At 42.7% G+C, this 137500-nt stretch overlaps 8 protein-coding genes across 9 annotated transcripts; 4 read left to right on the top strand and 4 right to left on the bottom strand.

Moving 5' to 3' along the window:
- Nucleotides 1-9124: 9124 nt before the first annotated feature.
- atf7ip2 (activating transcription factor 7 interacting protein 2) lies at nucleotides 9125-15425 on the bottom strand. Its single transcript, XM_079233037.1, has 13 exons — nucleotides 15414-15425; nucleotides 14854-15096; nucleotides 13476-13548; nucleotides 13220-13351; nucleotides 12635-12703; nucleotides 12462-12499; nucleotides 12306-12361; nucleotides 11792-11844; nucleotides 11552-11597; nucleotides 11207-11286; nucleotides 10813-11115; nucleotides 10545-10732; nucleotides 9125-9747 (listed from the first exon to the last, which is right to left on the bottom strand). Exons 2-13 carry the CDS (start codon nucleotides 15063-15065, stop codon nucleotides 9540-9542), a joined length of 1458 nt encoding a protein of 485 aa, XP_079089163.1. The 5' UTR covers nucleotides 15066-15096; nucleotides 15414-15425; the 3' UTR covers nucleotides 9125-9539.
- Nucleotides 15426-16728: 1303 nt separating this feature from the next.
- emp2 (epithelial membrane protein 2) lies at nucleotides 16729-28856 on the bottom strand. 2 transcript variants are annotated; one of them, XM_079232664.1, is made up of 5 exons: nucleotides 28837-28856; nucleotides 19524-19698; nucleotides 19335-19443; nucleotides 19103-19243; nucleotides 16729-18590 (listed from the first exon to the last, which is right to left on the bottom strand). In XM_079232664.1, the coding sequence occupies exons 2-5, from the start codon at nucleotides 19599-19601 to the stop codon at nucleotides 18421-18423; spliced, it is 498 nt and encodes a 165-aa protein (XP_079088790.1). In that variant the 5' UTR covers nucleotides 19602-19698; nucleotides 28837-28856; the 3' UTR covers nucleotides 16729-18420. The 2 variants fall into 2 exon arrangements, with proteins under 2 accessions (XP_079088790.1, XP_079088789.1); XM_079232663.1 differs by lacking the exon at nucleotides 28837-28856 and adding an exon at nucleotides 27424-27546.
- A 16990-nt stretch (nucleotides 28857-45846) lies between these two features.
- On the top strand, nucleotides 45847-52060 carry LOC306749581 (DIS3-like exonuclease 2; the record flags this gene model as incomplete). Its single annotated transcript, XM_079232893.1, has 20 exons — nucleotides 45847-45919; nucleotides 46048-46169; nucleotides 46324-46377; nucleotides 46596-46697; nucleotides 46877-47045; nucleotides 47259-47323; nucleotides 47634-47863; nucleotides 47941-48114; nucleotides 48349-48428; nucleotides 48540-48652; nucleotides 48815-48922; nucleotides 49065-49301; nucleotides 49388-49467; nucleotides 49643-49826; nucleotides 50109-50195; nucleotides 50513-50660; nucleotides 50849-50979; nucleotides 51245-51349; nucleotides 51559-51663; nucleotides 51932-52060. 20 exons carry the CDS (start codon nucleotides 45847-45849, stop codon nucleotides 52058-52060), a joined length of 2496 nt encoding a protein of 831 aa, XP_079089019.1.
- Nucleotides 52061-53291: 1231 nt separating this feature from the next.
- Nucleotides 53292-59305, top strand: nubp1 (nucleotide binding protein 1 (MinD homolog, E. coli)). The gene is made up of 10 exons (XM_079233846.1): nucleotides 53292-53331; nucleotides 54102-54206; nucleotides 54327-54460; nucleotides 55239-55307; nucleotides 55398-55430; nucleotides 55531-55621; nucleotides 55710-55864; nucleotides 57679-57789; nucleotides 58263-58449; nucleotides 58812-59305. Exons 1-10 carry the CDS (start codon nucleotides 53301-53303, stop codon nucleotides 58862-58864), a joined length of 969 nt encoding a protein of 322 aa, XP_079089972.1. The 5' UTR covers nucleotides 53292-53300; the 3' UTR covers nucleotides 58865-59305.
- Nucleotides 59306-61858: 2553 nt separating this feature from the next.
- Nucleotides 61859-75592, top strand: ciita (class II, major histocompatibility complex, transactivator; the record flags this gene model as incomplete). The annotated part of the gene is made up of 22 exons (XM_079232892.1): nucleotides 61859-62390; nucleotides 66764-66820; nucleotides 67446-67493; nucleotides 67598-67651; nucleotides 68102-68206; nucleotides 68334-68399; nucleotides 68812-68853; nucleotides 69776-69979; nucleotides 70441-70491; nucleotides 70688-70801; nucleotides 70902-70961; nucleotides 71068-71285; nucleotides 71375-72708; nucleotides 72853-73389; nucleotides 73676-73855; nucleotides 73950-74021; nucleotides 74107-74187; nucleotides 74318-74401; nucleotides 74517-74600; nucleotides 74715-74798; nucleotides 75061-75144; nucleotides 75517-75592. The coding sequence occupies 22 exons, from the start codon at nucleotides 61859-61861 to the stop codon at nucleotides 75590-75592; spliced, it is 4167 nt and encodes a 1388-aa protein (XP_079089018.1).
- Nucleotides 75593-79912: 4320 nt separating this feature from the next.
- dexi (Dexi homolog (mouse)) lies at nucleotides 79913-80881 on the bottom strand (the record flags this gene model as incomplete). The annotated part of the gene is made up of 2 exons (XM_079232750.1): nucleotides 79913-79996; nucleotides 80479-80881. The coding sequence occupies one exon, from the start codon at nucleotides 80879-80881 to the stop codon at nucleotides 80612-80614; it is 270 nt and encodes an 89-aa protein (XP_079088876.1). The 3' UTR covers nucleotides 79913-79996; nucleotides 80479-80611.
- An 870-nt stretch (nucleotides 80882-81751) lies between these two features.
- clec16a (C-type lectin domain containing 16A) lies at nucleotides 81752-114342 on the top strand (the record flags this gene model as incomplete). Its single annotated transcript, XM_079233145.1, has 23 exons — nucleotides 81752-81825; nucleotides 82577-82705; nucleotides 83899-84032; nucleotides 84862-85010; nucleotides 86690-86795; nucleotides 90168-90291; nucleotides 90518-90692; nucleotides 91067-91117; nucleotides 91381-91497; nucleotides 95541-95850; nucleotides 97083-97194; nucleotides 97272-97372; nucleotides 98195-98314; nucleotides 98686-98795; nucleotides 99602-99646; nucleotides 101712-101762; nucleotides 101893-102021; nucleotides 102298-102418; nucleotides 108171-108322; nucleotides 109614-109818; nucleotides 110533-110703; nucleotides 111532-111669; nucleotides 113596-114342. The coding sequence occupies 23 exons, from the start codon at nucleotides 81752-81754 to the stop codon at nucleotides 114144-114146; spliced, it is 3375 nt and encodes a 1124-aa protein (XP_079089271.1). The 3' UTR covers nucleotides 114147-114342.
- Nucleotides 114343-119990: 5648 nt separating this feature from the next.
- socs1a (suppressor of cytokine signaling 1a) lies at nucleotides 119991-122550 on the bottom strand. Its single transcript, XM_079233147.1, has 2 exons — nucleotides 122489-122550; nucleotides 119991-121393 (listed from the first exon to the last, which is right to left on the bottom strand). Exon 2 carries the CDS (start codon nucleotides 121334-121336, stop codon nucleotides 120671-120673), a length of 666 nt encoding a protein of 221 aa, XP_079089273.1. The 5' UTR covers nucleotides 121337-121393; nucleotides 122489-122550; the 3' UTR covers nucleotides 119991-120670.
- Between the last annotated feature and the right edge of the window lie 14950 nt (nucleotides 122551-137500).

Below are 137500 nucleotides of genomic sequence, written 5' to 3'. Positions count from 1 at the left end.
AGGTGCAGGCTGTGACATCACGTCACCTGTCTTTCATGTCGAGGTTGACGCCTCCCTGTTGCCATGGTGAAAGCCTCTCTACTCTGGGATAAAAATGGAAACCAGTTTCATTTAAGAGAGATCAAGCATTTATAAAGGACAACTTCTAATATGGTTAGACCCAGATTAATTTGTAATAAATGGTTAATTCAAGGTCAGTTTAACACATTTTGCCTCTGTTTATGTATTGTTTTTTGTGCTAACAAATAATAGAAATTCTACATAATCCAGTTGTAGTTTCATCTTTGCTCTTGCAAGTGAATGCAATAGTTTAATTTATAGATATAGTTCAACATTTCGTGGAGTTTGCACTCCTCTAGTCTGTTCAGCACACATAAACAATGACTGTACTGTTCCTTTAAGTCACACTTCTGGTTATTGAAGATATTTTCGGATCAGTTTTATCATGCAATATATTATTTTTCACAGGGTTCATTCCCTCTTTCAACACTTGTGGGTTTCAAACCAACATCTTTCTCGTCACCAGCTTTCCTTTAGCACATTTCTGATTGGTCCTCAAAGTACTTTTGTTTCCTGTGGATATTCACCTTTAATGCCCATGCATGCATATATGTCTATGTCGTAATGTCAACCTTGTCTCACACTTTGCTGCTTCTACAAAACAGATTAGACCGCGACTTTCGGTTTCATCTATTTGCGTCCAAAGTGTTCTGCAGTGGAACGTGAGAGCTGGTGGGAAGAAGACATTTGACTGGTTATTTATGCACATTCATGAGAACTTCATCAGAAGAGTGTCTTTCTCTGTATTTCACTTTACATTTCAACCCGACATCAGAGGTGCAACCGAAAAGATTAGATTTTCAGAGATCAAAATAGATTTAATATATAACTCTTTGATTTGGGGTTGTTGTTTTTTTGTTGGCTGGCCTGACAAGATAATACAAAATCATCCAAGCAGGAAACTTGCACATGAACAGATTCTTCCTTGTCCGTTGACTAAATGAAAGTATATACAGTCGGATAAGTAAGGAGAGAACCGTGGAAAGGAATCACAAAAGGAATTTAAATAGAATTTGAGTTACAGTGTGAGAAGTGTTAAGCAAACAAACCCTCATTCTCCCAGTCTGCAATGTATTCCGCTAAATCCAGCCCTGGTTGTCAATAGTTAGATGCTGTGTTTTATTCCCCACGTTTCCTTTATTTAAAAAGCACCAGGGGTTGCTGATATTTTTAGTAGTTTCTACCAAACTTTCTCCTCATCCTACTATTGTCATTATATGAGCAATTTCTGTCATAGTGAATGTGCTGTAACTCTGTTGTGTTGTTCATTCTGGTCACATGACATCTATTGCTTCTGTCTATCTGGAGAGAGGGATCCTCCTCTGTTGCTCTCCTGAAGGAGTTTTCCTGAACCGATGCGAGGGTCAAAGGTCAGAGGATGTCCCTCACATGAATTGAATTGGAACACTTATTGTTATTCACCATACTTATTATGATTTGTCATTTTACGTACACAGACTCTCCTGAGCTATTTGACTGCCATTCATTTCCCCCATTTTCAACAAAGGGAAATTGTCTCCAGCAGGGCTCAAACCAACCCCATCATGCTTTTAGTTACAAGACTTAAATCTTTATTTGGAACGGTATCTACAAAGTCACAGTTTACATTGTTTGCTTTTAAAGATCCTCTAATGGTTTGTGTATTAATCCTTCAGACCCATTAGTTTAAAAACAGCATGTTATTCAGGCTTATCTTTTGCCCACGGTACAGACTATTTTGATCAATAAATTATTCTATGTATTATAACACTGTTTTTGCATTTATGCAGCAGGGAGCTCTTTATTTATACACACAATGTTTTCAAGAAGATTCTTTTGGTTGCTTTATTTCACAGAGGTGAAGTGATCCGTCTGAAAGCAGTGCATACAGGTGGGTCAGTGTATCAGGTAAGACCTTACAAAAGGATAAAACCCCCGCTGGCCAGCCCAGAAACACTCCTACAGTACTTCTAAATGTGGCGCTGCCCACAAACTCCAGACAGTAATTGTTATAGAAAAGCTCCCTTTATGAAACCAGCACCAGGACTTTTCATTTTGCGCCAAAACAAATTCACTCCAGCAGTCGTTCACCCTGTCCATGCTTTCGTATGCAACTAAATCCGTCTGAATTCTCAGGATGCGGCTGCTTCTTTTGAACGTATGTTGCCTTTTTGTTCTCGTCTGTGAAAACTACAGTCACGCCTGCTGTGTTCGGGTCCAGTGTGAGATCATCTGTAATCAAGACAGAAGAAACCATTCATTAGTGGAGCACTACTGCTGAGTCCAGTACAACTGAACACTGAATAAAACATGTTTAGGCGACCAAAACAGTTACAATTAACTGTCATGAAAACTGAAAACACTCTGTGAAAAGGTTAGAGTTGTAAGATGAAAACACTGACAACTCCCAGAGCGGAAAGCGCCGCAGTTTATGGCCTATTTTACTTAGTCTCATTATTTACTAAATGAACATCATTCTTTAATGAAGAAGACTTGAATCTAGAGATTGAGACATAAACTCATGTTTACAATGTTTACTGAGGGAATAAATCAAGAGAGAAGTAGAGTCATTTTCTCATAGACTTCTATACAACCAGAGGAGTCTCCCCTGGTGGTCAGGAGAGAGAATGCAGCTTTAACACATGACCCATATACTTCTATACAACCAGAGGAGTCGCACCCTGGTGGTCAGTAGAGATAATGCAGCTTTAACACATGAAGCATAGACTTCTATACAACCAGAGGAGTCGCAACCTGGTGGTCAGGAGAGAGAATGCAGCTTTAACACATGAAGCATAGACTTCTATACAACCAGAGGAGTCGCCCCCTGGTGGTCAGGAGAGAGAATGCAGCTTTAACACATGAAGCATAGACTTCTATACAACCAGAGGAGTCGCACCCTGGTGGTCAGGAGAGAGAATGCAGCTTTAACACATGAAGCATCGACTTCTATACAACCAGAGGAGTCGCCCCCTGGTGGTCAGGAGAGAGAATGCAGCTTTAACACATGAAGCATAGACTTCTATACAACCAGAGGAGTCGCCCCCTGGTGGTCAGGAGAGAGAATGCAGCTTTAACACATGAAGCATAGACTTCTATACAACCAGAGGAGTCGCACCCTGGTGGTCAGGAGAGAGAATGCAGCTTAAACACATGAAGCATAGACTTCTATACAACCAGAGGAGTCGCACCCTGGTGGTCCACGCTGATGGGAAAAAGAGAGACGGCAGGTGACAACGTGAAATATGTTGTCACACGCGCACTTCAAATCGACCCCAAATAAAAGGGAATCCATGAATCTCGGGGTAGCGATAGAAGTGAGTGGACAGCTTGTTTGAGTTGAGTTTCTCCAGACTGTAGCCTGAATCCTTCTGTATTCCAGTCAGCAGCTTGGCCCCTCGACCTGCCAGGTGATTCAAGCTCAGGTCCAGCTCCCTGAGGCTGCAGTGGTTAGACCTCAGAGCTCAGGCCAGGGCGGCACATCCATCTCCTGTCACTTTACAGAACGACAGCCTACAGAAATCAGGCAACTGGCATTTTAGGCTTTGTTACATGCCCGTATCGGCAGCAATTTTCACTTGTCATCAGGGCACACACCCCGTTAGATTAGTCATTTATATGGCTCTCCCTGTAGACCTGACGTGTACCACACATCCCAATAAGACACTTTAAGAGCAGTACGCAAAGCCAAAGACAGAACATAAAATGAAGTGTACCTTTAATACAGAGGGAGACACGCTAAACGTATTTACTCCATCCTCGAGAAGTACAGCAGCACAACCTTTCAAAACAAAAAGGAAGCTGAATCATTATCATGTTTTACCGACCGTAGGCGTATCAATTGCAGAAGCAAAAATCAAAGAGGGAACGTCATCATGTTTTCTCCACTGGAGGTGCATTCAAGAAGGCACTTTATTATGTTTTCTCCACTGGAAGTGTAAACAAGAAGGCCCGTTATCATGTTTTCTCCACTGGTAGTGTCAACAAGAAGGCCCTTTATCATGTTTTCTCCACTGGAAGTGTCAACAAGAAGGTCCTTTATCATGTTCTCTCCACTGGAAGTGTCAACAAGAAGGTCCTTTATCATGTTCTCTCCACTGGAAGTGTAAACAATAAGGCCCTTCATCATGTTTTCTCTACTGGAAGTGTCAACAAGAAAGCCCTTTATCATATTTTCTCCACTGGAAGTGTAAACAAGAAAGCCCTTCATCATGTTTTCTCCACTGGAAGTGCATACAAGAAGACACTTTATCATGTTTTTTCCACTGGAAGTGCATACAAGAAGGCACTTTATCATGTTTTCTCCGCTGGAAGTGCATAGAGCGCAAAACATGTTTCCTTCACTCAGGTGTTCAAATGCTATCCTGCCTAAACTCAAAATGAACTCTTCGTTTGACTTGAAGATGTCCTCTATGTCCGGCCCTTGCTGGTTGTCGTGCTTTTTGGCAGCTACCCGGATTTGAATGCAAAGGAAGTGTGTGTACATCTCATTAAGAGTTGTTTATATCATGATGTCTTCATCTTGATTTGTCCAAATACACCAGAACTTTGGCCGCAATCCAACAGAAGATAGGTATGTGACACATAATGTAGAGGCTCCGGAACATCGTGATGTTGTTTATTTCTCTTTCAGCAACTGCCTTGTCGTCAACTCTGAAGTACTGTATTTTTTGCGGATCGTTAAATCCTCTGACCTCGGTCCACTGGTGGACATACCGGGGAGGGATGCAGTGAACGTGTCCCGGTCTGGAGGTTATCCAGAGCAGAGCGGAGGGAAGAATATCCTTCCGGATGAGGTTGGTCACCAGAGTGTCCACTGACGATTCCTCCGTGGCATTCGTCAATTTTGCGCTTTGGCTGAAATCCAGCTTAAGCCGGCTTTCATCAAGACCATCGAAAATGAACAACAATTTGTGATTAGCAAATATCTTCGCAACTTCTACGTCTTTAAGGTTCTGATGGAAGCTTCTCACAAGTTTCTTGAGACTTAACTGATCACTGACCAGATTTAGCTCCCTGAACGGAAGCACGAAGATGAAGTCCAGGTCCTGATTGGCTGTCCCATCCGCCCAGTCAAGGATGAACTTCTTCACGAAGACAGTTTTTCCAATGCCGGCTATTCCCTTCGTCATCACGGTCCTGATAGATGACACGCTATCTTCTTGTGTGCTTTTAAAGATGTCGTTGCAGTTGATTTTAATGTCCTCGGCTGTTTGACGCCTCATCTTATACTCGATGTCCCAGATCTCGTGTTCTAAATTGACACGTTCACTCTCTCCGTGCACGATGTGAAGCTCTGTGTACATTTTGTTCTTATGATCTACTTCAGTGCCTTCAAACTCATACGTGAACTTTTCCCTCATGGACGCTTTGTGCTCTTCGATGACTTTGATGACATTTACTCCTGCAATGAAATAGTGCAATGATGTTTGATGAAGCAATTTTTTCAACATTTGAACATTTATTAATGTATACAAATTGTATCAACAAGCTAGTAAACAGACTGCCAATGGTGGGGTCAATGCTTTATGGCTGAATAGTTGCTGTTATGTTTGCTGAAGTTGGTTTATTACCACACAAACTATTATAACAATTACATCATCATCATGTTTTAGACCAAAGCGATCTCACTTACTCTCCTCGCATGTATCTGGTTGAATTTCCTGGAGGATCTGATAGAAATCAGATTTGGCTTTTACAGACGTGAGGGTCCTGTAGAGCTCCCTCATCTGATCCTGGCTGGTCTTGGCCGCCATGACGTTGTTGTACATCTCTTTATGCATTATGCCCCGCTGAAGCATCACATCCGCTATTGCCATCACTAAATGTACTTTCTGGATGAGCTCAGGCCGGTTCTTGTCCACCCAGTCGGCGTCTTTTAAAAAGATAACAAACACAAGTAATGAACGGCCTCAACAGGATGTGCATGTTTGTGTGTTTGGCACCAAGTCAAATCCAGATAAACCGTGAACTTAAAACTCACCATCCTCCTCTGTTGAAGTTTCTTCTTCATATCTCTGTAATGTCTCCTCTTCCTTTACTCCCTCCTCCACACGGCGAAATAGCCTTCTTTTGAGTGCAGAGAACGGGTTCCCCATGGTTCTGGTTTCTCCTCTGTCAGCTCAGTGAATCTGCCATTTGGAAATGATTAAATGTCAACTATTGTCTTTGGACCAAAACCGTGCTCCGCTTCAAACATTGCCGTCCTCAGACCATCCACACCTGCTTTCATCATGTCGTGGCTTCACAAAATACATTACTACCTTTGAAAAAAAAAAACGCTTCTGATCTGCATCCATCTTGTGGTAATTATCAATGTTATACAAATTGGGTAAAACATTTGTTTGATTTGTAAAAATGGAATAATAATTTATTTTGGTAGTTACTGCAGGGACACATTATCAGACGTTTTGTTTTACAAGTAAAAGCAGAGTTTGTCTGTATTTTTAATTGTTTTAACTCTAAAAAAAATGTAAAAAAAAACTAAAATTTATAATAAAACATATATGATCCACCAAACACACAAACAGGCACAGAGACAACAAATGTGTTGATTTACCTGATGTAAGCTGCAGCAGGAAACAAGACTGTGTTTCATGTCACGTCTGTGGGTTTTTTCTATCAGATACGGAAAGCCCAACATTTGGTGGGCGGACCCACTAACTAGAACCATATAGGAAGCAGGGCTTGTCTTCATTAGAGAAACCTTTTTGGTTCGCAAGTTGTGAGAACACAAGTTGTAAAATTCACTAAAAGTTGAATCTAGTGGGGTTTTAAGAGCAGGCAGTTGGGAGGCGGCGTTAAAAGAAACGTTAGCTTGCGCTTGCTCCGCGGAAGGAGAAAATCCGTGGGTCATTTTATTTTCGGCTGTCCAATTTAATCATTTACACCTGAAAATTTTAGCAGAGCAAGACAGAAAAGTGTCTATTTACATGTGCAGATCACCAGCGTAGTGGCTATATGCCCTTTCAAAAGCCTGAAGGGATGATTTTAATATCGGGCAACATATGAGCACAGAAGAGTCCACCTTCATCACCGAGGGACAGACAAAGGCGGAGATAGTAAGTCTCACTTACTATCTCCCCCTCACACAATTAAGATGACAAGTAGACCTGAGTTTTGGAGCACACATTTATGAAAGAAATTCCACACACATCATCCATTTTACAGGAGGGAAGGGACCGAAGGAAGCAGGTCACCGTTCTGCCAACACTTCACTTTCAAACTTTAAAGAGCGCATTTTGCTCCCTAATCACTCTCTCTGCTCCACCTCTGCTTTTTCTATCCAGCTTCTCTGCACCTTCCTTTATTTTATTTCCTCACCCTCTTTTCATAAGCTCTCTCTCTCTCTCTCTCCTCTGCTGTCAGCTCTAATTAGGTCACTGTGTGTGTGTCCGGACGTGTGCGTCAGTGTGATGGTGGGTTTTGTGTTTTTAAGTGGTCTTAGGAGGCCCATCACTCTGCTGTGGTTCCCCACTGGGTCCTGCTGGTCGAGGGGAGACACACACACACACACACACACACACACACGCACACACACACTATTGCTGATGCTGTGATCGGCCATGCGATGTGGGTCTAATGGCTCCCGTTACAGTTGCACTCCCACTCCTTCATACACAGCATCATATCAGACGGCGCCCTGACCAACAGCACAAGCACAACAGCAGACCTTCTCCGAAACTTCAAACCTTACATGGTCACGAATGTCGTCTGGCCTGTGGGAGAGAAAATAACTCTGCGGTCGTATGTGGAGAATAGTGCAGGGGAAACAAAGGAAACCAGCTCCTGGGGAAGTGCACCTCACTCTGTTTGCAGGGCCGACGTATAGAGAGCAACTACCACAAAAACACCACAAGTCATTCCATTGTACATTTTAGTTTACTAGAAAAATATGTCTTAGTTGTGTCAATACACGTGGACCACAGTATATTTGTCCAAAAAAAAGTCATTATGGGTCAGCTTTTACAGTCCCACAAAGTGTATTATGCTAACAAAGCTTAGTGTATGCTAGTAAAGCTAACTTATGCTGCCGGGCTAACCAGCTAGCTTAACGTCAGAGGATCAGACCTGCCAGCAGCCCGATGGGTGACCGACAGTGAAGACAGGTTTGTTTGGAGATGAGCCGGTCCTGCGCAGAATCAGTTACCCTCCCCCTACTGCATGACCCAATGCATGATGGGAAATGTCACATCAGAGCGCTGATTAATTACTTAAATCGAAGAGCCATAGTAATACAACACACAATCATTTTATAACTTCAGCCCTTTTTAAAAACAGACTCAGTGCTTTCATTTCACAAACATAAAAAAAAGAATGCTATATGAAAAATGAATCGAACTATCACAAATAGTAAAGTAAAGCGTGTCGTGAATGCAGCATTGAAGAGTGTGAATAAACGGCACAAAAAAAATCCCTTCAAAATAAAAGCACAAGATTTTTTCTTTCACCCATGCAAAAGGTCCGCGACACCGAAAACGGTTCCGCGATCATGACTTTCAAGCTATCGTGGGCCACATAAAATGACGCGGCGGGCTGGATTCGGCCCACGAGCCTTGAGTTTGACACCTGTGATTCATACGCCGATTGGATGCTAATCGGCATTATTTAGAAGTGCATCTTGTCAAAAGAACTGGCTGACACAAGGCCGGACGCCACGATGAAGGATTTGGGGCGAACTGGCCCTTTAAGGTCGAGCTCAGTTTTGACAGAGTATCCGCAGCCTCTGTTGTGACCGATGGGGATCGTCTCCCGTCTTCCTCGCTTACACGTAGCCCATGTGAGAGAGCGAGGAGACTGCTGACCGCTGCCAGCTGGCGGGAAAGCAGAGCTCCATCAAGCGGGAAAAAGGAGAAACATCTGGAGAGGCCGCTACAGAGCGCCATCGCAGCTTAGCATGCACAGAGGAAAGGCTCCGTCTGCCGCTGGCTGGCATGCCCACTTCCATTATTGTTACGGTTAAGGGTCACAAATCATCGGTTCAAAGGTTGCATCCGATTTGAGTCGAATTCCAGCAGGAAAATAAGCTTCCCGTTTAGCGATGCACGCCACCAGACTTTAAATAATCTCACAATGTGCTTCAAACTCAATTCAAACACAAAACATTTATTATACAGAACACACATTCAAAAAACACTTTAATGGCTCGGGGGAAAAAAAATAAAGAAACACTGATGCGTCCCTGAAATTTAGGGAACGTTTTCAAAGTGAAACGATAACTCACAATAAACTGTTGATTCATAGCAGAACCGACGTCTGCGTGAGTTCAGCCAGACATCGAGAAGAAGAGCCTTGAACAAGGCTATGTACCCTTCTAACTAATAGAACTGAAATCATTGCTGGACGTTTCATGAAACTGAAAATTGCATGCAACTCAGAAACCCCCCAAAAAATAAATAAAATGAGTCTCTTCCCGACGTTGTCGGTGTCGTCAACCATAAGGCACTTGTTAACGGTGTTTAGTGTGAAAAGCGGGAGAATCCCGCGTGTCCTCGTCCCGACTATTCGGGTAAGGAGGCGGTCACGACGCTGCTGTAAGGTCCGTACCGGCCAAACTTGTCTTTGCCCACCACGGCGACGCACACCTTGCGCCCGGGCTTGTACTTGCTGATCATCATGCACATGGGCAGAGGCTTGGCATCCACCTGAGAGCAGGTCCAATCAGGGAAGACGTTGCTCCCCTTCACCTTCTCCACGGTCATGTAGACGCTGCAGCATGGACGACGCAGAGAAAGAGAGAGAGTCAAAAAACGTGAGCGAATAACAAAAACACTGAAGTGGAGAATCTTTCTGCTTCCCTGAAGTCACAGTGTTATGCTAAGCTACACGCAGACGCCATATGTGTTGGAGGAGATGTGCCCAGAAACACAGGTTTGAGGTTTGGGAAAGGAACAGGATTGGGTTGATTTCTGCAGGTGAGGAAACTGAAGTACGCTTCTGCCATCTAGTGGCGGTTTAACAGTTTGCTCTCAATTGACTGGTGACATAAGTCACTGTGTTTACATTTTAAATACATTATTTAAAAGTTGACCGCCTGGTGGTTCATTCCCAAAAAAAAAAAAAAAAAAATATTTATTTATTTATATATATATATATATATATATATATATATATATATATATATATATATATATATATATATATATTTTTTTTTTTTTTTTTTTTTTTTTTTTGGAAAAATAATTCAAAAAATACCATGTTAAAATCAAAAAATCTTGCACCACTACTACAGCTAAAACGATTAGTTGATTAACCAATTAGTCAATCAACACAAAAAAATATCTGCAACGCTTTTGATGACTTATTAACCGCTTCAGTGTCTTTTAATGCCGACTTTGTGAGAAAGGAACATTCTCCTCGAGTTCAAGCATCTTAATTGGCAGCGTTTGCTGCTTCCTTTGCCATGTGTCGTCCTAGACAGTGAAAGAGGCCGGCGGCCGCCCCTTAAACGGTCATTAATACACTAGCAGGGCTGAAAGCTGCCTCCTGGACCCAGGACCTCTCACCTGTAAGCGGCCATGGGCGGCCTGGAGGCGTCGTCCTCCACCGAGTTCCAGAGCACCGAGAGGCCCGCGGGGTTCCTGATGAGCGCCAGGCGCACCTGTGGTCTCTGGGGGATGTTGTACGAGGCCGCTGTCATGTGCAGGATGGAGGGGAAGGTATTGGTGGGGAGAGGGGGGTACAGGGGCTTGACCTTCAAAAGAGAGGGAGGCAGCGGAGGTCAAAAGAGTAACAAACAAGTCACGTGAACTACGGATGTGAGGTGAGCGTCACCTGCTCGGAGTCTGCGTCCTTGGGATCGTCGCTCTCGCAAAGAGGGAGACGCTCTACTTTCACCGGCTCGGCCTTTGGTTCCACACGCGGCTCGGCCTTCGGTTCCACACGCGGCTCGGCCTTCGGTTCCACACGCGGCTCGGCCTTCGGTTCCACACGCGGCTCGGCCTTCGGTTCCACACGCGGCTCGGCCTTCGGTTCCACACGCGGCTCGGCCTTCGGTTCCACACGCGGCTCGGCCTTCGGTTCCACACGCGGCTCGGCCTTCGCGACATTGTTCTCTATTTTCAGCTCTTCTTTGGGCTTCAGCAAAGAAACGCACATAAACAATGAAGCCAAAACACAAACTGTCATTAGTGTTTTGTAAACGGTGCCAATGAGACAAACACCCTACCGTAACCTCAGGAGAACCATCCGGGGTGAGAACCGGAGGAGGCAGCTCCCCACTTAAAGCTGCTACGGCACCCGTCAAAGCTTAACGTGGATTATGTGCAATGACAAGAAACAGGAGGAAGGGACGGGGAAGAGCAGAAAAAAAAGGGACGTGGTTATTAATTCATGTACTCGCTGACTCATTATTTAATTTGGGTCATTAGAACAGCTTATGGTGTCAGGTTTTCTTCCTGCAAGGAGGTATCATGTCACCAGGAGCTAGTTAGGTAGTTTAAACGTGAGCGATTCATCCACTGTGTGTGTGTGTGTGTGTGTGTGTGTGTGTGTGTGTGTGTTTTCTTCTTACCTTTACTTTCAGATCGCATATTCTTTAGTGCCTCTTTCGTGTGTTCCTGGAGAGAAAAGATCGATCAACTTAACCTGAACATTTCTATTGACCTCAAAACGATGTGAGCCACAACCTGAATAGACAAATAACACATTTTCTAAAGACAACAGAAACACACCTAAAAAGCCTCAACTCTGCGAAATAACTATTGTCCAAACTACAATTAACACACAAATTAAAGATAAACTGCATATTCACCATCACCATTAAGACCTCTCTCTTATCGTCCTCGCAGTCCGTCTTCTTGTCGGCTGAAACATGAAATTGTATATAATGAATGTGTGTGCGATGGCGAATTTTACCTTAAAGCTGAGTCAAATCCCATGTATGTGTAAACACACATGGCCATTAAAGCCGATTCTGATTCGTTGCGATTCTAAGGACGCTGGTTGGCTGCATCAAAGCCGTGTAACGCCTTGAAGGTTCTTCAGGCTCGTAGTACTCCGTGATTAGATCATTACAGTTTGCAGCAGTTACATCATAGCTTTGCTTTTATCAACTACGTCATCTGGGAGAGATTTTAGATGAAAATGTCCATTTATAAAGTGCAGTACCTGTGTGCTGCAGTGTTAAGCCAGTGCAAAAAAAAAAAAGATAATGCTGTTAATGGATTGCTGCGTTAACGTATTTATAACGCGCCCATCCCTACTAAGAATATTAAATGTCCATTACACCCACAAATGCAAACACTCTTTAGCGCACACACACACACCTGCTGGGCTCTCACTCTGCACCGAGGTTTCCATGGCTTCGTCCACAGAGTCGGGGCTGCAGAGATGGACATCAAATAAAAAAAATTTTATAAAAAAAAAAAAATAAAAAAAAAAAGTACAAATTCCAATCGCGGCCGTCTGAACGTTCTACGTACCTCGTGATCGCTGCGTTAACAGAAGATGGCAGAGGGCGCTGAAAGCCGAAAAAAAAATTAGGATTTGTTACACTCGCATACACAGCATTTAGCTTAAACTGAGCTTAACTATATTTTATACTTCAAGTTACCAAATAGAAAATAAAAAAATGCCATTGAGAATCTTTTCAAACCTCTTTCTTCGTCTTCGTCATGAAGGCGATCGCTGCTTCCGCTCTCTTGCTTATTCTGTTAATTCGGGTCTGAGGAAAAGAGGAATACTCTGTCAAGACTTATTGGGTGTAAAATACATCCTTTATCGCCAATTATGTGCATTCATGTTTGGTTCTTCCGCTTTAAAAAAGAGACCAGCAATGGCAGAACAACAAAAATGTGGATGAAATGAGTGAATGTTGTTGATGGCAAGCATCTGTGTAGAGAAAAGGTTTCAATCCAATTGGAAAATGAACAATGAACAACAGATTTAGACAGCAGAAGAATGGATGCGTAAAGGATTTACCAGCAGCTGTCAAATTTAGAGAGGAAGAAGAGGAAGAAGAGTCGCATTCTGAGACAGCTTGAAGAAACTAAAGGAATGAAAAAAACTAAGATGACAAAAACATGACGGAACAAAGAAAGCTGATGAATGACAGATGTGCATATACAAGAAGGAGGGAGAAAAGTAATTAACAGAAAGAAAGAAAAAGGTAAATTAAAACTATTAGTCCCCATAAAGCCGTGTATTTTGTCAGTTTAACATGTGGAGCTCCGTCACCGACCTCCAGCTTCTTCATGGAGGTCTCGTAGTCGACGGCACGATCCAGATTCTGAATAGTTTTTATCAGACCATACAGCCTGGTTGTCCTCTTTTCCACTGTGGCCTGAACCTCCTGCTCGACCAGCGTCTGCAGCTGTACACACACACACACACACACACACACACACACACACACACTTCAATGAGTGCAGATTACAGTTATAGCCATGCACAGACAAAGTATACATTTAATAAGTCATAAAAATGTGGTCTCTTACTTCCGATTGGGAGAACGTAATCTTCTCATCACTGGCTCCAGGGGAAGCTACCTTGCTGGGCATCGTCTTCGTCCTGCATGCAGACAAACAGAAGGTCAAGATTCCCTCGCAAGAGTGAGCTAGATCTTAAAAACTAGCCAACTCCGTCCAAGGCTTCCCCTCAGATGTCAACATCCGTAACTCTGCACCACGGTGAAAGCCACCAAACACACACACACACACACACACCAGACACATTCCTCCAATGACTACACACACTTGCACTTTGCTGCTTATATTAGACTGTAGATATATCTGCACTTCATATTCATATGTTTATACTGTCTACATTGTATTCATCCAGCGCATTGCACTGCACTTTTCTTTTGCACTCTGGTCAGGTGCTAAACTGAATTTCGTTGTCTCAATACTTGTACTCTGCAATGACATGAGCTGAATCAAGGCCACTATTAACTACATTCAGGCCGGACAAAATGATTGGACAGGATTGTAATTTGCTTTAGTCATTTGATTCATCGATTGCTGTCTGGATATACAGAGAATTTCGACAAATGTGATGGAACATGTTTTTGAGGAAGGTTTCCAACCCTTTAAGTTGTGCAAGCACTGACCAGAAGAAAAATGTGCTGAAGCAACGAACATTAGATGCAGTAAAAAAGAAACAGAAAATGTGAGTAAGAAGTCCTTGTCAGCAAGAAAGCAAAGCTGGTAACAGACAGAGTACATTTTGAATTTCAATGTGCCGGATGTTCTTCCCCTTTAAACACTCGACTGCGCATCCTGAGCCTCACTACATGCTCCCGAACCGACATCTCATCTCTGAAACAGCTGTCGGATCTACATGCAAGTTATTAAATTCCTTTCAAAAATACTGTAAAAAAATAAAATAAACTGTCACTGTTGAGGTTGCATCTCACATTTTTGGGGAAAAGAGAGAAAAGTGTCTCATTTAGATTCCTTTGTAATGTGAAAATAATAAAAACCTGTTTTGTGGTTTACACACAGTAAACCACATGGTTTATAGAGCATGCAGAGCTTTACTGAGCCTATAGGGTTAGTTTGTCTTCACATTATAAGGACAAAGTAACTTCTATTGGCTGTGATTTATCATCCATCCTCAGCTCCAATAGGTTTAAATGGCCATCGGTCCCCTCTGGTCCTCGACACAACTAGCGCCCCCTACTGACCAGAGGGGAGACACAAAACACACGTTCTCCCCTGCCAGCAAAGATCTTCACAATACTTTCAGACAATCACCATCTTTCATGAAACTCTGCTAGTTTCTGCTGGAGCCGAAACTAGCCGCGGGGAAACTGGCACGCCACGAACATTCATGGAGCGGTTCTGCAAACATGGCAGCTGTTGGACGTCAACTCACATGTCCATCAGACTCTGGGCCACCAGTGCATCAGTTTTCCATCCTTTTGCTGCCTTCATTGAACGCCACGCTTTAAACGACAGTCCAATGTCCACCCGCGTCTCCCTTGATTTCTCTTTGTGCTCCCGAGGGGAAAGGTGAAGTTTCTTGCGTTTGGTGGAAAGCTTGGCCTTTCTTGGAGTGGGTATTTTGGAGCGTGTGTGATCTGCCATATTCTTCTGTGGCGGGCTGTCAAGACAAAAGCTGTACGTTTTGTTTGAGTTAGGGGAACGTTAGAGAATGTAAAAGACAAAGTTAGGAGGCTGACGTCGTTAAGCAAATATCGTACAATATGTTGCCCACAATATAAAAATAATCATGGGACAATGCGTTCTTTTCAATTTCTAGTCCAGCCCTCTACTGTCAGACGTGTGGAGGTTTGTTACAGGGAAGTAGGTAGATAGATAGATGGATAGATAGATAAATAGATAGATAGATAGATAGATAACACAAATCAATATAATATGAGTATCTATGGTGTGGTATCGATCAAAGAGTCTACAAGGCGTATTGATTATCACCTCTGTTGTCTACCGGGTTCCTCTCTGGCGCTCACAGCAGGTCTCGTCTATGCCGTAAAGGAGTCCTTTGACGTCACTTCTTTGCAATGTCGCAAACTGAGATCAACAGAAACACAGCGCACAGAATTCAGATTAAAACGTCAGTTTATAAAGCAGACGTCACATCAAACGTCGAGGAAGTTCGTTTTCTGGCAACTTTACAACATGTGACGTCCAAAAGTAAACTTTTTTTTAAATTTTTAAGGAGTCTTAACTAGAAGATAATTTAGATTTCTGTTACTCTGACTTCAATTCTCAGAAGATGTTTCGTGATCTTCCAGAGAACAATACCACACAGTTTTGTTGGCGGGAAAACCAGTTACCTAATTATAAATCACTTAACTCTCTATGCTTGTTAGCAGCATAAACCTGTTGTTTGACGGTCGAAAAGCAAAAATTAGGACGTAAATCAGAGGCTGAATAAACGTCTGTTACTCACTGGGTTCGCTAGCTGCTAATATTCCTCTATCGAGCGAAACTCAAGCAAACTCGGATTTATAAAGATGTCTAACGTCCGCGAACAAGACGGCTGCCACGTTAAACAGATTTAAAATGTAATATAGTGAAACTTCTCACTGCTGTAGCGTTACCTGGTAAAACATGTTATCGTCACGCGCTGAAGAACTTTCCCGGTCAACTTCCGCCCACCAACTTCCGGCCCAGTTTCTTCAGAATAAAAGCGCAATCGTGAGGAAAATAGATTGAGAAATAAATCTGCTCTAGACTAAGCAAATATATGTCAATAGTCTTCCTGACACGATTACTCTTGTGTGTGTAGCTGTGTAAGGTGAAAACAAGTTTTGAATGTTTGTTTGTATATATTGTGTGTATATTTGTAATATTATAGGCGCTTCCAAATATCTCGGCACATCACAGAGTACTTTCACAATATTTAAAAACTGTGACATAATAAAAAAGATCAGGTCAGAGTTCAAGGATAACATCATGGGTGACTCAAAGAAAGCATAAATATAGTAAAATTCCTCATTACTGTATAGCAATTTGCACGCATTAGATGCAGTGGATGTCAGCCAGACTATTGCTTCTGCCAGAATATTTTTATCTTTTGAAAATAAATATATAGAAAGTAGTAATCTTGCAGCATGCAAGAGAGAATTATTGATCTTTCTGCAAGTAAGTGGAGGTGATGGAAAATGGCAAGTAGCACTAATTGTAATCAGCGTGGATGGATACTTGACTCAATGACAGAGATGTCACACACAAACACATTTTATTAATTGTAAAATACATTTATTGAGATCCATCTGATGGATCAACAGGATTCAACAGGTAAGCACCTTTATAGTTTCGACAGAGAGATGGGTCTTTGTTTCTGAATCTGTTGGAAGTTTGTCCAGTCTGTTGTTCTGAGATAGAAGCAGCAGCAGAATCAAGTTCATTCTTTTCAGGAGTGACTGACAGCAGCTTAGTGGTCTATTCTGGAGCCCGAAACCATAAAACCATAAACTGCACGTTGTGTAGTTTTCTATCAGTCCAGTGGGTGTCAATAACACACAGCACATTTTAGTTCGATGATATGTAAATACATGAGTAGGATTTTTACAGATTACAGCAGCAGACACTGATATTACAACAGATGTCAACATTAAATTGCATGTTGTTATATCATTTGCCTGAAATAATAAAAGGGCCTGAAACAAACAGACACACTTCAATTTCACGGATGTCAAAACTAACAAAACTTTTGGATGAATTTTATGCAAGAAAAGAAACCGTTGTTTATTTTTAAGTTCTTCAAACATTGACCATTTTAACATGTCTACATTATAAAACACGACTCAAAAAATGAATACTTCATCAAGCATTAGAAATATTTAAACTGCAAAAAAAAATTAAAAATACAGTTTAGGCTTCAGCAGCTCACGTGCTCCTGTTTCACTGTGGTTACTTGTATAGATCTACATTAACTAAAATAAAGTACATCTACGTTGATATAAAAATACTACGGAAAAATTGTAACAATCCTTTTATAAATTCCATTTATTGTTGGTAAATGCCAGAGCACACATGTGCACAGGGTGTTCCAGATGTTTCAGTAAAGGACCAAATAGACAGAAGCACGGCCAGAGAGGGAAACAACAAAGACTCAGTCACTTGAGGCTAAAATACACAACAGTGGTTTTAAACGATAAATAGCTTTTGTCTTTTTTTCTCTCAGTGAAGATGCAAACAAAACAAAAACAGAATAATAACAAAGAAATGTTCATTCATATTTCAAGTTTGCATGTTAAGTCGTCATTTGAAATCCCGAATATCACAGCACATCATTGGGTCCTTTTTCACCAATAAAACACAAGTCAGCGACAGAACAATACAAACAAATGAAAAAATCCTACATATTAAACCTCAACTAGCGCCTCAATACACTTCCTGTTTGCTTTGCTTAACAGAAGGTGTTCTATTCTTTTTATATATATAGAGTTTTAGTACTTCAATCTGAGAAATAAGCAATTTTGGCAATTACCTGAACTATACATACACAGCAAATATGTACAAAATAAATTCCGTTGACTGTAGATTCACAAAGAAAGTACGGACCCTTTGGGAAGTCAAATCCCTCCGCGTGTCGTCAGCTTCTATCCGTCGCGATCACATATTTCAGACAGGCTCCTATGAATGGAGTCGCTAGGAAGCAGGACACAAGGTAACATGCGGAGGAGACAAATCAGTATGTTGGAACAGTGCTCAGTGGGAAGAGGATAGTGAAGGCATGTTCTCGCTAAACGCAGCTATGGGGGAGTGCCACAAGGCTCATGTGTGGGGCCTCTCACGATCTAGATCGTGGACAAAAATGTGTCGCTGAACGATTGTGGATTAGTCCTTTTCTAAAAATCTACGGGTTCCAGAGAGAATGTGTGCATGCGTGTTTGTTGGGGGGAAAGTGTATTTGTGTATGCGTGGGTCCAAGTGCTCCTGTTTTGTATTTTATTTGAAGCCCCCGTCACATCTATTTGCGCTTCCTGAGCACCAGGTACATGAGGCCGCTGATGAGAGTCATGGGGAAGCTGATCCAGGCCAGGATGTAGGAGGAGCCATAGGAGCCCTGCTGGAGACTCGCCACGTGGAAGCTCTTGTTCTGAGCCGTGTAGACGGACGCCGCGATCAACACACATAGAGCTGTGGGGAGGAGAGAGAGAGAGAGAGGAGGATGGGAATTACACTCCATCGCTGAGGAAGGAATTTCATTTCTACCTGTGAGATATTGCAGCCAGCTTGGTGCCACTTAAGGAATAGTTTTCTTAGAGTTAGATGATCACATTGATACTACTCAAAAAGCTGTATACCAAGACAATGAGAGTAGAGGTTCTGCAATTTTTCCATCAATGTGTGGAAAGTCAATGGTTTTACCCCAACACTCGGGCTATAGCTCAACAGGCCTGATTTAAAAATCAATGCACATCAAGTGTGAATACAACATACGTGCCCACATTGGGAGACTTTTGCTGATCTTGAATTGTGAATAATCAAAAAAGAGCCCCGTGTTTGCTCTCAAGTCGCATGCAAAACGTTCACATTCTAGGTTATCCAACCTCAGAAATGTGTGGACAAAAATCTGACCACACCAACCACACTGCAGTGGAAACAGTCATAAAAGCTGCATTGAAAAGTTACGTGTGTGTGTTACTCACAGGCCAACAGCTCGATAACAGCAGTGAAAACGAATCTATCTCCCTGTTGGAGCTTGAAGAGCTGAAGGACGAAGACGAAGAAGCTGACACAACATAAAATGGTGGCCAGAATCATAGTAGCCTGGACGGTCTGCAGATAGGCTGAGGAGAGAGGAGAGAGGAGGCGTTACACACACACACACACACACACACACTTACAGTAGCGACGCTACATGGCAGTAGCACGTCTCACCTGCATCAACAGTGTGGCTGTTCTCCACAGGGAAGCAGGTGGAGTTGCAGGAGTACCACAGGTCGGCGTAGATGACGTCACGTCCCACCGGCGACACCACCCACCAGGCCTACAGCAGAGGAGACGACACGGAGACGGTTAGCGTGACCAAAATGTCCCGCCGTGTGCTCGTGCTTGGTTTGTACTCACGTTGTGAATGGTTGCAACGAAGAGGAGGATGGCTGCAGCCACGTGGAAGAGGAGGATGAAGGCTAGGATGATCAACATGGCTGCCCTCGTGTCTGGTCAGGCCTCGTATGTTAACGCTGGCGGGTTTGGAGGCAGATAGTCAGGGCCGGGTCGAGGTCCTTCACATGAAAGGGATCTGTTGGGAGCGACACATATCATACTTTAATAACACAAATACAGGAAAGATGAATCCCATGTGTGTCATCAGCATATATCAAAACATACAGATACAACTATTGCAGAGGTCCTTCATACCGGTATTTGACCTCAAATGTTTGTGAAAACCTGAACATATACCAACAGCTCATGAGGATGTGCAGAAAGCAGATTTATAGTCAACATTTTTACTTCTCTGTATTCACTTTTTTTAAAAAGGAAAAAGTCCCTGTGTGCCGTTTTATGAATTTAAGTATTGATTCGTCTTTGAAGGGCAAGATAAAAAATTAAAGATTAAAAAAAAAAGAAATTTGCTGCAATACACAGGAGGGTTAAGTAAAAATAAATTAAAAACAGCTGAATATGTGCAGTATCTGCAGCCTCTCTGCAGACTTCATTATTGTATCGTCTCAAATACAAATTATTAAAACTGAGAAGAGGAAGAAAACAACTGATGCAGGGCGACGTCTTCCCTCAAATTACAGAAAATCCTTCTGAGATGAAGCATGCATGTTGCGTTTCTATGCCAAACTGTGTGTGTGTGTGTGTTTGAGTGTGTGTGAGCACAGTGTGTGAGCACAGTGTGTGGGAACGTAGTGTTTACTCTGCAGCGATTGAAGGCCTTAATCCCGACTAGGACTTGTTGATGTAAGCGGGGAGTTCACCGTTTACATCTTGAAATGGGCCGTCTGTGCTCTGCTCACTCAGCGTAGACCAGGACACAAGGCTGCTGCTGTGTTAGCATAAGAGGTCAAAGGTCACTGTGTATGAACCAGAGACACTTAAGGTGCTGGGTCTAACGCTTATTCCTCTGGTTTCTGCAGCTCGACCTTGGTAGTTGTAGCAACAGGAATGTATGGCATCAGACAACACTGTTGACAGTCATCACAGAGGTGTGTGTGTGTGTGTGTGTGTGTGTGTAAGATATGATCGTCTACTGAGGCCTTGATTTTGTTTGTGTACTTTTCTTTTTTGCACTTTTTGTTTTGAGGAAAGTAATAAACTGACGGCTAAAGTTACTCTTTCCGTCGGGATACCCAGAGTTATTTTTGTTTACATGTAGGAGGGGAAAATAAAATACCAAAAACATCCAGCAGAAACCCATTAGTGGGTTTGTCCAAGAAAGAAGTTTGCTCAGCATATTAAATGCTTAGTCAGCATCCTTCTGTTTAACATTCATAATCACACAAAATAAGATTCTGAAGTCGAGGATTTATTAAGACGAAACACTTTAAATGTTTTCAACATCGCTTTAAAAGTCGATAAACGCGTTCACACGAACGCAGTAAAGACTTCACCTCGACCGACGACCCCGTGGGGAACACGCACATCAAATTACATGACGAGACTCCAACTAAAGACATTCAGAAGCTGCAGCAGGCAGACACACAAACATTTAAAAGCATGCGAGGGCAGACACACACACACACACACACAGCAGAGGAATTAGCCCTGTCCGCCAAAATGGAGTCGCAGTAAAAACAGCCTCTCCCCGCCGACAGGAAGCAGGCACAGCTTTCTGTGTGTGAGCATCCAGAGGATAAAGGGAGAGGATTTTAATAAAATTGTCAGCTAATCAATTCTTGAGTTGTGACCAAAACATATGTTGTGACTTTTGACTTCCAAGTGGACGTTTGTACCAAATTTGGAGCCGAGATGGAGCAGCATGTGTAACGCTGCATTCGGTGTGGATGAAATATGTTTCATGCGTTCACAATGTGCATTTTTACATTGATTATGCCAAAGGTTTCATGTTTATTTAAGTGTTTTTTTTTCTTTTTAAACGAAGCACGAGAGTATATTTTAGTATTTGTTTTGGTCGTGTGGTTTCATTTCATTTACATTTATAAATGTCACGTTCCCATGTCTGAATGTTCTTTAGCAATAAAAGTTAATTGATCATTAAAGTGTGTACTTGCCTTTTTAATGCTATAATATTATCATTATATCAGAAGCATAAAATGGTCTTAAATTGACAGTAATATTGTTTAGCTCAGTTATTTCTGGGACAATATACCATCCAACAAAAGTAGTAGAGTTTCACATACAAAACATATTCAGCTGTGTATTTCCAACGCTGACATTGAGTAAAGATGTATCTGAGCATAGTGGTGCGTTCACAGGTCACACTGGACGGGAATGTGAGACAACCTTATTTTTAGGAACTGGCGACGGCTTGTTTGAAGACTGACTTTTGGAGCTCTGCAAATTCCCAGAAAATTGGCCTATTATAACAATTCATAACCACTGCGTCTCTGCGGTGGCCGAGCAGACTTTACAGAGCGATGCTACTGCAGAGTGAGGAGAACAAAGATGGAGGACAGGGAGGAGGAGACAGACGAGTCAAGGTAAAGAACAACAATTCAATTTACTACATTCGTTGCAAAGCATCTCTCCGGTATTTGAGTTTAATCTGCAGGAACATTCTTTGGAGCAGCAAGTAGTCACACACACACACACACACACACACACACACACACACGGGTCTGATTCCTTCTGCAGCTGCTTTCTCGTCTCAGTGGGGAGAAGACGAAGGGAGGAGCGAGGGAGGAGACGACAGGAGAAAGAAGGGAACCCCATTGGAAGGAAATGGAGGGAAAGAAAAAACACGAGCACACACACACACACACACACACTCTGATGTACATTGACATAAAATACACAGAACCACAAATATACGGCCTGCCAAGAAAATCACTAAAATGACAGACTCTTGGACACAGTTCAGATAATTCGGGTTAATTCAGACTTTGTAACGCACAGACACACACACAGGCCTGAAGATTGTGTAAATCATGTGTGCATGCCCCGTTGTGTGCGTTTGTAGCTCCAGCTTCATTTGGTCCAAACTGTTGCGTTTCCATTCCATTGTTGAGCTAATTTTAAGCATGTTTTTAAAATAAATAAATTCTAAATCATGGAATCTAATTGTCTTTCCGTCAACTGGTTTGAAGCGAATGAGCTCTGCTGCATGTAAAGTGCTCAGAAGGTGGCGCTAGAGGCCGTAACGGCAAACAAGTTACCGAGACTACAGGAATTTGTTTAGTTGGGCAAGTTTGAATTGTTCTTCCTTTCACCGTGTGGAGATGAAGAGAATAAATATACGTCGGGGAAGATGGCACGAGTGGAAACAGCTGATCGGCCATGTTAAATGTTGCTATGTCAGAATGTATCTGTCAAGGCTTCAAAAGGTTTCCAGCATCAACTTTTTTTTTCTACAAAGGATTTCCACGGGATCTTGCAGTTTCCATTCATCATTTATTTTTTTTGTTTTATGGAAACAGATCTTGTGATGATTGACAAGGGTCATGATCCCAAAACTACAATTAAATGTCTGTAATCTCTCTTTCAGGTACCAACTGAAAACTTCCATTCATAATAGTGATGCAGTCTTTCCTCTCTTTTTGGCTGACACACACACACACACACACACACACACACACACACACACACACACACACAGTGTACATTAGCCGAACAAAGTTTCCTCATCCGAGTGAGAGACCAGCGCCGAGCATCACTCAGCAAAGTAACCTGCTAACAGGCTCTGGGTTTATATTTTCTTTACTAGGCGTGTCACTTTACTGAAAGCATTATCCTGTGTTTTCTTTGTTCTCCTTGATGTTGCAGTCGTCCTTTATGGTCGACTTTCACAGGCTCCGTCACACGGCTAAGTAGATACAAATATGTCACACAAAAGAGGACAGAAAAATAAAGGAACTGCAGCTTTGTGTGATCGCATGATAGAGTCTGTCAGGCTGCAGCCACCTCACTGACAATCAGGCTGCCATTCCTCCTCTCCACTCAGCCTTATAATAGGAGGCTGGGGGGACTGGGCATGTGTGTGTGTGTGTGTGTCCTTGCCTGGTGGAAAATGCTGACTTTTAATGTCCTTTTTTTTAAAACTCTTTTCATAAAACACAAAGCCACAGACTTAACTGGGCCTCCCTCACTGTCCCACTCTCTCTCTGTCTGTCTGTAGCAATGGAAAAACTGATTGGGAAGAGAGAAAAGGCAAGAAGGCTTCCAGTGGAGCCCTCCGGCCCCTTATGAGGTCGTACAGTTGAGACTCAATATGCAACATTTCCTTCTCCAAACCCGCAGTCTGGGGATTCACGAGCAGCAGCGGGTACTTAGAGTCTCGAGTGCCTCATAACACCAGTTTAAAACTAATGCAACATTAACTGGCACCTCGCTTTGTATTGTATTCCATAGGTCACACGACATTAATATAACACAGATAATCTGTGTTAGTAGCAAACTGTTCTATAGGGAACAACAGTAAAAAGGCCCAGGAGAGAGTCAGATGTCCCCTTTAGACAGATCAGTTACACAGTGGTGTGTATGTGCGGTGTGTGTTGGAGCTGAGCCAACACACACACACACACACACACACACACACACACACACACACACACACACACAAACACACCGCCGACGATGGCGGCGAGGTGCAGTCAAAAGCTCTGGAAGAAAAAGGCCCTCAAGTGCACCTGGAGTCAAGACTCATTTCCTCAAAAAGGTCCCCTTACAGTGACTAAGCTGCATTAATGTGGGGTAAAGGGAACAACCGTGTGTGTGTGTGTGTGTGTGTGTGTGTGTGTGTACACAGCAACAATAGCCACGCTAAGGCTTTATTTTTAGAGGAAACACAAAAGGCCCATCTTCCCCCGGACCAAACACAGCGTTGTTTGGGAAGAGCACACAGAAACCCGTCGACCCACACGCTCAGATGCTCAGTCACAGTTTGCTTTAAACTCAAAAACCTTCAACTTTTATTACCACCGTCATACACGTGTTGGTGCACACGTGAGGTTTGACCTCTGCTCTTGACCCCGCCCTCAGCGTTTAGGAGCAGAGGGATCGCTGGGAGGCAGGAGGACACTTCATCCGAGTGGCAGTGGAGGAAGTGCAGGATTAGAAATGCAAGCAGTGCGGCTGTAATCCTTTACATGATGGAGTTACAGGAGCCTTTCCACAAACCGGCTGAAACAACAGCAGCCGTGTGAAGCAACGTGCCAAACTGAATGAAAGCTGCAGACACAGCGTTGCTATTTGCACGTCTTTACCACTAGTGAGACATATTTGACAGTTTGGCTTGTGGGTGTCACCAGAGGATAATAGCCACGGTGGCTGCAGGGATGAGTCCTAAGACCTAGAAATAAGTCAACATGTGTGCACTTCCAGTTCCCTAACGCTTCAAGTCAACAGGTTTTAGGTGAGATAACTGAAAGAAGGCCTCATCTTCTCCGGCCTTAGTTTTACAGACGTTGCCGTACTTAGGCTAAGCTACAAGCTCAATGCTAACAGCATCGTGGCCTTGTTTTGATGGTGATGCTTGCTCATATGCTACGTTGCTAACAGTTAGCCATCCTGTGAAGCTGAGCAGGTTATCAGCACATTCACATCCTGATGCAGCTCTGTCACTTTCTCACTGTCCACACTCTGAATGAGCCAAGAGGGGAAAGTCCCTGCTAAAAAATATATTATTATAGTATTACATCTAAATTCAACATTTGGAAAATTGATTATCAGCGCAAACAAACGGTGCATTCAGGGCGCAAATAGACAACACGGTGGTTTCAAACTGCATTTTTTTCTCCATCACGGTCATGAGATGTTTTATTAGTGACAACACACGCCTAATAACTTGACCGATCTTTCCTTATGACTCAGAATATGTCAGTCCCACTGAATTACTCTCATCAAGCTATAAAACACCGGCTTTGAAGTAAATATTTGAGCTATTTTGAGTTTTGTTGAATATGAGGAGAGAAAGAAGAATCGTTGTTCTGAGTAGTAGTGTGTGTGTGTGTGTGTGTGTGTGTGTGTGTGTGTGTGTGTGTGTGTGTGTGTGTGTGTGTGTGTGTCAGGAATCAGAAACATAACAAATTGACAAATGTGAACACATGTACTCAATGGTTCTCCTGCTGGGTTTAAACTTTAAAGACTTCCCTCTGATGCAGGAGTTCTTTCATGTTGGACAACAATATGGTTTGTTAGGGGTGTGTGTGTGTTTTCACACACATTCCTAAAGTGACAGCGCTGAGTAATGACTCCCACATGGCAGAGAGAAGCTGAGAACACCTGGTAAAAAAGAGACATCCATCCTCATATCATCCCACACCCCCCCCACACACACACTTCCTTCCTTTCCCCCTCTACTCTCAAGTCATTTCACACTTGTTCCCTGATAGTTTTCATCTGTCAGCGCCTCTTAAACCCCCTCTCACCCCCTGACTAATCCGCCTCCTATCAAGTGTCCCACCCCTCTCTCCTCCTGCTGGGTTCAGTGTGACTGAGAATACGTTCAAATTAACGGCGACCCTCTGAGAGCAAGGCGGCGAAGCACAAAGTCCAAATACTATGCGCTACTTCAGATTGCTTTTGGCCACTGCACGGATCAAACGTCACCATGAAGTCTGGTGGGGGGGAGGAGCTACCACATCACAGGCTGCAAGTTGTAACGCTCGTTCATTCAGCTGTGTGTTTGTGGTTGTCTGACTCATTACTTCACACATTTGTATGTTTGGTGAGTGTGGGGCTCGTTAAACTAAATGAAAAGCTAGAGAGAAGAGAAGATGGGAGTGGCTTTCTATTCATTCTCCAGTTATATAGTTGAATATTGTATGTTTTATCTGTTTTATTTGTTATATGTACAACCGTCACACTTCTTCTCCAGACTTTCCTCAGACGTTGCCCGATGAGGAGCTCCATTTCCATGGAGGAAAATCTCCTCACCATGGAAAACCTGGACCAAGTTGTTGTTGTTTCCAACCACAAGAGGGCGCCCTCCCCAGCCATGGGTGAACGCAACAGTAATCACCTGCCTCAGCAAAAGTAAGATGCCAATCAGTGGCGGTCCCATAAAGCACCACGAGGGACCTGGACGGGTTTAAACCCATGATGGTCTCTGTTCAGTAGAATAAAACACGGATGCTACACTGGATACTTTAAATACTATTCAAAATGTGTTCACATAAAAATACACTGATGTCAAGGTTATAGGTTTCAGGCCCAACTTCATAGTGTAACAGTAATGTGGTGAAACCACGCAGGCAACATGTTCAGTGAAAAGTCGAATAGTCCACACACACACACACACACACACACACACACACACACACACACACACACACACACACACACACACTTCCTGTTCCCATTGAAACAAATAGCAGTTTATCTTCGCTGGAAACACACACTATTCATTCACAGCTCACTCAGACAGACGGGCTTAAAAACACACACACACACACACACACACACACACACGGACGCACGCACACGCACGACAACGCCCCTTTCATTTCCAATGTCTGCACCCTGGAGCCACGATCTGTTAAAAATTAAATAAATACCCCCGGGCTAAAGAAACGAGGCATCAAAGGCTCCTTAAAATGACTCAGTGATTAAACGAAATAAACCGGTTCCACGTTTAAAATACCCAGACAGGGCACCAATTATTTTTAGGAATATTTTAGGCTTAAAATAATCCTAAAAATATGTGAGTTTTAAATTAATCCACAGCAGTAAATGGGGACAGTTGGGCTCAAACTCACCAGGACACGCGAATAGAGTTATTGGTATAATAAAGAGACATATCGCTGACACGTAGGATTTGAATGGGACAGAGAAAGTTCCGTGCAGCATTCAAACAATATGCAAACTTTTAAAAAAAAAAGAGGAAAATAAGTTTACTCACCGGGTTTTGGTCCGAGAATGAAGCAAAGCGCGTGGACTGACTTCCAGATGCGTGTTTATGTGGAAAAGGGAAATTAAGGGGCAATAAATTGGGGGGAATGCAGGAGGGAGAAGAAGAAAAAAGCTTCCAAACGTGACGAAACGGCAGCTGGAGCTGGAGCTAGTATATAAAAGTTTGTTCTGTGCGCACGTTCTCTGGACAGGACTGTCGGGAGCGCGCGCGAGAGGGAGGGCTGGAGCTGGGTGTGGTTTGGGATTTAATATGCTGGGAGGTGCGTGCGCGTGCGTGTGAGACACATGGACGGATTGGTGACAGGAGTTTAGGCCTCCGAAAAAAAAGTAGCTATAAAAAAAGAATTATGGCAGTCAGAGAGGAAGTTTGAAAGTCTGTGTTTCCTCACATGGCAGACAGACTGAGCGGGAGACAAGAAAACAAACCGCAGAGGTCAGCCGGAGAGGGAGACGAAAGGAAATTAAGCGGATGAACCGGGATGAAAAATCATGAATGGTTGGAAAGAATGGTGAAAAAGGAGCAAAGAGGGGATACAAGAGAAACGGAGAAGTGAAAGGGAGCAATAATATGAGGATATATTCCCTTTTTCTCTCTCCACATTCTCATTAATATTACAGGTCCAAGGAGAGTTTTCACTTTCCTGTATTTGTATAACCCTTGACTTCCTAATTTGCATTATTTTATCACCTGGGAATACTCCTTTTTTTTATTGTTGTGGTGTTTCTGCACCGCAACGCCCAGAACAGGATGGGCAGCACTGAGAGGCCCGCTTGCGTTCTCCGCTCATAAAGTTTGTGTTTCTGTAGATGGAACTCTTTTCTTGGCGGGCGATCACAGCTCTTTATAATAAAAACAGCTCTTCTTCTCAACTGCTGCCACACATGTTAAACATCCCCCCATTAAGTTGCACATGGTTTGCAACATCTACAACAACAACAACAACAACAAAGCATGGAAAAATATTGGAAAAATACATTTTCTGTCCCTCTTTTGTAGAACATCAGATTGATTGAGACTTTACAGCGACCTCAACCCTCTTTGAATTTCATTTAAGTTGTTGTTTGAGGAATAGTTTGGTATTTTGGGAAATATATGTATTGGCATTCTTCCCAAGAGTTACACGAGAAGATTGACACCACTCTCATGTATGTTTGGTGAATATGAGGCTACAGCCAGCAACTGGTTAGCTTAGCTTAGCTTAGCACAAAGGAACAGGGAAAACAGCTCTGAAAAATAAAAACCTGAGCCACACCCATCACCTCTAAAGGCACATCTGACTCTGGAGCTGAGTCGACACACATTCAACACACACACAAAAAAAAATCAACACTTGACTGAAACTTCAACACTTATCCAACGGGCAAAGGTCTGCTGTGATCCGTTTGATGTGATTGAGTTTACATTACGAGCTCTGGGTTTGTCCTCAGTGGTCCGATGTTGCCAGGGCGTTGCGGGGTCACAAGGAGCCAGTTAGTCGGGAATGAAGAGGGCATTGTCAAAGGTTGGTATGCAGCGTCATTCTTTTGCATTTTCCACAACACGGGACTGCCATCACCGCTGGAATACATGAGAATCATCCATCAGCCTGACGTGAAGTCTGCTATTTGCTTACAATTCATTACATTCTAGGTATGAAACACAATCAGATGGAGCGCTTGTGCCCAGGTGACCCTCTCAGGTGACATCGAGTATGGAGATGTGTGGAATAAAGGCAAAGTAATGTGGGACAAACAGCACAGATTGCACTTTGTGGGTGCACAAGCTTCGTCTTCAGTGTGAGCAGGTTAGCCTAGCGCGCTAGTTTCAACTTCCCAAGAGGAATGTTGATGTGACAGCTTGATAGGTTCGCAGAAACAGTTGAAACCACATGATATCTGCTCTGTATGCTTGTTGAAAAATTGAGGGAAATTAAGAATTAAACGTGCTGGCACAGCGTGGAAATGGAGTGTGTATCCTTGCAGCAAAGGCTCTACAAATCTATCAGTAAAACATCTATGATCTGCTTGTAAAAAGTGGGAATGGTATACATAATCGCTCGTGCACATTCACAAGAGATATAGCGGGATATGTGCGTCTCCTCCAGAACCCAAACAGGTGAAGTGTTGTGCAGGCGGAAGAGGGATGATGACGCCTCATTGTAACGCTTAACAATGAACTCCCTCTCTCTTTTGCTTTCTGTTTATTTCTCATCGGATTCCTTGCCGACACACACACACACACACACACACACACACACAAAGACTTCAGGAAATGTCCATAAAATGACAAAGGATTTCAATTGTTTTCTATTCTAGAGGATTTCATGAGAATTTAACATTTCGATTTTTATGGGCAGAGAGATATCTATTAAAGTAGATATCTCGGCACCACCGTTGGTGCATTTTGTATTTTTGTCCGTCACCTGTGTGTTGTTCTTTTCAACACCGCATCCCTGCACATAACAGCACACACACACATACACACTGACACACACACACACACACACACTCACAAATGCCCACAGCTAGTGCCTGTTTAAACAACAAAGCAATCCCATCATCCTCAGCTCCTCAGGCGACTGACCCCCAAACACACACACACACACACACACAGAGGAGGGAACAGGTTTAACCTTCCTGCCAGGTGTCAGGTGTCCCTCCACACAGGTAATCACACGATAACACCGGCGACCCTCTCACACCGGATGTCACAGAAGACACATATCAGCTTCATGCTATTGTTGTGAGACGTTTAGGAGACAATGCTGTGTACACAGCTCCACCCTGGAAGAAGTTTTTTTTCAGTATACAGTGTAGTATCTCACCTGGAGCAGAAATAGGTCATCGCTGCCTCGTGCTGTTTGCTGTGTAGCCGTCACCTTTAAGACAGTTTAGTGTTAACTCACACTCCTTCTCTGCAACATTGTGAAACACACAGTTTGAAACAAGCTTTTCTATTTCTGGAGCATAACCAAGAAGCAAAGAGGATTGCGTAATAAAAGTGGAAGAGTCCCAAGTGCTGTAATTAAACGCTTTATTTAAGTTAAATATAATACATAAAAAGTATTATACTCATTATGCAAAACATGTAATCTACAATAATGCATTATATTTGTATATTATATAAGTATTCATTTAATCTTAACTATCTCTGTCCATTGCATGTTGTGTGAAAACATTTCTAGAGCAGGATGGATGGGCTTTGGCCACGACACGCATTCCTCTTCCGCGGCTGCAGCTCCAGCCTCTCAGGTGTTACCTTCAGGTCACACAGAGAAGAGCACTTGATGAAAAAAATGAACACAATCTCTGAAAAAACCTCAGCAGGGTTGTTTATCATGTGTTCTAAATGCATTTCCAGAATTCCTCTTTGAGGCTCAAAGACTCTTCTGATCGTCTGGAATGGAAAAACATATTCAGAAAGATCTTACAGGTAGCCGACAAAAAGAATCCATAACATTATTATCAATTATATTTGTTTCCTCATTTGCTGTTTTTGAGGATTCTGCAGTGTATTTATTTATATGCTTAAACATGAAACTTCTTCAAAATAAACTCCAGATAGTGTGTCCAGTGAAACACACACAGGCCTGTATAGAGCGAGCATGGACACACACACACACACACACACACACACACACACACACACAGAAAGATCTACCGCCAGACAGGAAGCAACCCCCCACCTTCTCTGTTCCTGTTTCTCACAGCATGGATGTGTGTGTGTGTGTGTGTGTGTGTGTGTGTGTGTGTGTGTGTGTGTGTGTGTGTGTGTGTGTGTGTGTCCATGCTCGCTCTATACAGGCCTGCTACTGTGGGCAATCAGCAGGAGGCAGATTGAGCAACACAGGAAAAGAGTGACACAAAGACACGAGAAGATAGTGGAGGATAGAAGCAATATTACTGAGTGGAAACAACAAATGTGCAAAAAAGTATACAGAGCCAAAAAGGGGGGCAGCGACCAAGTTTGAAAGATGTGACAATCTGTTTTCTACACCTCTCTCCTCCCTCCCTTCCTCTCCTCTGCAGCCGGAGGGAGAGACTCAAGCATTTTATAACCTTTTCCAAACACAATGCAAATTTTAACGCAACTATAGTTTGACAAAAGTTGTGCATTATTGCAAATGGACATAGAAAATATGAAACAGAGGCATCGCATTGGCAACGTTTTGTTCCTGTTGATGCTGTCGGACAGCTGCAGGAGTTTAAAATACCGCTTTTATGGAGGACCGTAAATACACGGAGATCCGTCAGAGCTCAGCGGAGAATCAGCACTTTGAGGTTGGTCGCATACAGCCCACTTCCGACAGTGAAAGAAATAAAATATGAAATAAAAAGTCATAATTATGAGATAGAAAGTTGAAATTATGAGATAGAAAGTATGCATGGGCCACTGAAGCGCATGCAACACTTTCTATTGTCTTTTATCTCATAGTTTTGTTCTTTCACTGCCGGAAATGGGCTTTCATATCTACATGTCATGTCAGAGCTTGAGAAAGTGTGTTCTGAGTCCAAGAGAAACAAAAAGAAAGAAAATGACAGAACATGTATTTAACTAAGTTGACGTTGTTTTTGCATCAACAGCCTTAGGGGGAGACACAGAGGTAACACACTCAGCATCACATGTTGGCGTCCGCCTTCTCGTGTGTGTAGCCCGACTATAGTGTGTTGAAGATAAAGGATCACACACAGTCTGAAAATCAGGCTGCTTTCCATCGCATTTGCATCCCCAGATTTTCCTTCATTTGCTTAATGAGCACCTGCCACCAGGAGCCATGGGAAGCACACTGGAACTCAACTGGACATTTTAAATGGAGAAAGAAATCAAACTGGGAGTGGACTGTAAGATTTAGGTCACACGCACACAGACACACACACACACACACACACACACACACACACAAAGAGGGCAGAGCCTCCCAAAGCCCACAAATCAACAAGGAAATGACCACTGGCACAAGTACGGCCCTGATAAGAATCCAGCCATCAAGGATGTGTAATTTACACAGGCACCATGGATTATCAGCACTTTCACTCTCAGCCCGATGAACACACACACACACACACACACACACACACACACACACACACACACACACACACACACAAGCACAGATTCAGTCCTGTGTAGATTCACTGTTTACTCATCTAATCCATCAAAACCAAATAGTGTATGACCATGGTATGATTGGTAACCGTGTGTGTGTGTGTGCTTGTGTGTGTGTTTACCTGACCTTTGACAACCCATTGGAAAGAAAAGAGGAAGGAATAAACAAAACAAAAAATAGTTCATTTTCAAATCATGTTTTTATTGTTATTCTTTTTCATAATTCCTGTTTTATGATTTCATCAATCAAACTTGTCAGAAAATTAGTTCATAGCGATGGAGAAGCATCTGTCAAATAAACGTGACTATAAAACGTGGTTTTCGTCCTTTGACGATTCAACAGACAGCTGAAAATAATATTTATATTCCGCTCCAGGTTCATATTCTGCTGCATTTCAAAAGTTTGAGTAAATCTGCATATTTCTCTCATTCAAACGTACATCATCAAGTCACATCTGCACAAAGTGGAAAAGGGTCAAAAGGGGATAATCATACATTTATTTATACAGCACCTTTAAAAACAAAGTTTACAAAGTGCTCTACGGAGAAGCGAAGCATAGTCATACATAACTTAAATACCGCTAAACAAAAAAGGACCATACCATAAAGGCAATGAATTCAACAGAATGAATACAGTATTTAAGTTAAGCATAAATAGCCTCACTTGTGGTTCGATCACGCGCGGCAAATATGTGTATTTCTATAGTCGGAAATGCCGAAGAAAACACTTCTATCTCAGTCCGTGGGGCCAGAAATAGGCGAATGGCTAATCTTCCTTCCTTCACGTAAATACTCTGACAGTCGAGGACACGCACGACTGGCCTCCCTTCCTCGGAACAAAGATATTTTCATTATCATCTCAACTCGCCGCCAACTGTCAATGCAGACGCACACGCGGGCGCAGAGATAACGGCGGTTATTCTGGGGCTGTAGTCGGGACAGCTGAGGGCGCGCAGGGGACACCCATCAGCCCGACACCCGACCTCTCCTCTCTGATGACCTCTGACCTCTCCAGACTGTGTGTGTGTGTGTGTGTGTGTGTGTGTTCACACGTAGGCTCTCCTGCCTTCAGCCCCTGTGATAGAGGCTGTTTGAAGTGAGAAGGTTTTGGCAGGAGGCCAAAAGGTCAAGTGAGGATGCGATCCCCCACAAAAACATAAACACACCGCCATCTCACGTTCACACACACCAACGCTGTCTTTTAAAACTATACTTCAAAACAACAACTCTTTTATCAACTTGGGGATGGGCGATAAATCCGTATGGTAATTTAGGATCTTTAAGTGGAATCGTATTGTGATGAAATCATATATCGACCTAACGTGATCCACAATTACGTCATCTAAATTGTTAGTAAAATGAGAAAATAGTTTTCATTTGTCAAGTATTTAATACACATAGGATTATACAACACACTATGCGTATCCATGTGGTTAGTTCATATGGACAGAAAACACATTGTGATATAATTATTGAAATAGGAAACTACCTTTATGATGAGAACATATTTTGTCCAGATAGCCCATCATAATGAACTGAGCTTCGTTTATTTAGGGTGAAGGTTGTATTTAGTTTAGATTATTAGCTCATTATAAGTTATGTGTTCATTTAGTCTGGTCCGGGGAGCGTGTGTGTGTGTGTGTGTGTGTGTGTGTGGAGTTGTGTGATGGTGTGATGAGGCACAAAGATAGAGTCGATGTCTGAGATTCTTTTGGCTGCAGCCCGACCAGAATAACAGCAAGAAATATCTGAAATTCCATGTGGATCGCATGTGTGTGTGTGTGTGTGTGTGTGCACATATTTTACTGCACGGGATCTAGATAGCAACTTATCAGAAGTGAGTTTCCATTTTATATACAGAGCATTACTTGGTATTTGATACATGCATTCACTTTGACGTTAAAACACAAATGACAAAAACAAAACAGAAACTTTTGAAAAGTGGGATGCAGTGTGTGGGAAGCTGGTGAGGGATCCTGCCCTCCTTCCAGAGGTGTGAGCACATCAGTATACACAGTCTTTGCAAAAAAAATTCAGAGCGTTTCCTCATTTGTGATCATAATATCAGGACACTTTACATTTTAGCTGAACGTCTCCTCTGAGTGTCGGATACGTGACCTTGTTATGCGAATCTTTTCCATGAAGAACAAGCGATAAAACAAAAAATCTTAAGTATGATCTGGATGAGCGACGAGTAGAGATTTGCATGTGTTATCTCTCAGGGAGTGTCCACACACACACACACACACACAATGCATGCACGTACACACAACGTGAACACAACGTGTGCCTTGTGATGCTGAGCAATGCTTTTTGCATAGTCTATGTTACTTTGCATTGCCGTTGGGTGTGGACTGTGCAACAAACATTCCTGTTTCTGGGGTGAAAGGGGAACTTTAAAAGTCTCTTAAAAGCCGGTGAAAGTGGCAAACACTAATGTGGAGATCTTTGACACTTTCTACAGACACACTACAGTGTCGGCCGACAAGGTGCAGTTAAAATAGTCTCCGAGGGGATGACCCGACGTGACCGTGGCAGCTGAGAATTTCATAAGAGAGGGAAGGAAATAGAAGAATGGAAGAGAGAGGGGAGGAACAGAGGCAGGAGGACGATGGAGGAGGATCCCAAACCACACAGAAGTGGTTGTTAAAAGAACTGAACCTGGTGCGTTCTGTCATCCTGCTTCTGAGACTCTCTAACCACCGGGCCACCCTGAATCCCTCACTCGTCTCAATGGGACCACTGTGTTGGCACAGCAGGGTGCCGCAGAGGAGATCTCAGCCAAGCAAGTCCTCCAAATATAACACAAAATACATCGTTTGCGTTCGCCCGTTAGCTAAGCCCCGCCCTCTTGCGACCACGGAGCCCACACTGTCACTAACTGCACTCGCTGAATGAATATTATCTACTTAAAAACAAAAAAACTTTAACCGATTCAGCGGTGAAAACGAAGAAGATGAAGACAGGGAAAAAAAGATGAAGGTAGAAGCTAAAGGAACAAAGCTGTGTTGTTGTGTGTTGCTGAAACAACTGATTATGTCATTTTCCTTGGGAGGACAGTTCAAAGAAAAACCTCAAGTTCAGTTCTGCAAAATAAATTATGCTTTGTCGACTTTAGTGCAGGGCAAACATGTCCAACCGCACATTCAGTTACTTTCCCTCGTAGACGCCCATTGCATTGTTCTTCCAGAGGGTCATTTTGATCCTGCGACGCTTGGTGGAGCATTTGCATCAGGACCTGTTACTCGGATACTGCTGTCACAAATATGAAGATACATATCAAGCGTTTTAATCACAGGTCCAAGATACCTGAGTGTATCCGCACCCAATGGCAGCTCTTAAAACAATGAAATGTGAAAACCACAAACTGTTCCCTCCTGTTTTCTGTAACCGCTCCATAACCAGAACACGCCCATCTTTTCTCCATAAACGACTCACTTCCTGTTTCCTCTGCAGTTGTGTGACATCTCCACCCTGAAACACGCTTTCACCCGAACACACAAACAACTTCCTCTGTTAATCCTGGCTGGTGTGTGGCCTTGTTCCCAGTGTGATGACTGCTTGTGCAGCCAAAGCTTAACTTTTGTGCTGAGTAACTCTGTCACCCAGGTCTGACCTGAGTCTATTAGTGTGTGTGTGTGTGTGTGTGTGTGTAACGTGGCGGTAAGGCGCTAGGAAAGCCGATGAGTGTCCTCACAAAGATAGAAGTACGAGGTTGTGTGTGCGTAAACCACTTGCTGATTCAACAGAATGTGCGTGACTTCATGATGGACTATCTAGTCTAGTGTGTGTGTGTCTGTGTGTGTGAGTGTGTGTGTGTATGACTGACTGACGGATGATGTCATCGCTCAAATGAACTGCATGTACTTGCACATAACTCACAAAATGTGTGAAATATTTACTCTAATTAAGATGAATAGTCCTTATCTCTTGATAGCTCTTGCTTTATGACAGAGAACAAATGCTCAGCAAGTTACGCACACACACACACACACACACACACACACACACACACGATGCTGATGTCTGTTGACGAGTCCGCCCGATTTCTCCGAATTTTTTGACAGACATTCATGTTCCCCGGAGGATGAATCCCACTGACTGGGTGAATCATAATCACTTTGATGAGTCCTTAACTTTTCATCTTGTGCCGTCATCAGGTCCATTTTAACTTTTGTTTTATGACTAAACAATCCGCCTTAGCTCTGCTTTATAGTGCTAATAAGCTAATGTTAGCATGCATGTATTTTTAATAGATTAGACGAACACGATGTGACATGTCAATCATTGAGCTGCAGAGGTGCTGGTTAGTTTTATTCCCTTTGGACGGAGCCAGGCTAGCTGTTTCCCTCTGTTTCCACTCTTTGTGCTAAGCTAAAGCTAAGCTGCTAGTAGCATTATATTAAAAGTAAGCCATTTTGAACACATTGTGGTTTTTATTTTCATGTGTTTACGTTCTTCCTGTATTCTATCAAGATGCAGTACAAGTGTATACATGTAGTGTATAGCCTATACACATGAGCACTAACTGGCACAATAGGGGTTTGATTCCCGCCGGGCTCATCCAGTTCAAATATGCATGATCTAATGTGGATAAAAGTGTCCAATAGAGTTTGTTTTCTCCCCGTCTGGAGAGCATGGTGCGCAGGGTGGTGTCGGCTTCTCTCTGCATTCAAGGAGCTAATTGAACCTTTTCAGCGCTTCCATTAAGAGGGAGTGTGGGAGGCATGGGAGGACAAGTGGAGAGGAAAGAGGAAGGATATCATTGCAATTTCACAAACTATTCTTCCAAATTAAAGTCTGTTGTTTTTCTCTTTCATTTGGAGAGATGAATGACACACCTGATGACACCCATGTCTTTGCTGCGTCTGCGCTGCACCCTTCTCTTTGTATCTCTCCCTCGATTAGACTATCAAACAAATATACAAAGTACCGAAGACAGCATGGTTTATAATGTAAATCAGTGTGTGTGTTTCTGCTGTGAAAGAGTCATTCAAATGGTGCATGTGTGTCTCATTTTGTTGCAAAAATGCCGTTTTGAAAAAGGATTGTGAGGTTTTGATTGCGGTCAGACGTCTTTTTCCAAGTGTTGTGTTTTATTTGGCTTCTGTTGAGTTTTGACAAAATCAGCCAAAATATGTGTATAAGCAATGGCACAAAAAAACAACATGTAATGCAATTTACAATATTTTAAATCCCATTTGATGTCCAGTTTATTTTCCTTTCTTCATGGATGATATGAGTTCTCCAAGACGCAGTAAGACGATCAGGTCTAAATACACAGAGTTCTGCCTAACTGCTGATTGAAAGCCTAAACTGTAAACTACCGAGAAGTGAATGAAGCTTGTGAGAGGCTTGCGTGAATACGTTTCTCACTTCGGGACAGATGGGCCAACACAAAGAAAATATCACGTTACACACTCGACAGGGCAAACATTTGGGGGAGGGGAGGGCACAAAAACACACACACACACACACACACACACACACACACACCTACCTCAAGCGTAATCTGTCGACCAATCACCTTTTCCCCCCATAATGCCAGTGAGCCAATTAAACAGCGTGGTCACAGAGTTTAAATGTGCTGGAGCAGAAGCCACTGTGGGCTACAAAGACACATGTGTTACAACCGAGCGCGATCGTGAAGCTGCTCTGTACATAATTAGCATGTAACACATCATAAATGTGTGTAGTAGCGGATCAGGAGGGCCGTAAAGGGCTTGTAAAGGGTACTAATATCCTCAGGAGTAATCAACAATGCAGTTCACATGGGGAACACTTTGTTGTTGTGTAAACAACATGGTAACAGTTAGTTTGACAATTACACTTTTAAAAAAGAAAACGCTACAACATTATTGTTGCCCTCTGTGAAACCGTTCTCCTCTTTTATCACCTTTTTGCAACGTGGGAGCTCATTCGCCGTGTGTGTGTGTGTGTGTGTGTTGTACATGTTGTCAGCAAAGCTTGCCCTCAAAAGAATGTGCATTGCATGAGATCTCTTCATTCAAGTATCTTTAATTTAAAGTTGTATTAAACATGAATACAAGCCCCTCCTCCCTTCCTTCCTCTCCTGAATGTGTGTGTATGCGGCTGTAACTCTAAAATGAAAGAATGAAATTAATCTAAACAACAGCACAACCTAGTGGACACAGTTACTTTCACCCAATAGTTTTAGGACAACACATTAACTGTCTGCTTCAAATTCCAGTTACGATTTAGTGACATTTCTGAAACTATAGGGCCCTTGTTGTCAAACCTCTACACACAAAAACATATACACAAACTGCAGAATGTCTTATCTTATCTCATGCAAAAGCAAACACTTTACTTCAAACCATATGAAGTCTAATTTTGCATCACAACTTTGCACACAAACACCAAAAAGCTTTTTACACAGTCAAACTAATGTGCAGAATATAAAACAAACACTACATGCTGTACATGTGGAGACTATGAACACAAATGCAATGGGCAAGGCAAGTTTATTTGTAGAGCACATTTCAACAACAAGGCGATTCAAAGTGCTTCACATAAAAGCATTAAAAGCATCAAAACATAATGCAGAGAAAACAGGATTTAAAAACAGTTAAGAAAACATTAAAACAGTCAAAAAGAAAAAGAAAAAATTAAAATTGAATAAAAGTTGCAGCGCAGTTTAAGAAATAAAGATGCAGTAATTGAATCTGGTTCAATTGAAGGCAGCAGCAAACAGAAAAGTCTTCAGTCTGGACTTAAAGGAGCTGAGGGTCTCAGCAGACCTGCAGCTTTCAGGGACCTGGTTCCAGATGTGTGGAGCAGAAAAGCTGAACGCTGCTTCTCCATGTTTAGTTCTGACTCTTGGAACAGAAAGTAGACCCGTCCCAGACAACCTGAGGGGTCGGGATGGGTCATAAGGTAGCAGCAGATCACAAACGTATTTAGGCCCTAAACCATTCAGTGCTTTATAAACCAGCAGCAGGAATGTAAAGTCAATTATTTGTTGGACAGGAAGCCAGTGGGAAGACCTCAGAACTGGAGTGATGTGATCCACTTTCCTGGTCTTAGTGAGGACTCGGGCTGCAGCGTTCTGATTGACTTTTCATAGAGGCCTATGAACACACCGTTACAGTAGCCAAGTCTACTGAAGATAGATGACCTGTGAACGCACCGTTACAGTAGTCCAGTCTACTGAAGATAAATGACCTGTGAACACACCGTTACAGTAGTCAAGTCTACTGAAGATAGATGACCTGTGAACACACTGTTACAGTAGCCAAGTCTACTGAAGATAAATGACCTGTGAACACACCGTTACAGTAGTCAAGTCTACTGAAGATAAATGACCTGTGAACACACCGTTACAGTAGCCAAGTCTACTGAAGATAAATGACCTGTGAACACACCGTTACAGTAGTCAAGTCTACTGAAGATAGATGACCTGTGAACACACCGTTACAGTAGCCAAGTCTACTGAAGATAAATGACCTGTGAACACACCGTTACAGTAGTCAAGTCTACTGAAGATAAATGACCTGTGAACACACCGTTACAGTAGTCAAGTCTACTGAAGATAGATGACCTGTGAACACACCGTTACAGTAGCCAAGTCTACTGAAGATAAATGACCTGTGAACACACCGTTACAGTAGTCAAGTCTACTGAAGAAAAATGACCTGTGAACACACCGTTACAGTAGTCAAGTCTACTGAAGATAAGTTTCTCCAAATCCCGTTGAGACATAAATCCTGTAACCCTTGATATATTCTTCAGGTGATAGTCGGCTGATTCTGTAATTGTCTTGATATGGCTGTTCAGGTTGAGGTCTGAATCCATAACTACACCTAGATTTCTGGCTTGGTTTGATAAGGAAATAAACAAATGAACATAGTTACTGTATTGTACTGTAAACAAATTACTGTATTATGGCAATTGCAGTTCTGTAACTCTCTCTCTCCCGTTACTGTGGACACAGACCAGACCTGGATCCTATTTATAGTGCTCAGGTTTTGGTCGATAGATAGTACATGAGTTAGTGTTTTCAATAATTGTGCCACACGTACCAGTTTTTGTCTTGGCAAATGAAATACTCATGATAATTGTGTTAAACACAATACTGAATAACATTAAATACTGATTGCAATACTTTTGCAGTTTTTAATGAGACCATAGTGCAGGTATACCTTTCTACCAGTAGGTGACAGTATATGTCTGCGTAAACCATGCATTTAGTTCAATATACCCATCTTTGTTAATTAACTAGGTTATTGATACAGATGTATTTAATGCTGTTTATTTCCTCTGATATTTAATGTGCATGGTTAATTTGCAGAATAGTTGTATACATCATGTATTTACACATTATATTTGTGTCATTTTAGAACCAAACATTCCTGCATGGAAGAGTGAGCATGTAGGTTATATTTACTTCTTTACTACCATGTTACTGTCTCGTGACCTCAGAGTGACCTCTAGAGCTGTAGGGGGATGCAGACCGTCAGGCTGGACTTGTGTTGGGAACCAATGCATCAGATTACCAGCTCTTTAGCATGTTGGACAAACCAGCATGGCACTGGCTCATAACAATGAAGTTCCCATCGAATAACACTGGTATGCAGAAGCCTGCTTTGGGAGGGGGGCTGTTTAAAACTGAGAACGTAATCTGAGAGGAAAAAACATGTAGAGATTGCAGTTTAGTGACATTGGAATGTCATTTTTGTGGGAGATAGGAATGTTTCGACGGGTTATCTCTAGTGAGAGAGACACATCTTGAAATACAATAGTAGTTTCCTCTTTTGTTGTAAATTTGATTTATTTGACCTATCAACACAAAAGGTCACATTTAGCCTGAGTACACTATTTTGGCTTTCATAGGGGTTTAAATGATCAGATCCCTTCCAGGTAGCAGGTGCTTGTGATTCTAGACAGGCAGTAGAACACACCTCCTTCGATTAAAGTTCACAAAGTCAAATGCCTTCTGTTGGGGCTTTGAGTCTTTATACGCCGAAGATAGGAAAGCTACAAACAAATACTTCCAGAGCATTATTGAGGTGTCCAAACTAGTTAACCATAATATCCTTTTCTCTTCTTTTCCCCCTAACATGAAAGGTTTCTCCAGAGCAGTTGGGGGCAACACCCCTCGCTCTTTAACACCTCAGTGGAGTGGAATCTGATGTGGTACTTATTTAGCTAAGTTTGCTACCCATGCACTGCAAACACATTTTTATAAGAGTAACCACAAATATGAACCATACCTGATGTGATTGATCTTGTTTTGAACAATACATTCATGAACAACACTGCAGTTGTTTACGGATGGTGTCCCTCAACCTATCTATTACCTCCCCCATCCCTGTAATCAAAAAGTGCTTCTCTTTGAAGTCCTCATCCCTACATTTGGGGCAGTGTGTTGGAGGCGGTCCACAAGTCAACACGGACCCAGAGGTTGCAGCAGCACTGGGTCACCACCGGGTTGGGTTGTCCACGACATCTGCAAGATGAACAATTTTAGATCATTTATGGAATAAAAGTGAAAAGCACTTTTTCATAAAAGAGATCTATATCCGTTATTGCTACTATGTGAAACATTTATGTTTTCCCCATCTACTGTTAACTGGAAATATGCTGAAATATTGGGTAGTCGGTTTTAAAAAACGCAAACATGTTATTTTGACAATTCTTTCCCGTTATTAGTCTTAGTCTTGTTTGCATGACAATATTATCTGACTTACTTCCATTTTAATATATTGATACATATAATATACGAGTCACTAACCTCGACATAGGAGGAACTGAAAATAATCTGCTTTAAGTGTGTACACATATACAATGAATATGACTTATCTGAATGTATATATATAAATATACACAAATACAATAACTCATATATTTTAATTTAGTCAGCTCAAATAGTCTTTGTTAAATATCTTCCAACAAACTATTCAATTATCTTTGATGAACTCTTATTTTGAAATAAAAAGCTGAAACCATGGTCACCACCTACAAAGACCATGAATTGAAAACCTACCACAGAGACAAGAGCCACCAAACACAAGGGAACGAGGGCTCCTCCTGAAAAGCGGAGGCCGAACCACTCACTCAGGATCTGGGGGGGAGGAGTTAGGCGAAGTGGAACCAATGAGAAAAAAAATGCAAATGCCATCACAATATCAGCCTAACTCAATCAACCTGTGACGTTAACGTTAAAGTGCAACTCTAACAGGTCCATAAAGTTTAAATGGTCATACCTTCTCCTCCGGTGTGATTTTCCAAATAACAGAACGTGAGTCTGTCGGCTCTGACCCTGCTATGTCGACTTGAATGCGGATGTCCGTTAGCGGCCTCCTGCTCCTGTATCCGAGCCGTGATCATGACCCGACAACGACTGGTCTATAATGCTAACCACGTCGGCTACCTAGCTTGACAGCTAGTTAGCTAGCCTGCCAATTCGGACCTTTTTTGCCTGGCTAAATTATCACGGCTGTTCCACATATTGTGGTAATTACTACAGAACGAAAGCATGAATTGATAGCGAGGTTCATTCTAAACTACTATTAAAAAAAAAAAAATACAGTTACTCACCAAATAATTTACTTTTGCCTGCTGTTGGTATGAGTTGCAGCCCGCCAGGTCACAGTCAGGAGAAAAAGGAGGCAAAACAACCGAGAGCGCGAGATCTGGCACATGCGCAAAGGGTAGTCCCCAATTAAACACATGTATTTTTGCGTTGATATGTACGGAAGCGCATTGCATTCACTGGCTAAAAAAAATAGACCTCTTTTCTCGTAATTACGAGATCTTTTCTCGTAATTACGACATCCTGATCTAGTAATTACAAAAGGTGCCATACTGGCCACTGTATGGCATGTATGTGTACAGGCATCTTCTTAGACGGTTCCGTTGCCTTAGCTACTCCTTGAGGATCTAGGATTTTTAACAGGTGCCACACAGTTCTTTGAGTCACTGTCGCATCCCCGGCAGAATTATAGTCTGGAGTCTTTAAGTGATGGTTCGTAAAGGTTTATTGAACTCACTGTAAGAACTATGAAGAAAAACGGAAATAGCAGTTGGTTAGCTTAAGCTCTGACACAGACAAAAAACGTAACAATCTAAAACAATATTTTCTCAAAAAATGAACTTGAACAGGTGCAAACCTTGTGCCCATATCAGCCAGGTGCTAAACTAATACATCCGTAACCTTTTTATCACTGTTCTCCGTTGTTATGGCAACTTTTCCTCTCTGCCCGTTTCTTACTAACAACTTCCGTTTTTTGTACCTTCAAAATAAGAGCGCAACCGGAAATGCACCGACTGCAGTAACAAAACGGACTAAAATAAAGGACAAAAAAAAGGAACAAACTATTACAATACTTTAAACTCTCAGAGGTCCGGTACAGTCACTACCAACCGAGATTGGATGCATTTCAAATGCATGCATTTGCATCCCGTGTTGGTTCAACTGCTCCTGCAGAAACAGAGCGACATCCATCCAGCACGTCACGTCAGACTGGGCTTTCCGCCTGAACAATCCTAACGCCTTGAGATGCCTGCGCAGTGTTGACATACTAAATTTAATACCATCCTCAGTTTTCAGAAACATCAGTATTTCCCAGTGTCTCAAACCGAGAAGGTAATAATAGCAGATTAACTGCGATAGCGCCATCATTGCCACTGAGAGAGGATTTACAGACTTCCTTTTTCTTTATCTTTTCTCGTAATTACGAGATCAGGATGTCATAATTACGAGATCAGGATGTCGTAATTACGAGAAAAGGGGTCTATTTTTTTTTTCATCCAGTGAATGCAATGCGATTCCATAAGATAGTGTGCATATCAACGCAAACATAAATGTGTTTAATTGGAGACTACCCTTTGCGCATGTGCCAGATGTCGCGCTCTCAGTCCGTCTTTCCGCCCTTTTCTCCTGACTGTGACCGGGCTGGCTGCAACTCATACCGACCACAAGCAAAAATACATTATTTGGTAAGTAACTGTATTTTTTTATTATTATAGTAGTTTAAAATGAACCTCGCTATCAATTCATGCTTCGTTCTGTAGTAATTATGACTATGTGGAACAGCCATGATCATTTTTGAATTGGCAGGCTAACTAGCTTGTCAGCTAGTTAGCCTGCCAATTCAGACCTTTTTTACCTGGCTAAATTATCACTGGCAAGCTAGGTAGCCGACGTGGTTAGAATTATATACCAGTCATTGTCGGGTCATTGTCATGGCTCGGTCACAGCGCCGCAGCTTCCTTATGAACCGTCTGCACTGAAAAACAAAATGGAGAGCCGTTGAACCAGCAGACTACGGGTCTCCCCCTGTCCTGTGCCATAATGGCGGCAGGCCGCAGGAGGCCGCTAACGGGCACCTGGCGCATGAACACACAGAAACACAGCGTTGACTTTCTCGCTGGACCTCTCTCCGTTTCTTAAGATACTAGCGACACTTCTAGTGAGCTACTCAGATCATCAGGGCGAAGCAGGACATTAACATAATCTATTAAATATTAATTGAATGCCCCGCTGCTCAGTTAGCGTTGTTTAACGGCAGCAGCCGTAGAAATAGAATTAAAGTAGAACGGACATCCGCATTCAAGTCGACTTAGCAGGGTCAGAGCGGCGGACCGTCCTCATTGTAATTGGATTTATTATGCTATTAGTATTATGCTATGGTCAATGAGCAGAGTTGAGCAATTATCTTTTGAACTAGATAAACGAACAAGACAAACATCAATGTCCGTTCTACTCGTTTTATTTCTATGTGAGTGAGTGAAGCTGTCAATTTAACACAAACGCAGCATAATTATCAAGGCAAACGGTTTGATATTTTATTGAAATGACGGTCTTAATCGTATTATAACATGCTTTCATAATGTAATTTATGTTGCATGTAGCTTTACTGTTGCTGTAAAAGGTGAATTGCTAGCCCATTCTAAATGTTAACATTTTATCTGATGCCTCAAAGCACTTTAACTTTGTTTTAGTGGACTTTGGAGTATTCCAGCATTTCACATTACTAATATATTTATCTCTTATTTTGCAGTTGGATCAACGTTACCAAGTGCCTTGGGCAACCTCCTAATCATAGTAAGAGCTTAAATTTCCTTCAAATTAAATTTAGATAGCCATCTCCTATTTTCAGTATACTCTTGAGCTCTGAGTTGTAAGCTAAACGTTTGTTTCCCAAGTAAAGCTTCCTGAATGAAAGTTAAGCATCTTGTGACTCGTGATAGAAGGGCAGCACACGTAATTCATGCCATTTGCCTTTTCAGGGACATCGTATTATTATGGATTGCTAAAACGTCCCCAAATACAGCCGGTAGAAGTGCCAGGAACAAGAGAAGATGAAGAAGACAAAGATTGACCCTCGGATGTCAAGCCCTTATGGTAAAGAGAACAAACTGCAGCAGCCCAGATGTAAATTGTAGAATATGTTTTTTGAGATGTTAATTCTCAGCAAGTACATTGTATTTGTTATGATGCTTTAGTTGTATACATGTTATGGTTTATGATGGATGAAAACAATTAGTTTTATTATTTTTCAGCCAATTCTCCTACTGCTAAGGGTAAGAACAAAGGACCCGGTGGATCAAAGATGAACGTTTTTGAGTCCTACATGGCATTGGCGCAGGTGTCCAGTGGCCTGAAACAAGGAGAACTCATTCAGGTAGAAACCCAGAGTTACTGTTCCGGACCTGAGACTGTATTAATATCTATATTGAGTATGGATAGTATTGCTCAAGGTGGTAAAACTATTAAAGCAGTGAATACTGCAATATACTGGTGGATACATTTCTAAATTCTACATACTTTCTCTGCAGGGACAGTTAAGAATCAACCCGAAGAAATATCATGAAGCTTTCATCCCATCTCCTGTAAGTTCAACCCAAAATGCATTTCAATTAATGTTTTGCTGCCTCAACAACTGTTCTATAAAAGCACTTTATAGCTATTATCTGCAATATACTGTATGAAAGATATGACTTTGCACGTGATTTCATTGTATCTGCTTGTACATTAACATCTGCCTTGAAAGGTTTACAAAGTTCAAGGCAGGCAGGAGACATCAAGCAATCTCTTTTTATCTTTGCAGGATGACGCACAAGATATTCTTCTGGATGGGGTTGTAGCTCGCAACAGAGCATTGAATGGAGATATAGTGGTGGTGCGAATCCTCCCTCGGGAGCAGTGGAAGGTAGACTACATTTACCAATCCATGTATAATATATTTGTAGTGTGTAAGCCCCATGTCTTGCACCTTCGACATCAGTTTTTTAAAGTTCGATTGTTGTAACAGGCTTCATTTTAGCTCCACAGGACAGCAAAACACACCAGTGCTGAGTGTCAGAGGATGATGAATGTATGTCGGTTTAGGTCGTGAGGTCCGATACCGAAGTTGAGGGTGCCAGTGAGTCGGATACCCAGAAAGAAAAGCGTGTGAAAACCACACAGAAGGAGACGCCTGGTGGCATTGTGGAAGACCAGCGTTGCAACCTGGATGAACTCGACCGCAAATTGCAGAATACCACCTTCATGGACACAGGTACTGTGATGGATTTGGGATTATAGCAGCAATCACAATTAACAAGGGGTATCAAATTATAATAATTCAGTTGGTATTTGGAAATGGTCAGTAAACTGTTTGAAGGTTTATTTAATGGTCTGAAGAGAGTATCAATGCTCAGAAGCAAAAACAAATAACGGCAGTAGGTTCAGGTAATGCATCTACATTTTTCATTTCATCTGATTGAAATAGATGAACATCTGGAAGACCACTCAACCCCACGGCCCATTGAGGAAATTCTCCAAAAGACTGCTAGAGTGAGTCTCTCGCCTATCAGCTTTGCTGTATTTCTTACTCAACCCTTCCTTTTTTCTCCAAAAAATTTTCCAGATAAAAATGGCCTGATTGCCTAACCCTTCAGCACCTTCGTCCAACGAGCTCTGCTAAGTTGCCAACAAAAACATTTCATCTGGCTACTTCACAATACAAACTATGAATGTATTTTCTCTGAAAGGCTGTAGCTATGAAAAAAATAGTTATTGTTTGCATTAACGATGTCCAAAGATTACAAAAGTATTTGTCACTTATGTTCAGAATATAACAAAAAAACACTTGTTTGTCCTTCAGGTGGTGTACATTGTCGAAAAGAAGCACTCAAGAGCAGTGACAGGCTTCCTGAAATTCCTACCAGAAAAGCCTTTCGCCCTCTTCTCTCCTGTGGACCACCGGGTGCCACGGATTAATGTTCCCCTTGATGGCTGTCCCCAAGACTTCAGTTCCCGCCCGGGCGACCACACCAACACCTTGTTCATATGTCGGATCACCAACTGGGCAGCTGACCGCAACTTTGCAGAAGGGTGAGTGTAATATTCAACGCTTGATGCAGGGAACCAATTTAACAACCAAGCTGATTTTCTCCTCATGTTTTCTCTAGTCAACTTGTTAAGACACTGGGTCAGGCAGGAGAAATCGAGCCAGAGACTGAGGGCATCCTGATGGAGTACGAAGTTGATATCTCTGAATTCTCGGATGAGGTGTTAAACTGCCTCCCAAAGAACCTGCCCTGGAGCATTCCTGAGGAGGAGATAAGAAATAGAAAAGACCTGAGGTAGCACTGTGAAGTAGCTTACATTCTTCTCTGTTTTTATGAATATGTTCTCTGAGTGGGAACATGCTTCATGAGCCAGATCCAGCTTTGCACAAAAAGACAGACGTGAGCTTTGTAGAGTCACACTGCTGTTTTTATTTGGCTAATAACTGCGCTATCGAGAACACATGTAATCAGTTTTATTCCAGGATTCATATGTATATGATTCATAAATCACTGTTTTCTAATGTATAGGAAGGAGTGCATTTTCACCATCGACCCTGCTAGCGCCAGAGACCTGGACGATGCTCTGTCCTGTAAAATACTCCCTGATGGTAAACTATTAGCTGAGAGTCCAGTAATGATAATTAATTCCGACTATAGATCTAGATACTGTTTTTCCTGTGGATATGAGGTTGTCTCATAGACTGTCCTTTTAAACACAGGTAACTTTGAGGTGGGAGTTCACATTGCTGACGTGAGTTATTTTGTGGGGGAGGACAACGCTCTGGATACCATCGCCAGCCAAAGAGCAACCAGCGTTTACATGCTTCAAAGGGTGAATGTTCCTTGATTATCATCAATGTTATAATTGGAACTACTAGTTACATTTGATGTCTTTTTGGATATTGTTTTCAACATAATCCACTCAGTCAAATGAAGTAGTGATGCATGATAATAAACATATCTGTCGTGTTTTGTTCATGTATTTCTTGTCCAGGTGATCCCCATGTTGCCGAGGTTGCTCTGTGAGGAGCTGTGCAGCCTCAATCCTCAAACTGACAGACTCACGTTCTCTGTGATTTGGAAAATGACACCGAAGGGGAAGGTACGACCATCTAAACTCTATGGACCTGTTAGAGTTGCACTCGAACGATGAAAAGTTAACTTCACAGGTTGATTGATTTAGGCTGATATTGTGATGGCATTTTTTTCTCACTGGTTCCACTTCGCCTAACTCCTCCCCCCAGATCTTGAGCCAGTGGTTTGGCCGCTCGGTCATCTCCTCCTGTATCAAGCTGAGCTACGAGCATGCCCAGCATATGATCGATGCCCCTGAGAAGTTGTTCACGCCAGAGGAACTGCCACCTGCGGACCCTGAGCACCCGCTTGATATCATCCATCAGGCGGTGCTCAACCTGCACTCCATTGCAGAGAACCTCCGGGCTGAACGCTTTTCAGGAGGAGCCCTCAGACTGGACCAGCAGGTTACAATGGAAACGAGACCCAGATTATTTAATGTTTCAGTTTGCTGACATTATTTTCATATACATGCCTTGTGTTTTTGTTTCAGTTGAAACTGTCCTTCACGCTGGACAAGGATACCATGATGCCCCAAGGCTGCTGCATCTATCAGTACAGAGACAGTAACAAGTGAGTAACAAATATCTCTATGCCCGTATCCCTTCTGGGTTGTTTTCCTTCCAAAATTTATCTTTATTTGATGTGAGATATACACTCCTCATCTCAATTCTTCTGGAGTGCTTGAATATCAGTCCTCCTTTGTGTGTTTCTTTTTTCTACCACTCTGGGCATCCACCTTCCCTAGGTTGGTGGAGGAGTATATGGTACTGGCTAACATTGCAACAGCCCAACACATCCACAAAAGTTTCCCCCAGCTGGCCCTTCTCAGACGCCACCCTCCACCGAAGGCCAAAATGGTGGACGAGCTGCAGGAACTTTGTGACCAGTTGGGAATTAACATTGATCTGTCCTCTGCAGGAGCGTTGCATGTCAGTACTTGCAATAGCAAATGTATCCTCGTTTTTTAATATCTCAGAAAAACTAGAAATTATATTTTGTTCTGCAGTTTAGATGTTCTTTTAGTGATCACATTAAAATAATTATATTTCTTGTCCATTTCATTTGTATTGTGTTGTATTTAGATACTTCAGAGGATCTGAAGCTCATTAAGTGATTCAACAACTTTTGAGCAATTTGATTTACTCAAAAGGATGTACAATAGTAAACCAATATTAGAAAAAAACCTTTTATTCTGCTTTTACGACATGCAGAAGAGTCTCAACACTACTCTGGGTGATGATGAGTATGCCAGTGCCAGAAAAGAAGTCCTGACCCACATGTGCTCCAGGCCGATGCAGGTTAGAGCTGAAGGACACCGAGCGTTTTTGCATTCATTTATCAAGCTTGTGTGGAATAATATTCAATAGTTTTTGGGAACTACTTAATCATTCTTTAAAGGTAAATGTTGCATCCGCTATTTTATTTTTTTGTTTTTTTAAAGAATAATTTAATGATTACTTGACAATTTAAAGAATTCCCGACCATCCCTACTTAACATAATACAGAAACATTTTGTTTTGTCAGATACAAACTGAACATGTACTATTTTAACACACAACCTTTCCAGTGATATTTATGTTAGTTTCTGTCTTTAATGTGGATTATTGTTTTGCAGCTGGCGTCGTACTTCTGTACAGGTGTACTTGGGCAGGAGCAGTTGTTTCATCACTACGCCCTCAATGTTCCGCTCTACACTCACTTTACGTCACCAATCAGACGCTACGCTGACCTCGTTGTCCACCGGCTGCTGGCTTCTTCACTGAGTGAGCACCTTCACTACTAATGTGTCTTCTAGACACACAAAAACTGTTGCCTCTGCCATTGTTTCTGCCCTTCCTGCTTCTGTCTGTTCCTGCTGTGCGTGTATGACAGTTTGAAATGTGTGATATTCTCCTTCTTTTCTTCTAATACTCATTATGTGCATATCTGTCCATTGACTGTTTACATGCAGATTGCGGGCCTAGTTTCAGGCTGTCAACAGAAGACGTCCAAAAACGGGCATCACACTGTAATGACAAGAAGGCCGTGTCCAAGAGAGTCCAGGAGCTCAGCTCTGAGCTCTTCTTTAGAGTGTTTGTAAAGGTGGGTTGCCAAATCATACATGGGATTTTTTTGACCACTTTCATGTAGTGGCTCGTTTTAATTTTTTAATTTGTTAGATTTACAGTACTTCGAATATGTAATCAACCACTTCAGAAATTAATTGTTTTTGAAATGTGGTTTTTACATGCATTTAATGACTGCCTTTTTTTTTTAGATGTTTATATATATTTTCCATGACATTAATATCGTGTCTAAAACCATAGCTTCAATATATTGAAGTACCCTTTTGGTCTGTGCGCCACAGAACTGTGGCCCTCTGGACTCTGAGGCCATGGTGATGGGGGTCCTGGATCAGTCCTTTGATGTGCTGGTTCTCCGATACGGAGTTCAGAAACGCGTCTACTGCAAGGTGAGCTCCAATGCATTACATTTAAAGAGAGCAATACAGTAGTAGTTAAGTCATAGCACACAATACGTTTGAACAGCGGATGCATTAAAGTACAATATGACTGAAAAGGCAGAGGCATAATGTTCCTATATGCCTATCCTACATTCTTATCATTTAAATGAAAAGTGAAAGTTTGATGTGAAATAGAAACAATTTGTTTCTACCTTCAGTCTGTTGCGGGCCTGCACTCGTTCCGCCATCGTAAGGTGGGGAAGAAATCTGAGCTGACTCTGGTTTGGACAGCAGAGGACCCAGAGAAAGCTCCATTTGAGCAGGTGAGTCAATGTCAAAATGCCTGTCAATAGGAAATATAGTTATTATTCAATACAAACAGAAATGGAGTAATTAATCTCAGGTTTCACACAGAGAAGCTGCCATTATATTGTGTACAATATCCTCTCGGTTAAAACAAGAATAGCATAAAGACAAAAAAAACGGTAGAAAACAAGATTACTAACTTTGTTCCTCAAAGAGACGGACCAGCCAGAGCAAGTTGACGGAATATAAATTGCAATAATCATAATTTCTTCTTTCCACTTGCAGGTCATTTCAGTCTTCACGTTAGTAGAGGTGCAGCTCAACGCTGACACGCCCATGAAATACAGTGCAGCGCTCAAGAGGCCCGAGGAGAACGAGTCACACACTGAAATGTGCTGGAGACCAAACACTTGATGGGACATTTTGATTTGCCCATTTCCTTTTGTAGATTGGCGTAAATAATATTCGCTTAGAAGCAGTATTGCTTTGGTAAGCAGGGGCATCACTGATCAGGTCAGTCAGATTTCAGTTGAGGTTCCCACTGCGTTTCAGTTTGAACTTTAAGGCCCATTACAGTGGGGTTTTGGGTTTTTTTGTGACAGGAACTTTGCCTCCAGCTTTTCTTTGGTTTCCAGACATGGGTCACATTTTATGTATCCATCCCAGGCATAAAAAGCAAGTTGGCGTTCACTCTTTAGAAAATAATAGACATTATTGTAGAAATATGCTTTGGAAAATGGTTGACAGTGTGACCGTTATGATTTTTAGTACGCGTTTTAAAACATGTAAACTGATACTATTTTATGTCATTTTTTACATCGTATGTATTTATAGTGTATATAGTTTATAGGCCTCAATGTTGATGAATGCATGTGCTTCCAATTGTTTGAGGATTTTTATGCTCCGACTCGGTCAGTTAGACTTGGGATGTGTTTCTGTGATTAGGGTTGAAAAATAATATATAATTCTTAAATTTGAAAACCTGAGAAGTTAAAAGAAAATTCAAGTCCAATGTCTGTCTTTTCAGAAGTGATGTTGTGAAATGTAACTTTTATTCTCATCTGTATCAAAAGTTAATCTGTCTGCTAAACCATGTTATAGAGCAATAGATAGTTGTCAAATAAATCCCTACGTGAATGACTCGAACTGTTTTCTTTTTCTTTTGTTTACACTGCGCCAGTGTCGACCTGCAGTGGCTCCCATCTCAGCCAAGTGTTTGACTTTAAACCCACACAACCATATGACTGGTTATATTAGTGCAGATAACTCACATTTTCCTATAATAGGAAGGTTTCCCTTAAGGTAAGAAGTCCAACTTCTAACCTGACACACATTACAATTGTACCACCACACAAATAAGCCTTAAGTTGGTCCTCCTTCAATTCAAAAGATAGCTAGTTTAATCTCATTAACAGCACTATAAGAGACGGTGAGTACTATAAACAAAACCCCTTTCTGTCTGGTGAAGGTTTGAGAATAGCAGTTAATCTTTATGTAGATGATTTTGAGATGTGTAACCCTTTTTAGTCAAATTTATAGAAGAAGAAGAAGAAGAAGAACGGGATGTCAGAAGTCGGGTAGGAACATGATCGGCGCGGCGCGCATGCGGAACCTTCGAAGGGGAAGACTTTGAGCGGAGGACACTCGAGTAAAGATGGCAGACGTCCCAGATAATGCACCTGAGCGTGAGTTTTTATAACTTTAATTTGGGGTGGGTGGGCACTCGAAAACAATACAGTTAGTTCGCAACGTGCACTATTGCCGTAACCCGCCAGGTTGTGTTGTTTTTTAAACAAACGTCTCGCTGTTCCTCTTAAATTCGTCCCTGTTGTTGTTCATCTCTGCGACACCAGCCGTGACGTTCTTGCAATATCGCAGTTTTCAGCCCATCGGTTCGCTAAAATATCATTTTAAACAATACTTATGGACCGGTGCTATGAAATAAAACAGAAACCTCCTGTGGAGTTGTGAACTTCAATGACGCACTTCCTAAAGTGGTCACATTTAACCAGAGGGTTAATGTCGTTGCAGAAATTGCCAGAAACGAGATATATTGAATACACGGGGCTTCTTAATTAAACAATACTAAATGTATGTTTAATAAACCGCCAACCCACTCCCAGAAATGTTGCTGAGTCACTGTCATAGACTTCCAGTATCGTTTTGAATTCTCCATCTAATATTTGTAATGTGGTTTAAAATCATCACAAGAAAGATGCAAGTGTTTTTCTGTGGCTCCATCAAATGTAAATATTGTGGACACCATTGTGTGATATTTATGCACATTTACACTAAATTCACCGGGACATATTTGGTATGTTTGGAAAGGTGGTTCATGAGCTTAACGATAGACTTGAGTTTAACTTCAGCGCCCAGAACCTGAGCATGCATTTGGTGTAAGATGGTCTAATAAAAGCAGCACACTGATGGCGTGGTCTGTGTTTGATCCCTTCAGATTGCCCCGGCACAGAAAGTGATGCAGCAGGAAAGTCGTCGTCATGTCAAGGATGTCCCAACCAGAACATCTGTGCTTCTGGAGCCAGCAAGGCCCCCGATCCTGGTGAGATTGCAGATACAGTTCAACAAATACCATGTGCTATGATTATGATGACTTGCATTGACCAGGAAGGGTTTCAGTGAACTGCTGTTTTTGAGAGTCTTCTCCATCTTTCATCTCCAGCCATAGCCGAGATAGGAGAGAAGATGTCAACGGTCAAACACAAGATCCTCGTGCTGTCTGGAAAAGGAGGGGTGGGGAAGAGTACCTTCAGCGCTCACCTGGCTCACGCTCTGGCCGGGGACAGCACGAAGGAGGTGATGCTTTCATTTTCATCTTGGTTTTCACAGCAAAAACCACAGAGCCACCATTAAGGCTACTCGGGCGTATTCTTTGAGGGGTACTCGCACCTGCTTGCTGATTCCTTTTGAAGCTGAACCCGATGTTTAGTCTAAACCCAGTTGCTGATTCTTGTGGCGATCAAGTAAACTTCTCTAGAGGTCACCGCTGACCTGGTTAACAGAAGTTAGGGTCAGAACGTTCAGAATAAGGCCAGAAAGCAATTTATGTTAGAATTTGTTTTTATAATAATTGACATCCTTTTCTCATTTCTTTTCTTTTTTTCATTGAAAGACATATACAAATGATTATGATGTGGGTTTGTACCAAATTAGCACGACAATATTACATTTAAAATGCTATTTTGAAACGCATTTCGCCAAAAACAAATATTGCTCCTCCTGAAATTAGAAAATGTCAGTGTGCCATATTGAGATTTTGATCAAATATAGTTTTATTATGCAGCCCTTATTGCCCTAATTACTATTTCTTTCTGGATTAATGACATTTCTCTGACTCCCACGAGTGTGATGGACCTCATGAGGGAACTTCATCATGGACCCGGTTAGCTGCTTTGCTCTGCCTCGTCTTTAACACAGCATCAAGTCCAGCTTAGTATTCAGCTGCATTTTAAACCACAGACCTCACTGGTCTCGGCTGCTTTTGAGGATAAAAGACATGACGTGGAATGGAGGGCCAACACAGCTCATCACAGACTCCAGTAAGCTGGAGGCTAAAGAGTGCCTCTGTTTCCAGGTCGCCCTGCTGGACGTAGACATCTGCGGTCCATCCATTCCGAGGATCATGGGCGTAGAGGGGGAACAGGTGAGCTGTGGGCAGAAATGTTTCCGGCAATACACAGATGTTCACGTGAAGCTCCTCCTTCAGAGCTGTAACCTGTTCTCTGTTGCACAGGTTCACCAGAGTGGCTCGGGCTGGTCTCCTGTGGTGAGTCCGGTCAAAACAATGCTGCTTCAGTTTTTGAAGATATCTGCACATTTCATGAATATATGTCTATATCTATATGTGTGTGTATTGTATGTTGCAGTATGTGGAAGACAACCTGGCTGTCATGTCTATTGGCTTCCTGCTCAGTAGCCCTGATGATGCTGTGATCTGGAGAGGACCCAAGAAGAATGGTAGTGTTTTTGTGTGTGTGTCTGTGTGTGTAAAAAATGTCCCCAACGTCCCCGCATTATAACCTGTGTGGCGTTTGTCTGAAATCAGGGATGATCAAGCAGTTTTTGAGGGACGTCGACTGGGGGGAGCTGGATTACCTCATCGTGGACACGCCCCCTGGCACCTCTGACGAACACCTGTCGCTCGTCCAGTACCTGAGCTCCACCCACGTTGACGGAGCCGTCATCGTCACCACGCCACAGGTACACACACACACACACACACACACACACACATACACATACGCGTGAACAGATGCATTCACAGCAACCGTAAAGGTAAATTCCACCCTTGTGTGGTCGCACCTCCTGATTTGACTACTTTTACTTCAGTTGGTGGTTTCCTACGTTTCCCAGAATGAATTTCAACCACCTCGAGGTGTTCGTTCAGCGAGAGAGTAACAATAATAGTGAGAGTGACACTAACAGCCACAAAGTTATTAACAGAGAATCGCGTCCCTTTACTCATAACGCAACATGGCTTCAGCCGCCGTGCATCACGCTTTCATCTTGTGCTGCATTCACATGCAATCAGACAGACGGGCGTCACCTGCTGGACAGCAGGAGAAGGAAAGAAAGTCAATATTCTGATTGAATGGCAGGACGGAAAAATGAAACATCCGTCATGGAATTAAATCTATTAACTCAAATTATTTTGTGCCATTATTCTAGTGATGCATATGGATATAAAATGCAGCTTCCTCTTAATATTCTATTGAATCAGAATCAGCTTTAATGGGTTTGTGTTTACACATGCATGGGATTTGACTCCGGTTTCACTTAGCTCTTCCTACTTATATACATTCACAATAAACAAGATATATATATATATATATATATATATATATAAAAAAAAGACAACAGAGACAAAAAGACAATTAAAGAGTAGTCAAAATAATGCAGATGGCGGAGTCTGGTTTATGCCATGCTGACTTTCACACACACACACTTGACATCATTACATTATTTTTCTTTCTTTCTTTTGTTATCTATCTTATGCATATTTCAATTTATGTTTGTAATTTTGTAACATTTTAAATATTATATAGGTGGAGGCTTCAAATAAGCCCAGTTGGCTTTTTGTCTCTTCCTGCACTGTGATATTCATTTTCTGTTATGATTTTTATTTTTTTATTTTATTGTTTTGAATTGTGCAAAATAAAAAAATACCTCTGCCTGTTTGTGACACAGCAAAGATAATCCCAGCAAAGTTACAACGCTCTTTTTCTGGACAAACTAGGTGCCGTTTGCATTAAACATGAGGTTTTTTGTAACATCCCTAAAGAAAGAACTTTAGCAAACAGCAAACACAAAGGAAGAAAAGCACAATAGAAGAAGAGAGGAGGACCTCGGGAGCCCATTTAGTAAAGGGGTTGGACTTTAATTTCATCTAAACTGGAAAGCCCCTCGCTTCCCTTGCTGCTGTGACTTCCACCAAACCCTCGCTGAATGCAGCACGTTGCCACCCGTAGTGGACGGAAACGCTGGGGAATGTTTAGCACTCGAGGCTGATTGAGAGACATACAATTAGTTCACATTATCAGTATCTCTTCCTCACCTTAACCAAAGACTTTCACATGATAAAATTGTAGGAAAAACATGCACGCCCTTGTTGTTTAAATACTTTTCTCTGAGCAAACACTTCCTGATACTTAAATTAGACCTGGACTAATGAGCTCAGACGGCGGTGGAATCTCTTCCTCGTTCCTCCAGCTCTTACTTGACACAAAGTAACCACACGAGAGCTGGGAATTACCCAAACAAAGGAGCCGGTCTGTTTAATATTAACAGACAAGCTGCAAAGCCAATACAGCGTTTATTTAGTATTTTTCCCCTCTCATAAACGTTTCAAGCTGCCCAGTTTATCCACGTTAACTACTTTTCTCCAGGTAACTGTGATGGCAGTCGTGTGTTCATCCCGCCCCCTCTTCCTCTCTTGCTTCGCCTTACTCATCCCCCTTTTCTCTCTTTCCCTTTTCTCTCTTTCCCTTTTCTCTCTTTCCCTTTTCTCTTTCTAGGAAATCGCGCTGCAGGACGTGCGGAAGGAGATCCGGTTCTGTCAGAAGGTCAAGCTGCCGATCATCGGAGTGGTGGAGAACATGAGCGGCTTCGTTTGTCCGTCGTGCAAGGTCACTGACAGATGCTCACACACGGTGTTGCAGACAGACGGCCAGACACACACACACACACACACACACACACACACATTACATGCTTATAATCTTTTGGACTGGCTACATAAATTAGGTCAAAAGATAAGATAGCGTTGTGAAGCAGGTTGACATTCAAGAAACATGTTTACAGACCTTTTTTAATGTGGTTACTCAACTCTTAAAGTGACACGTCCCAAATAGTTTACTCTGTTTATTTTCTCACCACCCAGCAGGTGTGTAATGTCCTCTGTGGCTCTATAAAGACTTTTCACAACATAACGCCTGCGTTAAAAACGTGGCGTTTGAACAAGAGGTGCTATTGAGTTGCATTGTGGGAAATGCAGTGTTTTTGGAGCATGACCCAGAGGCTACTTGGGACTTCAGGGTCCATAGAATCTGACAATGCACGCATAACTTAGGTTATTTTCCCCCGTCGCCCTCTCTTGCAGAACACGTCGCAGATCTTCCCTCCCACCAGCGGGGGCGCCGAGCGGATGTGTGCGGATCTCGACCTCCCGCTGCTAGGAAAGGTTCCTCTCGACCCGAGGATAGCGAGAAGCTGCGACGAGGGCAAGTCTTTCCTCACGGAGGTCCCCGACTCTCCTGCTGCCAAAGTCTACCAGGATATCGTGCAGAGTGAGTGTCCACACGAATCTGTATAATTCCATATAAAGGAAGCTTTGACGCACATACGGATTCTAGCGAAGTCCCTTTTTTTTTTTTTTTGATGACCAGAGGGTTTGCTTGATGTTGCAATTACGATTAAAAGTAATGAAAGAAGAAGTGATCACGCAAACAAATGGGAAGAGGTCCGCTAAAAGGGAAGAGGGACTTAACTCAATAACTACTCGCAGCATGAGATTAAAGTTAAGGAATTAAATGAGGTTTGTGGAACAGATGACGCAAGAAAAGATCTTATAAACATATTTATGCATCTTCATCAAATGTAAAAGCCGTGATCATCCTCGTCACACTCCTCCGCTCTCCTCCTCCTCCAGGTATTCAGGACTACTGCTCCAACCGTGCGAAGGAGGAGCAGAGCAACACCTGAGCCCACGCCGATGGCGGCCATATTGGATCAGAACACAGAGAGAGATCACATGATGAGAACGGATTAACTACTGGAGAAGAAACGCTGTCAGGATTCTGTTGACTCTCTGATCATGACAGGCAGCAGCTTGCAAACCACTTAAGTGAGCTGGTCAGATAGCAATGCAGGGGTTTATTCTGCTGGGTTTATCTTTACCAGAAACAATTATCAAATGAAATAAGAACTTGTTCCTCTTTCTGATTAATTGAATATAATTGCAGCTTCATAATGATGGGTTGTCTTATTCAAATTAGTACTTGAACCTAATTCGGATCAAAGAAATGAATGGAAACATAACCTCAAACCACCACTCTGTGGATACTCTGTATATAATTTGAAATGTTTATCATAAAGGATATAGTTGTTGATATTCTTATTTGTTATTGTCTTAAAATTAAAAGTTTAAAATAAATGTTGTGCTGTCTCAATGCTGTGGGCATCACACGGCCTCTGTGGCTCCCATTGGCTCCCATTGGTTCATTCTGAAGATGTATTCACCAACAACAGCTGGGCACTGTAATATTTACTAAACTTTAGGCAAAGCGGGATTTACTCAAACCTCAGTGCCCTTCGTCACGTTGCAGGAACTTGTCAGTGAAACAGTGTTGTGGTTTGGAGTCCCCGAGGACCAAAAAAAGGACACCAAAGCAGGCGGACTGGTGCAGTCAAAGTTATTTAATAAACAAAAACATGACAAGCCGAGAGTCCAAAAAGCCGGCAGATAGAAGATCTAAAGTCCATGCAGCAAGGAAGACTGACAACGGGAGCACAGGGACTATTCACAAGGAAAGAAGAGAGATAACGAGGGAAAGGTGAAGCACACCAGTGCAAACAAAGGTAGGAAGTTTAAAAAAGAAATGAGACGGACGAGAAGAGGATTTTCCAACTAAAACAGGAAACAAACGAGAGACAAAGAACCCGTGGGATCATGACGAGCAGCGGCTCAATGGAGTGAGCGGCACAGGAAGCCTTATGAGGCTTTGTGTGCACAGACAATACTTCACCAACTAATGCATTAATGGAAGGGTTTGGTCCGCACTTTGAAATGGTTGACAATAAAGAGATTATCACGTGATGTATTAATACTTGTTAAAGTGTAGGTGGGGACCTGCCAGAGGCTCCGTCTTAGGGAAGTTAGATCTCTGACCATCATGGAGGGAGTCAATCATCAGTAGCCTGAAACATCATCATGTGCTATGACGACATGTTGGAGAGAGTAAGAGGAAGAGAGTAAACCAGTGGTACCATCACCGGGATTTCATCACCTTGTCTTTAATATTGAAACCCGCACTTTGAGTATTTTGATAACATATTTCGCTCATAAAGATCTTGACTGTTGGTAGAGGAGGTGTGAACCAGTCCGTCCTGCCACCATGTTTTATGTGTGTGGGTGTCTGAGTGTGTAAGCGGCGGTGGTAGTTCCTCTGGGGTTCACCAAAAAACACATGTGAAACTGCATCTGCGTCCTGGGATTAAACAACAACAGCCACACATAAAGTGTTTCTCACAGCTCTACTTTTATTTAATGCTTGTGTTGGTTGCAGCCTGTTGAGTTATACGAGTACGACTTAAAGCGCTGAAAGGTTTTCCTCAGTGAAAGAAAAATTCAGTCCATAACTTTTTCTTTAGAACTCCTTAAGAATTCAATGCACAGGAAACCTGATGCAGAGGGAAACAAATAAACACAAAATTCTTGACAAGAAGGAGCACCAAAAAACCGAGACCCTCCAAATTCAAAACATTTAAATACCAGCAAACAATCCCTCAGTCATGTTTGTGTTTTGAATTTCAAATTTCGTGCCTTTAATGTGTGACGTCTTCTGTGGTGTAAGAGGTGTGGCTGCACTAGTGACGCTAAGGAAATGGAAAAATATGGTGAATAGAAGGCCTGGCAATTGGCGATGCATTGTTGAGCCAAACCAGTTGTATTCCCCAGAACTGACTGAATAGAGTGGACGTAATAATTGTGGAGACACGGGTTAGCTCATGCTGTGTTTCACTGCTCGGTCGCATGTCAACTGTTGCTTGTCTCTGAATGCAAAACAAGATAAAGGAAGTGTTAACTCATAGGTCGACATGGAATGGAGGAGGTTTAATTTAGACAATCTGGTGATCACATCATATGTGTAAACAAATAGGGTTTCTAGTTAGCTAAATAACCAACAAGGGTGATGTAGCAAGGTTGATTAAAGTATTGAGTCAGAGCCTGAACTCAAGCATAAACTCACTTCCTAATAATACTGGCGTCTCTTTCTCCGGAACATTAAAGTGTCTCATGCATTCCGAAAGAAAAAGCTGAAAGAAGTCTCCCGGCACGCCTCTCCCTCGGACCACGCAAGCTCCTCCCTCTTTGAATGAGAACGCCTCCTGAACAAAATCGTTCTGTCCTTTAAAAACACTAACAACCTCAAACTCAACCATCTGTGCTAGTAGCTGACATCAACGTCCCGGCAGCAGACGCCGTCGGCCCAGTCCGAGGTGCCGGCTCTGACCTTGACCTCTACTGCCGAGATCCGGGCCCTAACGGACGCTGGTGGAGGAGCGGATCATCTCAGAGAGCAAGAGCTTACCGAGGGGGATGGCGCCCGCAGAATGTAAACCGGCATCTGATCAGCACAGGGACCAGGCCAGGAAAACGTCCCCCGTATGAACATTCAGGAATCGAGAGGGAGGAACCAGTGTGGGACTGCATGTGATGACCCAACGCGGTCTCAGAGTAGACGATGATATTGCAGAACTGTTGAGAATTGCTGAATCAATGCAGAAGCCACGAAGTGATAGTGAAAGTGTGGATGAGGGGAATTTGGAGAATGAGAAGGAGTGGTTAGAACTGGTAGAGGAGAGCGCTGGGAGGATCGCTGTCTCTCTGTGACAGGGACAGAGGAAGGAGGATGTTGCTGTCCTCGTCAGACTCCTGGCTGTGCAGCAAGTGAAGCACAATGCCCCGCTTTGAAAATGGAAGAGGAAACAGAGCTCGCAATCGCTTGCAGGACATTGCAATTGTACGCCGACAGCTTTAAATGTGCAGAAGCGGAGCTCACGGGCCTCAGCTTCCCACTGGATGCAGGAGGAGCGCCGGGAGGGGTCGTGGGGTCGACTCTTTTGAACCCGGATCATTGCCTAACCTCTGAAGCGGGAAGGAGGGCCCCGCCTGTTGAAGCCCGCGGGCTGGAGGCGCGTCCGGGTGCCTGCTGGGAGGCGGACAGGACCGCAGACTCAGTGGAGGACCTGCTCTGTCTGATGGGAGAGGTGCAGTGTGGCGCCGACGCAGGGTTTCTAGAAGACATTGCACATCTATTTTCTCCCTGTGCACCAACGGAGAATCTCACTGGCGCACAAGATCACTCTTTTTGCTCCAACACAGATCAAAGCATGACATTTGGCATTGCAGAAAACATTTTCAGGACCGCTTATAGTACGAAAACGAGCAGCGCTGAAGACTCCCAGCAGGATGGAGAGGCTGAGGAGAGGCTGGATGCCCACTGGGGTAAGTTACACTCAACTATATGATGTATACGCTTGCTTTTTCTTTCTGTTTTTCTACCTCGTCTTTAACTCGGTCTGTGTGTCTGGGGTCATGGGAACGCTCTCAAAGCCTTGACTTCATGGCTGCATGAAGGCTGAGAGAAAATTCTCCACTGTCTAAAAACTCCAGGTGCTTTCCGTTTGCTCTTCGGTACTTTCCACTCAAAATGGTCACCTGCATGAGATTTGTTCGTTCAGTGATAATTTAGGTAAATTACATTTGGAGGGTAAGGTGTGCCTCACTTTCATTTTTGATTTTTCCTTTGATCCCAGGCTGACAAGTATGGGAAAAGAGGGCGTGTGTTTTTCGATGCTGGCCACGTGGGCTCAAGGGTTCCTTGAGGCCTTTGCCGTGGGAAAACCTGCTTTCACTGCACACTGTACAAAGTTGAGGCAGAGTAGAAAAAATGTTTGGCCCGGAGTAGATTAGTTTAATGTAATATGACCTAATTAAAAGGCGGCCCTCATGGGTGTTGCCTATTGTGATCTCTGTCAACAGTTGTTATATTTAACCCACTGGCATGTGGTGCATTGATTCTTGACATTAGCCTGACTCCCAGTTCACCATTGCTTTTGATTCATTTTGGGTTGTCACTGTAGAAACATTCCTCGTTTGTGTAAACATTCCTGGCAAATAAACGGTTTCTGATTCTGAAATGTGCCGTATGAATAAGTTTGACTCTCCTTTCCTTCCCCGCTGCAGACTTTGTGCTTTTGTCCACGAGGAAGAACAAAAGATACATACTCTGACTCCTCATGAAGACTTAAACTCCACCTCCCCTCCCTTTGTTCTTCCCTCCTGTCTTCGCTCAACACACATTATCCAGACTCTTCCCTTCCTCCCTCAAGGATGGAGCGTGTTTGTGCATGCACACACACAATGTGTTTTTGACAGTATCACCAGGTGGACAAACAGGTATGAATGGTTGGATGCAACATGTGTGACCGCATGGCAGTCCATAATATACATGGTTTCTCTAAGTATCGAGGAACAGGTCAAGCCGGTACTGCCAAGACTCCTCGTTTCCTTGAACGTGCCACAATGTGTGTGTGTGTGTGTGTGTGTGTGTGTGTGTGTGTGTGTGTGTGTGTGTGTGTGTGTGTGTGTGTGTGTGTGTGTGTGTGTGTGTGTGTGTGTGTGATGATGGTGGCCCCACAGGGAATCAGTAGTAGCTATAAAAAGAGCATCTATTCAATATTGTAATGTTTGGAACAGAAACAAAGATGGCTGAAAGCGACCTTTTGGGCAAAAGTGCTCAACAGGAAAAACATGAACACTTTGGTACAGAGCTCACACTCGTGTATTAAAAAGAGGACCTTTGACAGAAAGGGAAATGAGGAAGTGACATGACAACAATAATAGTGATGATATAGTAATAGATGATTGAGACTTACTTTTGTTATAATAACTGATCCGTGCCTTTATATATATATATATATATATATATATATATATATATATATATATATAAAAAATATATATATATATATATATATATATGATTTATTTGTAGAAATTACAAAACAAGACTTAATGTACAATATACCTCACAAATAAGGAGTGAAAGGATAACATATCAGACAGCCAAATGGTGAGGATACACGTTACTGCCTCCCCTCGCCTCCCTTTCCCCAAACAAATACACAACAAGGCAATGTGACACACAAACAGAAAAGAAAATTATAAAAGCAACCCAAACCCAACATCAACAACTGGCTGTTAAATGCTTGCAGTGGCAGATAATATTGTAGAAACATGCTTATTCTTACTATCCCACCTTCTCTGACCTTCAACTCTCTCACTCACATACATCCACTTACACACACATACACACACACTCACACACTCACACACACGCATATCCACTTGCATTCATTGAGCAATGTAAAGACTATAAATAAGGAGGAAAAGGTGACTTTAGAGTCAGGTGCTGCTGTCTTCATGCAACGGGAGGCTATTTAATTACAGAACCCCAGAAATGAGTTGGAGCTGGTGGAGTCAGGGGTCAGAGAGAGGTATTTTGGGCAAGACAGTCCTGAGGAAGTCCATGAATGGATTTTTAAGAAAGTAAAAGGAAAAGACTTGAAGCCAGAGCATACAGGGACTTAAACTCCATTTTTATTATTCAACTTTTTGTCTGGTAAATGAATCAGTAACACCCGCATTTTGCCCGCGTGCCTAAAGGGGTAATGCACAGTCCAGGGTGCAGCTTTGCCTGAGCTCCATCACACACACAGCCCTCTGTGTTCAACTCATTTCTTTTAGCAGTTACACGAAGACCTACACCGAAACTGCAGTCTCCTCCAGCAACAAACTGCCGCTTCTGGCCCTTATTGTTTCCCCGCCACAGATGGGCAACTCTGATGCGCAATCAGTCAAAGTGAAAGTAAAACGCGCAGTTTGTTGTCAGACGGTTGTGCGCACTGACTCCATGTTGCTAAGGCGCACCAGATGAGGTTTGCTGCGTTTGAAGAGCACACAGCACATGGGAGTGTGTTGCACTGGAGGAGCAAGAAAAAAAAGCTTCACAGCGGGAGTTCAGCGAGCATCAGCGAGGCCGGACAGGCAGGTAACGGGCACCGCTGGTCCCATGGGGCGACTCGGGCACGTTTATCCAAAGAGCGCAAGCATGGTCAGGAAAATATGTCGGAGGGGTGGAGGGGGTGTGTGAGGTATTTTCCAAATATTAGGTAATCGGCATTCAGAGCTTTAAATAACCTTTTTGCCTAAAACATAATGCCATATATTCTAACAATGGTGCTTAAAAGTAAACTCCATTACTCATGTGTAAAGTGTCTCTATACTGCAACATATCTGCGTGTGCAAAATAGTGCATTCATAATTGAGAGGTGCAGTGGATCAGTGAAAGCAGGTTATTTAGGGGGATTTCCGTTGAATGAATAGAACGCATAAACTACAGGCATGCGCAATAGGAGGTGGGCAGGGTGGATTTGTTCACTTGTTCCTCGCCTCGGCCATGTGCTGTGTGACATATGTAAACTTTTGTTTGTTTTTATTGGCAAAGTGGCTGTGACAGAGCCTGGTGATGTATTAAGTTGACAAGTTCCTCATAGCTTGTTTTGTTTGTTTTGCCTGTTATCACGTGGCGCTGCTATTAATGTTCTAAAATGGCACCTGATCTGGTACATGTATTATCGCCATCCTAGTGCACACGATATGCTCTGCGTAACAGGAGGCTTATTGGATACAGTTGTGACAATGTGCAACACATTCCAGATTTATTTGGTTCACACACAGAGTTGAAAGTCCACAGTTGATGCTGCGAGTTCTGGCTATGAGGCTGAGTTTGAGTTTGTATGGTAAAGGTGTGTCAGTGTGTCTGGCAGGAATTATAACCGGATCCTGCTGCCAAAATATAACCTGAGAGGTCATCAAACAACATTCCTTCCGTTGTATTTGTCAGTCTGGCTCTGCCATCTGGGTCCTAAGCCTATGACTTTCCTCAAGTGGAGCCTCTTTAGTGGCTGAGTTTGGTGGTCTGACCAGAGAGTTGAGAAATCAGTGGAAAGTGATGGAGGGCACTAAGCATGCAGCTCCAAAGAAGCACAGGAATGGTCTATGTTCCAATTATAAGTAAACTCTTAACTTTCTTTGTGGGCTTTCTGGCAGCAGTCACTGTTGTTTTGTGGACCTACAACCCTTCTGGATCGGGTCAACAGAAGATTTAGTGATTTATTGTGTCCAAATCAGCCCGATGAGTCATCACGATAAGCGTCTTTACGGCTCCTCGGTGCCAGAAGTGGTTGTGTCTCTTCGCCTGTTTCGAAGTTCATTCAATACAGCTTGATAATGATTTTACATATTTATATAGTAGCTGCATCAGAACTCAAACCATCACCACATGGAGACAAAAGTCACAGCCCCGCCCACTACATACAATATTACACACAGCTTTATGCAATGTCAACAAGGCTTAGAGGATTATCAATTGATGATTGCAGGCAGGTGTGCAGGTCCAGGTGAGTGGCAGGACATGCATGAGACACAAACAAGGGACCAGGGTAGAAACCTTTTTTTTTTATGCAAATGGATTTGTGATTCAGAGGATTACATTTATCTGTATTCACTTCTCATCCTTTGTGTATTTTAGGAGAACAATGACGGCAGCATTGGGTTCAAAATTAGATTTAGAAATGAGGAAATTCTGACACTTAAAGTGAGAACATGTGCAAAGCTTGATAACAAAATAAGCGTTGTGGCTGAGACTCCTCATCTGATGCTGGAGCCAATCGGTGCACACGGATCAAGAGGCAACTTCAGTACTCAAGCGGCAAAATATCCTCATTTCATTTGATGTGTTTGTGTGTCTTCAGGCATGCAGGATTTGGATCAGGACCCGTGGACCTGTCCTATTTTGGGAGATCTGCCAGGTTAGTAATGTTTGAGTTTGAATTATCTGTCGAGACTCGAGCCTCATGGTTCAACATGATCACACGGAAAGCTGCTGCTTCTACCCCATTTTATCCAAAATATAAAGCGGACCGTGTTCATCCCAACAACCTAATATAAAAGAAGATATACTAAGGAAATATAGTGAGTTTAACGCTATTTATTACGCCAGGATTCCCACCAGCTGCCCGCAGCAATGGAGAACTTTATTAATTAAATAATTTATCAACCAGATTAAGGAAAACCACAGGGCCAATTAAAAAGCTGGTCTAGGATCTGGGTTGCTTGGTTGAATGGGAACGAGTTATTTAAACTTTACTGGCATTTAATATCTTGATTGTATTGATCTACACTACTAATAGGAAGAGATTAAGAAGACATTTAATCAGAAGACATTGACTAGTAGTTTTCTCCACCTCTGTAAAAACAGATCCTGGTCATTCGGACCTGGTTGCAGGAAGGAGGAGCCTAAACCCTCAGCTTTAGTCCAATATAACTCAAAAACAGTGTAATTGAGACGTGCTAGATTTAGGAAAAGCAGCCGCAGAAACAAAAAATGCAGGCCAAATGAATTGCAAATAATAATGCTCATTCTTTGTGTTTTAGATGATTTATCTGAATACTTGAATGATGACTGCCTGGGGAAGTTTGTGGGTAAGTTGCAACCGAACCTTCCATTCGTTTGCAGTGTGCAGAATGTGATAACACACTTAAGATTGAACGCAAAGATGATGCATTGCCTGATTCCCTCTCCACAGATGTGCTCTTCGATGACCCGTTGTTGACGTATGAGGATGAACTCAGCACCTGCAGTAAGGAGCTCTTCTTTTCATGTTGCTTTCGTTTTTACAACTGATAACACTGTGCAATAAATGTGAGTGAAATAAAAGTGTTAATCATAGGTCACAGTCACATATAATTAATATATTTCCTTATTGGGTATAATCACATCGCTGTTTGGCCATTTTTGTTACCTTCAGCACATGACAAAGAGAAGTGTTTTAAATTCAACAGTTTTCTACATATTGGGTTTTAATAAGATGCATGCCACATGTTGCAGTGGTGACCTCAGACCGCAAACACCAACGCCTCAGAAGCTATTTCCATGCTGATGTTTGCAGTCATAGTTGCAGGTTTTACCGTCTACAGAGACATGCTTCACTGCCCTGATTTTCAGTTCACGACTGAAACGCATGAGCAAAACAACCACGTCTGGTTACTGTGTCTATTAACTCTTTAACTTCCCCTTTCCAACACGTCAGGTGCTCTTCCCTTGCCCACCGAGCTGCTCGGCCCAGAGAGCCAGCAGCAGGAGCACAGGGTCAAGACAACCAGAGAAACCAGTAACGGGAGGAAAAGACCCAGAGGTAGAAAACCAGCCACCAACTAGAAGCCGCTAACTGCCATCTGCTAATCTGTCCTTTGTCATAGAAAAGCAACAACATTCCTTTAGTGAATCAGTTGACATGTTTTATTTATTTTGCTCCTCGCCAGTTGCCCGGGCACGACGGTGCACTGACGAGAACACGCCATCGCGGCCAAAAAGACAGAGAGCAGCAGGTGACCGACCCAGACTGTTTGGTTTCTGTCTATTATATAAAACATGTTTTACCTGTACCCATCTTGTGGCCTACGTGTTATAAGTATGCAAACCATGCTGCTGTGTTTGAGAAATCTCAGTCTCAGGCCGCCTTTGGTTTCATTTACATCAGTTTATCAGGAGAATCATTGAGCAAACTCTAATTAATCTGCACTTAAACTCCATTAACCATGCAACCAAAAATGCCCCAATGGAAACCAATGGCTGCGTGAGACAGCAGGAATACATGCATACAACATATTAAACTATGCAGCGTGTGTTAACGCAGAAAAGCTAAGATGCTAACATGATGATTAGAATATGTTCCTTTAGTGGGTTCATGTGAGGTTTGCAAAGAACCACGTTGTAATGTTGGCTCTTTGACTCTTGCAGCTCGACCAAAAACCACAGCGGCTCAGTCACCTGTCACTCAAGGTGAGTGTCTAATGTCCCTGCTGTAAACTGACGCAAATCCTAAAAGGAACAGATTTTTTTTGTGTATATATATATATATATATATATATATATATATATATATATATATATATATACACACACATACATACACACACTAATATTTCTCATATTCTGACAAAAGAAGAAAGAAGGAGGGAATCCCATGCATACTCTTTAAATCATTCATCGTTCAACTGCTTCTTCATACAGATTGAACATCATACATTAGACTTCTATGAATAAAATGACATTTTACAAGCAAGGCGAATGTCGTGTAGCTCGAGTAGAAAGCATTAGACCCGTGGGTGAAAGGGATGTTGGTTGGCTATGCTTGACTTGGTTCCTTCACGCCACTGGATTGCAGATCCAGAAACAGGAAGTAACATTTTGAAGGACAAGTTGAAACTAAAAGAAGAACTCTCACTTCACTCGGCTTCCTCCAGATCTATTTGGTGCTTTTTAGCGATCCAATCCAATCCTCAGTTTGATGAAAACTAGTGTCGTTCCAGATGAGTGGTTGTCGATTACTTGCTATCTGTCAGGCCTGGACTAAAAGGAGGACCCAGATGCAGGGGATATCCGTACAGGCGCACTATATTATTTCCTTAGATCCTCTTCGACGAGTGAAAAAAACATTAAGCTGTGAAAACAACTTTCTCACGAAAACTTTCCACACTATCAGTCTACTTTTGAGCTCTGCGCTTTCATTTGTTTGTTGTTGTTTTTTTAAATCTGCTGAAGTGAAAGTTTCAGTTTAGTTGTCTCTAAACCCTTTGGTATCCCCTTGGAACCTCAACTATCAGCTTGTTTTCTTTGTCCAATCTTTGTTTTCGATACGCTCAAGGTTAACAAAAGCTGTGGGCGAAGAAAGATAAGGATGTTGTCTCTGCTTCTTTTGCAGGCGCTGACACGGAGTCAGAGGCAAGCTCAGCAGAGACGGCGGGCCTCTCCACCACTCCACCAGTCCTTCATCTCCATCCCTCCATTCAGTTCATCACCATCCCAGACGCTTCAGCGTATCAGGTTGTTCGGACACTGAGGCTCTCGCATCCGGTTCTCAGACTTCCACTCCCCAATACAGCTGCTGCACCTACTTACATATTAGGTGAGAAAAGCATTCACACACATCCATGCAATGCTGTCATCCCATTGGATATGATGCTACAGTTGAGTCAATTAAGCATGAGGCGTGAAAGACTGTGAATAATTTGTCTCTGTGTGTAATAATTTGTGTATTTCGTGGCCTGCGGAGTCTCCCAAGGCTCAGTCCATGGCCCTCTGTTGTTTAAAGGCCCCGCCCCTTTCTAACTTAGGTGACTGCTTGTGATTATATAAAAAAAAGAAACTGAAACTCACACTAATGGACGCCAATCTGCCTGTAGTTGGCATGCAACATTTACATGGATAAACCTCCCAAAAGATTTGAGATTTGTTATAAATCATTTTTTGTTCAGTTTTTTTCATTTTCGTTGTATTGTGTTACTAATATATGTAATCTGTGCACTATGTAAATTGCACATATGCTATATCAACAGTGTATACTCTTAACACCTGTTTCTAATATAGTTCCTGCAGACTCACCACCCTTCAAACAGCAGGAGCCACCTCTCTCCCCGAGTGAGTAAAACAGTCTTTAATCTGTGGTGGACCTCGTGTCTCGGCCTTTACCTCATGTGCATGTATGCAGAGACCTTATTCTGTCAGTGTTATGTAGGTCATGGTTCCACATGTACAGTTTTGGAAAACACTCTCTGACAACTCCTGTATGTGTGAATGCAGGTTCTTAATAATACCATTTTAATTGTGTTCGTAGTGAACGGAGCAGTGGCGCCAGTGCAAATGAGTTCACCCCCACTTGGATCTCTGTCAGACACCGCTAGCAAAGCCATGTCTCCCCATTGGGCCTCACCCCTCTCCCCCAACAAAGGTGAGAACCCGGTACTCTCTGATTTCTTTCTCCCTATGTGTAAATCCCATTGCATTGAGTTAGTGCTACGTTATAAATACCTCGGCCCTTTGCATTTCAGAGATGTCCGCATGTAAGGAATCACCTCTTCCTCAGTCTCCCACTGTCCTGGATATTCCACGTATGTTTCTTTTATTCCTCTCTTCTTTGTTGATGTAAAACAAATGATTGTACAAATCATGGAGAAGCAGGTTTAAATTCAGTTTTGCTTCTTTCTTTTTTTGCAGAGGTTGTAAAGGACTACATTCAGGAAGCCAAAGCACACGTGAGTCAAACCTGCCAGGACATGGAGTCAGGCCTTAGTCTGACTCCTCATTACGTAGATGTGCAAGTGAGCCGGAGAGAGATTCTCCACTCTGGAAAGAACGCCAACAAAGTCCTGGACAAGGAACTCATCATTACGGGAGACACAGATCGGCAAAAAAGCTTATTGGGCCACATTCAGGTGAGAGTCTCACTTATGACCAAGTGCTTTTTGACCTCTGGCTGCAACCCGCCTGTACCTACAGTGTAGGTTTCTCTTTTTCCATGCAGATGTTCAAAGACTCAAATGGAGACAAACCCAAATGCTACATACTGCTACTCGGCAACGCCGGCATGGGAAAAACCACCCTGATCAGAAAGCTGTGTCTTGACTGGTCCAGGAACTGCATCCCACAGTTTGACTTCGTCTTCCATTTAGACGCCAAAGCCCTCTCGTTATCGGAAGCAACCCACAGCCTTCAGACCCTCCTTTTAAACTCCTCCTCTTTTGCCCCTCCCTGCACGGACCCGGAGGCCGTGTACGCTCAAATTCTCGCCGCCCCTAAGCGCGTGCTCATCATTTTCGATGGGTTTGACGAGTTGCGGGACTATGAAATTCTTCTCCAGACTCAAGAAAAAGACTTGATAACCTCATTGCAGAAAGACAGTAAAGCGCAGACCTACACAGTGAGACAGTTGTATTCTGCCGTCCTTCAGAGGCTCCTCCTTCCCGGCTGCACCCTTCTGCTCTCCACTCGACCGAGAGGCGCCGCCAGCCAGCTGCTCAGGCGGACGGACAGTCTTTTGGAGGTGTGCGGCTTCACCAACACAAACGTAGAGACATATTTATGCCAGTACTTCACTGATCCTGACCTCAGAGTACCTGCTTTGAACTGCTTAAAAAACTGCAGCTACCTCCAACTCCTCTGTTGGAACCCTGGACTATGTCGGTTGGTCTGCTTGGTTTTAGAACGGTGCAAAAGTTCGGAGGACCTACCGAGAACTTTAACTGGGCTCTGCCATCAAGTGCTTCGTCTGATACTGGAAAAGGACAGCGAGAGCACACGCTCGGTGGGTGAAACTCAATCAGAAGTATCTGTGCAACCAGAAGAAGAACTCCAGATAGAAATCTCAAGAAGTTCTAGACGTCATAAAAACACTCGGACAAAGTCCAGAGCGCTGGTTCGCACTCGCTCTCACACCCAAAGCACAAGGGGGTCAAAAAAACAGGAGAAAGATGAAGATGACGATGATGGGGAAGTAGATCGAACAGATAGAGAGCTGCTGTCCCAGCTGAGTTCTCTGGCCTGGAAGGGGGTCAAAGCAAACTCCTCCATCCTCCCCGCAGAATCGGCCATATCGGCCGAACTCAAGGCGTTCGGCCAACGGACGGGGCTCTTCTTCTCTTACCGCCTGAGGCCGAGGCAGGTCGTCTCAAGCGACGAGGGAGGGGGAGGAGGAAGACCGGACAGAGAAGAGATGAGCGCACGAAAGATTGGAGAAAAGAGAGGAAAGAAGGGAAGGACGTCTACTGAAAACGCTGACGTCAGCGATGACCACATCCTGTTGTGGGCCAACCCTTTCCTTCAGAGTTACCTGGCAGCGGTTCATCTGTCTCTGTCGAGGTAAAGGTTTCTTGGCAATTTTAAGGTTTTAATCAGGCACGAATTGGAAATGAAAGAGCATATCCCTTTCCACTCCCGGCCTCCTTTCTCTTTTACTTCCAGTGCTCTGGATGTCCATGACCCTTTCACTTTCTATCTCCCCAGGTCCGTGACAGACCGCGCCTTCCTCCAGACCCTCCCTTTCCAGTCAGGCCAGAAGGGACGTCGGCGGCCTCAGAGGGAGGAGCTGGAGCTCACTCAGCGATTTGCTGTCGGGCTCCTGTTCCACGACAGGGCGGAGCTGCAGAGGCTCCACTCGTACACGGAGAGGTCCTTCAGAGCCATGGTGGCCGCCAAGCAGGCTTTAGTAACAAGTCACCTGGAGGGTCTCTCCCATGGGGACCTGATCCCCGCCCAACTCCTGGAGGCCTGCCACTACGTTTACGAGGCGAGTTGCACGCGTGGCGCCGGCAGCAGAGACGGTGGCAGCACACGCTTAGTCGCTCACCTGGCAGCCAATCTTCCAGAAGTCCTGGCATTTCATGGAGTTCCTCTCAAGCCGTCGGACGTGTTCGCTGTGCAGAACGTTCTGGATACGGGTGGAACTGAAGGAAGAAGGTTCTGTTTGGATCTGGAGGATTCTGGGATACAGATTTCGGGACTCAGAGCTCTGGTGGGGCTCAACAACATCCACACATATAGGTACTGGTTTCGATTCACGTCTCAAAAAGTTGCTTCGTATCAATTGAGTTTCTCAAAACCCTTCGCCGAACAGTGATTGTCCAATCAGAGGGTAGGACTGTCACGTTTGGGATTCTCCAGAATCCAAAGGGATGTGCATGGGGCTGCAACAGTCATACTTAGCATATGTCCAGCTAACTATAGCTTACTACCTATAGAAGCATTTTTTGGGGCAATTTATACCTTCATCAGTGTCCGCTGCCATTTCAGTGATGCCAATGTCAACCCTCGGGTGTCTTCTATCTAGGGCATGCATTGCTGACGTCATCGCCTTATGGGAGCAGCTAGAGCAGAGTGGAGAAGAAGTCCTCCGCCAAGAGGCCGTGTCCAAATTCAAGATCCATCCTCTGAAAGCCACACAGGTGTGTCACATTGAGCACCTGGCGAAGCTGGTGAACATACATATGCACAAGAGGCTGCCGGACAGGTAACACACCACACACACACACACACAGAGTGACACTTTGCAACAGACAAACTGTGTGTCAGGCCCCTGAAGTGTGTGTTGTGTTTCACTGTAGTTCCAGCCAATCAGATTCCATCCTGGCAGACGGAGTACCAGCTGTCAAAGAGCTGCACAAGCTGAAGTTAGAGTGAGTATAGCTGTGACATGTGAACTGATGGTGATGCTGATGATGACGACGATGATGATGATGATGATATTATCTTTCTCTCTAGGCTTGGTCCAGAAAAAAGTCCCCTGGTTCTTCCCAAGCTTTGGAAGCTCCTGCCAGGTCTACATAACCTGCAGCACTTAGAGTAAATATACACACCTTCACTTCTGGTTCTCTCTGGGTTTATGTGTTTGTTTCTAGAGTCTGACACTCTCTCTCTCTCTCTGTCTCTCTCTCTCTCTCTCTCTCTCTCTCTCTCTCTCTCTCTCCTCCAGCCTAGAGAACAGTAAGATAGGGGACAAAGGAGCAGAGCAATTGGCTGATGCTTTAGTGCAACTTGGTTCCCTGGAGATACTCAAGTGAGTATAACCTCCTGTTTTAATCTCCTCTCAGGCACGGGACGACATAAAAAGCTACATTTAAATGTGTGTGTGTTGAACTAAGAGTCGTTAACCCTCTACTTGTGGTTTCTAGTCTCCCACAGAACTGTATCGGAGACCTGGGGGTTAAAGAACTAGAAACCACGCTGAGGGATCTGCCCAAACTGCACTGTTTAAGGTGTGTATCACACACACACACACACGCACACGCACAAAACATCACCCATAATTGCACATGCTGTGGACCCACTATAATTTCACTTCCCTCTCTCCTCCGTCTATGTGTTTCCAGTCTCTACAGTAATGAGATTTCCGATGAAGGAGCAGAGAGCTTAGCAGCTGTCCTCCCACACATGGCTTCACTCACCGACCTGGAGTAAGAGTCACTTTTTCTTCTTCTTCAGTGATTTGTGCGTCTGCGTTTGCTTTGATTGCGCATTGTCCTCATATCTGAAGCACCCGGAAACAAACATCTCGTAGAAACACGAGATGAATACCTCTTGGTGGAGAAAATGTACCACATCTGTATTTTGTACTGACTGTCATTTTCATCAAACCTCCAACAGACAGAAATAAAATCAGTGAAATATAACATTGAAGAGTTATTTAAAGCGTAAACCTTTCTTTCTGTGTGACAGCGTGAAGTATAACAACCTGACAGACGTTGGAGCGCAGATCTTGGGAGCCAGTCTGAGAAACTGTAAAAAGATGAAGACTCTGAGGTGAGAAAACCTTTTTTTTTTACTTGTACAAGATATCTTTGGGAGGACTAATTTGGATTTGAGACATCCGGAGGCCTCACTTATGGACACACCTTCAAAGGCCTGTTTGAGGGTTCAGACTTGGTTTTAAGGTTCAGGTTAGCTTTGGGTAAAGGTTAAAGTTAGAGTAAGGGACAAAGGAATGCATTTGTGAGGGTCCCCACAAAGATAGAAGTACAAGTTTGTGTGTGTGTGTGTGGGGGGATCATCATCACTTTGTCCCGTCCCTCTTTTTTTAGGTTGAATAGCTCCACAACCAAAACTAAAGACTTGTTACTGTGAGATAGTTCTTGAAGGTGTCCGCCTGCCTTATAACATCTCTTCCCATCACAGGATGTGGAACCAGTGTATTCCATGCAGAGTGCTGGAGAGACTTCAGCAGCAGGACAGCAGGATCCACTGGCAGTAGAGCGACATCCAACCTGGACGTGGACTTTTACCCGTGTATCTCACGCATACATGTTCACACTACACGATACATGTATGTTCAAAAGAGCATCAAAGAGAGAGAGAGAGAGAGAGAGAGAGAGAGAGAGAGAGAGAGAGAGAGAGAGAATGCACTAAAACAAACCAAAACAATTGAAAAAATTCTCCGCTGCTTTGTTTACGGGAATAATGCAGTGCTACACGGTACTGCTGGTGTGTACTGCTGGTGTGTACTGTACAGCTGTGTTGTACTGCTGGTGTGTACTGTACAGCTGTGTTGTACTGCTGGTGTGTACTATACCGCTGTGTTGTACTGCTGGTGTGTACTATACAGCTGTGTTGTACTGCTGGTGTGTACTGTACAGCTGTGTTGTACTGCTGGTGTGTACTATACAGCTGTGTTGTACTGCTGGTGTGTACTGTACAGCTGTGTTGTACTGCTGGTGTGTACTATACAGCTGTGTTGTACTGCTGGTGTGTACTGTACAGCTGTGTTGTACTGCTGGTGTGTACTGTACAGCTGTGTTGTACTGCTGGTGTGTACTATACAGCTGTGTTGTACTGCTGGTGTGTACTATACAGCTGTGTTGTACTGCTGGTGTGTACTATACAGCTGTGTTGTACTGCTGGTGTGTACTGTACAGCTGTGTTGTACTGCTGGTGTGTACTGTACAGCTGTGTTGTACTGCTGGTGTGTACTATACAGCTGTGTTGTACTGCTTGGTGGAAATTCAAGAAGCATATTTGCACTGTGATACTATTTATGCAATGATAAACAGGTGTTCTGTCTATTCCATTGCCTGTGATGCCTACTATGTAATGTGTGTTCTTTACTGTGTGACTTTTACAGTATTTTTGTTTGCACTTCTTCTGTGGCTGTAAATGAGACATCGCTTAACAATCACGTGGCACTTTAATATAAATAAAATGTTTCAATGTTGTCCCCAAGATACTTTCTTTCCTTTCCTCTTTTCCACTTATTATTTGATATGTTTTACTGAGCTCGTCTGTTTATTAAGAACTTATTTTCGCTTCCTTCGAACTGGTTTCTGTTCTCTATTTTGATGCAAACTGACCTTTACATTGTTTCAGTGCATTAGTGTCTGCAACACTGCGTATTCATCACATATCTGTATTTATATTTCCACCAATATGTTACTGAGTGTACACAGTAAGGGCAGACTCAATTGTGATGTCATGCTGAAATAGGTATCATAAATATTTGGTTATCTCTTGTAATGTTTCGTTGTGTATGTAGACATCTACCAGACAGGGAGGATGTAGAGTTGCATTATGGGAAATGAAGGATCCAGTGCTTTGAGGGCTAGACTCATATTTGAGACTAAAAGTCAGGGTATCTGAGGCTCTGATGCTTTGATTTTAAACATTATTTTTCTAATCTATCCCGCACCATGACGGTAGCATTCCTAGTATTAAGTATTACTAAATTGTTGCTTCAAAAGTCAAATAAAACACAAATAAATACCACCCTGTCACTTCTCAAATATCAAAGAATCACACGTCTTGCAGGTTCAGACTTTAAGACCTGGTTCCACCTTTTCATCACGTTCGTTATAGAGGTGAAATACTCCACACAATCTAGTTTCTTCTGTATGTTAATATTCAATTGTATTTTGGTTGTGTAGTTGATTTTAGAAGGAAGAATACAAGTAGTTTCTTTGTAGATTATTTCTAAAGGCCTTATTATTCATGCACTTGTTTATGAGCCTTCTAAGAATTGACAGTGATATATTTGCATAATGTGTAAATGGACAAAGCCGTACTTGATTCTCCATAAATAGAAAAGGAAAAAAAAGGGTATTTAAATTATTTATTCCGCATATACTATATGCAAAATAGCATCATGCCGTGACAAAATCTTGGTAAACCTCACGACTGCATAACAAATATCACTGGAATGACACTAACCTTTTATCTGAAGGCTCCGGTGCGTCACATGAAAACCACAGACATTATTTTTCATGCCTACTCTGCAGATCCTACATCAGTCTGAAGACCAGCGGCATCAAAGTGTTCCCCCAGTGCTCTTGTTGTTGTCTGGTGAACTGACGCCATCTTGTGGACAAAATGTAAAGTGACACCAAAAGGAGCGCATGGCAACGAGTAAACAGTCCGTCTGCTGCGAGACGGTGAATGAACACAGGAAACAAAGCAGGGCATCCGCTCAAAGTTTATTAAATACACATCGGAAAATAAAACTCTGTTGCGACCCATAGCTTATTACAGAATGTGCACGTCTGCAGAATGAAGCCGATGTGGAGGGGTGTGGCACAAGCACTGGGTCAAGGCTGCACGATGATGGTCTCGTGGGTCCATCAGAACCTGGAGGAGTGAGGCACCGTGCTGGGAAGTAGCACAAACAGTCTGATACCTGCAGCTCACGCCAGAGATAAATCAAACGTTTTTATACAAAACTAGAGTCCTTTCCATCTATTTTTTTTTCTCCACAATTTGGGCGGCGACTAATATTTTAATTAGCCAACTCATGGCGCTGACGTCAGCCTCTTGATGCCCTTCACCTCCAGAAAGCCACTGTTCATCCACAGAAAGCTTTTTCCTGGTATCCATTCACTGACTTCTGATCAGACGCCATGCAAACATGTTTCACACTATATCATGAACATCCTGAGCTTTAGCGTCACGTCATCGAAAAGCTGCTTCAGATGAATTGCAGATGAATCTGCTCCAAAAACATTGTAAATGTCACCACAAGATACATCACACTTGGCCGCCTTAATCCAATGAGAAGAAATCATTTCGTCATCGATCCTGGTTGGCACAAAAAGAAACCTCAAGAGTCTGTTCATACTGAACTGTGCCCTCGTTGATGTTTTTGACTGGATGATTAACTTATTGGTGAACTCATTCGGCGATGTGGCTGTGAACCATTAACATTTCCGTGTGCCATTCGAGTGTTGGGGGAAACACCGTCTCGGTGAAAGGTTGTCCAGCAGAACGCGACGTTCATGTACACCGACGGCCAGGCAATGACATTCTGGACTAAAGCTGGTATGAAACGTGCATGTGCAGATATGTTGAAATGTTAGTTTTTCCAGCTATTTGGTGGACAACAACCACATTGCTAATATTATTATTATTATGCACGACTTGCTTATTCTGGTAGACATGTGCTGTATGCAGTGAAAGAAATACTGGGTCCTCTATTGCCTCCAAAAATCACTGTTTAATCAATGCTATAGGTGCTCTTCACCGACCTACAGTATGTACAGTACGTTCACGCCTTACACATCTAGTGCGGAATTGCCGCGTTGCTTGAATCCGGTTTATTATTGCCGCCAAGAATATACATCTTATTAACTGAATTCTAAATCCATAAACTGAACAGAAGAAAGTGGGACAAAACAGAATCTTGCCAACTAAACAATTTCTTTAAACACACAACCAATTTCATGCGTCAAGTCTTTTTTTCTATGTGCCTAACACACATTTGGTAACGATAAAACAAACACACATGAATGCAACAGATAGGACGACTCAAATATATGAAGCACGTCTTTCTTTCAACCTTTGACACGCGACTCGCACTGGAAACAGTTTGACACATTTTGGCCAGCTGGGATCCCAGCTGTCATAACTATTGCTGTCAACTTCTAAGTGGAAAAAAATACATGTGCATAAGATTCCAATTACTAATGTGGTATAGATCATCAGAAGGCTTTCTGTATCAAAGAAATAACTCTCTTAGATACTTTAATACTTTCTGCATGACCGTGAAGAGCGTAGCGTTTCTGATTTATAAGAGCTTGAAAAGATGAGGGCTCTCCTGCATCTTACAGTTCCGGGGCCTGTCAGTGCACCCAGAGGTCCTAACTGCTCCTGAGAGTGTGTACATCCCTGAAGCAGACAAACAGTCAGGGGGACCTCAAAAGACACATTCTGAATTACGTCTCAAGGATGCGCGAACTTGCAAAAGTAGCAATGCATTCTGAAAACTTGAAACAAATAAAAAATAAATTAAGTGGCACTGTAGATGATGGAGTATGCAACAGACCGACAGTGACATTGTTTCCCCGCTCCACGCCGGTTCTACCTGGGTGGAAAATGCCACGTCATATCGGACTTCTGTATCTGAACTGGCTGCGATGCAGACAACCTGAGTCATGCTCCACATCCCTGGTAACAATCGTTTCCCATCCCCAGGGAACAGCTGTCTCTTTCCACTCAAGAGCACATCGTGCTCCCTTTTTGTTTTCCATTGTGTCCAACGGGAAGGGCACAAAAGCAAGTGTTAACCCCATGGTGTGCGCCCAGAGTCCATTGTGATTAGGAAGGCAAGAGACTGACCGACAGCCGGGCCGTCGCAGAGAGCTCTTCCTCAGGCTACCTGGTTTTGAGCCGAGAGAACCTAGAGACAAAACAATATAGTAATAAAGACACAGAAGATCATGAGCAAAACATTTAAAAAACACAAAGTCAGTTTGATTTGTCAATTCTTCCATCGTGCAAGCATAGAGGAGATCTGAAATTGTGTTTCTCTTCTGTCCGACATGAAGTGAATGTAATGTGATAAAGTGCAAGAAAATAGAATAGAACAACATAAATTAGGAAACTGTAAAAACTATAATAGACTATAAGTATGTAAGTATAAGTATTTCCTATATGTTTCAACATATCACTAAAAAGGGGAAGCTTTGTGGATAATAATAAACAAAAAAATCATTTAAAAATCACCAAAAACCTCCTATTTGTATCAAGTTGTTTGCTGTTTGCTCTGTGAGGGAACCACTGGGTCATGTAGTACTAAGTATTTATTCTGAGTACTTTATTCTGACCTTGAAACAAAAACAAAGACCTAAAAACACCACATGTCTCGCGTGCTCTGCTTACTTGGTGGTCTGTGTGGGAGGAATGCAGCAGCCTCGGCTTTGAGGGAGTCCAGTGAGTGTCTCCGCTGGTCCAGTCCGTCCAGCACCTCTGCATCCTCAGGTTTCCCTTCCTTCCTTCCTCCAGGACCTCCGTGTCACTCCAGATACCCCTCGAACACATCCAGCTCCGTGTCCGTGTCATAGGGCACGGAGGCCGGATCCGACAGCACCCCGAGGTCCACCAGCGCCTGGTCCATGTCCTCCGGCAGGAATACTATCCCCACATTCAGGAAGATGTACTCCATCAGAAACGCATAGTAGAGGATCAGGACGTTCACAAAGAACAGGCCCAGATAAAACATATATGACAGTTCGTCCAACAGCGATTCCACCGAATCTAGCTGGGCATAAATCGGGTGTGTCATAGAAAAGAAGGAGAGCCACGGTGTGCGTCGGTGCAGGGGCCAGGATGGTGTCACCGCTAGAAGCCTCTTCTCTGCGGGGATGCGGCGTCCATTTCGGCTTTAAGTGCTAATGCATCCGCACGGCCCCGAGGAAAACGGCAGCAACACAGGTAGACGTAAGGGCGTAACATTCATGACTAAGAATAACCCGGCGGACGGTATTATAATACACAGTTAGCTTGCTCGACGCATTCTTGACATTGGTCCTTCTTGGTTTGCGGAATTCACGCCATGCCAGCTGGCTGGGGCTAAAAACAGTAGCATGCAATGCTAGTGCAGAACAAATGCGGACATTTCTACAAGTTAAGTTATTTGGAGTTATCTTGTAAACACGTAGAATAAGAAACAATCACCACCACCCAAAAAAAACACGCGTCTGTGGGTGATTTCACAGCTAAACGTCCCCTCTTTACATTTCTCTCCAACTACATCAAAACAGTCCTGACGACAACGCGTCATCGGAGGCATCGGCAGTTGATTGGCTCGCCGCTCGGCATGCTCTGTTGTGATTGGTCCTCGAGTTGTCGATCATTTAAATAGGCCCGTCGCGAGGATACGTCGCCTGCTTTGAGCATCACTACAACCCCGGAAGTGACCGGTGTAGTTTTCTAACCACTCGCTCCGTTTGCCGTGTCGTGGGGAGAAAACACCAACTCCCAGAGCAAACCGGTCACAACCCTGTTACGTAACGACCTCTCAGCGCTGCTTACCGCCGCCCATCATCTTCTGTTTGCTAAGTAGCTATCCGTACGGGAGAGTGGGTGTAATGCATAGACGTTAGCGGAGAAATAACGCGCCTGTCAACACATTACACCCGTTAAAACCACCACTATGTTTGGCCGGTCACGGAGCTGGGTTGGAGGCCCGGGGAAACCGAAAAACATCCACTCCTTGGACCATTTGAAGTGAGTAGCTCGTCTTAAGATAAGCTAACGTTAGCCTCTCTTGTGATTACCGGGGGTGAGAACGACTGTCAGCGTTAGCTTCGTTGTGAACTGATAAAATTAAAGTAGTTAACTAACTGTAACTCAGCTAATGTAATACATGTCTGTTGTGTCTTTTCTATTCTGTTTAGTACGGCAGTTTTGGGCAGACATGTGAGCTGTTAAGCAAAAGTGAACATCCACCCCAAAACAGTATTGACACTGACAAGTATTTAACATAAACTGTCCATGCAAGCTGAACATCTGAGCGTTAATATTTAAGGGGCTTGCACAGGTGTGTTCGGTTCTTCTGACTGACTAGCTACACCTGTGCTCGGGCTGAAATGCACACCAACGTCTATGTAACGTTACCAGTCAGGATGGCAGAACTTTTAAGTTGCCTCATCACAACAGGTGCACAAGTTAACAGAAGAGCTCAGTTTGACCTGAAGCAGTCCAATCAGGCGAAATAAGTGAAAACACCTGTGTGGGAGTACAGTGTGGAGGCTTTAATTGGATGGTTATTACATTACACTATGTGCACTATATATTTACTATATATTAGAGGCTAGCTTTGTGGGATTTTAGTAATAAAAACATATTTGCTCACTATTCTGTCCTCCAGATATGTATTTATATCACTTCAGTTTGTCTTTCTTAGTTTAGAGATATATTTGCATTAATTATTACTGAGTTGTGCCTCATCTGCCCTTACTTTATGTCGCTCCATCAGGTATATGTACCATGTCCTGACCAAAAACACCACGGTGACGGACAGCAACCGAAACCTCCTCGTGGAGACCATCCGCTCCATCACAGAGATCCTCATCTGGGGGGACCAGAATGACAGCTCTGTATTTGAGTAAGTACCAATCGATGTCTTTTTGACAAATCCCACACCTGTACCTGCAAACATGAAGATGTGACTGCTGCGTGGGAATCTAAGTGGGAACTTCGGAGTGACTTATGTGTTTGGATCTCTATTCATATCCCAGAGGTTTGATAACATTTGCACACTCTTTATGAAACCTCACATTCATGCATTTGAACAGGCAACTTTGAAACCTTATCTCCAACATTAAACCTAAATAGATGGATGGTCATACTCTGATTCACTCTCACAGTCAATTTAAAACTCTGACGCCTTCCTTTCTATACTGCTCTGACTGTGAACCTTAAGTTAAACTGATTGTCTTTCTGTTATGCTGGCTTTGCAGAAAGTAGTAAAATTTTGACTTGAACATACTTGTGTGAGAGAATATTGTATATTATACATATTTATCTACATTTCATTGCAAAACTCTGTTCAGTGGCAAAACAAATTAAATGTGTGGAAGTATTTCAATTGTTTTCGGGGACTCAAGCTCATGAAACCATGGTAATTTGTTTTCAATCAGAAGCAGCTTTGCTATTAATGCTGCATGTTTTTCAGCATTTCTGTCCATCTGCTTTTCCACCTCTGGCTTTATTTTATGAAACAGGAAATGGCTTTGAAGAGCAGAAAAGCCACAACGGATGTTGAAATATTACTTTGTGTGATCAGGAAACCCTTAAAACAAGCATGGACATGAACAGTCACTTTTATTTTTCTATTTCTCTTTGGTATTTTTGAAGTCATTGGCTGTGTTTTTTTCTCTCCGGAGATATAGCTTAATTGCGACGTTATAGTAATTATCTTCTGAACAAACCATTAAATATCTATTGTGCAAAGTGCCTGAGTACTCCAGTCTTTTTGAACTCTTATTTACTTCAGAGTTAGTAAGTCTGAGATCTGCGCCAATGAACCGTCGCTTGAGGCGATGAACTGCATGTTTGTTTTTGTTTTTTTGCGTGAAATTGGCAGCATGTGAGGAGAGAAGATTGACATTGTACAGCATAACATTTTCCACCAAAGAGAATCATTATTATGATTCAAGATCAAATCATCATGAAAGTGTGTGTGTGTGTGTGTGTGTGTGTGTGTGTGTGTGTGTGTGTGTGTGTGTGTGTGTGTGTGTGTGTGTGTGTGTGTGTGTGTGTGTGTGTGTGTGTGTGTGCTTTCCTGATTGTGTTCAGTTTCTTCCTGGAGAAGAACATGTTTGCCTTCTTCCTGAACATCCTGCGGCAGAAGTCGGGGCGCTACGTGTGCGTCCAACTCCTCCAGACTCTCAACATACTGTTTGAGAACATCAGCCATGAGACTTCCCTTTGTAAGTGTTTGAATTAACAGTGGTTGAATTTTCTTTTTTTTAAGTACATGTGATGCAATGCATTGCAATTGAATAGCACTGTAATATGTAATGCATTTCTTAAAGGGTATGGTTTTTAATGGTACTGCTTCATGTGTGGTGTCTTCCATTGTATTACAAGAACATTAGAAACATCTTAAGGTACTTTATAATACAATAATTACTTTAATTCACGCCTGCCTGAGTGGCTTAAATGTTCTTTATTTTTTGCTCATATGATTTAATAATGATGGAATTCTTGTAAGTCTACAAAATGTGAGCTGTGAACGACGCCCATAGTTACTGTTATTACAGGAGTGTAGTATTACATTTCCCTAAAATCAGTGTGTAGATGTGTACATGTTTTTCATGCATTTTGCAGGCTAAGCAATGCAAGGCATGTTGCACTGCCTTTCTTTGTTGAAATATACAATGCAGAGCAGCCTGCTGCTTTATTCTTGTTGCTAAGCAACCAAAGACCCATCAGAGGATGTACTGGCATGTGTACCGTGGGCTGTTACCTCATATAAAGTAAGCACGGTTTGCATTTTGGTCAATTTTCAAGATATTAAAGTTAAAACTTGTGGTATCACGTCAACGGGTATTAATGGTCTTTTCTCATGTGCACTGTGAAGTCGCATTAGTAGTCGAAACCTCACTGTTGCTCTGACGACAGTAGAGCTAAAATCCTCTCCCCTATTCAGACGTTCAGTGTGCCGCTCTGCAGTCGTTTGGCTCCTAGATGGTTTGGCTTTTTATAAAAGATCATCTTCCCTAAAAACAAGCCTGATCAAGTCTCTTCTCTTCTCAGATTACCTTTTGTCAAACAACCACGTGAACTCCATCATCGTCCACAAGTTTGACTTCTCGGACGAGGAGATCATGGCCTACTACATCTCCTTCCTCAAGACGCTGTCGCTCAAACTCAACAACCACACCGTGCACTTCTTTTACAACGAGGTGAGGCCGTAGACTGAGGGGGAGATGAGGGGGAGATGAGGGGGACTGGGGAAAAAGGAGACGCATTGAGGGTCTTTCAGTCCATGTCAACTGTCACACTCTATCTCAAAAAGGAAGGAACAGATGACATATTAGAGGCTGAGAATCAGGGGAGTGATAGAACCGACGATTAAATCTAGCGAGACCGACAGAAAGAGAGAGAAATTATATCCTGCTGCTGAAATCGGCTATTACTACAACCCGTGAAATTTTACAGTCGTACACAAAATCATTCTTTGTAAATGGAGCCGGTTAATTAGCAAAAAAAAATCCTGATTTTTATCACATGCATCCTGTGTCGATGGTTTGATTTTGCCGTTCTCGTCCACAAATCATCTTTCTCTTCACCAGCTGTAACAAACGCATAAATATTAGCGTTTCCTTCATTTTGGGGAATGTTTCATAGTTATTACACACCACAGTTTTCACAATTCCAAACTGTATTCTTCATTTAAAACCATATAAATAGAATATTATCATTCAGGGATGGTGGGTGTGTGTTGTGTGGTGTGTGGTGTGTGGGTGGAAATAGACACTAAAGTAAACTGACCACCTGAATAATCGCTGATGTTGTTGTTGTTACCCCTCAATCTTCCAGTAGTGTCTGTAGTTCTTCCGTTGGCCTTTGTGTGCTGGGGAAAGTTATTGGTGTACTGTTGATGGTTGCTTTGCCCCTGACGCCAAAACCAGACCCAATGTGTAGATCTGAGAGTATTTATGTGGTTTGATTAGCTTTAAGTAATACATTTTTATATGTATTTACTTTATTTATCAATAAATAGTAAAACCTGCCCTTTTTAAAATACAAGCAGACATTTAAGTAACTTAGCTGACATTCTGTCACATTTATAATACAAATAACAATGTTTTTATAATGAATCCCTCAAGTCATTTATCATATCTTTAATGTAATGATTTGCCGTTTTATCTCCTGCAGAGGGCACTGTTGGATAGCTCATGGCTTTGGCCACTTGTGGTCCTGTCAGGTCTACATAGTTATGTTTTTTCAGACCAGAGGACACACTTTGGATTTGGGTTTTGGTGTCCGGGTCAAGATTCTTCATTTATTGTGACCTCTGTTTGTTTCTGGCCCTCGACTGTGATTGGCCGGGGGTCGCAGTGACTGAGGAATGTTTGGGTAGAGGATCAGGCACTGGCACAGAGAGAGATCGCTAAGATGCAGCCGGTTTGTGGTGCACATTTTACTAAATGCAGCATGCGGGTATGTTAGTACATGTTGCCCCTCTAAAGTACTGTTTACAGATTGTTCGGAGCAAAAGTCCCATTAGTTTAACGTCTTTGAGTGCCTCGGCCAAAAAAGACCTTCAAAGACTTGTGATCCATCCAGTATAGCATCCCTATTGACCGGAGCTCTGTACGATTTTAATTGTTCCATGAGGTAACTAGTTGTTGACAGAAAGTGGAGAAATTCACACCTCAAAATAACTTGCACGTTCACATTTATGGAACATTTTCTCAGTTAATTAGAGAAATAAAAACCAGGTTGTTACTTCCATTAAGACCTTTGTTGTCAAAATGCAACACTGCCCAGCATTTCTGTCTCCACTAGCTGCTTTCTCTCTCGCGGTGCAGTACAGCGCCTTGCTCACCGGCGCCCCCTCTCTGTCTCCCACACACAGCACACTAATGACTTTGCCCTGTACACCGAGGCCATTAAGTTTTTCAACCACCCTGAAAGCATGGTTCGCATCGCAGTCCGGACCATCACGCTCAACGTCTACAAAGGTGAGTGCCGGGAACACGCATGCGCTCAAGCTAACCGTACGCAGATGTGTTCACACGCAAACGCTCCCGAGGTGCTGGGACTGTCTCCCGCCTCTCTATGTCCTCCTGTCCTCTTCCTGCTGCTGCTTCTGGTGCATGAGCTTGACCGACAGGTAACACAACCTGCTTAATGTCTCCTTGCTTTCTAATGTTTGCGGCTTATCATCATTCAAGTGCAAAAGCGTGATGTCGTAGAAATAATGCCATAAATGGCTGTCTTTTAATGGACGTTTTTCTAAAGGTTCTGCATTTAAAGTTGTACATGCAAATCTGAAATGATTCATAACTAACAGGTGCTAGTCCAAGTATCTCTAAGCAGCTGTCAGTATGGCTTTCTTTACAGTGAGACCATCTGCCATTAGGCACACGTCTCTTCTAATGATACCTCACGGAGCAAGTCTACATGACAGTAGAAATTCATTAAATAAATGAATAAATATTTGCTCAGAACCAGACCGATGAAAGCTGTTAACCTCTAACACTCAGCTGAAATGGCAGATTTGCAGAAAATATGTAGAAATGCTTGCCGTTCAGAATCTAATTACAGCAATATGACTGTAACCATTGAGTCTAATGCAGAAAATAATCAAATTAGATATAAAAAAATATCGTTATAATGTGCAACTTTCAAGGTAGCATTACCACAAGGTTCGGTTTCACTGCCTCATACGTCACCCAAAAATCAATTGCAACATGCAGGCCTTTTCAAAACGAGTGTCCTGTGAGTGCAGGAGCATCAACCGTGATGCTCCTGCACTCACAGGACACAGTCTGTAAACAACAGGATTGTCCCCAAGGCTTATGCTGATTTGTGCTCTGCTGCGTCAGCCTCTGCTGCTTCTCTCTGGGCTCTGAGCGGGTGGCTGTCGCTCCAGGGGAGGCGGGTGGTGCATTTTTAGCGTGTTTGGCTTCTCTCCACACGTCATGCTCCTCTTCACTGCGCATAACATTTCCTTTCCTCAACATCCAGTCACTGCAACGTATCAACGATGGCGCTCCCGTCTGTGTAGCTCTGCATGTAACGCTTTGCGACGTACAACTATGTGTGTAAAGTCTTGATTCTGTAGCTCAACAGTGACGCCATAACAGCTAGCTCAACTGCCTTTAACCGTAGTAGAAATACATGTATTTAATAAAGTAACCTGGTGGTATTGGTAATGTCCACGGGCGACGCTATAGTCAGGAATCTGTCAAAGAGGGAAGCATCAACTCTGCTGAGACACTCCTGCAATGAAGGATATGCATTGCATTGTGATGTAATGCAGTCAAAGACAAACAAGTTAAAACGAACCCATCGCGTGGGAAATGGGAACATATCACGGTTTGATGCTTCCTACTGATTCCTTGACTCATGTGCTGCAACAAATGGCAACCTGGAAAGATATTTTCATGTTAGTTGTAATTTAATTGCATGATAATTGCTACTATACTAGCCTTTTCTCTGGTAACTTGCTGTTTGTTTTAAATGATAAGGTAACATATTAACTCCTTTGCCAGATGTGCCATTGTTTGCAGTTTTTTAAGATACCTGAGAGGTCTTTCCCAACCTCCACCCCCCACAGCCGCCTCTTTACACACATTAACCATGTGTCTGTTTTCCCCTCTCCTCCTCCTCTTCAACAACCACTCCTCCTCTTCCTCTCCTTGTCTCTCTCCTCCTCTCCCTCGCCCCACTGCGTGCCCCATCTGCCTAACTCCAGTTTCATGTAAGTTGGTTCCATTCATTCAGTCTTTTTTGTTGTTGTTTTTTGTTGTTTAGTTTTTTTAGGGCTGAGTATCGTTAGACATGTGATGTTGTGTTTTTTCCGTACACTCTTACCAGTTGTTCGTACAGTTCAGAGACGGCGATACAATTCTAAAACAAATGTTAAATCTGTCTGCAAACCTGTCAGTCTTTTTCTAAGATGGTTGATTTTGGTGTAGTTGTTGTTTATCTGAGACCCATTTATTTTTTTTTTTTCTTTAATGCCTCAAATTTGTTCCAGAAGAGTTCCTATTGCTCACTGGATGTCGGTGTTTGTTGATACCAGCCCTATTTGTTATAAATGTACCAGCATGAATATCCTTGCAATTATTGTTCTTGTAAATCAATCTGTATCGCGTACATGCAGAACTCCCTGCATACCTTTTTTATTTTACATTTCTTGGATTAATCATTCCTTAGTCCTAATGTCAGTTGAGCCTCACATGCTGGTTGGTATTTTGGTGGTGGGTTACACTTCTTTGTGGTTTTTCAGTCAGTTTCTCCTTCTGCTGTAATTCTCAGTTCATCCACTAGTTGACTAAGCTGGAAGGACATTGTGACTCTGACTAGTGGACGCTTTGTTTTCTGCTCGTATGTAATTCATTCATTAGATGTGGCTGCTCATGCATCACATGTCTCATGTTGACCCGTGTGGATTGGTAGCATTTGGACTTCGACACGAAAAAGTGTTTCGATACGAGGACTCGTCACATTCAGCGACGTTTTAATTCAGAACAGAAGTATCTCAAAGTAATTGGTTTTCCAGCAGAAGGCTCTTCTTCCAGTCACATTGTACAGGTGTCAGATTATTTCGTGTTTTTAGCTTCTCTGTTGCTTAATGTGAGTTTGAGACGCATGGATTAGTCTGACCTTTATCTAGTGGTTAACTTTCACCCTTTTAGAAAAACAACAAACTCTTTCTGCTCTCTGGTTTGAGGGCTTTTTAAACAGTAATCCCAGTTTAAAAAAAGAAACAGCATTGCACTCCTATAAAACATTGACAGCGTCACAATGGGCAGTTAAAAAAAAGTAGTTATTCTTTGATTCCATTTGATGTGTAAATTAGGTGGAGTTCCTATTGACCTTCTGCACCTTAATAACATTCATCTAGTTTTTTTCAAACATTACACTATGATGAATGTTGAGTCTTTCATTCTTACTTGGCTTACATACAAACCTGGCTCAGATCTTGTTCTTTGTCTGAAGATAAAAGCCGTCGTCATAAAGCATCAGATCACAGGCAGAGATTAAACCGACAGAGAATCGGTTGGAAAAGCATTTCTTTCTTCTTTATTTATTACAGCGAGAGTAGCCCCAATCACACTGTAACCTGAACTGGCTTTTCCTCTTAATCCAACTCCAGTAGAATTCCCTACATTTAAATTGTGAACCAGCTCATGCACTTAATTTGACTTGGCATGGTTGGTTAATTTTCACAATTTGTCTCCTTAATTTGAATGTTATAATACCTTCTCTATGTGTGTGTCTGTGTGTGTCTGTGTGTGTCTGTGTGTGTGTGTGTGTGGGGTATTGATACTTTTGGGCAGCCTTGGGAACCCGGATATTAATCCTGACCCTTATCTCTCCAGTGGACAATCAGCACATGCTGCACTACATCCGAGATAAGACGGCGGTCCCATATTTCAGCAACTTGGTCTGGTTTATCGGCAGCCATGTCCTCGAACTGGACAAGTGTGTGCAGACCGATGAAGAGTAAGTGCCTTCTAGCGTTCTGTTTGTAAGTGCAATTCTCACTGTGGCCTCTAGGGGTCAGGCATGTCTCTAGTTTTATCTCTCATCCTGGTGCACACTCTTCAAGTGCATGATGCTTTGCATACATTGCATTATGAATCTGCACATGCATTAAGATGCCGTTGTGACGATAATGTACAATAATATACAACATCTCTGTGTCTTTCTCTCTTCTTTATTGTGCCAGACATAGGAACAGAGGGAAGTTAAGCGACCTGGTGGCCGAGCACCTTGACCACCTGCACTACCTGAACGATATTCTCATCATCAACTGTGAATTCCTTAACGACGTTTTGACCGACCACCTCCTCAACCGCCTGTTCCTGCCCCTCTACGTCTACTCTCTGGTTATCCCTGAGACGGTATGTGACCCTGCATGTCTGAAGGAATTGGGTTGCACTGAGCTTGTGTCATATTAAAGTTACTAAAATAGAGAAACTGTGCGTGTACAGTTTCGTCTTAAACTTCCTCAACATAGCGAATGCATCACAGTGAAACACACGTCCTCACTGGTTTTCTTTTAAGGTTGCTTCTTTTTTTAGTTCTATGAATTGTGTTTTAATAGCGGTAATGATTTGGGAATCCATCCTAGTGGAAAACCATCACCATTCAGTTTCCACATAGTGTTGCATTTTTAAGATATTTGTTTGGAAATTCAACAGGGATCTCATTTTCTTATGTGTGCTGCATGTGTGTGACATTGACTGGCCTTTAACTTTTTTTTCTGTTTCTTTAGTCTGAAGAGCGAAAGATTAACCCTCAGGTGTCCCTCTACCTGCTGTCTCAAGTAAGACACACACACACACACACACACACACACACACACACACACACACACACACACACACACACACACACACAGGATGCTGCCATCGCTAGAGTAAAATGTCTTCCAGCCACTTTGGCACATTTTCCTTTTTTCAGTGAAAAGGTATATACATATAAAAACATTTTCTTCACGTATGCTCCGTTTAATTTTGACGAACAGTTCTTGTTTTTAAAGCTGTTTGGGATTTCCTTCTTAATTGTGTTCATTTGTGCGTCTCCCAGGTGTTTCTGATCATCCACTATCAGCCAATGGTCAACTCGCTGGCCGAAGTTATTCTCAATGGAGACCTGTCCGTCTTCACCCCACAGATGGATATACACAGCACACTCAAGAATACGGTAACACACACACACACACACACACACAGTGTATACAGCATGTATGTGTAAACATGCTGTATACACATACAGTATAGACCACAACATGCAAACCAGAAACTATAATATTCAACATAAACAGCACTCACAGAACATCAATAAACAACACTTAATTGCAATATACACACACACACACACACACACACACACACACATACAGCAGAGTGTGTACTTTGGGATACAGGGCCACACTAATGTTTATACACACAACAGAGTACAGCACACAAACAAGAACACGCACACCTACGCAGGCAACCACATGGACACACACACACACACACACACACACACACACACACACACACACACACACACACTGGAGTTCCAGAAGTGTGTGTAGGTGGCTATGAGATCTCGGGGTCATGGTTTTCTCCATGAATCACCCACATCAAGGCAGCTATGCTAATTATCTCCATAGTTTTTTCTTCTCTACATTTTTTCGAGCAGTCTCTTTTATTTTCATCTTTTCCTCCCCGTCTGGTCTTCTCTGAACATCTTTGTTTCATCTGAATGTTATTTCCCTTTTCACTTTGTCTCCTTCGTTCCATCCCCCCCTTGTCTTCCCCTTATCTTCCCCATCCGATTCCCCTCACCTCTCTTTTTCTAAATCTCTCAATCTCCCAGTTTCCAATCTCCTGTCATTCAGTTTCTCTTCCCTCACACTCCCCCTCTTCCTCTTCTTCATTTTTTGACCATCTGTTTGTAAAGCCAGGTGGGTGTGCTGCACTAAGGAGCGTTTCTGAGAACTCTTGTGGTTATTCTCTGTGCTGTGTGTGTGTGTGTGTGTGTGTGAGCGTGCGCGTGTGTGCTAGACCTGTAGCTGTTGTAAGAAGCAGCCCACCATTTCAGTGAATGTGAGTTGAGGCGTGATGTCTTAACAACGTCGGTCTACCGCAACAGGAGACTTCCAGACCCAAACTAGTAGCTGCCAGCTATTCATTCAGCTGCGCTTTTCTCCGCCTCTGCATTTTAAAGGACTTTAAAAGTGCCAAATGTTGCATTTTTGAACAATAGTAGATATACTCAGCAGGCCATTGTTATGGTTTAAGATATTCTAACAAATTAAATAAACCAGAGAAACAGACTTGAGATGGTTTTACTGTCATGTGTTTGTTTTCCTGTTCATTTGCTCTTGTAGTCCCTGTGTTCACTTTATTTATTCTCTTCTGTTTTGCCACTGATGAACTTGCAACAGGAGCTTTGATAACTTGCTTTACTCAGAGGCACCACATAATTTAACAGGGTGCATGACTTGAATCGGTCTCTTTCTCCATTCTGGGGTTGAATAAAACACAAAAGACACTTGCATTATGCACAATTGATTTAATGTGGGAAAAAAGCCTATGATAATTTCTGATAATGCCAGAAGACATAATGAAACCTTGCACAGAAGTACTGTCTTTTTTTTTCTTTTTGGTGACATGAATTATTTCTGCCACATCAGATAGAGCTCTTGGTGTGTTATTGTTTGATTTATTGTCAGATGAAACCAACGCATGAAGCATGGGGCTCTGTTTCTGTGCAGGTGGTCAAATGGTGCTTCCTGTTTGTCTGTGATGTGGCAGGAAATTAGGTCACATGCTGGAACACTGACAGAGCTGGCTCACCTAACCCAAATCTCTTTCCTGGAAGTAGTTTTTTCTCTCTCTCTATTTTGTTCACATGTTTTCCTGCAAGTGCACCAGTTAAATACGTGATGGCAACATTTGCATATCTTCTTTGCAGCTGTTTAAGTTGCGTGCATTTATAAGAATATCTTTGCCCTGCAAGCGGTGCTCTATTTTGATGTTCTGCTAGGTGTGTTTGTGCAAGTTTGCCTGAGCGTGTGTGTCTGTGTAGGTTTGCCTTACACGCTTGGTGACCTCCATCAATTTCTCAGCACAGGCTCAGAGTGTGAGCGGTTTACCAGAACATAGTCAGCTAACAGGTGCGCACACACACACACACACACGCACACGCACACACTCTATAATGCTAGTCTGCGGTTTATGCCTGACAACACACACACGCTGTGTTTTTAGCAGCGACTACAGAACAATGCTAAGTGCCCAGACTTCCCCTGATAGTAGATATAGATATCAATGTTTTTGTTGGCTAGGCTTTATGAAGGATTAAAGAGATGTGCTTAATTTTTTTTGGTAAATGAGTTGCTGAGCCTTTTAGATTCATGCTTCAGGTTAATAGTTTAAAATATAGCTTGGACTTGATCTGAAACGGAAACAATTTAGTCTTTAATACTTCCCTATCATGAGAAGACAAGAGAGAGGGAATACAAATATATAATCTAGCATTCACGATCATCAGCAATGAAGAGGTTTAGTCAGAGAATTGGACTGAAACACACGTTATAACTTGTGTTTTGAATTCATGTGGCTCACAGCTCCTTACAGTAAATGTGTATTCTGAGAAACTGCAGCTGTTTTGGCAGAGAAGGAGGAGGATGGGCTTCATCTTCTGACGCTGCACGCCAAGTGTGTGTGTGTGTGTGTGTGTGTGTGTGTGTGTGTGTGTGTGTCGGTGCACCGGCGGCTTCACGTGTGTTCGGTGGTTGGTGTTCGCATATGAGGTGAAGTGAAATAGGGCCACCTAGTTTCAGCGTGAGACACCTGATCCTCTTCCTCTTTATCTTCAACAAAGTCAAATCTGTTTTTCTACAAATGAAACCACTGAAGCCAGTTGATTTGGTTTTCAGTGGCCCTTTTTATTTTTGCTACAGCATTGGACTCAGTATTGATCTATTTGTTTAAGGATCCTCAATTTCACCAAGGGAATACAGTCTTAATAATAGTGAATATAGTATTACATGGATACATATACACAGACAAAGTACACATACCAACTACAAGTTTGCATGATTTTACATGACATCACAATATTCAGGCACATTGATCATCTGACTAATATTTGTGGTCAAAGGTCGCTGTGACCTCACAAACACAATGTTGGCCATAACACAAGAATGCATATGCTAATTGACAATTTCACACACATGCCTAATAGGAGGAAGTGTTGACATGTAGGCCGATTACTTATCTTCATATAACCCTGAGCACATGCTCACGTTTTCTATGTAACTTTATTTATTTTAGTTTGTCATTCTAATTTCTTTAATCTGAAGCATTAAAGTAAATGTATCACTAGAATTATTAGTTAATAATGTGATTCTTCCATTTTACTGTCGATCAGTGCTGACATCTCTTCTCAGCATCTTATCCGCTGTTTCCTGTGTGAACATCTGCATTTTGCTGTGCATTTGAGGGCTATATGTGAGAAGTGGGTTACTTCTAGTTCCAGCGTGGCCTCACCAGCGTGGCCTCAAAGTGTGTGTGTGTGTGTGTGTGTGTGTGTGTGTGTGTGTGTGTGTGTGTGTGTGTGTGTGTGTGTGTGTGTGTGTGTGTGTGTGTGTGTGTGTGTGTGTGTGTGTGTGTGTGTCAAGAGTTCATTGTCTCTGATAAAGTGTATCAGGGAGGAAGAGGCTTTTGTGCGTTCCCAAACTTTGATCGACAAGATTGTGCGAGACGGATTTACTGTAAGGCTTGGTGGTTGTGAGAAGATTTAGGCCATCAGTTATTAAAGTGTATGTTTTAGTTTTTGTGCATGCCCTTCTGCCAGTAAAGTGTGGTAATGATGACATTGCTGCCTGGAAACAGGGCGGCTGTTTTTACTTCTAGGTGTCCCGTGCATTTACTCCCGAATATCACAAACTGTCTAAATGCACCCGTGTTCTTTATCTCACTTGTTTTTAACCACTTTCTGCCTTTTTTATATTTGCATACTGGAAGTTATGATGCAGCGTTATCACCGTGACACCACTATATATGTTAAGAAAAAATGCTTTATTATAACTAAAAACACCTTTTTAAAGGACATCATGGACTTTCATTTTAGAGCTGATAATTCTCCGGCACTTAAAACCCATTTATTAAAATCTGCTTTTAAAATAGTACTGTGTGAGTGTCCCATCCAGGCATGTGATCGCCTCTCTTTGCCTCTCTGAACCCCAGGCCAGTGCAGGAGGTGTGCGTCGCTTCACAAAGCCTCAGGAGTCTCTGGAGCGCTCCCTGGAGCTGTCCCGCCATCGCGGCCGCAAGAGACCTCAGAAGAGGCCAAACTACAAGAACTTGGGCGAGGAGGATGACGAAAGGACTGGAGGAGGTGGAGGAGGAGGAAGTGGAGGAGTAGAGGAAGGCTGGGACGACGACAGCAGAAGCGGAGAAAGGGAGGGAGGCCGAGAGAGGGAGAAGGGAAAAGGTACAGAGGGAGGAGGAGGTGGGAGTTCTAAGGGAAGCAGAGCGAGTGGGGAGACGGCGGAAGGTGAGTGTGTGTGTGTGTGTGTCTCATTGGACACAGCAGTACTGGGCTGTGTTTCTCAGTTTTTTTTCTTTATTGCCATCAATCAGACGCAGTCTCCCATGATGCACCTTGGTTACCCATCAGCCACCACAGCAGCAGCAGCCCTCATCTCAAAACGGAAAAGAGAGAAACAAACTCTTTTAAAAGACTGAACATTTTACTTTCACTGTAAATGTGTTGCTTTTTATTCACTTTGCGGTTTCTCTCGTCTCCATGCATTTGCTGTTGCTCGTCTTAGTGAGAGAGTTACCAAGGTTACGACATGCGTAAATCCTGAAAAAGAGAAGTGTTAAAAACAACAAATGTCAAAGAATGAAAGTGTTTTCAAACGGAGGCGAGAAAATGCAGAAGAAAAAATGCAGAAAGAAAGTACATCGTATCCAAAAATTCCTCTTTGGACAGTTTTGAGACGAGGCCCTGCTCTTGAGGCTGCTTCCCCCGTTTGGCACCTTTTTTATTATTTATTTTTATTTCCCCATAGTTACCACTGACCACAGCCACCTGTCCATTTCCACGGTGACACACCATCCATCCTGTGCTCCTCACCTCTCCGCCTGTCTCTCACTCCTGCTCTGTGTGTGTGTGTGTTTGTTAGTATCGGAGTATGTGTGTGTTTTATTTAAAAATGACATCATCAACTCATCTGACATGATTCCTTCTTCACTTACACTGACACGGACTCCGTCTGCAGAGAGTCTTTGTGCAGGTCTGCACAATATGAATTGCTTCTGAACGCACAAATGCACAGAATTGGGATTGACAGCCTGCATTTTAACACTAATTGTGTCGTGGGCTGCAGAGGAGCAGCTAGTTTCAAAATGACAGGTGTATCATTCTGGGTGGAAAGATGACACCCACCCGATTTAACTAATTGATTAAAAAAAAAAGATAAAATAAGAAACTTTTTGAAGGATGTATGGTAACTTAACTCATTGAAATATTCCTCGTATAGTACATTTTATGCATTTAAAATCAGTGTTTTGTTCTTGATCAATAGCAGCATTGATGGCATGATTGGCACGTTTAAAGGGTTAGAAGGAAGCACATCAGACTTTACATTCATATTCACTGGTGACGGTAGCTCATTTCTGTCCTCATTGTTGAAGAAGTGTGACGTGAAAAACACTTTTTCTCATCTATGGATCCCCATGTCAGGCGGTACAAAGTGTGTGTGCGTGTGTGTGTTCACACAGAGATAGAGATGGTGGTGATGGAGAAGTGTAAAGTGTCGGAGCTGACGGAGCAGAACATCACGGATGAGGAGAAGACCGCTGCAGCCACCCGCACACACACACACAGGAGCAGGTACATGTGCTCGCTGTATCTGAACGCTGAGTCGAAAGCATGAATAAAAGGAGGAACTGATGAAATCCTCTCTGCAGGCCGTTCTTGGACATGGTGTACAGCGCCCTCGACTGCGACAACGATGACTACCACGCCCTGTTTGTGCTCTGCCTGCTTTATGCCGTCTCTCACAGCAAAGGTTGGCCTCTTTTCCTTCATTTGGTTGGTTATGGCCACAGCTTTGGTCCACGTTCACTTCCTGTCAGCAGCGACCTGAACAAACAGGCAATATAAATGCCAAGTTTGATAAAGTCAAGACTTCACTGACTTGTGAGTCGTTTTTCATCACATTTGTTTCATTATGCATTCAGTTGTACTTGAGTGTCCCTAATACAACAATCATGCATAAATCTCTCCGTCTCAAAGAATGTTTTTTGGGTTGTCCGTCGCTCCGCCCGTGGTCTCTAGGATAAACACATTTATGTCACTTTGACATGTTGGTGGTCAAAGTTCACTTTGACCTTTACAAAACACACGTTTGGCCATAATTCAGCAATAATTACTCTAATTATTACTACTAGGATCAAATGAGGTAGTGATGACATTCGGGAACATGACAGGCAGTAATTCTAGTTTAACTATATTTTAAAGAGGTTTTCATTTAACTGTATGAAGGAGGATGTTTGTGGTACTGTTGAATTGTGTTGTGTTCTACTAACAGGTGTTTCTATTATTTTGTCCACCCTATTTATTTAAATGAGAGGCCAAATAATATGACTGTATAATGCAATGCAGGACAGCTTGTGTTACATCTCTAAAATGGAGATAGGTGAGTCGCCGTTGCCCTTAATCTCTCAAATGGAGCAAAGTTAGCATGATCCATATACTTTTTTAAATTTTTTATAAACTGTAATTTGAGAATCCAGGTTGACTGAACCTCAGATTATTGTTCAGTAGACCCAGGACTGAAGACAAGCTGGTGGACTATTGTAATCTTTGAATAAACCTGACTTCTCCGTAGGTATAAACCGAGATCTTCTGGAGCGTCTGCAGCTGCCAGTTCCTGACCAGGAGAAGAGTTCCTACAGCCTGGTGCTGGTGGAGCGACTGATCAGAGTGATGAGTCAGGCATCACAGCCAGGTAACACACACACACACACACACACACACACACACACACACACACACACACACACACACACACACACACACACACGCACAATCACACGCATTAATATGAAATTACTCTCCAAGATGAGAACAGAGGTTCTCTTTAAAAGTGAATTAAAATGTAGTAAAAGATGTTGTTAGATGTCTAACTAAAAATAAAACACGTACATTTCATTTTATGAAGACATTTTGCTCAATGAATTACATATTATAGATATTAATGTTGTACACATTATTCCATGCTAACCTTTGCTTTGTTGAGCCAATATGTAGAAGAATGTACTTAATTACTCATTCATATATTTCTCTTTTGTGTGTGTGTGTGTGTGTGTGTGTGTGTAGATGGTAAAGTGCGTCTTGCGACCCTGGAGCTGAGCTGCCTTTTGTTAAAGCAGTCTGTGCTGTCTGGAAAACAATGTATAATCAAAGATGTCCATCTGGCCTGCCTGGAGGTAGCGCACACACACACACACACACACACACACACACACACACACACACACACACTAAATGAAGTATTCATTCCGTTTCTATTATTTTTCGTTGACTCTGACCCTGCTCATTTCCTTCCCGCCCTGCTGCTGGGAAATGGTGGACTAGTCATGTTATCTCTGACAGGGAAACAGACCATAACTTCCAGGTTATGACATCACTGCAGGAAGAAGACTGGCTCTCCTTCCTTGAGCTTTCTAGTTATTCGTTTACACTTGATGTGAATAGAATACCGATGAAGAAGGAAATGGCCTCGCATGACAAAGCACAAGAGTGACAGCGTTACATAGCAGCTGCAACAAAGTCTGATTCACGAGCATTTATGTGAATATATAATTACCAGGTGTGACTCTCAGGAACATCCGATTTACAGTAATTAGTGATGATGTTAAGCAGTACTTATCAAACCGAGACGGTTGTACTGTTTATTTGTATGGGAGCATTTCAATGTATTTTATTTAGTGGACTACATATAAATACAGTATAGTGCTTGCTAGTAGCATATCAGAATGCAAAACATGTTTAGTTTTAATGTTCTGCAAGTTATTTTATTTGTTGGGATACATTTTTGTTTTATTTTATTTGATGTGAGGTCACAACAGGGATTCTAGGTAGAACACTTAGTTTTTCTCACATACCTCCACGGTGAACAATAAATACAAAGACGGGCAGCAAGGAATTGGTTGTTGTTTTGTGCATTTTTATAATCGTGTGTAGATGCTTCAGACTGTGTGTGTGCTAATATTATTGATGTTTGTGTTTGCAGGGTGGAAGAGAAGAAAGTCTGCATTTACTGCGGAGATTCTACAAGGTGAGAGTGCACAGTAACACACACACACACACCACTAACCTACATGAACTTAAGTGCTTCTCTCAACCATCTACCCACACATATATACTGTTTGTGCACAAAAAAAGTGCAAGGAAAGAAAAGCTAAGAAGCAACAAACATCTTGAAGCACGCAGACTGACGCTCTCCAACAGTAAAATATCTTTGCATTCTTCTGACTGCACAACAAGTCACAGCATGATAAAACATGCTGAGACAGGCAAACATTCAGAAAAACAATACTTTAGGGAGAATAATAAAGAAAACAAGGTGTTCCAACCAGTTCTTCTTGAGATTCGTGTCTCTGTGCGTTTAAGCGTTTCCACTTATTATAACTAAAGCCATTTCCCTGAAGGTGGAATAGATCAAACTGAAAGTGTTTCCTATGTATAATAAACTGAACTATACAACTTCACATTTGTACTCGTAGCCAAAGTGCTTTCTGTTTCTCTTTGAGTACTTTTGGATATCACTTCTGGAATCAGTCACAGGAGTTAAGTCTGGCTGACTGAAAAAGAGGCAGAGTGTTTATATGCCAGCATTCAGGAAAATACTCTTAATATAAGCATTGAAAAAAGAAGCTTCCTGGTGTGTGTAAAAACTAAATAAATGGTGTTTTTTGTTTAGAACTGGTTCCCTCAACAGGTTAAGATATGAGTTTAAAATGATGTTTAACTTCCTCTCTACAGTCCACAAAAAGATTCTGAATCACTGTATAACCAAATAGTGGGTTTTTCTTTTCTTTTTTTCTCAACAGTGGAAGTTTGAATGATCTCATGAGATGAAATGTTTATTTTATTAAAGTATATTTAGATGAAATAATAAAATGATGATCAATCTGAAATGAAACGGGAGAAAACATTGTTTTTATTAGGTAATAAATAAAATATCTTGCTCTTTACTGGATTACATTTTGTATTTAATCAAACAATATTATTGCAATTCCATTTAGCACACTTTAATAATGTAAGTACTCTGTTAAGTTGCCTCACTCCAATAAACATTTTATTGAGCTGGTAAGAGTAGTGGATAATGAATTTGCAAAATAAATGTTTTAATTTTTTATCATTGAACTTTTTCTTCCATTTAAGATATTAAACCTCTGTTCCTTTTAGTTGCCGTAGTTTCCTTTTTCACTTGAGTGACAAGTGGAATATTTGTTGTGGTTGGATGAACACGCCGAGGAGTAAATGCGTATCATAAACACACAAACAATCTCTGTCCTGTGGGCCAAGACGCTCAACTGTCCATGTCCAAACAACTCGTCTGAACCGTTCAGCATTTCCTGTTTTGGTTCACATGGGATGTCATTTAGGAATTCCTTTCCCTCTCCAGTGATCATTCATGTGGGTTATGAGCTGGAACGCACAGCTAATACATAGGAAAGGCGGAAGAAAGGCCCTGCGACGGTTTCAATGTCCAGATAAGAAGTGCAAGAAAATGATCGTGTACAGCAAGATTTCCACAGTAAACTATATCAGAAAGAATCCATAGAGTGTCTATGCTTCATGCACAGAGAGATGAGTCATCCGAGTATATGATATTGACTTGGGATATGAGTCATATCCTATGATGAAGAGAAGGAAAACATGATAAAGGGAATCTTTTGGAAATCTTTTCAGGACAGCGGAATAGCTTGTTGTGTATCATCAGCGTTTTAATCCAAAGAGAATTTATACACGTGTGTATTAACATTCCTCTTTTTACTGATTCCTATTTTTTTTTTATATATATATTTTTATTTACACACACTACCCTAAGCTGCATTTCCAACGTTAACCAATCTGTTTGGTTTACAACATATAACAGTGTGTAAATAGATTCGGCTGCTTTGGTAAAAAACAAAACCGAGCTGTGGGTATGCATGCATGCTCAGTAAGACACAGAAGATGCATTTGCTTATTTTTGCTCTGCATGCAGTTTTTCTTGTGTGAATGCATCTGACGTGTTTTTTATCGACTAGTTTCTTCGTGCACAAAGGAGGTGAAACTCTTTCACCACACATTATCTGCCTTATTTTTAACTAACTTCTATCATGTCTTCACAGGGCGAGGAGATCTTTCTGGACATGTTTGAAGATGAATACAGGAGCATGACGGTCAGTTGGCCGTCTTTCGATATGCGTAGTCTTGTGACGTGATTTACTTGAGCGTCTGTACTCATGCGTGTGTGTGTGTGTGTGTGTGTGTGTGTGTGTGTGTGTGTGTGTGTGTGTGTGTGTGTTGCAGAGTAAACCGCTGAATGTGGAGTATCTAATGATGGATGCCTCGGTGCTGCTGCCGCCCACCGGTACCCCTCTGACCGGTATCGACTTCGTCAAGAGACTCCCCTGTGGAGACGTGGAGAGGACACGCAGGGTACGTCCTCAGTCTCCTGAGCTCAGTCCACATTGTGCGCAGCACTGACGTTTAAAATCCTGGAACTTTTGCATTCCTTTTTAGTTTTGTGTTTCGCAACCATGCTGCACTCCTAATCTCAGATGCAAGATAAAACATTTTTGGCAGTGCCGTCATTCTTTTGTTCTTTTCATTGGTTGCTTGTAAATGTTTCAGGTGGTTGCTTTAACATGACATCTGTTAAAGCAACAGCTTGAGTTCATGTGGGACCTCTCCGCTCTCTCTGTCTCTGCACAGGCGATCCGTGTGTTCTTCATGTTGCGTTCGTTATCGCTTCAGCTGCAGGGAGAACCTGAGACGCAGCTGCCTCTGACCAGATCTGAAGACCTTATCAAGACGGATGACGTGTTAGACCTCAGTAAGTCACACACAGACAGAAGCTGTGCGGCATACTGTATACTTTACAAAGCCCAGACCGCATGCCACAGGACACTTGACGTGCTTGTTTATTTATCAGCTTTACACTTTTGGGAAATGGAGCCAAACTTCAGGGTGGGACACCATTAAAAATACTAAATTAAGTGTAATTACTGCAATAAAAGGGTAACTGAAGAAAGTTAAGGAAAGATAATTACAAACACTTCACAACTCGCCACCCCTACAGTTTACAATTTCCCTAAAAGAGCGTCCACCAAGCCGCAATTGCCGCATAAATGTCTGACGCGCATCAGAAGCTCTCTCTCCCTCTCTGTCCGACACACTCGCTCTCCCCGTGAAAGACAACACAGACATGTGAGTGCAGTCTTAGCGATGCACAACCACAACGACAGAGTGGAGCATAAGAACAATGCAACACGTGTGTAGATGTTTTGGAAAACTTGCATGTGGTTAGCTCTGTCTTGCAGGATGTCACAACTACTGCACAGTAATGTGAACAGGAGTGATGACCGTCACACGCTTTAAATCTCTACATGTTTCCTTTTTTTCTTTTTTGCTGACGTGCATTTATGTGTTTTGTTATTCAACCGTTAATATGAATATGCAACCCTTTGCCGTCTCAATCTCACGGCCGTCCATTTCTACTCAGCGACCTAGCTTCTGTGTTAAAGGACATTTCTAACACTCAGGGTTTGATTTTTATCTCTGTATTATGTTTACCAACCAATGCAAACACCAAAACTACAGGAAGTTGAGGGACATATGGAGACCGGTATGGAGAGAAAGGAAGCATTTCCAATATGATTAAAGATGCACTGAGATATATAAATATAAAGTAGAATCAGGAGCTGTTCCCAACATCTCTCCCTGCTCCTCTAAAATATGAACTATGTCAAAGATAGCCAAACAGTTTTTTTTCTGCTATTGTTTGCCTTGACTTTCATTGTAATTTTTCCCCGTTTATCTTATTTTACGTTTACACACAGTTATTATTTTATTAGTAACAATTACATTAAATCTAGTACAGAAGTACGGCTTTACGATGGTGTAAATGTAATATTTGTGAAACTAAGAGTATGATGTAGAGCCTGCAGTCCTTCTCATGTCATCCTCTTAATCTTCAGGAGACTAAAATCTACCGCCTTTGTCTGAATATACTCATAACGGCTCTTTGATTGTTTACTGGGAACCGAGTGTTATGCTGCAAATAATCATAACATATTAAGATAACATTATCTCGGGTTCCATGAAGGACGTACAACCTTCAACTGAATGTGCTGCCGTCATAACTCCACTTTGTTATTGTGTCGAGCTGAATGTGGCCGATCCCCCAGACGCAGTAGAATAAGAAGCCTCACTGGTTTGTCGCTGAATATCTGGAATTAAGTTTATTACAGTGAGCAGTTCACTCGCAGTGTCAAGCGTCCGCTCGTGACCCTCCACTGGAAGAGTATATAGATGAAGGATATCCACCGGTTATATAGTATGTCTGTTACTGCCATATGTTGCAACCTAAAAATGCCAATGTTACTGATATAATTTACCATTTTACTCATGTCTTTTTCACACTGACAGTCAAGAGCAGACGGGGCAGCCACCGCTCTTCTATGAAATGAGCCTTTTCTCTCATTGAAGTTCCTTTTTGATAAGCAGAACCTCTCAGAAAGAGAGCGCGGTGCACCACAAATTCCCCAGTGTGTCATGCGGTATCTATATTAGGTGTATCTTATGATGCAAGCAAAGAAAGTTTACTTTCCTCTTTCACACTCTCTTGCACCATCTTTTTTTAATTCTGCTGATCCGTAGCACGACTTTGAGATGAAAAGTTAAGAACACAACAAAAGATATTACTTGCACCATTGCACTTGTAAAATGTTCTGTTTGTTTTTTTGCTTGGCCTAATATTATATATGTAATCTTATTTGTGATTTCAAATTATTAACGTGGGGGTAGGTATACCATTAATATCACTTCTTAGAATTAAATACAGGGAAACGCTCATTGTAAATTTCTCAGACTTTACCGTCTGTGGAAAATCTGGGTAGCGATGGCCTTTTAGTAGTTATCGCATCATCTGTGATGACTGAGCTGCAGTTTCGGTACTTTTTGGAAACGTCATTTGCAGAACCAGTGAAGATTGTGTCCTGATGACTGGATCAAACCAATGACACGGCAGTGATGCGTCCTGGTTGTGTGCGCAGAATGATAGTGAGCTGAATGACCTTTGTTCCACTTTAGTGATTGATGTGTTTTGCGGGGTAATCTCAAAAAACATTTGACTAATGGACGGAAACATTGCTATTGAAACCGAATGTCTCTCTGCAGCTTTCAAATCTAATCCAGTGGTTAAAACTGCGGCCGTCTTTTCGAGGACTCCAGATCCCTGTTGAAAGAGTCTGTGGCAGATTTTAAGGTTTATGAGCTCTAATATGAAAAGTGAAACTTGAAATTAGGGCATATGTCTTGCCTCCACATGGCTCTCAATGTGGCTCATATTTCACATTGGGTCATTGGGTTTTCCTTTTTGTTTTGTCAGTCACTGTCACTTTTAAATAACTAAGATTGACTAAGAAGACTTCTACAGAGTGATTGTGGAGAGAGCAAGGCGTGGGTTGGGGGGATTTAAACCTGAAACCTTCCGACCACAAACTCCTTTCCCTGACCAATAGCCTGCCACCGCCTCCATTTCACCACACCGCCGGTTAGCTGTACTTGAATCACAGAACATTTGCTAATGTCGGTACCTGTGTGTTGTGTCAGTGGAGTCGTAGTATTTGTGGTTTCACACAAGGTCCTGCAAGCGGAAAGTCATGTTGCATTCCCATCAACCGAAACATCAAAAGTGTGTTTTAGGAAGTGGACTTGTGTTTGCTGCAAGTGTGTGTGTGTGTGTGTGTGTGTGTGTGTGTGTGTGTGTGTGTGAGTGTGTGTGTGGACCACCGGAGCATGCAAAGACACTTCTTCACAAGATATGAAGAATCTGACGACACTGATGTCATGTGTTTATATGTTTCTAATGTTCTAGGTGTGACCTGTTAAGACGTGTTTTGTTTTAGCTTCATGCAAATACAGTCACTCCATTGTCTACCTTCTGTAATGTGTGTGCACCTGGCAGGTCATCACAGGTAAGTTGATAGCCTCGAGGAATACTTGCAGGGACGGGGAGTGTTGAACAACTACAGAGTGCGCTCACTCTCCTGTTTGGTGCGTTTCACTGAACCTGTCAATCATAAAATGCTCGTACTTCTTAGTAAAATTTCTGAAGAATTCAGAAGAAAATCTGCAATACATAGCATCAACTTGGTGAACCTGTCAAACCTGTCCTGATACATGGAACTGGTGACACAGCAGTACGCCTTCACACACTGAAACTGTGTCTGCAGATGTTTGTTTGTGAGGTAGAGGCAATCTAAAAATGCACTAGTTGACCAACCCTTTTCCTCTGTAGTCAGAAGTTAAGTTGAAAATAGGGGGTGGAAGGGTATTTTTCCCAGCTGGTCAGGAGTTTCAAGTTATTAAATTCCCCCTAATTTCTCCTGTTAGCGACACTTTGCTGACACAGCCGATCACGGACAGCCTCTACAGCTGCAGGTGCTTTTCCCTGCTCACTGTTTCAGTAGTAATATTCAAGTCAACTTCCTGGTAAGAGAGAAAGTCGTAAAGCCAGAAGGAAACATGTATGATGTGCACGGCAAGCCGCCATGTGATCAGCAGCAGCTGTTAAAATATAAATAGTGTTACCCCGCAGAAAACTTCCCTTCTTCTTAAATGAGCAAGTGGACTCCAGCACACACTAATAACTTTAGTCACAGACTGGGTTCATATTGGATTAGTCAGGATTCTTGGAAACGGGAGTTTAAGGAACCGGAGAGCTTAAACGCTATGAAGTGGAAGCGACGTGAGCGAGACCAGAGGAAGAGAGGTTCCTCGGGGGCTTTACATCAGTGTGGTGTTAAACGTTGACGTGAAGGTTAAAAACAAAACCAGTGGTGTCAAATCAGGTCATCAGTTCCACATTTTAATATTGTTTTTTTGTGGGAAACTGATGTGGGCTAATCGTGTCTTCGTCATCCTGCTAGACATGTGGGAGACGAGTCTTCTCTGTCCTTTCAAGTGTGAAGCAGTCTGTCTGGACCGACTGCTCCTGTACGACTAAGCTTCCTGTCTGATACTTTAAATACGTAGATTACTCTTGCTGGTGCCCCAGCTTTAATTAGGGTTATTTACATATCACCAACATTGTTTAGTAGGGATGCACGAGTACCACTTTACGGTACACGGGTATTTCTTAGGATTCTGCTCAAAATAACATACCCAAACTAAAAAGGGTGTATCTCTGCAACCACAAGGGCTACTTGAATACTTTTGCTGTTATAATAAAGGCAACCCATGTGAGCTTTTGTTCAGATGTGTACATATTAGTAAATATGTTACTGGTTAAGAGTAAATAAAGATTGAAACGCAGCAAAAATAGAAGTTTCAGGTCCGCCTCACCCTATATAGGTGCCATTACCGTCCGAATAATGACTTAAAAATCATGTTTTATTTTTATTTGATGTCCCTCACATGAGTAGTTTTACAAGTAGGAGTCCATGAGAACAGTATCTGACCCGTTACTGGTATCGGTGCATCCCTACTTAAAATAAAGGGTGATAATCTGATTCGGGAGTAGCACTACTGCACACTTTCAGGAAGGGGCTTTATGTTTTGCTCCAAGGTTTTTCTGAAGAAATTGAATCGTTGTATGGTCGGAATTTCACTTGCATCATAAAACAGAAGTAAATTGTTAGCTATAGTGTCCTCATTTTATGTGGTTTTGCATTTGTATTAGAATAAGTTCCTGGGAAATAACCACCGGCAGTTGTCTGTGTGTTTTAGTGGCTAATGTATTATTTATAATCTGCATCGTCTGACAACTTCTTTTTGCTACGGCTTCATTGTCTTAATTGTTAACTTTTTACATAAAAACGTAACTTAAAATGCCGCTCCATATCTGCAGTACTATGTGTCCATTACACACACCATGCTATCTATTTTACAGTTGGTATGTCTATCCAAAATCTTATTGAGACTAGAAAATGTGACTCTTTTCGATGTGAATCTTCTCGATGGTTTTCCACAGAATTGTGTCACTGTGACGTTCATGTTCCCTTCGGGTGAATTGTAAACACTTGTAAACAATTCTGACTTTTGTGTCACCTTTTTGAAAGCCTGTGCAGTACTTAGGTTTATGATAAAATACCTGAATAATTACAGTCCCATCAGACTCGGCTGTACTTTTGTGCAAAGTGCTCGATCCTTGGTCTCTGTTGGGCAACCCTGAGGCAAAACTATTTACCACTGACGTCTGGAACATCGTCACGGTCCTCCTCTTATCTCACCCTGCAGACAGAAAGCAGGCCAAGTGTGAAGGACACTGAGGCCTCTTGAAATACCAAAACTATGACAATGCACAAACCATTCTAATAAATCTCTACTGCAGTGCTAAATCGCAAAAGTCACATGTTATTCTGGTAAAGAAGATACCTGCTAAACATCGACGTGAAAGCATGCAGATGCATTGAGATCAAAGCAAAAATAGCAAAATCCCATTTTACATTCCTTACACTGTCCACAAACGGCATATTTCGTGTATGTTGAGTTTGGAACCGAGGTCCTAACGGGCGATGTCGTGTTTGCTGAAGATCACAGACGGACTCGCACTCACTGTCTTGTCTGTCGCTTCTTTTCAGACAACAGCGACCTAATCGCCTGCATGGTGGTCAGTAAAGATGGCGGCCAGGCCCAGAGGTTCCTCGCTGTAGACGTGTACCAGATGAGTCTGGTGGAGCCAGAAACCAAGCGCCTTGGATGGGGAGTGGTCAAGTTCGCTGGCCTTCTGCAGGTAAGAGAAAAGTGTCTTTGTGAATGAGACGTTCAGCCATTAAAACCAATGATTTGTTTTTACAAATACACTTAAATTTCTCAGAATTTTTATATTTATTTTCTTTGTCCCGTTTCTGTTTGTTAGTTATCCTTATCTCCCCCACATCCCCTCCTCTTGCCAACAATTTGCCTTTCCTGTTTCTCTTTTATTTTCTTCATTCATCAGATGTCGATCATATCTTTTTTCACCAGAGAAACACTCATAATATTTTCCCTGGAGGGCGTTCAGTGGCGTCCTGTCTGTCCCCTCTGTGTACTGTAAAGCAGGTTTAGTCATGCTGCGTCAGTACGGCCGCAGATGAGATGAGTAAATGCCGCGTTTTCATTTTTCAAGAGAAATTCGGAAAAATGAATTGCATAATATATACACACAGCTGTTGTGAAATGGATTTACAGTCGTCTAGAATTCCTCTGACCTCTTTTCTGCTTTATGAGTGTCACTTGAACTATTTTCAGGGTCTGAGCTTAAGTTAAAGTTCATGTTCCAATCATCTGTCTCAACTCTCTCCATCTATTTGCATCTCTTATTTTCCTCAAATTAGAATTTGTTGTATTTGTTCTTTCTTGTTTTTGTCAGTCTTTACTTATCTTTACTGTCTTGTCTTCTTGATCTTCCTAACGCTCTCCCCAGGTTTCGTACGGTCATGAAAAACCTGGAAAAGTCGTGGCATTTTAAAACGGTTATTTCCAGGCCTGGAAAAGTCCTTGAAAAAATTTAATCCCAAAGGTTTTGGAAAAGTCATGGAAATGTGTTTATATTCATGTCATTCATTTACGCTGAGTTTGAAATAATTAATGTGCTTTTAAAAGAAAGACGCTCAAAATATAAGCAGGCATACGGTATATCTATAAATGTTTATTCTTTTAATTCAATATATTTTTGAATGTCATATGCACAGATAACAGACAGTCACTGTGTACAATGAAAAGCTTATTTTGCTGGGTCCTTCTAACACACAGTAATTACAATAAAAAGGTAAAAGATAAATAAAAATAAGGCACAAAATATAGTAATAGTATGGCACAAAAATGATGACAAGTGTATAAAGTATATACAAGTATGGTCGTGACATGAAGTCGCAGCAGCAGCTGTCTCATTTGTGTCATTTCAGGTATACTGTATACTTTGGAATTATCATTGTTAGTTTAAATACTACATTTTCTACATGTTTGGTCCTGGAAATTTGGTGAAAAGTCATGGAAATCCATTGGTCAGAATGTGTGTGAAACCCGTCTCCCCTTCTCCACAGGACATGCAGGTGTCCGGCGTCGAGGACGACAGCCGCGCGCTGAACATCGTCATCCACAAGCCGAGCGCCAACCCCCACGCCAAGCCGCTCCCCATCCTGCAGGCCAACTTCATCTTCGCCGACCACATCCGCTGCATCATCGCCAAGCAGAGGCTGGCCAAGGGTCGCATCCAGGCCCGGCGCATGAAGATGCAGAGGATCTCGGGTGAGGAATATGACGCACAGGACGGCGGAGCAGCTGCCTTTTTCCACACAAGAGGCAGGAAAGCGTTTCAGTTGATCCAGCTGAGTGGGTTTTTCAAAATAAATCTTAAAAACACTATAACAATAGAGTCAACTCACTGCTAACATACTGAACAGCTCGCACTGCTTCTAGCTCGTGTTTCACAATGCTTCACTGATTTATCCTTCTTAGAAAACACAAATAATGTATTATTTAAAAAACATTAAAGCATTTATTCGTCATTTTCCATCGCTTACTAAATTAAGAAGTGAAACTGCTCCAACAGAAGTGAGAGCTAATCTTTTTATTGACAGCTTCATATCAAGTCATTTCTCTGAATCGGTCCTTCCACTCTTATCATTCAATTCTAATAAATCAATTACACTTTTTTTTATGACTTCCTGCTTCTTTCCCAGTCCCTTTGTACTGTAAACTGTACATCAGTCCCTTGTACTTCCCTTCCCCATTGCCTGGTTCTTTAGAAATACACGCAGTTGTCTTAACAGAGATCTGGAGTCTTGCCAAGTAGAGTAAAGGAGGCTGTAAACCTGCCAAAGAGCCTCTCCTTGAACCAAATCATAGTTAAAACTAAACCACGGGACACGTTAGACATGGTGTCTGAGTCCCAGACGCTTTTGCATTTTGATGCACCGGCGTATTTCCCCTCTTAACGCTGTCCACTCCCTCTGTTTGCAGCTCTGTTGGACCTGCCTGTGCAGCCCGGCACCTCCGAGGTGTTGGGTTTCAGTCAGACCTCCAACGCTTCGCCCGGCGCCATGCCCTTCCGGTTCTACGAGCAGTCGAGGCGGTCGCCCAACGACCCCACGGCAGCCAGATCGCTCTTCGCCTCCGTGGATAAAGTACCAGGTGACCTACAGATCTCCAGGCTCCACTAACCTACACGTACCCTCGGCCCTCCAGAAACCCACCTTTTCATGCTTCTTTCTCAGCTTTAAGACGCTAACCAGATAAACATTTGCGCGCCTGTGATCTGGATCTGAACGATCATGCAAACGCCACAAAACAATGGCAGTAAACTCAACCCCACGGTCGACACACACTGAATACTTCATGAGAAAGACTATCAATAATAGAGCAGAAGGTCATTAAATATACATTGAGACCTGTCCTTTTGAGTATTGGAGAACCTTTTGTCAGACAGTTGCCCTGAGCTTCAAATACTAAGGTGACAGTCGGTGTAAATGTGTTAGGGATTTGATCTTCAGTGGAACAGTGAGTCAGTCTGGTTTCTTTGAATAAACAAAGTTTCGAGGCTCGTTTCTTCCTGCTTCACTTCGTGAAAAGGACTCTGTGTGATCTCAACAAGGAAACCTGCTCCCATTTAAAAAGTGACGGATCTGAAATCCAGCCTAGTAGATTTATTTATAGCCACTTTAAAGGTCAACGGAGGTCAACATGATTTAGTATTAATGTGCTTTGGATGAATTGCTGTAATATTTTAAGTTTGTTTACATACATTTTATGTTTATATCTTTTTAAATGTAGAAACACACATAAGCAAGAAACTTTTATCTGCCACACAATTCTCTTACTGTAGGTATAATGAGATGTGTGTGTGTGTGTGTGTGTGTGTGTGTGTATACTGTGTGTCTTCGGGCTAGTTGTGGTCAGCTGAAATGATTTCCCAGCCATGGTAACACATGACTGCATGTCTGTGCGTGTGTGTCTGTCCAGGTTTTGCGGTGGCTCAGTGTGTGTCGCAGCACAGTCCCTCGCCCCTCTCCTCCCCCTCGCCTCCCTCCAGTGGGAGTGGGAGCACAGGAAGATGTGACTCTGTTACTGCGAGCACTATATCAGCTCAGAGCCCCACAGGTAGCTCACACACACATTCCCTCAATACAGAAACACACACACACACACACACACGACGATTCTGGAGTAAAATGTAAAAGCAATCATTTTGTGACAGTAAACTTCAACAGGCAGAAAGAGACTATCAGACTAACGTGCTCTTAATGGAGCTGAGGCGTGGTCAACGCAGTATATCTGCGCGTTACAGTGCACACACACACACACACACGCACACACACGTCTTGTACACATGGAGATGATTGGGTGGAACTGTTGTGGTTTTGGTGGCGAGTGAAAATGTCAGTTGAGCTGTTGGTTTAGAAGAAGTAGCACAAGGACAAACGGAGCAGATGAAGTAGTTTGTCACCAGAAAACGTGAAAAGGAATGTGGAAGAATCGTGTCGCTAAGCAGGAGTAAATCACATCACCTGTTGAACTGGTTGACAGGTGTAGCATACCTCTATAGGTTCCTCCTAAAGAAGATTAGGGCATATGTACACACAGCTTTGTTTGGAGCCGTTACGCACCTGAACTCACCTTTACTCAAGTGAACTGTGAGCAATGAGAGGACGTTTGAGTGCTTTCTTTGATTAGGTTAATAAAACGAAAAGGGTTCCTTATGATTGCAGGTTTTAAAGCGTTTTACATAAATATATTATTGAATGTTTCATATAAGATGCTGAGAGTTGCTTGTACTCGTTCTGCTCTTTGGTACTAAGTAAAGTGTTTTCATACCTGAATGGCTTCATGACTGCAGCTAATATCACCAAATTTAAAAGAAAACCACGACTTTGTAACATTTCACCATAACAAACTGAACACACCAGTGTTTTGAAATCTTGTTGCACAAGTTAAACGGTCGCGAGTCTGAAACTGGTGATTGTAAAACGGTGTTGTTGTATCTTTCACACTGCGCCCTTACACGCTAACAATGTAAGTATGCTCACACAGTAGTTTGCATTGTAGTTCTTCCCACACAAGCTCTGCTGCTGCTGTTAAACCACAAGTACAGCTGCTGCTGCTTGTATCACATCCACCGTGTCCACCAGCTCCCGCCTCTCTGCTCACAAGCTTCTCGGCGCCTAAAATCCTCCCTGTTGGAAGGGATCTGCTCGTTCTTTACTCTGTAGACAATGGAGCGAGAGGCGGAGCCTGGTGAACACACTGCTGTGTTACTCATCACCCCGTGTGTGTGTCCATGTGTGTGTACCTGCGTAGTGTAGGTCTGTCGTAACTCCATAACCCTCCCACTGATTTTGGAATTCATCATGACATTGAGTTGGATATTTAAGTTTGTTAGATAGGAGTGAAGGTTTGTTTAAATTACATTCGCTAATGGATTTAAATGGAGCTTGAAATATTTCAGAATATATTTTTTTTGGGGCATTTGAATGAATGAATATATACTTTATTAATCCCCAAGGGGAAATTTTGTTGTCGTCATCAGTAGCGCCTTACAATTGACAAGTGAAGATACAAACACACAAGATAAAAGAAAAAAGATCAATATATAAAGAAGCAACATATACAAATTAAAATAAAGTCATATATATATATATATATATATATATATATATATATGTATATATATATATATATATATATATTTAAATATACACAATAGAATACAACTAACTGGAGAATATATTTATATTTACAGCCGCAGAGTGTATTCAAATTAAGTAAATTAGATAAACAGTAGAAAGTGCAAAATGCAAGTATGTATGGTACAGTGATGAATTAATCCACAGAGGAACTAGCAAGCGGTGACTTGTTATAAAGCCGTATTTAAATGCAAGCTCCACTTTTTACCCCCTTTTTTTTTTTTTTTAGATCATATCTTTGCAGAAAATGAACATAAACAAAGCAAGCCACATCATTTCCCTGTGAGAATCTTTTAAAAATGAGCATTCCTCTGAGTTCACCTGCCTCGCTTTCTCCTCCTAGATGATGGCACGTTTTTGGAGCACACCCCACCCTCCCTCTCGGGCGGAGAAGGGGAAGCAGGAGGTGGAGAAGTAACGCCCGTCTCCTCTGCTCCCTCGGCACCAGTGGCGGGCCTCGCCCCGAGCCTCACCCCGGCGTCCCAGCCCAACATCTCCCTCCTCACCGACGGCAACGCAGAGGCGCTCAGCGTGGAGTCGCTCACGCTGCTGCCCCCCGCGGACTCGCCGCACCTGCACCCCTGTGCCAGCCACTCCCTCCAGAGACCAGGCGCCTCCACCGCAGAGGAGAAGGAGGGACATCGGACAGGTGAGCAAAAGGAGGAGGAGGAGGAGGAGCAGGAGCTGCCAGAGGGAGACGGGTCGCCGACGGTAAAAGAGGAAACCCCCACAGACGAGGCCCCGGAGGAACCGGAGGGAGCAGACGAGGCAGAAGGTGCAGGCGCACCAGCAGAGGTGATTAGAGACCAACTCTCTGCTGCGGAGCTGCAGGAAAGAGACGACTCAGCGGCTCCAGAGGACGAAGACACGCCAGACTCACCTGAACTGGACTGAGCAACACACACACACACACACACACACGATCATGTTCATGCACTTCAACACATCTCACACACACTAAGAGTACAGGAAGTGTGAGTTAAACTATCCAGCGTGACTGCAGTATATTTTCATGTCGCGACCTGTGGATGGTTAGTGTGTGTGTGTGTGTGTGTGTGTGTGTGTGTGTGGTGTGTGTGTGTGTGTGTGTGTGTGTTGGATTTGGGAGGCGTCTCAACGTCTGTGTTTGCACATGAAGAGAGACTCTTTTCCTCTGAATCACTGGTCGACTTCGAAAAAGGCTTCAAGCACATTTGTGTTTCTGTTCACTTGAGTGTGTCCGGTTGTGTTTTTAGTGTAAAGACGTCGTGTGAAGACGCACAACCAGCAACGTTTTTTACTCATCCTGATCGATTGTTCGTCCGCTCCGAAAAACACACGCATGCGTCACATGCTGCTGCCGTGAGCTGTTCCTCCACTTCCTGTCTTATGTGCACCACTAATGTGTTGTGGTGTTAGCCACTTCTATTATAACACACACACACACACACACACGCATACATACTCTGACACACACATGCTATACATACAGTCCACACAGTCAGCTGCACTTGCCTTTTAACCGCTGCCTGTCAGACCCGTTAGCAGTAACTGCCTCCTAGAACTGCCATTGGGAAGGTGTGTGTGTGTGTGTGTGTATGTGTGTGTGTGTGTGTGTGTAGGGATGTGTGCGGGCTTCAATGATTCAGACACCGTGGTTGTGTTTGTTTTCTACATTTTGTTCAGCTCTTATTGATCCACATGCAGAGTAACGATCTATTAATTTCCCATTTACTAACTGGTGACCATTAAAGAAAATAATCTGCAGCTGCTTGATTTAAGGGAAGCCTCTTTCTGTAGACGTTCATTAGACGTTAGCATGAAGTTGTAGCTCAAACCGAAGTGTCGTCTCCTGCCAGTAAACGTTTGGATTCAATCATCTCGGGGAGCATCACAGCATCACAGCCCTGCTCGGGTGCCGTGGAGCAAAGCATTTATTAGTTTTTCTCAGATATGCAACAGTATTCGCTAAACTTTGACCTCGTTGGATTTGCCTTTTCTTTTCCATTCTAGATCGACTTCCATCTCCATACAGCAGTTCATAGCCTTCAGGGATCCGATCATGTGTGTTATTCACAAACTGATTTGAAAGATGTAAATGGAGCTGATTTAGATTCCTAATGGATAGCAGTTCACTGAGTAGTAATAGTAGTAAATAATTAACTGAGGCAGTCATTCTCTGCAGAAAGCACTTCAGCAACACGCTGAGCTGCTGTTTACTCAATGGAAAGCGCAGCATTGTTTGATATCTTTAGACCTGTTGATAACATAGACATATAGATTTGCTTGATTAAATGAAACGCTGACCGCCTCATGGAGTGATGTAGTATTGCTCTGAAGCACTGTTCCTAAAGTCTGTCTTCAGGCTGGCGCTCTGCCACAACAACACTGGGTTGAATGTATGTGCTGGTTGCCCCTCAGGCACTGACCTGAGCTCAGTTTAGCTCTCCGTGCATCTGTGAAAGCGTTTAAAAGGGTTAAACAGGATGCAGAGAACAATAGTACAAATATATATATATTTATTTTCTTTCCCACATTCAACTATTGATGAACCATGACATCCGCGTCCTCCAGGAAAGACTTGTTGGAGTTTAATTGGCTTAAAGCGTAGTGTTGGTCTGGAAAACCAACCTGGGTTTATTTCCTCATGCTGATCTGGGGTCAGTGTGGAGGGGCAACGCTCTCCTTTAATCAGCTGAGTGAAGCTTTACTGCTGCAATAATCTAAAGAGCTAACCAATGAGGGGAGAGATGAATGTACCGGACAACTTGTCTCTTGTGTTATTGGGTCGTTTCGAATGGGATCGTTGCATTTTATCATGACTTGGTTTGTAAATATTTAGGAACAAAAACGATATTATCTCATCCGTTTAAATAGTTTTAACTCCTTTCTTTTCTCCTCGGCCTTTGCACTCCAGCTCTTTTGTTCTGTGCCCTAACTTTAAAGTCTTAATGCGCGAGCATTCTGATTTTTCTTTTTCTTTTTTTTACTCTGTATAGTCGTCAACGCATTTATAAGAGGAGAAATTCAGAGCAATAAGTTGTTTTTTGGAGTCTCTCTCTCTCTCCCCCTCCCTCCATCTTGCTACTGTAAATAGCAGAAGAATGATAGTGATGATCACTGGCGTACTGAGGAGGCTTGGCACAACGTGTAGAGCAGCGCCCGATGGTTTGAAGACAACATGGCCACCGCGATCCTCACATGTCAAGCTTCCATTAAGTCTCTGATTGTAATGTGTGTGTAATATGTTTATATGCTCTGTAAATGCTTTTTGCTTTTAAACCTGTAATTATTGTTAATGAACTGAAACAGAGGATTAAATGAAGAACTGCAATAAATTATTCTACTTAACAGTGAGGCTGCTGCTTGAGTCCACACACACACACACACACACACACACCTTTGCATACTATCTTACTGATTGTGTGACAGCTTCCATTAATCATGTTTCATGACCATCCCTGAACTGAAAGTAAAGATGACAATCTATCCTACCTTGCACCGCCACAACCAGCTGTACAGTTGTGTTTTGGAGTATAACCATATGCATGTGTGTGTTTTCTTGTGTGCGATGACATTGCCTTCACACTTTCTACCGCTCGCGTCGCGTTGCTGTGACGGCTGCAGGAGCCCTCAGTCATCTTGTGGTCGGTATGTGTTGCTTTTATCGCAGTCCTTCTATTCAAGGAAGACGGGTTATGTGTGAGTAAACATGTGACTGGGTTCCTGGTACAGCAGCCATAGTAAGGTGTGTTTTCGCCTCGGTGCTTAACCACAGTCACAGCATTACGTTGAAGTTTTGACTGTAGAGATCTTACAGATTGGAAGGTGTGTGTGCGCAGTGTTCCATGAACATCTGATGTTGTAGATTAAAAATATGAACATCTACCTTTTAAACTTGTTGTGAGCAGAACGGCAAAGTTATCGCTCTCCATCCCAACGTTTGTTCCCATTGGGAATGATTCAACCACCACATATAAAACACGTCACGTACTAAAGTCAGCCAGCAGAAAATAAGCTGAGCTGTGCACAAAGACTGGAACCGGAGGCGTCTACAGGTAACAACGTTGTCTGGGGTCTTGTCCCCTTAACACATGGAGGAAACTAATGAGGCATAACGTGTTCATTGAGAAGTCGAGGTGTCGGTAGGGAGGCAGGCTAGCTGTTTCCCTCCGTTTCCAGTCTTTATGCTAAGCTAAGCTAACCTGGGACTGGCTGTGGCTTCATTTAATGGACATGAGTGGTAGGAATCTTCTCATCCAAGTGTCGGACATTGTTGCTGTGAGAAAGTTGACAAGCAGACGCCGGGGAACATCACACATTCACACTGGATTTAGCTGAAGCTCGTCTGGAAGCCGCTTTCAACATCCCCGCGTTTGTGTTTTTTAATAAAATAGACTTTTCCTGTAGGAAGCGACGCACTGTTTGATTGTGTTTTAGGAAGTTCTTTGTCTTCTTCTGAAAAGACTTTCGTCACTTTTGGCAAGTCGGCATCGAAAACCCATTCTTCTCATCTGATGACCAGCATTTCTACGACGTTTCCTGCAAAGCAGCTTTCATCATACTGAGGGTTCTGGGATGTCCCAAACTCTGAGAAACAAAGGAACCTGGTGACTGATGGTGACTAGACCAGGTCTTTGTGTTTGGCCTCAGGAAAGGGGGGATAGCAGCTCATAGCCTTCATTCTTATTAGGGTCAAACCTTTCAACCAGAACTTTTCCACTCTGCATTCTACGTGTGGACTTTTCTCTCTCGTGTCCGTTTTCGAAAAATTTCTGTCGAAGTGGTCTGTGGCCTTTAAAGGACAGAAAACTCACAGCAGAGGATTCCACCGAAATCAGCTGAACACATTTCACTTCTCAAAATAGTCGGGAATGTCCTGAATACTGAAAAGCTGTGAATGAAACTGCTACGTATGATTCACTGGCCGTCCCACGAGAACACACACAAATCTCTGATCGAATTTTCGAGGTAATTCTTATGCACATATAAGAATTAAGACATCGTAATCATAGTGTTTATATCACTGACTCATCTTTCACATAAGTGTGTGGGTGTGTGTGTGTGTGTGTGGGTATGTTGGCGGGGGCGCTAAGATAATTATATCCTCAAACTAGTCGGGCTTTACTTGAATCAAGCCGTGTTATATTCAGTATGACTCATAGTGTGTGTGTGTGGGGCTACATTTGTCTAGAGACCAATTAAAAAAGAAGAAAAAAATCCCCATAAAGATCAGAAAGCTTTATGGTTTGGTTTCAGCGTTGGAGTTTGGGTTAGGTATAAGGAAGAGTAAATTAAAGTCACAACCTCAAGTTGTAAATGAGTAGTTGGCTCCCCTGTCTGACAAAGTGACACATACTCTCACAATTGTGTCATGAAACTGGCAAATTTGAGCAAATGATTCTGCTTTCTAAAGGCATTTTCATTTTTACCAGTCGAAACTTGAGTATTGTTTTCAACATTTTGGCTAGCTCTGTTAGCTGACAGCCGCCATGTTGAGAGCCATGAGAGGCAACCAAAATGTTCCCAGTCGTGTATATATTGAGCCTTCAAAGTTGTCTCTGTCTTCTTGTCTAACTCTCAGCAAGAAAGTGAACACGAGTATTTCCTAAATTGTCATATTACTTAATACAAACTGCAGATAAAACAGTTTGAAAAGGGACATTTCTTGAGAAATATCCCACCAATGACAACATTGTACATTTCTATATTTTCATAAATTGCTGAGAAGCACGTTGAACAGTCGATCTGTGCTGCAGTTGAACTCTGAAAGTGTCGTCAGTGAGATGTAGAATGTGTTTAAGGTTTAAGGTTCCCGTATAAAGGTCGTCTTTACACAGCGCTTTGTTTCTAAAGGTTGGAGGGGAGCGTTCCTACTGGGCTTTGTGACACTAACTACATGTTTAGTTCTCGCAGCATGTTTTTTCAAAGAAATGAGTCATACACTGAGCCAGGTATCCTCACCTGGCTCAGTCGCCACACCCCTTAAATAACTGGCACTCTTCAGTCGACAATGGCAGCCCTTTGTTTAAAAAGCAGTCATCTCTTAAATCTTTTCAAGAGACGGCACCTTTTATTTATAGTAAAGTGTAGTACTTTAATACCATGCTGCTTATTTACAATAGTTTTAAAAATACGCCGCATGCAAAACGTTTATCATAACTCCAAAGTGAAACGAACTGTGACTCTAACCCTGACCTTGATCTAACACGTCTGTCAAAACCGCTAACCCCAAAAGAAATTTCCCACTTCCTCCTGAGGAAATTTTAATCTGCGCTGGATCTCATTCGATTAAAAGTACCACACACACACACACACACAAACGTTATGTGTCACCTCTGCCCCTGTTTCTGGTAAGTGTGTGTGTGTGTTTCTAAGCGTAACAGTCCGTGTAACCCCACCCACCTGTCGCTTTGGCCTACACAGATGAATCACTGTGGTGACGATACTGTACACCACCGTGTCGCACTTCCTGTCTGTGTGTCTGGCCAATCATCTTCCTGATTGTGAGGGTGTGTATGTGTGTGTGTGTGTGTGTGTGTGTGTGTGTTTCCCCCCGTTCTCGCTCTCTCGCTTTCACCAGCCCTACTGACTCCTCCTCCCCGCATATGACATGATTTGGGGAAGAGAAATACCACAGAAACCACAAAGAATCCAGCAATGTTAGTTTAAATATAGTTTTATTTCAAATATAATAGAATATAATAAATGTGTATATCTGATTCAGTCAAGACATACTCATTATCTGCCTGGTAGAAAATGGGAGTAAGAGGCGCTGAGCCTCTACATACAGTACAATTAAACCAGACCTCGTGACGCCAAATACCGCCTGGCGGCCACGCGCTGCCGGCGGCCATGACGGTGGGTTTGACATCAAGCGGTATTTGAGCCATCGGCGCTGGCAAACATTCATGTGTGACATGTAAACATTCAACAACGTTAGAGTATTAAAAGTCTGCTACAAAGGTCCGGCCGACCGGTGTCACGGCCCGACGACGGCCCGACGACGGCCCGACGACGGCCCGACGACGGCCTCGGCCGCCTCCAACAAGTCCACTCCGTCGACGTTCTCAGTGTCCTTCCCAAATCCGCTTTTAAGTTTCCCGCCGGCACCCAAACGGACCCGGCGGCCAATGGGATGGCTCCAATGCGTGTGTCTGTTTCTCTCATTAATGCAGCCTCTTCTAACTTCCCGTGAGTCCTCAAGACCAGAAGGCGCTCCGTCCGTGTGCAAGTTGAGTCCCTGGAGGTAATGTGTGTTGAAATGTCTCGCCCCGTCCACCCGCAGACCGCCTGCGCTTGTTTTTTACGAAGCGTTTCCACGCTTTCGGGAGACGCGTTTATGTGCAACCGCGGCGCCGCGGCCTTATCCTCCAGCAGACGCTGCTCCTGTTTCCCTCTTGAAATGAAAAATAACACAATCAGAACTCTGAAGCCGGTCATAGTTTGAAAGGGAACTCCAACAGGAAGCCTTGGACAACGTGGGTGAGCGGCAGCTCCGGCACCCGGCTTCCTCCGCCACACAGCTCCATGACGCGCTTCCGGCACAGCTCCTGCAGCGTCGGCTTCCATTTCCTGTACGGGAATCTGAGGCTCTTCTTGGGCGAGTTGAGGTAGTGCTCCAAGAGGGCGAAGAGCGTCGGGAAGGCGCGCTCGTTGCCCGCCAGGGAGAACTTTTGCCGCTTGTAGTCGATGCGCACGCTGACCGGCCCGCTCTTGCCGTGGTAGGACAGCGTGAAGAAGACGTCCTTCTGCCGGCTGTCCCGGATGAGGAAGCTGCCCAGCGGGGCGTCCCGCAGCATGCGGTGGGCCTCCTCCACCTCCAGAGGGCCCCAGTAGAAGGAGCTGCGCTCGAGTTTGCACGCCGTGTCCGTGATGATGTCGCAGTCCTCCTTGCAGGAGAAGGTGGGGAAGTGGGTCAGGTACACCGAGGGGACGACCGCCGATCTCGGTTTGGGATCCGGAGCGGCCCGGTGCTGGTGCTGCTCCGACTCGGTGCGGCGAGGGCTGAGCGCGAGCTGCCGGGACAGCAGCGAGGACGGGGACGACGATGAGCTCGACAACGGAGTCTTGGCATGGCCTTCCACTGTGCTGTCGGCTACCATCCTACAGGGGAGAGCGGCCCCAGACCCTCTCCCATCTCTAACCACCACACTGACATCCTGAGAGAGACAAGAGGGAATAAAGGGTTATTATCTTTACTACAAACATTCATTCATTCATTACTACGGTTCGACTGGAGCAGATAACAGTTGCATCTGCATGTAAATTAAAAAAAAAGGTGGCTTTGAAAGTCATTGGTCACAACTTTAACTCAATGACCATGTAAGGCCCTGATGCTCTGGAAAGAGAGAGAGCGTGTGTGTGTGTGTGTGTGTGTGTGTGTGTGTGTGTGTGTGTGTATGTGTGTGTGTGTGTGTGTGTGTGTGTGTGTGTGAGAAATATAAGTTTCCATGGGCCGCTGCTCTGTATGTGTATATGACACTTACAGTAAGCTCTGATGTCAGCCACTGCGCACACACTCTCACACTCTCACACACACACACACACTCACACACACACACACACACACACACACACACACACACACACACACACACACACACACAGAGTTTATAGAGCTTATAGGGTAGTTTTTTCTTCATCACTTCTACTGGGTTGAAATCTAACTTTCTCAAGCCAGTGACATGAAGAAAAATAATAATAATAATAATAATAATAATAATAAAACGTTATACAACGATAAATTAAAGTAGTATGTTTTGTAATACTAAAGGCTGGAGCCCGGTGAGGTGATTCTCTCATCACATATTAACTATCCTGTGTGTCATTCACCTTCTCTATGTGTCGTCCATTTAAGAAGAAAACAATAAATTAATACTGGAAAAGGTAATGATTAACAGGTGTTGTAATTTTGGAGGACTATTTTAGTTTCAATTCCAGGCGATCACAGATACAATTTTAATTATAATCATATTTCTGTTTTTTTTTTTTTTTTTAAAGATGTCTTGAGAGCAAATGTATATTTTTGTTATTTCAGTGCCTCGTGAAGTTTTTCTTAACACCTGGACAGAGAGAAGAGTGAAACTCCAGAATGCAATGTTTGACCCCCCAAAAACAGCACACCATGTCACCTGGATCCTTTTTTTATTGACTGCGCAATACAAAAAAAATCAAAGTAAATAAAAGCAGGCATGAATGCTGAAAAGCACCCAAAAAAAACAAACAAACAGTCCAGTTTGAAGAAGAAGTCTCACCGTTTTGTTCCACACCGGCGGCTGCTTGAAGACCCGTTAGTCTGCGCTCCCCAAGGTGTCGGAACCCCGCGAGGGCTCGAGCTGCTCTGCAGGTAAATCCGTCCACGGAGCGCGAGCTCTGAAGCGACTGATTCCTGACTTCCACCCGCAGCGGTGCAACTCTCATGTGTGTGTGCCAGTGTCCTGCCGCTGTAAACACTCCTCCTGACTTTTATACTCTCCTCCCGTCAGCTCGCGCTTACTCGAACAGCCACGTCTTTAGCGGAAACGAAAGTGAAACTAAACAGGCCCCGCCCCCTTTACTCTCTCGCTTATTTGGATAATTTCGAGAAACCCGCAGAAGCCTCATGACAGCGGGACGTTACAGAAAGACATGTGACAGATCCGAGTAATGGCCGCGTGGATTTACACGAATATATGTCTTTTTTGGGGTTTAGTTTTTAGTGGCGTTTTTAGAAACCTTCTTAAAGGGCCAGGTCGCTGGCCAGGTCGTTGGGGGCGGGGCCAGATTTGAAATAAATGAATCCTGGTTTCTGGGAACAAGACAATGCTGTTGACTTTCTCTAATGTCTTTATTTTCTTTGAAAAATAAAATAAAAAAATTCTGTCCCCATGACTGAAAACTCACAGCAAAACAATCCAGATTGATGTGTAGCACTACGGGTCAGAGGTACATTTAGTAATTATTCTATTAATTCACTAAAACATCAGTCATGTGCTCAGTTTATTACGTATTATGATGCATTAAGTTACTTTTTTTCATGTTTGGCATTAGTGTCAGTGGACCGTTCAGGTGCATGCGCTCAAACATTTGGCCCAACAAGCTAAGTCCCGTTAGGATAATAATCTCTGCAGTCAGAGCCCTCGTGCATAATGTCATGTCTCATAAGAAGGAACACTCTGATCTTTCGGTTAAAAAAGAAGGAAAAAAGGCAGTAGCTGACAAATCAGTTGACCGGGGGTCTCGAGGGAAACCAAATCTGTGCCGCTGCACCACTTCTTCATTTGTTGTTAATAGGCGCCACTTCCACTGAAAGATGTCTCTGTGCTCCACATTTGGGGGTGATTCATCTCAGAAAGGCTCATATTGTGACACACTGACAGTCATTCAACGATTTAGACTTTCAACACTCCCATTTGGTCTCATCACGTAGTATCAAGGGACGCATTTTCCTCTGTAGCTGTGGTCAACCGGTGGTCAGGACCAGTGTTGCTTCTGACAGCTGTTTCACATGAAGTACACGTCACTGAATGGTTTTCTAATCTCACTTTAACTTCATTCTGAGCTCTTACGTGTGTGTGTGTGTGTGTGTGTGTGTGTGTGTGTGTGTGTGTGTGTGTGTGTGTGTGTGTGTGTGCTGTGTTTTGGCAGACGATTCTAAATGACCTAATCAGTGTTCCACGCCAAATGATTCATGTGTTCGGCATAAATCTGAGAATTACAGTGAGGCCATTACAAGTTCACTCTACATATACAGTATCTGCACATTAATAAAGCCTCCCATGTTGCATCACCTCGCCCTGAAGAGCTTGTTGAATGTCTGCACACACAAACACACACACAAACACACAAACACACACACACACACACACGAATGTAGGCGTCACAGTTTAAGTAATTCTAAACTTGTTTTCATTGAGAGCCAGCTGAACTGCTCCTTGCGGTCAGGTTACAAAAGATGGACGGAGACAAACAGAAAGTTAAGGAAAGATGTGAGCTGGCATTGCTTAGACTAGAGACACAGACAGGCAGGCAGACAGGGAGGAGGACAGACAGGCAGAAATGCTTTGTGAGGTCTGTGTGATTGTTAGTTTCATTTTATCTGGACGAGTCTGACTCAACTCAGCTCAGCCTGCTGGTTCCATTGTGTGTATCTGATGGTGTTAACCTAAGGATGCCCTCTGCAGCGCTGAGGTAAACCTCTACTGGGCTGAGTTCCATCTGCTCCATTAGGTGATTGTTCAAATGCCTTTGCTCTTCCCTCATTTCGGAAACAGGCCCTGCAACCAGTTTTGTTTGCATCAAAGTCTGTTTGCAGGTCACGTCGCCTGGAGAAAAAAAACGTCGAAATTGCATTCTCCTCCAAACCACGGACGCGCTGATCGTTCGTGTGACGTAGTTAATGAAATCGTATCCCATGATTCCGTGGTGCAATAAGCAAACAAACACGTAAAATGAGAAGTAAGCGCTGACTTTACGCTTTTTATGCAACGCAATGTTTCAAAAGAAAGTTGCTACAGTCACGTTATTATTCTCACACAAACCATGACCTTTTATTTTTACCTTAACAAAGTAGTTGTGTTGCCCCTTGTATATAAAGCCTCCTCCACGAGGTCGCTGCAAAGGCTTTGAGAATAATCTCCGATACCAGTAAGCAAATCTAACCAAATATTAGCGTGTTGAACATTATTTGCACGATGCAAAGCTCCAGCATGCAGAACATATTCTGATCAGTGCAGCGAGATATGATTCAAGTGAAGAAAGAGAGAGACGGGCAGAGAGGAAGAGCTGCTTAGTCAGAAACACACAAACTGCTCTCTGCTGCAGGTCTGTTTTGCATTTATTTGCTGAATTGAAGACATATTCCACATTGCACATGGCAGTGTGTAACAGTGTGTGCACATGTCTTGCGTGTTACCCTGTGTGTGTGTTTGTTTGCAGGTGTATGCGTGCGTACTCCATGAGTTTCATTTCTGTGAAACAGGGAGAGAAGCAGGAGACCGAAACATAGCCAGCTTATAGAGTGTGTGTTGTGTCTAATCACAGAGCCTTGCAGGCCACTGAGTGTGCGTGTGTGTGTGTGTGTGTGTGTGCGTGTGTGTGTATGTGTGTGTGTGTGTGTGCATGTATTATTGAATGAATGGAGCGCTTATACCGAAAATACACACATGCATTAACATGTAAATAACAGTGGACACTATAGTGCAGTTAAAATAATCTGGGGATCAGTTTTAGTTTTTGAAAGCGAGTCGCTGCAGCCTCATGGATTTATTGTAGTAAAGCGTATTGTTTTTTCACTTTTGCGTGTGTGTGAAGGCCCCTCGATGCATGCCAGATGGAAGGAAAATTCAGCGTAGGGAAGATCTGTTATTCTAGTCCTGCAGGAGCCTTGAGAATGAAACCATGTGAGTCCCTTTTTTTTAATTTCTGGCATCTGCTGAGATGGCAGCTATTAAAGTGTCAATGTTCTAAAGTGTTGTCGACCCGTGACTATCAGCAAGCAGAAAGACGATGAACAGGGCCTGTGTTGTGTGTCTGAGGGGGTGCGTCCTTCAGCCGGGCCTTTGTGTCATGTAAAATGAAACCGTCGCGTCCCAGAGGCGCTCTAGCACCATAGTCCACAAAGGAATATCTGCACTTCCTTGTCTGGAAACAGGAACTTTCTCCGCAGCCTGAAGTCTATTTGTTCTTCTCGTTGTTTGCATGGTGACCGGCCCCGTGCGGCCCTCCGGCCTTACGCCATCGCAGAATGCACTTTCAGTATGAGGACAATCTGCATCGGATAAACACATACATTAAGTACTGCTCTTCTGGGCCATACTTTCAGTTTGCGTTACTTTCACTTGTGTCAGTGACAAGGATTACTGGGCCTCACTCTGGCGCTCAGCCAGTAAAATTATACAGCTGGAAGGACACTTAAAGTAAACGGTTAACTTCTATCTGTCAACATATCTGCTGCACACATCTGGTATGAGCCTGCTTTGAAGCTTTCGGTGTGTGTGTGTGTTTTACAGTTTCATTTTGTGTGGTTTATTATCACATACCAGTAATTGGTATACTTGAGCTTTACAAGAAGACAGAAGGCGCTAGAGAGGAAGAACATAGAAGCAAAACAAATAACTAAGAGAAATGAAGACGCATTAATGAGATTATTTTTAGAATGATTTCATAACATGCTTCATTAAAAACAAGACTAGTGAACCTTCTTTGGGTTGTTGCCAATCACTCATTAAAATAGTTAATGATCACACTTTTGGCCAGTGGAGCGAATCCTCCTCCTGGCAGATTAAACAGCTCAATGTGAAACCCAGCCAGGTGCTGTTGTAACTATGGCGGCTTCTTTTATTTATTTCCTTCCTTCATTTTATTGTGCACTCAATGGTTCCTTGTATGACTGAGGGTTCCATTTAAGAACCATTTCCATCCAAAGAACCCTTTTTGGAATGAAGAGTTTCTCAAGGAGTGTTGAAAGCATGTCTGTTGAAAGGGAACGTCCCCAGTCTAGAATAAAAATATGTTTTTTTTTGTGGGTTGCACTGCACCACATCAGATAAAAGCGTTCTATCTATATAAAAGGGAAACCCCTGGGTAGGTTCTTGTAGCAACTTTAGAAGGGGAATGGTTCTGAATGGAACCTCCAGAGATACATTAGAGTAAGGTTCTCTATAGAACCGCTCATAGAGAACCTTTTACAGATGGTAGATGTAACCTTTATAAAAGTTTTATCAGTAACCGTAAAGTGTTCTCCTCGGAGGACAAGCTGAAGAACCCTTTATGGTTCTATCTGTCAGAACACGGTGGAGTTGGGATGAAAGTGGAAGTGTCTCTGCAGGGAAATGAGAAGCTGCATTTCACTGAATCCCTCCTGATTATAGTAAGGCGGTTCTAGAAAAGCACCGGGACATTTGTCACTTTCTCATTCACAATGCGGGAAGCACAGAGAAATAAACTCGCATCTGCTTTGCAATCTGCTTTTTAAAGACGCCAAACTCAGTCAAATATTTGGAAAATAGCAACAACAAAGCACCCAGAAACTTTATATACTCAAGCTATTTCCCAGTGAGTTATGCCGGTCGTCCCCCAGTCATATTCCAGTCACTGAAGTGCCTTTGTTTAGTGTGTACTCTGTCAGAACAATGTGATTGTTTTCGGCAGAAACAGTGCACAAACGTCTCTAGAATTGATTAATTCTTAAGGACACATCTTTGTTGCTGGAAATTCCGACGAACCCCATGAACCATCAGCCCTTCTGCTGAAATTAAAAGGTAATTCAGACCTTCAGGAAGCGAAAGCATTTACAGTAATGCAGAGTGGCTCTGAGAAACCAGTCCGTCAGCTCAGAGTCCACCAGTATGCTCTCCCATCATCTCCCACTAATGCGCTGTGCCAGCCGAAAGCTTCCGTCTGCTGCCAAGCCCCAAAGATGATCTGATGATTGATTAGTTTGTTTCAGAATCTCATTGCTCTCCAGAATATATGGCGTTTGAGTACTATGCTTAAGTAAACCAACGCCGGCACATCAAACGGCCGTGAAACTGGCACAGAAAGTAAATATTGCAGAGCTCCGGGCCTGGTGCTTGAAGAGGAGCCAAACTCAGTGTTTTACGCTTCAGATCTCACAGAACGCCTTCAACGGAAAGCTGAGTCCACTTAAACCATGCATCTCGTTGCTGCAATTCAGGATTCTCCAAACTGCGCTCGACAGTAAATATACAGAACATTACTCGTGTGAGATTCGGAAACAATGTGTCACTTCGGCCTTTTGTGGAATCAGTATTTAGATTGTAATTTATGTAAAAGCCCTGCTTTGAAAACCTAATTTAAAGGGAAACTGGATTTTTCAACCAGCTGTGTGTGGGTGGTGTGTCCTAATGAACAATGTGTGGCTCTTCCCTGAGCTGCTGCTTATTTGCTGACTCGAGTCCTGGCTGGATTACGTGGAAATCTAAATGTAAAAGCCAGTTTGCAGAATCAAACCATTAAATTATCGCCCCCTTTGATTTAATGCTTACAAATTAGCATGATACTGGACAGTTTGCATACAAAGTGGGGATTTTAGATACTTTATTCTTTATATTTGGACAGTTTGGCATCTTCATTCTTCACTTCACTTCACGTCTAATGCTATTTATTTATCAGTCTGGATTATTTTGTTGTGTCTGTCTTCTCTCCGATATAACGTAGCGATGTGGAACTCAGCCAAAGGGCTCAAAGTGCCAGGATGTATGTGTTCAGTATGATGTGCTCTGTCATCATGAGCTCCACCTCAGACTCATGACATTCACCTCACATTTCTGACAATGAACTTCACCCTCAGTGCAGCCATGCTGTCTGAGGCTCATCTGAGTCATGCAGAGAAGTATTTAATGCTTATCTGTCGCCAGGGAACACAGTCACAGCCACAAACAAGCGGTGTGAAAGTTATTCCATTGGGCTCCTCGCTGCTGAGGTGTAATTAAAGCCTCTGGATGCTCCCTGCTTGTTGGTCAAGTGCTATTCCTGCACTATTAAGGAGTGTAGTCACCCAGCTGAGGATCATCTGTCCTCTCAGCGGCCTCCTGCAGCTTTAACACATGAAGCATTGACTTCTATACAACCAGAGGAGTCGCCCCTTGGTGGTCAGGAGAGAGAATGCAGCTTTAACACATGAAGCATAGACTTCTATACAACCAGAGGAGTCGTCCCCTTGTGGTCAGGAGAGAGAATGCAACTTTAACACATGACGCATATACTTCTATACAACCAGAGGAGTCGCCCCCTGGTGGCCAGGAACAAGAATACAGCTTTAACACATGAAGCATAGACTTCTATACAACCAGAGGAGTCGGCCCCTGATGATCAGGAGAGAGAATGCAGCTTTAACACATGAAGCATAGACTTCTATACAACCAGAGGAGTCGCATCCTAGTGGTCAGTAGAGAGAATGCAGCATTCTCAAAGACAAAATGTATGAACTGCAGGTTTAAGGCACTTTCACATTGGCTTCACTTTTGGGATCCGGAGGTTGCCGCCTGATTGATCCCGTTGGCAGCTGCTGTCTGTCCTGCTTCTATACACTAGACACACAAGCCCCCTCCACATAATAACCCCAGCAGACGATTAGCTATAAATGCTGATTGCGCACACAGCTGTTTATCTACTCCGCGTCAAGATGTCGGGTGATATTAGGTCTGCGCGGATTCACTTTTGGTTTGAGAGTTTAGCCGCCGCGGGACAAAAGCACAAGGTGTGAGCTGAACGAGAGCTCTATCTCTGCAGGGGAACCTGGCACAGTGCCCGTCTCGCTGTTTCAAAGCAGCCTGTTTGGTACATTGCCTCCCTGTGCAGTGTGAAATCCAACCGTCTGCTGATACACACAACATTGGATGCAGTGGCTGGACTCCAGGGGGGGGGGGGGGGGCGTGTTAAAGAAGAGCACATCGTCAAAGTGAAACTGAAATCTAACCTCCTCACAGATTCACAGACTAAAGGTCTTCAGTGTGTTGAGTCCTGTTGACTCGTGTTTCCTGCTGTCCCTCCTCTTTATGGAGAGAGGCTGCAGTTGAAGAACGTGGATTGATGATGCGATGAGTGCAAAGAACAGCTTGATGTCAACAGCACAGCTGTCTGGCTTGTAATGAGTGTAAACACCCAAATAGATGCACGCACAGTCTGATTCAAACTACATACACGCACACACAGGATTTATGTTGTTATTGCCTGAGTGCATCCCCATGTCTTGCGTTATTCTGCACGCTAACTGTGTGTGCAGAATCTAGAAATAGTCACCAGTCTATTTATGTGTGTATCACCTTCAGATTTTGGACTTTATCCATCTCAGAGGCCGCCCTGTGATAGGAATACATTTCCCAAGAACCCAAAAGTGAAAGTGATGTTCATCCCTGATTGGCTCGTGCTGCCTTGAGGAGCCGTAGTTAAAGTAAACAACCAGCAGGTTTTACTTGATAATACGTTATTTAAAGGAACTGTTGAGGGTGTGACGTAAGCCCTGCTACAGTTGCTTCTGGAGCTCTCTTTCCTGGAATCATAAACATAACGGACAAACAAACAAAGTCTTGCTTTGGGTTTCATTTAACATGTGAAACATGGGAAGTGAAAAACCAAAGGAAAAGGTTGAATGTCAAGTTTCTTGGAAATGTTTTCTTGGAGCCATCACTTAGCGGAAACACTTATGGCGCATATGAAAAGTTGGTTATTGTTGGACTGAGTGCTACAAACAAACAGTAATGTCCTACATAATTCAACAATAACATATCATATTTATATAAATAAAGAGAGGCATTCCCAGTAAAGCTCCTTTGTGTATTCCTTGTTGACGTGAATGTGATATCCTGGTCCTTGAGAACACTGCTCTTCTTCTCTTTCTGCTTTGCTTTGTGTGAATGTCACATGATACACTGGCATGATTGTTGACAGTGTATTGTTCCCTGTCCTCCATTCACATGGATGCAAACGCACAAGCACGCAATCCGGCCCTTTTTTCTTTTTCTTCTAGTGACTCACTCACTCGCAGGATTTCATCTGAAGTCGCTCCACAGACTTCCAACAGCAAGGAGGCCGTGAAGGGGAGCGACCACACCCACAGTGGTTTGTCGTTCTTCCAAAACCATTGTTGAACACTTGACTCCAAGTTCATTCAGGTTTTTCGAGGAAACATTAAGCAACTTGCAGCTTATTTTTTGATTCTTCTGCCAGGCGGCCTATTTAAAGGTCTCTGTGCCTCATAAAGAAGACGGACAGAAGGTCAATGAGTCATGTGGTACCGGCTGGCTACGGTGGCCTTGGAGTTCATGAAGGATATAGAGAAAATAAATAGTATTTCCTTGTGTTGTTTTTTACTTCTATAACTTCTAAGAAGGGTTATATGTCTAATGAGGCCACACCTTTCCTCCCCCATTGCTGGAGCACTCTACCGTAAAAGTCGGGTTATACGCCGCTACTACCTTCGGTCATTGTCCCCATTTGCACCCCGCTGTAGCCAGCTGGCGCTCATGCTAGTTCCGTGCTAACTTCCGCTAGCTCCCCGACAACCACCAAAGGTAGGGACCAGCCCCAGCTCTACACCCGACTTGGGCAGAGGGGACTCGACCAGTAGCAGCAGCAGCGCGGAGCTAGCAGCAGGAGCGGGGAGCTAGTAGCAGCAGCGCGGAGCTAGCAGCAGGAGCGGGGAGCTAGTAGCAGCAGCGCGGAGCTAGCAGCAGGAGCGGGGAGCTAGTAGCAGGAGCGGGGAGCTAGTAGCAGGAGCGGGGAGCTAGTAGCAGGAGCGGGGAGTTAGTAGCAGGAGCGGGGAGCTAGCTTGCTACAGCGGGACACTGACCGGAGGTAGTAGCGGCGTATAACCCGACTTTTACGGTAATAGAAACCTGTGAAAATTTTCCAGATTTCTTTGCTGGTCGAGAAATGTGTGGCTGAGGATGATGAGGAATCAAGACACGCCTGCTGCTCAGAGACACGGTGACCAATGCATGCATGGATACAAAACAACCTCTCATGAAAACACCTGATCCCGAACAACGTCAGAACAAGGAAATCAGGACACTTTGCATGCATGTAAATACACTCTATTACAACTAATGCTACATTAAATATCACTTCCATGACTGCTTCTTGGATATTTTACAGCCACTGCCTATTATTCTCTCTCTCTTATACTGCTGCTATAGTTACCGATGGTTTAAGAATAATTTATTTCCATTATGCAACACAGGGTTGCGCAACGAAATGCATTTCCGAGGAACATGACCAGACAAAAACTGTTTAGAATTTGCATTTGCAGAATTATTTGGAAACTGCAGCGGCAATATAATTATCTGTACAGATAATAGAGGATTGCACATCAATGAAACATTGTCCATCCACTTTTTCTTATCTGTTTTCAAATCTCATGCTTCTGTAGTTTTAGCGCGTTATCTTTTGAGGTGACCGTATGTTGCAGCAGACATGCGTTGGCTCCGCCCCTTTTCTGGACCATCAGAACGACTTACAGGAACACGCTCGCTGCTTATCGTACACATAGTCGTTAATCGTGATTATGATCTTTCCACTAAACGCCGTCTCAGTCATAAGCTTACCGTCGATTGAAACACACACAAACCCACACACAAATGCACTACACCCCCACACACACACACACTCAGACACACACACACGCCGACTCACACCACAGCTCTGTGGTCGACCCCCTTTTTTTCCGAACTGACTCAGTTTTATGAAGTCATGTGACCTTCTATCAACTTGGTATGATTTCCCCAATAACCCAGAAGAGCATGTCAGTATGTGTGTGTGTGTGTGTGTGTGTATGTGTGCATCTATGTCACGACCTATTAACGAAAACACACACGTCTGCATATGCACACACTTTTTTTGGAGTCCTTCTGCACATGCTAAGCATCACGTGGTTGTGTTGTAATGAATGATATCAGATGTTCCTTATGGTGCAGACATTTTTTTTTTTTTTGATTTCAAAGAAATGAAATGATGAAATGAAAGTGATGTCAGCGTCTCGCTGTTATTAACCCAAAAAAGGGAATAGGTTGTTGCTGTTACTAAAACAATGACTGTTTAATGGCGGTCAAATACTTGCTGCCTATGTTTGGCTAGACTGTAAAGTGTGTGTGTGTTGGAGTTGGTTTGGCCGTATAGAGGGAAGTGGCACTTCTCTATGATATTTAAGCATTTCAGAAGAAGAGGATCTATGTAAGCCATTTACAGTAATTCGACACGGAAACACAAAAACAGAAACTTTGATTTCAAATCGAAATGTTAAACTTTAAAGAATGCTCGTTCAGATTGTCACTCGTGTTCTGGAATCTGATTTTATCATTTGAGTGAAGTATTTAAAGAGCGCGTGGTGACAGAAGGTCATGGATTATTTAGCAGTGTTATGCACAGTATTACTCAACACAAAGATGTGATGATGGGCTACGATAACAACACTGCTAATAATAATGAGCTATAGCGGCATCTTCACACCCTGTTTCAGGCTGTGAGAGTCACAAATAGGCCCATAAAGGAAAAGCAAGGATGGAAGTGATGACGGCTGAATTCCATTTCGCTGCTTCATTATCAGGTAAGTTATCAGTTAAGGCCCAATTTTTTTTCCTGCATATAGCCTTTTGTAAAATAAAGTGTGATTTTGTTCCACTGCAAATAAACATGCAGGCAGGAAATCCGACATCGAGCTATTTGGGGAATTCTCATTTAAGCTAAATGTGTGTCCAGAGAACGGAGGGGCTTTTGGGGATATTTTATTTGGTCGAGGAAACCAGAGCAAGTTGTTGGATGACGGAACAGATGCGTGAACTGTTGTACCGTGCAGGTGCAATCTTTTTTTATCATCTGATAAAAGCGGCTTTCGATTTCATTTTGATGAATTTGGCAAGCAACTGTTATTGATACGCCTGTGTTAATGTTATCTTAATTATGTATATATACGTATATATATGTATATATACGTATATATACATATATGTGTATATATATATATATTTCTTGATATTTATCTACATAAATATATACATAAATAAATTAAAAATATATTAATATATATATACAAATATATATTTATAAAAAAATATATAATATTACATATTTATATATAAATATATATAAAAAACAAATATACAAACATATACATATATACAAACATATACATATTTACAAATATACAAACATATACATATTTATTTAAAAAATATATATATTCAGGAATTCATTCCTGTGTGGTCACGTAACAGTGTTGTTGCTCAAAAGTCCATTTTTTACTATTTTCGCACGTGTCAGCAAATTCCTAACCACAGAAATCAGTCACGCATGTATTTCTGTGCTCAGAACACACAGTGTGTCCTAAGCATTGTCGAATGTGTGCGTCTGTCAGCTGTAATCGTCAGCAGAAGACAGAACACGAGATCTTACCTGTTTAAAATAAGACATTGAAATGAGCTGAAGGCCCTGAGGGACAGCGAGGGAGTCCCAGACAAAAGATGGCGAATAACCACCCGGTTCAACAACCCAGGTTGTGGAATGTCCTTGAACTTCCACATACTGTACGGTTATCCAACAAGTATTTGAGTTTGGGTGTTTCCCACAAAGCTCACATATCCAGGAGTGGACCTCCTGCTTTCAGTCACGGCAGGGGAGAACATTGCAACTAATTAAGTGAATTATTTAATGTGGTTGTGCTCGTCAAACAAGAGGCTTCCACTCACCAGATTGGGTGGAGCTGCTGTGAAAAGTACCCGACTGGTTTTGCTTGTGTTGCTGAAGAAAAGAGCACCAGTGTGGCCTTTTACAGTGTAAACTACTGGAACTACTAACATCTAAACATTAGACGGAGATGAACTTTGTCATTATGTTGGTAAATATGGAAATATCACAGACACTATTGCGAAATCAATAATAGCATTTATAGTTCTGTCAAGTTCTCATGTTGATGTGCACATACAGTTGAGTTATTATCTGAGCCTGAATGCAGCGCCAAGAATGAGAAATTCAACACTTCATGCTCCAGTTTGTCTGTGAGGCCAGAGAGCAACAAGTATGCAGCTCTGTCTCCCTCTAGTGGTTGGTGTGAGAATGTAGACACTACAGGACTCTATGTGCTTTATATTTTATGCTGAATTATGTGAAAGAATATGCGATTAAAAGAATTGGAAAAAAATATAAATAACCCTCCGCATTGTCTGGTATTTATGAAATGAGAAAAACACTTGTTGATGACAAAAATAAATCAGAGTGAATACTGAAAAGAAATGAGACGAGCCATACGATAAAATATGACAAAAGGTGGAAGAGTACAAAAAATTACAATCTATGAGAAATGATGAGGCAGGAGGAAAACAAGATGACGGTGTCTTTCAGCTCAAAACTACAACTCGTGGCCGCTAGAGGACACCGTTTTGCCATGAGAGAGAGAGAGAGAAGAGAGAGAGAGAGAGAGAGAGAAAGAAGAGAGAGAGAGAGAGAGAGAAGAGAGAAAAGAGAGAGGTCACAATAAGGTGCTGTGTGGGCGTGTTCCTCTAGATGAGAGATGGAGACCGCCACTCCGCTGGAAGTAGAAAATCTCACTATTCTCTCTCTTTATTTCCCTCCATCTCCATCTCTCTCTCTCCCATGGAATACAGTAGTTCATACAGTATATAAATAGCTGTACTGTACACAGCGTAATGAGCGTTTCTCGGTTGCTCGTTGCTCGTATGATGTTCAAAGATCAAGGAAAGTGTAGCAATCACTGTTGTTTGAGTGGAACATCCACCTCATCCACAGATGCAAAATAAGCAGCTCATGTGGAACCGGTACATTGTGATCGAGTGCAATGAACTCTCAAGGTGACGACGCCACATCCTTCCGACCAGAAGGGATCCCCGGTGGGAAGCCAGTGAGGGGCCGAGATCTTTTAATCCCCCCACACACACACACCTGAGGTGAGCTGGAGGTGAAGGGGTTCCTCTGGACCTCCATGCTCGTTACTTCTTCTTCTCTGACAGGTGAAACGAAGCAGCTGGCACAAGTCCACCCGCATCATGAGACATGTTGTTTGCCTCCCCGGGCCGACAGTGGGAGTTATTGCCAGCAACAACCGCAGTGTGAGGGGAAGTGGTTGTTCCAATGTGGGAAAAAAAAGGGAAAATGTGCAGAAAAATACCAGAATAAAATGTGAGATGTCCTCCAGCGAATCCCTGCCTCGCTGATTGTTATTATAACATTTTATTCTGCTTATAGAGCTCGTCGAGTCTCCATTATCATTCCAATGCCTGTATGTGTTTCTGTCTATTGTATAACTTGTTTTTTTTGTGTGGATAATATGGAGAAATGTTTTTATTTTAATAAAATAAGATAATCCTTTATTAGTCCCGCAGTGGGGAAATTGCAGGATGACAGCAGAAAGAGACACATAGTAAAATAAAAAATAAAAAACAAGTAATAAAACAGTAAATAATCTAAAATAGCAGTATTATATATACAGGCAGAATAAAAATGTATTTATATTGCACCAGTTGAAGTAATTAAAGGAAAAGTAATGAGAGGAAGAGAGGAAGAAATGTCCATTGCACATTATTGTAATGCATTACAAAACTCTGATGAACAATAGAGGTTCTCAAAGTTCCCTAAAGAACCAACGCGGTCCTTGAGACGGCCCGAGGATGTTCTGCTGTAGTCTGAGTGGACGGCTTTAGGGTGACGTCCTGCAATTTGATCTTTTTAGATGGATTTTATTTGAAATGGGGACATTTTTTAATAAATCTGAACACTAACTGTCTTGAGCGACATTTAAAGGTTTCATTTGTCCAGACTGGAAAACACAAAGAGCCACCTGAGAGTCCCCATGAACACAAACAGATGGACTCTGCCCTCATGAAGACAACTGTTATGTAAGCAAAAGTCTTGTGATGACTCATGACTTAAGCTGCAAGCCGATGTGCTTAACTCTCGTTTTGTAGACCGCCGCAGGTTTGATGTTTGTTGTGGTTTTTTAAAACCTTTGTTTTGCTCCATAATTTAACAGTCCGGCGTTAAGAAAGTGCACTTTTATATGAAAGAGTAATGGTGTCGATGGTGTGTGTGTGTGTGTGTGTGTGTGTGTGTGTGTGTGTGTGTCTCTGAGTCTTGAGCTCAGATCCAGAGCCGACCTGTTTGTGCTTCTCTGACAGAGTAAACGAGATTCGTTGACCTCCTTTAGGACTGAAGCCGTCGCCCTCTGATCTAAACTTGGGTTGTAATAAAGAACCGCAGCTGCCTTTCTTGTGAGCCGCTAAGGCTGAAGTCGTGAATGAGTATCTGACAAATATTGCCTGGAAGTTAAGCTGCTTGTTTGGTGGAGATATTCCTTGAGAATATGAATTCTGCTCTCGATTTGATCCTTCACATTCAAAAACATGCAATGCCTCGCCTTGACTGGGCAGCAGGCCGTATCCAGCTGAGACCCTCAGCTCCTTTAGTCCACATTGAAGACTTTTCTGTTTGCTGCTGTCTTTAACTGAACCAGATTCAATTACTGCATCTCACTACTGCATTTTATTTCTTAAACTGCACTGCAACTTTTATTCAACTTTTATTTTTTAAGTTGCTTTTTCTACTTTTATTTAGTTTTTTGACTGTTTTAATGTTTTCTTAACTGTTTTTAAATCTGCATTGTGTTTTGATGCTTTTAATGGTTTTATGTGAAGCACTTTGAATCGCCTTGTTGTTGAAATGTGCTATACAAATAAACTTGCCTTGCCTTGCCTTGCCTTGCCTTTAGGTTAAAGGCTGGGTCAAAAGTATAATCAGCAGAGTGATCGTTTAGAAAATGA

The sequence above is a fragment of the Taurulus bubalis genome (assembly GCF_910589615.1).
Source record: "Taurulus bubalis genome assembly, chromosome: 17".
Taxonomy (NCBI): domain Eukaryota; kingdom Metazoa; phylum Chordata; class Actinopteri; order Perciformes; family Cottidae; genus Taurulus; species Taurulus bubalis.
Note: the sequence above shows the minus strand (reverse complement) of the source record. Positions and strands in the feature narration are given on the sequence as shown.

Excerpts from the sequence above, each read along its gene's own strand:
- socs1a (XM_079233147.1), bottom strand. The coding sequence starts at position 121,336 with ATGGTAGCCGACAGCACAGTGGAAGGCCATGCCAAGACTCCGTTGTCG.
- emp2 (XM_079232664.1), bottom strand. The coding sequence starts at position 19,601 with ATGTTGATCATCCTAGCCTTCATCCTCCTCTTCCACGTGGCTGCAGCC. Across the intron at positions 19,444-19,523 it reads TCGTTGCAACCATTCACAAC|GCCTGGTGGGTGGTGTCGCC; the intron begins GTGAGTACAAAC and ends CCTCTGCTGTAG. Across the intron at positions 19,244-19,334 it reads CAGCCACACTGTTGATGCAG|CCTATCTGCAGACCGTCCAG; the intron begins GTGAGACGTGCT and ends CTCTCTCCTCAG.
- nubp1 (XM_079233846.1), top strand. The coding sequence starts at position 53,301 with ATGGCAGACGTCCCAGATAATGCACCTGAGC. Across the intron at positions 55,622-55,709 it reads GAGAGGACCCAAGAAGAATG|GGATGATCAAGCAGTTTTTG; the intron begins GTAGTGTTTTTG and ends GTCTGAAATCAG. Across the intron at positions 57,790-58,262 it reads TCGTTTGTCCGTCGTGCAAG|AACACGTCGCAGATCTTCCC; the intron begins GTCACTGACAGA and ends CCTCTCTTGCAG.
- atf7ip2 (XM_079233037.1), bottom strand. The coding sequence starts at position 15,065 with ATGGCAGATCACACACGCTCCAAAATACCCACTCCAAGAAAGGCCAAG. Across the intron at positions 13,352-13,475 it reads TTACGTTCTCCCAATCGGAA|CTGCAGACGCTGGTCGAGCA; the intron begins GTAAGAGACCAC and ends GTGTGTGTACAG. Across the intron at positions 11,845-12,305 it reads GCAGAGTGAGAGCCCAGCAG|CCGACAAGAAGACGGACTGC; the intron begins GTGTGTGTGTGT and ends TTCATGTTTCAG.